This window comes from Camelina sativa, chromosome 7 (assembly GCF_030686135.1).
Source record: "Camelina sativa cultivar CO46 ecotype springtype chromosome 7, ASM3068613v1".
In the NCBI taxonomy this organism is placed as follows: Eukaryota; Viridiplantae; Streptophyta; class Magnoliopsida; order Brassicales; family Brassicaceae; genus Camelina; species Camelina sativa.
In genome coordinates this window covers 1762685-1893695 of record NC_141886.1, presented here as the reverse complement: position 1 = coordinate 1893695, position 131011 = coordinate 1762685, and the positions used below count along the sequence as shown (strand labels likewise).

At 36.0% G+C, this 131011-nt stretch overlaps 25 protein-coding genes, 3 long non-coding RNA genes and 3 pseudogenes across 76 annotated transcripts in view; 17 read left to right on the top strand and 14 right to left on the bottom strand.

Moving 5' to 3' along the window:
- The window catches only part of LOC147940737 (uncharacterized), a 1269-nt gene extending 89 nt beyond the window's left edge, over nt 1-1180 (top strand). The window contains exon 1 of the mRNA XM_087457581.1: nt 1-1180. This exon is cut by the window's left edge and continues 89 nt beyond it. Coding sequence (XP_087313707.1) covers nt 1-1180 — 1180 coding nt within the window.
- A 5781-nt stretch (nt 1181-6961) lies between these two features.
- LOC104699888 (FCS-Like Zinc finger 3-like) lies at nt 6962-7904 on the top strand. The gene is made up of 2 exons (XM_010415288.3): nt 6962-7316; nt 7464-7904. The coding sequence occupies exons 1-2, from the start codon at nt 7207-7209 to the stop codon at nt 7642-7644; spliced, it is 291 nt and encodes a 96-aa protein (XP_010413590.1). The 5' UTR covers nt 6962-7206; the 3' UTR covers nt 7645-7904.
- Nucleotides 7905-8707: 803 nt separating this feature from the next.
- Nucleotides 8708-15813, top strand: LOC104699887 (eukaryotic translation initiation factor 4G). 4 transcript variants are annotated; one of them, XM_087456521.1, is made up of 9 exons: nt 8708-9339; nt 9432-9574; nt 9715-9849; nt 9988-10046; nt 10125-10181; nt 10437-11681; nt 11776-14573; nt 15029-15223; nt 15314-15813. In XM_087456521.1, exons 1-9 carry the CDS (start codon nt 9122-9124, stop codon nt 15642-15644), a joined length of 5181 nt encoding a protein of 1726 aa, XP_087312647.1. In that variant the 5' UTR covers nt 8708-9121; the 3' UTR covers nt 15645-15813. The 4 variants fall into 4 exon arrangements, with proteins under 4 accessions (XP_087312647.1, XP_087312646.1, XP_087312649.1 ...); XM_087456520.1 differs by having other exon boundaries at nt 8790-9339; nt 9709-9849; XM_087456523.1 differs by lacking the exon at nt 10125-10181 and having other exon boundaries at nt 8833-9339.
- A 330-nt stretch (nt 15814-16143) lies between these two features.
- Nucleotides 16144-17320, top strand: LOC104699885 (large ribosomal subunit protein eL43y-like). The gene is made up of 5 exons (XM_010415282.3): nt 16144-16202; nt 16395-16434; nt 16708-16796; nt 16881-16963; nt 17062-17320. Exons 1-5 carry the CDS (start codon nt 16200-16202, stop codon nt 17123-17125), a joined length of 279 nt encoding a protein of 92 aa, XP_010413584.1. The 5' UTR covers nt 16144-16199; the 3' UTR covers nt 17126-17320.
- Nucleotides 17321-17887: 567 nt separating this feature from the next.
- Nucleotides 17888-19820, bottom strand: LOC104699884 (casein kinase II subunit beta-3-like). Of its 2 annotated transcripts, none has more exons than XM_010415280.3 (5): nt 19291-19820; nt 18989-19207; nt 18802-18911; nt 18529-18694; nt 17888-18399 (listed from the first exon to the last, which is right to left on the bottom strand). In XM_010415280.3, exons 1-5 carry the CDS (start codon nt 19499-19501, stop codon nt 18269-18271), a joined length of 837 nt encoding a protein of 278 aa, XP_010413582.1. In that variant the 5' UTR covers nt 19502-19820; the 3' UTR covers nt 17888-18268. The 2 variants fall into 2 exon arrangements, with proteins under 2 accessions (XP_010413582.1, XP_010413583.1); XM_010415281.3 differs by having other exon boundaries at nt 18532-18694; nt 19291-19740.
- Nucleotides 19821-21772: 1952 nt separating this feature from the next.
- Nucleotides 21773-25471, top strand: LOC104699883 (uncharacterized). 4 transcript variants are annotated; one of them, XM_087456519.1, is made up of 10 exons: nt 21773-22112; nt 22313-22453; nt 23213-23322; nt 23478-23546; nt 23741-23856; nt 23942-23996; nt 24146-24266; nt 24515-24562; nt 24664-24758; nt 24923-25471. In XM_087456519.1, exons 2-10 carry the CDS (start codon nt 22369-22371, stop codon nt 25022-25024), a joined length of 801 nt encoding a protein of 266 aa, XP_087312645.1. In that variant the 5' UTR covers nt 21773-22112; nt 22313-22368; the 3' UTR covers nt 25025-25471. The 4 variants fall into 4 exon arrangements, 2 of the variants coding, with proteins under 2 accessions (XP_087312645.1, XP_010413581.2); XR_015560765.1 differs by having other exon boundaries at nt 21816-22112; nt 24146-24262; XR_015560766.1 differs by lacking the exons at nt 21773-22112; nt 22313-22453 and adding an exon at nt 22488-22753 and having other exon boundaries at nt 24146-24262.
- Nucleotides 25472-26147: 676 nt separating this feature from the next.
- LOC104699882 (uclacyanin-3-like) lies at nt 26148-26993 on the bottom strand. Its single transcript, XM_010415277.3, has 2 exons — nt 26793-26993; nt 26148-26604 (listed from the first exon to the last, which is right to left on the bottom strand). The coding sequence occupies exons 1-2, from the start codon at nt 26953-26955 to the stop codon at nt 26243-26245; spliced, it is 525 nt and encodes a 174-aa protein (XP_010413579.2). The 5' UTR covers nt 26956-26993; the 3' UTR covers nt 26148-26242.
- Nucleotides 26994-28675: 1682 nt separating this feature from the next.
- On the bottom strand, nt 28676-29878 carry LOC104699881 (uclacyanin-3-like). Its single transcript, XM_010415276.2, has 2 exons — nt 29605-29878; nt 28676-29493 (listed from the first exon to the last, which is right to left on the bottom strand). The coding sequence occupies exons 1-2, from the start codon at nt 29762-29764 to the stop codon at nt 28967-28969; spliced, it is 687 nt and encodes a 228-aa protein (XP_010413578.2). The 5' UTR covers nt 29765-29878; the 3' UTR covers nt 28676-28966.
- An 890-nt stretch (nt 29879-30768) lies between these two features.
- Nucleotides 30769-37916, bottom strand: LOC104699879 (uncharacterized). Of its 9 annotated transcripts, none has more exons than XR_015560759.1 (8): nt 35348-37884; nt 34977-35046; nt 34836-34897; nt 33018-33311; nt 32569-32819; nt 31817-31984; nt 31234-31292; nt 30769-31159 (listed from the first exon to the last, which is right to left on the bottom strand). XR_015560759.1 is itself a non-coding variant. In XM_010415275.2 (1 exon), the coding sequence occupies exon 1, from the start codon at nt 37638-37640 to the stop codon at nt 35319-35321; it is 2322 nt and encodes a 773-aa protein (XP_010413577.2). In that variant the 5' UTR covers nt 37641-37916; the 3' UTR covers nt 35184-35318. The 9 variants fall into 9 exon arrangements, 1 of the variants encoding a protein (XP_010413577.2); XR_015560763.1 differs by having other exon boundaries at nt 31817-31957; XR_015560760.1 differs by having other exon boundaries at nt 32569-32737.
- On the top strand, nt 31653-33719 carry LOC104699878 (flavanone 3-dioxygenase 3-like). The gene is made up of 3 exons (XM_010415274.3): nt 31653-32009; nt 32496-32743; nt 32896-33719. The coding sequence occupies exons 1-3, from the start codon at nt 31758-31760 to the stop codon at nt 33467-33469; spliced, it is 1074 nt and encodes a 357-aa protein (XP_010413576.3). The 5' UTR covers nt 31653-31757; the 3' UTR covers nt 33470-33719.
- Nucleotides 37917-39744: 1828 nt separating the features above from the next.
- On the top strand, nt 39745-41953 carry LOC104699877 (uncharacterized). 2 transcript variants are annotated; one of them, XM_087456518.1, is made up of 7 exons: nt 39745-39988; nt 40174-40212; nt 40299-40436; nt 40748-40880; nt 40975-41078; nt 41177-41292; nt 41424-41953. In XM_087456518.1, exons 4-7 carry the CDS (start codon nt 40765-40767, stop codon nt 41835-41837), a joined length of 750 nt encoding a protein of 249 aa, XP_087312644.1. In that variant the 5' UTR covers nt 39745-39988; nt 40174-40212; nt 40299-40436; nt 40748-40764; the 3' UTR covers nt 41838-41953. The 2 variants fall into 2 exon arrangements, with proteins under 2 accessions (XP_087312644.1, XP_010413574.3); XM_010415272.3 differs by having other exon boundaries at nt 39750-39988; nt 40741-40880.
- Nucleotides 41954-45968: 4015 nt separating this feature from the next.
- LOC104699876 (uncharacterized) lies at nt 45969-51257 on the top strand. Of its 12 annotated transcripts, none has more exons than XM_087456510.1 (9): nt 46077-46389; nt 46470-46659; nt 46749-46911; nt 47050-47253; nt 47361-47663; nt 47772-48803; nt 48895-48945; nt 49235-49340; nt 49450-49744. In XM_087456510.1, the coding sequence occupies exons 1-6, from the start codon at nt 46168-46170 to the stop codon at nt 48730-48732; spliced, it is 2043 nt and encodes a 680-aa protein (XP_087312636.1). In that variant the 5' UTR covers nt 46077-46167; the 3' UTR covers nt 48733-48803; nt 48895-48945; nt 49235-49340; nt 49450-49744. The 12 variants fall into 12 exon arrangements, with proteins under 12 accessions (XP_087312638.1, XP_087312637.1, XP_087312636.1 ...); XM_087456513.1 differs by adding an exon at nt 50794-51257 and having other exon boundaries at nt 46085-46389; nt 47011-47253; nt 47772-48945; nt 49450-50698; XM_087456516.1 differs by having other exon boundaries at nt 46085-46389; nt 47011-47253.
- On the bottom strand, nt 50195-54115 carry LOC147940736 (nitrate regulatory gene2 protein-like). Its single transcript, XM_087456504.1, has 4 exons — nt 52252-54115; nt 51971-52155; nt 51659-51882; nt 50195-51197 (listed from the first exon to the last, which is right to left on the bottom strand). Exons 1-4 carry the CDS (start codon nt 53582-53584, stop codon nt 50408-50410), a joined length of 2532 nt encoding a protein of 843 aa, XP_087312630.1. The 5' UTR covers nt 53585-54115; the 3' UTR covers nt 50195-50407.
- A 1766-nt stretch (nt 54116-55881) lies between these two features.
- LOC104699874 (ATPase 7, plasma membrane-type) lies at nt 55882-62000 on the top strand. 3 transcript variants are annotated; one of them, XM_087456500.1, is made up of 23 exons: nt 55882-56365; nt 56650-56694; nt 56907-57013; nt 57136-57255; nt 57358-57456; nt 57596-57733; nt 57805-57939; nt 58030-58209; nt 58297-58503; nt 58587-58706; nt 58802-58921; nt 59011-59133; nt 59242-59346; nt 59449-59593; nt 59680-59835; nt 59917-60155; nt 60245-60277; nt 60369-60450; nt 60546-60706; nt 60788-61000; nt 61094-61276; nt 61376-61551; nt 61676-62000. In XM_087456500.1, the coding sequence occupies exons 3-23, from the start codon at nt 56960-56962 to the stop codon at nt 61773-61775; spliced, it is 2889 nt and encodes a 962-aa protein (XP_087312626.1). In that variant the 5' UTR covers nt 55882-56365; nt 56650-56694; nt 56907-56959; the 3' UTR covers nt 61776-62000. The 3 variants fall into 3 exon arrangements, with proteins under 3 accessions (XP_087312626.1, XP_087312627.1, XP_010413571.1); XM_087456501.1 differs by having other exon boundaries at nt 55994-56207; XM_010415269.3 differs by lacking the exon at nt 55882-56365 and having other exon boundaries at nt 56574-56694.
- Nucleotides 62001-62543: 543 nt separating this feature from the next.
- Nucleotides 62544-64988, top strand: LOC104699872 (uncharacterized). Of its 2 annotated transcripts, XM_010415267.3 has the most exons (12): nt 62554-62662; nt 62809-62909; nt 63109-63193; nt 63299-63350; nt 63441-63461; nt 63552-63656; nt 63727-63789; nt 63893-63958; nt 64043-64081; nt 64156-64275; nt 64363-64455; nt 64548-64988. In XM_010415267.3, the coding sequence occupies exons 2-12, from the start codon at nt 62819-62821 to the stop codon at nt 64830-64832; spliced, it is 1020 nt and encodes a 339-aa protein (XP_010413569.2). In that variant the 5' UTR covers nt 62554-62662; nt 62809-62818; the 3' UTR covers nt 64833-64988. The 2 variants fall into 2 exon arrangements, with proteins under 2 accessions (XP_087312643.1, XP_010413569.2); XM_087456517.1 differs by having other exon boundaries at nt 62544-62909.
- Nucleotides 64922-69836, bottom strand: LOC104699873 (protein ARABIDILLO 2). 3 transcript variants are annotated; one of them, XM_010415268.2, is made up of 10 exons: nt 69592-69836; nt 67596-69247; nt 67431-67511; nt 66946-67077; nt 66617-66832; nt 66410-66504; nt 66167-66230; nt 65916-66091; nt 65512-65818; nt 64922-65437 (listed from the first exon to the last, which is right to left on the bottom strand). In XM_010415268.2, the coding sequence occupies exons 2-10, from the start codon at nt 69111-69113 to the stop codon at nt 65222-65224; spliced, it is 2805 nt and encodes a 934-aa protein (XP_010413570.1). In that variant the 5' UTR covers nt 69114-69247; nt 69592-69836; the 3' UTR covers nt 64922-65221. The 3 variants fall into 3 exon arrangements, with proteins under 3 accessions (XP_010413570.1, XP_087312629.1, XP_087312628.1); XM_087456503.1 differs by having other exon boundaries at nt 67596-69167; nt 69592-69810; XM_087456502.1 differs by lacking the exon at nt 69592-69836 and having other exon boundaries at nt 67596-69557.
- A 1060-nt stretch (nt 69837-70896) lies between these two features.
- Nucleotides 70897-73215, bottom strand: LOC104699871 (putative U3 small nucleolar RNA-associated protein 11). Its single transcript, XM_010415265.3, has 9 exons — nt 72926-73215; nt 72658-72731; nt 72473-72563; nt 72123-72214; nt 71934-72027; nt 71761-71840; nt 71500-71580; nt 71318-71417; nt 70897-71217 (listed from the first exon to the last, which is right to left on the bottom strand). The coding sequence occupies exons 2-9, from the start codon at nt 72711-72713 to the stop codon at nt 71125-71127; spliced, it is 687 nt and encodes a 228-aa protein (XP_010413567.1). The 5' UTR covers nt 72714-72731; nt 72926-73215; the 3' UTR covers nt 70897-71124.
- A 7282-nt stretch (nt 73216-80497) lies between these two features.
- Nucleotides 80498-81579, top strand: LOC147940735 (thiohydroximate-O-sulfate sulfur/sulfate-lyase (nitrile-forming) NSP5 pseudogene; annotated as a pseudogene).
- A 510-nt stretch (nt 81580-82089) lies between these two features.
- LOC104699870 (peptidyl-prolyl cis-trans isomerase FKBP20-2, chloroplastic) lies at nt 82090-83924 on the bottom strand. The gene is made up of 7 exons (XM_010415264.3): nt 83780-83924; nt 83604-83682; nt 83323-83507; nt 83090-83199; nt 82884-82992; nt 82700-82776; nt 82090-82413 (listed from the first exon to the last, which is right to left on the bottom strand). The coding sequence occupies exons 1-7, from the start codon at nt 83826-83828 to the stop codon at nt 82291-82293; spliced, it is 732 nt and encodes a 243-aa protein (XP_010413566.2). The 5' UTR covers nt 83829-83924; the 3' UTR covers nt 82090-82290.
- A 2825-nt stretch (nt 83925-86749) lies between these two features.
- On the top strand, nt 86750-87404 carry LOC147940734 (uncharacterized). Its single transcript, XR_015561682.1, has 3 exons — nt 86750-86777; nt 86906-87090; nt 87179-87404. It is a non-coding gene; the product is annotated as an uncharacterized LOC147940734 (long non-coding RNA).
- A 384-nt stretch (nt 87405-87788) lies between these two features.
- Nucleotides 87789-95505, bottom strand: LOC104699868 (homeobox-leucine zipper protein HAT3). 12 transcript variants are annotated; one of them, XM_087456491.1, is made up of 8 exons: nt 95454-95505; nt 95275-95336; nt 95100-95175; nt 94916-95015; nt 89487-93876; nt 88852-89213; nt 88675-88754; nt 87789-88367 (listed from the first exon to the last, which is right to left on the bottom strand). In XM_087456491.1, the coding sequence occupies exons 5-8, from the start codon at nt 89698-89700 to the stop codon at nt 88058-88060; spliced, it is 966 nt and encodes a 321-aa protein (XP_087312617.1). In that variant the 5' UTR covers nt 89701-93876; nt 94916-95015; nt 95100-95175; nt 95275-95336; nt 95454-95505; the 3' UTR covers nt 87789-88057. The 12 variants fall into 12 exon arrangements, with proteins under 12 accessions (XP_087312617.1, XP_019082908.2, XP_087312622.1 ...); XM_019227363.2 differs by having other exon boundaries at nt 89487-89709; XM_087456496.1 differs by having other exon boundaries at nt 95128-95175.
- Nucleotides 92684-93924, bottom strand: LOC147940733 (uncharacterized). Its single transcript, XM_087457568.1, has 3 exons — nt 93717-93924; nt 92995-93483; nt 92684-92862 (listed from the first exon to the last, which is right to left on the bottom strand). Exons 1-3 carry the CDS (start codon nt 93922-93924, stop codon nt 92684-92686), a joined length of 876 nt encoding a protein of 291 aa, XP_087313694.1.
- A 171-nt stretch (nt 95506-95676) lies between the features above and the next one.
- LOC104699867 (uncharacterized) lies at nt 95677-96296 on the bottom strand. Its single transcript, XR_753454.3, has 3 exons — nt 96191-96296; nt 96055-96115; nt 95677-95900 (listed from the first exon to the last, which is right to left on the bottom strand). It is a non-coding gene; the product is annotated as an uncharacterized LOC104699867 (long non-coding RNA).
- Nucleotides 96297-102405: 6109 nt separating this feature from the next.
- LOC104699866 (transcription termination factor MTEF18, mitochondrial pseudogene) lies at nt 102406-104446 on the top strand (annotated as a pseudogene). The gene has a single exon (XR_015560753.1). The product of XR_015560753.1 is annotated as a transcription termination factor MTEF18, mitochondrial pseudogene (transcript).
- Nucleotides 104447-104563: 117 nt separating this feature from the next.
- On the top strand, nt 104564-106972 carry LOC104699865 (uncharacterized). Of its 2 annotated transcripts, none has more exons than XM_010415261.3 (4): nt 104564-105870; nt 105961-106032; nt 106136-106247; nt 106647-106972. In XM_010415261.3, exons 1-2 carry the CDS (start codon nt 104947-104949, stop codon nt 106027-106029), a joined length of 993 nt encoding a protein of 330 aa, XP_010413563.1. In that variant the 5' UTR covers nt 104564-104946; the 3' UTR covers nt 106030-106032; nt 106136-106247; nt 106647-106972. The 2 variants fall into 2 exon arrangements, with proteins under 2 accessions (XP_010413563.1, XP_010413562.1); XM_010415260.3 differs by having other exon boundaries at nt 104668-105870; nt 106136-106237.
- A 2209-nt stretch (nt 106973-109181) lies between these two features.
- LOC104699864 (uncharacterized) lies at nt 109182-110602 on the top strand. The gene is made up of 4 exons (XM_010415259.3): nt 109182-109647; nt 109783-109941; nt 110026-110134; nt 110224-110602. Exons 1-4 carry the CDS (start codon nt 109258-109260, stop codon nt 110433-110435), a joined length of 870 nt encoding a protein of 289 aa, XP_010413561.2. The 5' UTR covers nt 109182-109257; the 3' UTR covers nt 110436-110602.
- Nucleotides 110603-112540: 1938 nt separating this feature from the next.
- LOC147940732 (uncharacterized) lies at nt 112541-114521 on the bottom strand. 2 transcript variants are annotated; one of them, XR_015560756.1, is made up of 4 exons: nt 114315-114521; nt 114126-114189; nt 113954-114013; nt 112541-113599 (listed from the first exon to the last, which is right to left on the bottom strand). It is a non-coding gene; the product is annotated as an uncharacterized LOC147940732 (long non-coding RNA). The 2 variants fall into 2 exon arrangements; XR_015560755.1 differs by having other exon boundaries at nt 114108-114189; nt 114315-114492.
- Nucleotides 114522-116911: 2390 nt separating this feature from the next.
- LOC104699863 (uncharacterized) lies at nt 116912-118415 on the top strand (annotated as a pseudogene). Its single transcript, XR_015560754.1, has 4 exons — nt 116912-117332; nt 117504-117660; nt 117763-117871; nt 118062-118415. The product of XR_015560754.1 is annotated as an uncharacterized LOC104699863 (transcript).
- LOC104699862 (transcription factor DUO1-like) lies at nt 118383-119696 on the bottom strand. Its single transcript, XM_010415257.3, has 3 exons — nt 119453-119696; nt 119088-119355; nt 118383-119006 (listed from the first exon to the last, which is right to left on the bottom strand). Exons 1-3 carry the CDS (start codon nt 119659-119661, stop codon nt 118554-118556), a joined length of 930 nt encoding a protein of 309 aa, XP_010413559.3. The 5' UTR covers nt 119662-119696; the 3' UTR covers nt 118383-118553.
- A 795-nt stretch (nt 119697-120491) lies between these two features.
- Nucleotides 120492-122367, top strand: LOC104699860 (UPF0481 protein At3g47200-like). Of its 2 annotated transcripts, XM_087456488.1 has the most exons (3): nt 120492-121581; nt 121728-121998; nt 122206-122367. In XM_087456488.1, the coding sequence occupies exons 1-3, from the start codon at nt 120540-120542 to the stop codon at nt 122234-122236; spliced, it is 1344 nt and encodes a 447-aa protein (XP_087312614.1). In that variant the 5' UTR covers nt 120492-120539; the 3' UTR covers nt 122237-122367. The 2 variants fall into 2 exon arrangements, with proteins under 2 accessions (XP_087312614.1, XP_019082907.2); XM_019227362.2 differs by lacking the exon at nt 122206-122367 and having other exon boundaries at nt 121728-122196.
- Nucleotides 122368-122691: 324 nt separating this feature from the next.
- On the bottom strand, nt 122692-123771 carry LOC104699861 (uncharacterized). Its single transcript, XM_010415256.3, has 3 exons — nt 123442-123771; nt 123123-123335; nt 122692-123056 (listed from the first exon to the last, which is right to left on the bottom strand). The coding sequence occupies exons 1-3, from the start codon at nt 123563-123565 to the stop codon at nt 122824-122826; spliced, it is 570 nt and encodes a 189-aa protein (XP_010413558.2). The 5' UTR covers nt 123566-123771; the 3' UTR covers nt 122692-122823.
- Between the last annotated feature and the right edge of the window lie 7240 nt (nt 123772-131011).

Sequence of the window (131011 nt, the reverse complement as noted above, 5' to 3'; positions counted from 1 at the left end):
CTCCTGTGAAAGAAATATCTTGAGCTTGGTAGGTCGTACTCTCAACCCGGATTGTCAGCCGATGGATCAGTTAATCCGGAATATGCCTCGCAAGTGGCAAAAGATCGGGAGATGCAGCGGAGTGGCCCTTTCCAAGGAAAAGTTTCAGTTCTTTTTCAACTCTGAGCATGATCTGATGGAAGTTTTAAAGAAAGGTCTCCACACCTTCAATGATTGGACTATAGTGGTTCATAGATGGGTTGAATTTCCACCGGACAACTATCTACAATACACTCCTATCTGGATTCAAATGTGGAACCTGCCAATAAATTACTACACTAAAAAGGCACTAACGGCGCTAGGGGAACAAATTGGCCAAGTTCTGGAGGTCGCCTTTAATGCTGAGAAGCCACAACTTCAAGATTTTGTGAGAGTAAAGGTTCTGTTTGATGTTTCGAGACCTCTTAAACGGTCAAAACTAGTCAATCTTCCAAAAGGGGAGTCTGCATCGGTTTGCTTCGAATATGAAATGGTTCAATGTAGATGCTACGAATGCCAAAGAATGAATCACGAAAACACAAGATGCCCAATTCTGATCAAGAAAAAGGAGGCCTTGTTGGATGTAAGGAAAGCGGGGATGCCAGTAGCAAAACAGTTAAAAGAACCGATTCTTAAGGAATATGATCCTCTGTTTGGGTTGCTACGCGAAAGTCAACTCGGAATGGATCCAAACACAGGAAGACCGAGAATTTCTCCAATATTCCTAGAAGGAATGAGACAATATCTCAGAGTCGGCACTGAAGAAGAAAAACTCCTTAGAGAAGATAAGGTGAAGCAATTGGTTGGGGAAGTGGAAAAGGATCCTCTAGCTCAAAAGTCCATCCTCAGACTAGAGCCCTTACCAATTTTTCATCAGGAAGTAAACAAAGATAAAGGGGCAGATTTTGATTTCGGGAATGTTTCGTCTCTAGAGAAGAGTCGTAGTGTTTTTGATGGAAAGCTCAGGTCAGTAACTGATGCTCCTTCTGAAGCCGACATTCTTTGGATTCTTGATTCGGATCCGTCCTTCATATCCAAAGACTCTGCCAGCTTCCTAGCATTATCACAGCCTTTCCAGGTTCCCTTAAAGGGCTGTCTCCCCAACTCCTTTGCTGTAGGATCTTCTGGAACTTTGCCGCAAAAACAAAAAACAAAAAAATAGAAACAGGCCTGCGAAGAGTACTAGAAAACTAAAGTTAATGGAGCCAAGTAAAGAGCTAGTGCTATGGGGCAAGTCAGAAGGGGTACAAATCGGTGGGAAAGACAAAAGGAAAGCAGATGACGTGGATACAAGCACTGCAAAACAGTCAAAGCTTAACCCTCAAGAGGTGATCCCAATAGGGGGATTGCCTAACACCCAATGAGCATCATCAGCTGGAATTGTCAAGTTCTGGGACGGTCTCAGGACTTGACAATTCCACGTCTCAAGGAAATGCGTAAAAAACATTTCCCTGAGATGTTGTTCTTGATGGAAACGATGCACACTCGGGATGTTTTAGTTGATTTGCAAAAATGATTAGGATACGATCGTGTTTATACTGTTGATCCGATTGGCAAATGCGGTGGCTTAGCTCTTTTTTGGAAAAGCACTGTAAAAGTTGATTTCAAGTTTGTAGACAAAAATCTTTTGGATGCTCAAGTACAGTTTGGAGCTCACAATTTTTATGCTTCTTGTGTTTATGGAGACCCGGATAGAAGTAAAAAAGGTGCGGTTTGGGAAAGAATCTCAAGAATAGGAGTAGGTAGAAGGGACAGATGGTGCATGTTTGGAGACTTTAATGATCTGATGCACAACGGGGGAAAAATGGAGGACCAAGACGAAGTGATCTAGAATTCATTGGGTTCAATGACATGCTTCGAGCTTGCGATATGATTGAACTCCCGGGGCATGGGAATAGTTTCACTTGGGCTGGAAGAATAGGTATCCACTGGATCCAATGTAAGCTTGATAGAGCTTTCGGAAATACTGACTGGTTCAGGAATTTTCCAGTGTCAAACCAAAGGTTTTTAGACCTGAGAGGTTCAGACGATAGACCCATCTTAATAAAGCTAATGACTTCCCAAGACTCCTACAGAGGTCAATTTAGGTTCGACAAAAGATTCCTACACAAAGAAGGTGTGAAGTTGGCAATATCCTCAGCTTGGAATAATGGAAGATGAGGTTCATCTGCTTCAGTGTCGGATAGACTGCGTGCTTGTAGAAAGTCACTCAGCTCTTGGAAGAGAAAAAACAGCATAAATGCCAATGATAAGATTCAACAATTGGAGGCAACATTAGAACAAGAGCAATCAAGGATGTGGCCAGTCAAGCAAAGAGTAACCTACCTCAAAAAAAACTTAGCTAAAGCTTATAGGGAAGAGGAATCTTACTGGAAACAGAAAAGCAGGCAGAAATGGCTAAGATGTGGAAACCGCAACTCCAAATTCTTTCATGCTTCAGCCAAACTTAATAGGCAAAGAAAGAGAATCGTAAAGCTGAAAGATATAAATGGTAATTACCAGGAATCTGAAGCTGCAAAGGGAGAAGTAGTGGCTGCCTATTTTCAGAATCTCTTCACAACCTCCAACCCGACAAGCTTTCATAACGGGTTTAACGATCTCATCCCTAAAGTCTCTGCAGATATGAACACCAGACTTTTAGATATGGTCACAGACCAGGAAATCAAGGAAGCTGTTTTCTCGATTAAACCAAGCAGTGCCCCAGGCCCTGATGGGATGACTGCTCTCTTCTTCCAGAAATACTGTTCCACAGTTGGAGTACAGGTAACATTCGAAGTGAAAAAGTTCTTTAGTGAAGGGACAATGCCGACAGACTGGAATTACACACACATTTTCTTAATTCCAAAGACTCACCACCCCACAGAGATGGCAAATCTAAGACCTATTAGCCTGTGTTCAGTACTATATAAAGCCATCTCCAAAGTATTGGTTAATCGGTTAAAGCCTTTGTTGCCAGAAATCGTTTCTGACACTCAATCAGCATTCATGTCGGGAAGACTCATCACTGACAATATTCTACTGGCACACGAAATGGTGCATTGCTTAAAAGTTCATCCAAAGGTGTACGAGGAATTCATGGCAGTAAAGTCCGATATGTCCAAGGCCTTTGACAGAGTGGAGTGGAGCTACCTGAGATCATTGCTACTGGCTCTTGGGTTTCATGAGACTTGGGTAAATCGGATCATGATATGTGTTTCTACGGTAACTTACTCGGTTTTAATCAATGACTCCCCTTATGGAATAATTTCACCACACAGAGGGTTAAGGCCAGGAGATCCCTTGTCTCTATTCCACTTCATCCTATGTACAAAATGTTTGGTGCACCTGCTGAATAAAGCCTAGATGCAAGGTTCCTTGCAAGGAATTCAGTTTTCATTGGAAGGACCGATGATTCATCACTTGCTTTTCGCAGATGACAACTTATTCATCTGTAAAGCCTCTAGAGAACAATGCTTAGTGCTTCAAAACATTCTGAGGATCTATGGAGAGGCCACAGGTCAGACTATTAACTTAACCAAATCTTCCATCACTTTCGGATCCAAAGTAGAACACAACATCAAGGCAATTATTCAAGCGTCTTTGGGTATCGTTGCAGAGGGAGGAGCATGTAAATATCTTGGTCTCCCGGAATGCTTCAGTGGATCTAAGATCGAAATGCTAGATTACCTAAAAGATGGTCTCAAGTCGACACTATCAAGCTGGCACTCTAAATGCTTATCACAGAGAGGAAAGGAAGTTCTCCTGAAATCTGTTGCATTGTCAATGCCAGTTTTTGCCATGACGTGCTTCAAATCACCAAAAACATCCTGTGAAAATTTGGAAAGTGCTATGGCGTCATTCTGGTGGAATTCAGGAGACCATTCAAGAAAAATCCATTGGAAAAGCTGGGATAAGCTTTGTCTATCAAAAGACCTTGGAGGTCTACGTTTTCATAATCTCCAAACCTTCAACCAAGCCTTACTGGCAAAACAAGCATGGCGCCTGTTACAATTCCCGGATTGTCTTTTGTCTAGACTCTTGAGAAGCAGATATTATGAAGAAGGGGAGTTCCTGGAAGCACAGTTAGGAAAGAGACCTTCCTTTGCATGGCGAAGCATTTTGTTTGGTCGAGATCTGCTTTCAAAGGGTCTGACAAAAAAGGTAGGTAATGGCAAATCGATTAATGTTTGGCTTGATCCTTGGATTTATGATGACGGGTTTAGAGCTCTCTGGAGGAGAAACCAGATTTTTGAAGTGGGGTTAAAAGTCAGTGCGCTATTGGACCATAGAACTGGCTTCTGGAATAGAGATATGTTGAATGATCTATTTATGCCAGAAGATATCTCCCGCATTCTACTCATAAAACCAGTATGCTCGCAAGACGACTTCCATATTTGGCATTACAACAAGAGTGGGGACTTCTCAGTAAAGTCAGCTTATTGGCTTGCGGACAAAGAAGCCAGTTTAGAGTTAGTCACTGAGGCTAGTTTGCAGCCTTCCACACTCGCTCTGAAAAGCCAAGTTTGGAAACTTCAAACCGATCCTAAGATCAAAGTATTTTTATGGAAAGTCATCAGTGGAATCTTACCAGTGCCTGGCAATTTGAATAGCAGGGGAATGGCGGTAGATGAGCAATGTCAGATTTGTGGAGAGTGTGGAGAATCCACGAACCATACTCTCTTCTTGTGTACTGTGGCGAGGCAAATATAGGCTCTATCATAATACCCATCCCCTGAGCATGGTTTTCAAAACGGGTCTGTCTTCTCTAACTTCTATCATCTTTTAGAGAACAAAGACAATAGAAACTGGCCTTCAGATCTTAGGAGGAGCTTTCCTTTTATGGAGAATTTGGAAGAATAGGAATGCCTTTATTTTTGAAGGAAAGGTCTTTTCTCCTCTAAAATCGATTGGGAAAATTCAAGAGGATGCAACTGAATGGTTTGAGGCGCAAATCCTGAAATAGAAGAAGAAGAAATCCATGCTGCAGGTCAAGCATAATTTTTGAATGGAGAAACATCTGTGGCCAGGGTTTGGGAGAAACCGCCTACAGATTGGTTAAAATGCAATGTGGGATCCTCCTGGTCAAAACAAAATAGGATCGCCGGAGGATCTTGGGTCTTAAGAAATAACAAAGGAGATGTCCTGCTGCACAGCAGACGTGCCTTTGCCAATATCTCCAACAAAGAGGATGCATCGCTAAGAGTCTTACTTTGGGCTTTGGAAAGCATGGTGAGTCATAAAGTAGATAAAGTAATCTTTGCAGTACAAGCTAAAGCCCTAGTAGGTGCAGTGAATAGACCGATGATATGGCCATCCTTTAAGTCTCAATTTGTGGCTCTTCATAGCTTTTTGTGCCATTTAAAGGGTTGGAAGGTAGAAGTGGAAGTAACAACATCAAACAGAGGAGCAAACCTTATAGCCCAAAGTGTCACCGCAGATATGAGAAATCAATCCTATGTGGCTAGGGGTTATCCTGGTTGGCTCCATGGTGTTTTCTCTAAAAAAAGAGGTTTGTCCTCTGTTTGAATGAATGTTTGTTTTTTTGGATACAGTTGAAAAGCTCTCTGTTTTTTGAGCTTTACTGGGTTGTTTGTTTTTTGGTATACAAGATTTCCTTAATTCATATAGAACCCATCTTCATATGGTGTTGAAGTGGTGGTTTAACTTAGGCTAACTGGGCTCTTGTAAGTGTTAGCCTTTTTGTAACACGTTTGGTACCATCTTTGGTTTAATACAAACTCAGATGTCCAAAAAAAAAAAGGTTATGGAATGACAAATCCTGGACAACAAATTTAATTGCATGCAATAGACAACGCGAGTCTCAAACACTCGCGGGTGTCAGTTGCTGTCAGGTTACCACATATCATAGACTATGACCTTAGCTGGCGCACGGACGAGACGAACGTTATAGCATGTTCGTACCACATCAAAGATAGTTCATAGTTGGGGGCTGAATCACTCACGGGGAACAGAAGGTAGCTGTAATGGGCCCAAGAAACACAAATGAATTGGGCTTTAGTATAAAGTGGGTCATCATCATTCATCTTTTAGTGATTCCTTTTGTCGTGTTGCGAGCTTTGCCTTGTCAGATACTAGTTCGATTCCGGACAATGTGGGTCACTCTAGAACTCTGACTTGACTGTTTTTTTGTGTGGGCCAAACTAATAAATCATGTGTAGTGACGAATATGAGTTTTTTTTTTATATAAATAAAAATAATTATTTTATTTATTATACAATGAACAAAATACAAAACTAATGCAAATGATTAAAGCTTAAAATTTTATTTTTACTCCAACCATATTTATAAGTATCATCAAAATTAGTGGTTATGGAAAAATATTTAATTAAAAAACGGTTTTTAAAATTTAAAATATAACTTATCATAATCTTGTAAATCCTGAATTAAAATACATTTAAACTTGTTTCTTTTGGCTTTTAACAATTGTCAAATTTTCAAATCATGTATTCGAAAAGTCCATCGATCATGCACAATACATGATGCTGTTGGCCAAGAGATATAATAATGGAATCCGGAAAAGGAATTAGGGCAGACTCATTTGATTCCCTCGACGAATGAGGTCCACTCAACTATTCATAATTTATTAAACCAGATATATATATTTTTCAAAATCCTATTCTTCTTATAATAAAACTCGAATATTATTATGCTAGCTTATATATTTTCGTATATCTACCATCCGATAGCTTATCATGCTATATAGACTCTCGTGTTGTAGTTTACACACGCAAAATCGGGAATTAAGGAATGTATTTATAAAGAAAATGTTGTTACGTGATAGAGTGTGTGTCTATGATCACGTTTTTAGCTAGGGAGTTAAAAAGCACTCACCCTAAGCTAAGAAAACTACACTAAACACCACCGAACTCCCTTTTTTATTTTTTAATCATTGAATTATAACTTAAATCACGGATAAAATAAAAAAATGTGATGATCATTGGAAACATTTGAGTTTTACATAGGAATGAACGGTTACGAATAATAATTGATCGAGAACCACAGAAGCTATAATGGTCCGTGACACAGGCGATCAAAAAGCTGGCTTTCTATATAAGACCCAACACTCCACCATGGTTTATATATGAGCTTCTTCTTCTGTTTCTTATTCCTCCTTGAAACGTCCCATCTCTTCTTCTTGATTCCTTTAGCTGTCATCAAGAATCCGAGAACCTCGTAGCTAATATACCAATGGATTCGTATTACGTTGGGTATGTGGACAGCGAGGAGCCACACTTTCTAGAATCTTGCTCTCTTTGTCGCAAAACCCTTTCTATCAACTCTGACATTTTCATGTACAGGTACTTAATTCGTTGCTTGCGATCCAAACAAAACAAAGAACTTAACCATCAGATACTTATTTCTTCCAAGTGATTAATTAAACATTTTCAGTTTATGGTTTTGATACCTTGTTCTGATCGATTTCTCTTTCTTTTTTGTTGTTGCAGAGGAGACATGGCATTCTGTAGCCAAGAGTGTAGGCAAGAACAGATTGAGTCTGATGAAATCAAATCAAAGAGCTGGAGAAAAACGTCGTCGTCTTCCGGATCATCTCTCCGGAAATCGTCTGATCCGAAAGATTCTGTCGCCGGGGAAACCATACGGACAAAAACTCTCATCATGGCTTAATTAGTACTTATTGCCTCTTCATCCGACCTTTGTAGATTGGATGTGGAGTTTCTTAATAAAGAGAGAGAGAGAGAACAGAGAAGCCAAAGTATATTATTGGCTGTGAAGTTTTTTTTGTTCTATCTGCTTAAATTTTTGGTTCTATTTTTTACTTTTTACCACTGAGAGACGAGAAGAGAGATCTTTGTGTGTGTTTCTTGATGATTCTCTCTGTTGTTTAAAGAGAAGAAAATAATGCAAAACCGAAGTTTCTTTTACAATTCAACTGGGCTTCTCTTAAAATTACGTGGCCCAATGTGAACATTTGTGGTCTATTTATTAGATTCTCAGTATTGGGCCTTTCTCATAGAGAAGAATAGGATTACGTACATCCATCATTTTTAAGATTTTATGAGGTACTTGAACAAGTAACTCTAAGTTAATACAATTAACTTTTTTTGAAAAAGAAACTCAAGTTAATACTCTCCCCAAAAAAGCAAATTCTAAAGTAGACAATAAAGTAAACCACCTAATTGGACACATAGAGCGATCACCTAACTTTCTACTATGAGGAAAGCTTTATTATGGGTTTTAATTCTCTTGTGCCCCTATCTTAACTCCGAAATCACCTAATTATATGGACAATGCTTATATTTGTATTCAGTTGAACATAAAAAAAAATGTATGATCTGACGTATCAACATAAAAATTGAAAATTATTCATTAAAAACACATTATTTTTTTCTGTGCAAAACAATACAGATATAATGATTTCATATAATAATTCTTAAAATTTATAGCTAAATGTGAAAATCATTCTACTCACACGTGTCATAATTTGTTACATGTTATAAATTCATTATTAGCTTGTTTTATTTTTTTTAAATGTGGAAAATTCAACATTAAGTTTTTTTTGGTTATGTCAACGCAAACTTTTTCTATTCAAACGAAATAACAACAAATATCTTCCACCCTGACCTATTATAATTACATTTTTCTAAATTATTATCAAGTTTTTTTTTTAATTAATTATTGATTAAAAAAATTTTGGCTTAAAAAGAGTTAGTTCAGTTTCTCCGCGATCGCCTGAAACCTCTATTTTGATATTTTCTTAGCATTGACCGGACAAAGTACTTTTTAAGCTACGAGATTAACTTAATTTAATCATCGATTATACCCTTAAGATTTCAGATTATTTACGATTCTGGTACTTCTTTACCATACTAGTCTTTTTTTTTTCACTAAATTTTTCCATTTTTTTTTTTTGATAATAAGGCAGGCATATTGATATTGTTGAGTTGCTCTCTCTACAACTACATTCATCTCTTCTCTCCCCGTCTTTTCTTGGTCCTATAATCATGTCCGTCCAATAAAACCCTAATTTTATCTTTTTCCATTTAGCATCGTCGTTTCACTCCATTACAGAGAGCTGTTAGAATTTTAAGCTTTGCACACACAAAAAAAAAAACAGTGTGAAGATTATTAGGGTTTGTTATAGATGTCCTACAATCAATCAAGGCCCGACAGAAGCGAGACTCAATACCGTAGAACTGGTCGATCCACCGGTAACCACCACCAACAACAACACCAACAGCAACAACACCGATCTTCTCCCGCCGCCGGTTATGGTAAGGGAGCCGGCGCTCCTCCTTCCCCTGCGCCTGCCCCTTCCCCTGCCCCTTTTGTTGATTCTTCTTCCTTGCCTTCCAATCGCAGGTTCTAATCAAATTCGATTTTTTTTTTCTTTCTTTTGTTTCATTTGGAAGGGACATGGAAATTTTGATCCTTTTATTTGGTATTTACTGCAGTTTTAAGAAGCCCAGCAATGCTCAAGGAGGAGGAGGAGGAGGGCAGCCTAGGGTGAATTTGCCACCTGTGAATCATTCTGTTTCCAAGGATGGTTTGCATCCTAACAATCACAATGGTCCAAATGCACACTCTCGCTCTCAAGGTATGATCTTTAATCCCGGATTAGCTTTTATTTGATCAAAAAGTTTTTAAATTGGATAATTTCGGATGATTTTGGTCACTGTGTGAGTGATCGGTTTGGTTTTAAGTCCAACTTATCTTACACTGTCTTGTTAGTTACAGGAGTGTCTGGTGAACCGGTTGTTGGTGGAACAACTGAATCAATCAACAGAAACAGTGGACCTATTCCGAAGGCTCCAACTTCTCAGTCTACCGCCATGACTTTCAAGAACAATGATACGCCCAACACAGCCAAAGGTAGCTCTTGTTGAATCCTTTTTTTTCTTTTTTTTTAATTTGTTGTTGTTGTCACTGAGCGTTGAAGCTTGACTAAATTCCTCTGTACATCCGTAAAGGTATAAGTTTTTTTTATCATGATTTTGTTTTTTGTGGCAGCCTCTGGAGACGCTTCTCAAGCATTTGCTTTGCAGTTTGGGTCTATTGATCTGATGAAGGTCTGTTGTTTTTCCTTCCTTCTGTTTGTTAGATTTGTCCATCAACACCTAAACCATCTGCCCTGTTGGTTTTTATAGATTCCTGCTCGAACTAGCTCAGCACCTCCGAATATGGATGAGCAGAAACGTGCCCAGGTCCACCTTGTAGTATTTTACATCTGCTGTTAATGTGATTGTTGCCTACATGAATGGTTCTTGGTTATATAGGATGGCCACTAGTCAGTGTCTCAAACTTTGGTTCTGTGATTCTAAATGCTCTGTTATTTGTATTGTGTTTTGCTGGGCTTTGGATGCTGTGATCATTTATCTCCATATAATTTAATGCCTTTTATTACATTTTGTTCTCAACTTTGCCTTTCGTTTATGACACAACCAACTATTGTTTTGCAGATGCAGCAATCTTCTGTAAGAACGGCGCCAAATGTGCCAGCTTCTGTACCCAAAAAAGATTTATCAAATAAGGTTGCAGATAATCAGTTGATGAGGAAAGAGGGGCACAATCCAACGAGTGAAAAAGCAGATATTAAAGTCCCACATATATCCCCTCCAAGTCAAACGCAGAAGTCTCCAATTACAAATATTCGCATGCCTGCTGTGCAGACACCATATCAGCATGCTCAGGTTCCTCACCCTGTACATTTCGGTGGGCCGAACATGCATATGCAGCCTCCAGTGACCGCATCCTCGTTTCAAATGCCAATGCCAATGGGATTATCTATGGGAAATTCACCTCAAATCCAGCCGCAGGTGTTCTTTCAGGGTCTTCCATCACATCCGATGCATCATCAGGGTATGATGCATCAGGCTCAGGGACATGGTTTTGCAACTCCAATGGGTGCTCAGATTCACCCTCAGTTAGGCCACGTTGGTGTGGGTTTGAGCCCACAATATCCCCAGCAACAAGGAGGAAAATATGGTGGGGCACGCAAGACGACGCCTGTAAAGATTACTCATCCTGACACACACGAAGAGCTGAGGCTTGATCGACGTGGTGACCCATATCCAGATGGCGAATCAGCGGCTTTAAAACAGCATTCTAACACACCCCCCAGATCACAGCCAGTTTCATCATTTGCTCCACGACCAGTCAATTTGGTGCAACCCTCATTTAACTCTAATACTATGATATATCCTCCGGGTTCTGTACCCTTAAACAGTGGTCCAATGTCATCTGCTCAGGCACCAAGATATCCTTTCCCAGTTATTGATGGGTCCCAGAGAGTACAAATTATCAACCAACCTGCTCATACCGCTCCACAGCATATCAGACCTGCAGCTCTGGCACATGTTTCATCTGATTCTTCTTCCTCTGTGAAAGCACGCACTGCCCAAAATGTGATGTCATCTGCCCTACCTGCTTATGCGAAGGTATCAGTGAAGCCAGCTGGGGCTTCTGAAAAGCTTGGATCACCAAAAGCCAAGTCACATGGAGAAGTTAACATTTCTCTGTCACAAAAGGACGTGGATGCAGGTTCATTGAGCTCTTCACAGCAGCCTAAACCTGGTTTTGTCTCTGTAGTACCTAATTCGTCTGCTCGGCCAGCGACTGAAATTAGAAGAGCGGAAATGGTGAGTGAGTCGATCTCAGCTGAGAATCAGACACGTAGGGTGGAATCCCCTCATAATTTGACTGAGGTATGATACTATGTTTTGATTTTGGGTATTATTCATTTTTTCTTGTTTATTACTTGATTAAATTGCTTTAATTTTTTTGGCGCTATTTCCTCAGGATCGTGGACAGACTATGCCAGACTCTCTGGTCTCTGTTCCCGAAACAGAAACTGTTGCTGCCAAGGAAAATTCATCACTCCCAGCTACCAACGGATTTAAGAAGCAACTCATGGAGGTGTCTCCTACATCTGATACTCCAACGTCTGATTCAGTAGATACAAATATTGACGAATCTATGCAAGGGTCAAGCCATGCCTCATCAGAGATTTCTGGTTCTTCAACTCAAGAGAAAGACCTAAAATGTGATGAACAGACTGTTTCTGATATGGTTGTTGAAAGGTCTGTAATTTCTGATGAAAAACACGAAACAGTGTCAGGTGTGCTTGAGAAGGCACAGAATGAGGTAGATGGTACGAGCTCTGAAAACTTGGCTGAAGTTACAGATGGTACGAGCTCTGAGCTTCCACATTCTACGCATATTCAGTCTTCTACAGTTCCTCTTGGACATTCGGAAACGTCATCGAGACATCATGGTGTAGAAAATTCTGGTGATAGTTTGACCTCTGCCCCAGCTACTCTTTCAAAAGATAAATCCGCATTTGAATCGAACACAAGAAGAAATACTTCTACAAAAGGAAAGAAGAAGATAAAAGAAATCCTTCAAAAAGCAGATGCTGCAGGGACAACTTCTGATCTTTATAATGCGTACAAAGGGCCTGAAGAAAAGAAAGAGCCGTTAGAGAGCTCAAATGTTGTTCATGATGTTTCAAACCAGAAGCCGGCACCTGTCATACCTCAGGCTACTGCTGAAGCCACTGTGGATGCTGAACCAGTGAAAAATGAACCAGAAGACTGGGAAGATGCGGCCGATGTTTCTACACCAAAGTTGGAAACTGCAGATAATTCTGTGAATGCTAAGAGAAGTTCCTCAGATGAGGCCAGAGACAGCTGCAGCAATACAGAAAAGAAGTACTCCCGTGATTTCCTTCTTAAGTTTGCAGACCTGTGTACTACTCTCCCTGTGGGATTTGACCTTTCGCCTGATATTGCTAATGCCTTGATTTTTGCTTATATGGCTGCATCTCATCATGAACATGATTCTTATCCTACTCCTGGAAAGGTTATGGATCGCCAAGGGAGTAATGCTCGATTAGATCGTCGTCCTACCAATATGGTTGATGATAGATGGACAAAGAATCAGGGTTCTCTTCCAGCAGGATATGGGGGTAACGTAGGTTTCCGACCTGGTCAAGGAGGAAACTCAGGAGTTTTAAGAAACCCTCGTATGCAGGGACCGATTATGTCTAGACCGATGCAACCTGTGGGTCCTATGGGAGGAATGGGCAGAAATACCCCCGACTTATGGCAACGTGGTTCAAACTTCCAACAAAAGGGACTTTTTCCTTCTCCACATGCTCCTATGCAGGTGATGCACAAAGCTGAGAGAAAATACCAAGTGGGTACAGTTGCAGATGAAGAACAAGCAAAACAAAGGCTATTAAAGGGAATCCTGAACAAGTTGACCCCGCAAAACTTTGAGAAACTGTTTGAGCAAGTTAAAAGTGTCAACATCGACAACGCTGTTACGCTTTCTGGTGTCATTTCACAGATATTTGACAAAGCCTTGATGGAGCCTACCTTCTGTGAGATGTATGCAGATTTCTGTGTACATCTTTCTGGGGCGTTACCTGATTTTAATGAGAATGGTGAAAAGATTACTTTCAAAAGATTGCTTCTCAATAAATGTCAGGAAGAATTTGAGAGAGGGGAGAAAGAAGAGGAGGAAGCCAGTAGAGTAGCCGAAGAAGGACAAGTAGAACAAACCGAGGAGGAACGGGAAGAGAAAAGACTCCAGGTGCGAAGGAGAATGCTCGGTAATATTAGACTTATTGGTGAGTTATACAAGAAAAGGATGTTGACTGAGAAAATCATGCACGCATGCATCCAGAAGTTGCTCGGGTTTAATCAAGATCCTCATGAAGAGAACATTGAAGCTCTTTGTAAACTAATGAGTACGATAGGAGTTATGATCGATCATCAGAAAGCCAAGGGCCTTATGGATGGGTATTTTGAGAAAATGAAAATGCTATCATGCAAACAAGAATTGTCGTCTAGGGTGAGGTTCATGTTGATTAATGCCATCGATTTGCGAAAGAACAAATGGCAAGAGAGAATGAAGGTCGAAGGACCAAAAAAAATTGAGGAAGTGCACAGAGATGCTGCACAAGAACGCCAAACTCAAGCTAACAGGCTTTCACGTGGACCCTCGATGAATTCATCAGCAAGAAGAGGACATATGGAGTTTAGTCCTAGGGGGGGAGGAGGAATGCTATCACCTCCAAGTGCCCAAATGGGTGGTTTCCATGGACCACCTCAAGGTCGTGGCTTTAGTAATCAGGACATTCGATATGATGAAAGGCCACCTTATGAGCATAGGATGGTTCCAATGCCTCAAAGGTCAGTAGGTGATGAGCCTATTACCTTGGGTCCGCAAGGTGGTCTTGGTCAGGGAATGTCTAGAAGGCCTGCACTAGTATCAAACACTTATCAGTCTGATGCGACTCAGGCCGGTGGTGGAGATTATAGGCGACCGGCTGGTGGTTTGAATGGTTTTGGCTCACAAAGACCTGCAAGTCCTGTTACTCACGGACGGTCAAGTCCTCAAGAGCGGGGAACAGCGTATGTCCACAGGGAATTTGCAAGTCTGTCTCGTGCTTCTGATCCGTCACCAGAAGTTTCATCTGCTAGGCAAGTAGTACAAGGGCCATCGTCCACAGTAAACAGTCCTCGAGAAAATGCTTTGTCTGAGGAACGGTTACAAAATATGTCATTGTCTGCAATTAAGGAATATTACAGGTACTATATCTCTCCTTTCTTGCTGGTCATTTGTTACGTTCTCTGCATAGTGATCAGATACTGCCACATTTAGCATAACAGTATATGAAAACCTACGTAGGTACAGTTGGATCAAACTACAGTTGATTCGTTTTCAATTCGCACGTTTGTTTTACAAGGGCAGATTATCTGATAAAGTGTATATAGTACGTGAAGTAGGTATATTAGAATTGGTTCCTAACAAAACGGATTAATAATACTTAGGAGAGACATTGTTCCTTGTTTTGATAGAATCTCTAATAAATGGTGAACATCTGACAGGTTTGTGCGTTTTAGACCACATGTGATAGTTTAAAGTCAGTCTGTCGCTTTTGATACTGAATGAAGTGTTGTGTTGTTAGTTTCTATACTTTTGCCGTATTGTGGTCACCTATTTTTTTTTTATTGATAAGCACTTTGGTGAGTTTGTTATGCAGTGCCCGAGATGAGAAGGAGATTGGTTTGTGCATGAAAGATATGAATTCACCAGCTTATCACCCAACAATGATTTCTCTGTGGGTATCTGATTCGTTTGAGAGAAAAGACAAAGAAAGGAATCTTTTAGCAGAGCTCCTTGTTAACCTTGTGAAATCTGCTGACAACGCTTTAACCGAGGTCCAACTAGTGAAAGGGTAAGTAAACAAAGCCCCCCCCCATAAATCTCTAAGTCGCACTCCGATCAAATGGGCTTAAATAAATCTGTTGCTGTGTTGTTTACACAGGTTTGAATCTGTTTTGACAACCCTGGAGGATGCCGTAAATGATGCTCCGAAAGCAGCAGAGTTTCTTGGTAGAATCTTTGGTAAAAGTGTGACAGAGAAAGTAGTGACATTGACAGAGATTGGTCGGTTAATCAGAGAAGGAGGAGAGGAACCAGGAAGTCTAATAGAGTTTGGATTAGGCGGAGATGTTCTTGGGAGTGTTTTGGAGATGATAAAGACAGAAGCTGGGGAAGAAGCTTTGGTTGAGATTCGCCGGAGCTCAGGTCTGAGGATTGAAGATTTCAAACCTCCTGCACCTAACCGGTCTAAGATATTAGAGAAATTTACTTAGGAAAAAAAAAAAACAATTGGAACCATCTTTTGAGTTCCTTTTCTTCTTCTTTTTTTTTTTTTCGTTCCTTTCTCTTAAAAGTCTTTTCACTTTTTTTAAGTGCTTCGACAAAACTAATTTGTTAAAAAAGGAGTTTCTCTATTTTATTATATAGCAAAACCTTCCAAAATATTTCAATTTTTTAGTTAACCTTTCTCTCGTATATATATAACCAAAAGTTTAAGAGCACAGAGAGCTCAATGTTCTTACAAAACCGTTATAACAAACTTGATTAAATTAGATGAGATCGGTGATATTTAGTGCAAAAAGGTTCTAGGAGGTGAACAAAAATATTCTGCAATCCATGTGAAAGGGAAAAAAAAACAAAAAGGGCTCTTAATGTCTTAAAAGTTGGGCTTAGTTGATGGCCCATATATGATGATGGTCATAAGGCCCATATGAAGAAAATGCCCTAACATGATTCGTATATAAAAAGGGCTAAGAGTGGCCAGAGGAACTTGTTCACTAGGGTTTCTTATCTTACGGCGTGGTGTTCCCTTCCTGCTTGCTCCGAAAATGGTGAGACGCCGCCTCTCCTTTTTCTCTTGGTTGTTGCTCTTATCATCGTTGTAATCCCATAGATAGATATGTAGTCTCCTTCTGTTCTCTCGTTCGAGCTTTCGTTTTGAGATATTGCAAGTTTTGTAGTTGATCTGAGTATTCTTACATTATTCTGACTTCCTTTACTCTCTCTCTTGTCTCTTACCACAGGCGAAGAGAACGAAGAAGGTCGGAATCGTCGGCAAATACGGTAAGCTTCCTCAGTTTGATTTCGATTTGGATGGTAGAATAGGATCTGCAGTTTGCTTGCTTAGTTGTGTAGCTCATTTGGTATAATGTTTCGTAATGGAGTTTATGAATATTATTAGATTCGTTCATTTCTCATAGTGCGATGTCGATATGTGAGAGATCTGTCTTCTATGGTTTCGATTTACGTTATTGTTTTTTTATTTGGGGTCTCTGTTGTTTATTTATGTGTTGTGAGTTGTCTCTTCTTAACACATGGAATGTGGTTATGATTCAGGAACACGTTATGGTGCGAGTATCAGGAAGCAGATCAAGAAGATGGAGGTCAGCCAGCACAGCAAGTACTTCTGTGACTTCTGCGGCAAGGTAAGGGGTTCATCTTTCTCTTTTGTTTGTGATTTCCTGAATCTCTTATGTTTATTGAATGTGGATATTGATTAATGGTTGCAGTACGGAGTAAAGCGAAAGGCTGTCGGTATCTGGGGATGCAAGGATTGTGGCAAGGTCAAGGCTGGTGGTGCTTACACCATGAAGTAAGTGAATCCTGATTTTTATATATTTTGCTTTGTGTTTATTAATGATTTAGTATCTGTTTTCTGACAAGACTTTTAATCCCTTGTGTGAATTGCAGCACCGCCAGTGCGGTCACTGTTAGAAGCACAATCAGAAGGTTGAGGGAGCAGATCGAGGGTTAAACCTTGTGTGTGAATTGCAGCACCGCCAGTGCGGTCTCTGTTAGAAGCACAATCAGAAGGTTGAGGTAGCAGACTTGGTGGCTTTTATATTTTGTTTCTTCGTTTTGACAATTGAGTTTTGTAGACTCTATGCTTTTGTGGTTTTGAATCAAGACTTTATTATTACATTAAGCAGTGAAGGAGGTTTTTATTCAATGTTTTAGTTGGTTTTTAACAAGTGTTCTTACGATATTTATATCCTTAACTAGCTTTTAAGGTTTGAATCAGTACTGATATCATCGAAATTCAATCCAACCTTAATGTTAAATATCTATTTTGATATAGGATTTGTTAATTGTAACTTAAACTACCAACCTTGATTTTCTTAAATACTCATTTAGGTTAATTTCGTTACAGTACTCTCTCTCGTACTAATACTTTACCGATCAATCTATATAAAGCGCCAATACCAAAGTGTATTTGCGCGCATTTGATGTTTTTGCTTTCTTTCCCCAATTCTGATTCTGATATAGCACTAGAACTAGACAAACGTTATAAATAACCCCTTTCAGACTTTGGGATACTTACCGACCAACAACCTATTATTACAAGTGTTGGATTATCACATTTGCAGTGCAGATAATTTCCTATACAGAAACGGTGAATAAATTCTTAAAGTTTTGATTTGTTCTAAAATGAAACTGTTCTAACCGGGATGCGCTTGTCTTACACAAACAAAATTTAGTTCTTGGTAACGATCTGGAACAAAAAGAAATTACACGCTTTTGACATATAAACTAAGAGGCTCTTCTGATTAGAAACAATTTCTGAGGTTTTACATGAAATTAGAAAGACAAATAATAATAAGCTGAGAAGGGAAACAACAGTTAAAAACAAAAATCCAACTAACCCCGATAAGCGTCTTTTCTTTTCCCTGAAAGAGCCAGGCTGTTGTGTTGCGCTTACAAGTTTTCTTGGAACTTCATTGTAGATTATTTCAAGATTCCATCTTCCAACTTCATTTTAGCTCTCATCCTCTTCTTACCCAATGATTGATGTATGTTCGTTCATTCAAACCGCAGCTATCGTTTTCCGTTGCTCATCCGGATGCAAAAACCGAGCCACTAAAAATGTATCACCATTGAGAATGCAGCGCGGTAAGCATCATGGTTTGTGTACCTTAAAACCAAAGATTTTTGGGACGTAGTTTTGAGTCGGCTTCTGCGGCTTCAAGTTCCCGTAAGTCATCAGGAACAAGTGAGGGAATGTGGTTCCAAAGTAGGCTCCATCAATATCTGCAGAAGTCATTTAAGGGAAAACGATAAGATACAATAAACACTCAAGATCATCAGAGTGTTCTCAACTGAAGCTAAAGCTTTCACTGAAATGGTAAAACCAAAATTATGAACAGAGAAAAAGGATACTGCCTTGGAATTTAGATCGTGGGTAAGATATGTCTTCGCATTTTGGGCAGTATATCTTAACAGTACTCGATCTCGGGATGTCGGATTGTCCAACAGGGAGACAAGACTGACCGCAACAGAAAACTCTCGGGCATCTCCCGAAATCACAGTTCTTGTACTTGTCAGTCTAGACAGAGAGATCAGTAACAAGAGAGAGGTCGTTAAGCAAACAACAAAGGAAGTTTAAAAAAAAGCACCAAAACGTAAACACAAGAGTAAAAAAGAAACACTAACCATTGCAGCCATTCCTTTAGTTGTCAAAATGTAACGAACATGAATAAGACCATAAAGCATCTCAGCAGCTGATTCCACCATTTCATTCTGTTCTTCCGTAAACATCTCACCTAAATCCCCCCAAAAAAGAATAAGATACTCAGGCCAAAAAGTTTCTAACTTTTAGAATGTAGTTTAACACACTTACTGTTGGAAGATTCGACATCTAAAATGAGATCAAGAGCATAATCATAGTAAGGAACTTGACCACTCAATCCACAAAGATTGAAATCATCTTGAATATAATCTTCATCGACTTCACAGAAGAAATCATTGCCTCTCAAATTACAAAACCAAGAGATCCACGATGTATCATCACCTTCCGATCCACTCACATCAGACCCTTCACTATCACTTTCAGATTCCACTGCAAGAATCATTAAGAACAATGCAAATTAAAATTAAACCTACCACAACAAAAAAAAAACCACAGATGTGAAAGAAAGAAACCATCGGGAAGCTGAGATTTAGCAGTGGCGGTAGATGTGAATGAAAAGGGATCTTTATCTTTAGAAGTGAGAACCCTAGATGTGGTGGTGGAAGCTGAAGATTTCTCTAGTTTCTTATTGAGTGCATCGTTGATTCGTTTCCGATCAATAGCTCCACCTAGGATCTCCGATCTCGACGACCCACCACCTCCTCCACTACGTTCCTTGTACATAATTCGATTCCTCCAGAACAAAATTTGGAGCTTTAGATTCTCAAAGTCTCAAACTTTCTCAAGCTTTGATAGAAAGGCAAGGAGAGAGACGGAGAAATCTAGGGTTTTCCCTTTTTTTTTTTTTAATTTTAATTTTTTTAATTTTAAAATTTTAAAAATTTATATCAACTTCTTTTTTGGTTACAGAGTGGAGGACAGGACATAGGAGATGTAAAGATGGTCTCTCTTTCTTGTTTTTTCTCCCACTCTTGGTTTTTTTCTTCTTTAGTTTTAGTTTTATATTTTACAATGGGCTTCTCTGATTAGGCCTTGTGTGTGTGATGATGATGATTCATTGTAAGCAAAAATAGTTGTATCGATATACTATTTGCTGAAAACTATAAAAAGGCTTCTTTACTTTTGCTTTGTTTAAATGTTGTAACTATAAAAAGGCTTCTTTACTTGGGGTATGATGAACTACTAAAAAAATGAGTTTTGGAAGTTAAAACTGAACAGGATTACTCGTCAGAATTGCGAACTTGTTAGATAGCGTGTACAATATATATGGGCCTAACTAAAAAAACTGTGATTAGCTAGAATCAGGTAAGTTGTTGCTTCCATCAAAGTCGGCCAATACTGGTCGGCCACACAATATGGGTTCCCTAAATTTAACCAAAATGAAAGGTTTTTTTCATGCATTGGTCAACAGAGCTAAAACGGAGTACTGGACAAAAGGTCATCGAATAATAAATTTATCGTGAACATCAAGGAAATTAAGTTAATGATAAAATCGGACATGAATAGCATGAACTGAACACTATTAAATATGTAGTCTAGCTAGAGTTAAATCGTGTTTCGAAGATACTCGAGTTTGTGCTGGCTGGCGTACGTGGTGCACGACTCTGCATAAAAACTTGTAATATCATGAATTATTTTGTCGCTGCTAAATACTGAAAATCAAAAGTAGCGAAACGTCGTATATTTTCTTAGCAAATCGTTTATTTTGTAAGACTCTTACAGAAGTTATGTATATTTTGGGTTCAGCATCAAATTTTTGGTCTACGACAATCGATTACAAATGCATTTATAAAGTCTCTCGATATATCTTGTATTTTCTTCGTTTTATGTGTTAAAAAAGTTTGTTGTTCTCTTTTTACTTATATAATGGAGTACACAAATTTAATTGATAAGAAAAGGACTTGAATATATATAGTGATCATTTTTGTTTACTGTATCCTATACACAAGTTTTAATTATTTTTTTTTAACACTTTTGACACCCATAATCTTTGGGATCTAGAAACATTTTATATATGCAAAACGGAGACTTTGTCGGAGAAAGTAGCCATGCGGCCATGCCTCGTGACACCGACTTTTGACAATTCCCGAGTCGAGAGTTTTATATCCCAATCGTATAATATATATTTGCATTAAACGTACGCAAGGAACTAGTACTACTATTTTTCATTTCAATTTTTTTTAAAGCAGTAAACGTAAGGATCAAATAATTGAGATAGATGCAAATAAGTAAGTGAATATGTCTCTAATCACACGAACAAAAAAGGAAAAGGCAATCTACTAATACTACACGCGGGTCGGCTATAGTAAAACCATACCGGTCATAGTGTATTGGCCCACGCCGTAATGAAACTGTCTCCCTCCCCCATGAGAGATGAGACCAAGATCGCACTTACTCCATGTGATTAGCCTTGTAAGAGACAACATCATTACTTCTATATACAAAGCTAGTATCTTCTAACGAAAATTCAGTTTTAGATTCGATATTTTTTTTAATTACTATTCACAAATCACACAAAAAAACTAGATCGAAAGCGGAATATTTGTCTTATTAACTCAAATGAGTTTTTTTTTTTCTTCGAGAAGGTAATAAAAAAAATGTCAGTTGTTGTAATAGCCTAATCATTTGCATAACCGCTGAAGATATATGGTTAAAACTCTTAAATGGTTTGTTAGTAATATAGAAGAAGGAAAAAAACAAAAATAGCCAAAATTAAACATATTGGTAAAACCGAATTAAATAGATCCAAATATCACCAAGGATGTTTGTATGGTATTATTCTAGAAGAAACAAACTCAAACCAATAGTAGTAATTTCAGTTATATATATTAGTAACGTTTTCATAAACTAGTAATTTACTAGTATTATTATGTTACAAACAGTAATAACGAACGATGTGCACACATCACATAATCTAGAAGAAATTGGTTAAAAATACAAAAATACTTTTTAAAAAAATGCAAAATTATTACTAGAAAGATTGTTGTTGTTGTTGACGACCCGGGCTTTAAATACCCCTCCAGATGACCGCACGCACGAGAAGTCATTCACACTTTTCCGTTACGAAGCTCTCTCTCTCTCTCTCTCTCTCTTTTTTTTTCTTTTTTTTTTTTTATTCCCTTAATAGCGAGTGTTTCACACGCGCCAGATCCTCCCTCTGTGTTACTTAAAAACCCAAAGAAGAAGAAGAGAAACGAAACGGCCGAATCTTCTTCATAATAAATTCCGCGAATCTGATTGAAAAAGCTCAGTCGCCGCCCTAAACTAGACTTCCCGGCGATACTCGATCGGTGGATCTCGGAAGCAGTGACGCCCGATTTGTTCGTTTCCGGCGGTAATTTACTTTTTTTTATTATTTTTTTTTATTTACTCTAATTCTTTCTAATGTGAATCAGTTTTTGATGATATGGATTGAGTTTTTTTTTTTCTTAGCGATCGGCATTGGCGACTGTTGTTCGATCAGATTCTGATTGATTCATTCGAAAACTGTATTTGTTTTTCTGATGAGTTGTTTTTTTGGTTTTCTGATTGAAGAGATTTGGTGATTGAGCAGCGGAAGAGAGAGTCAGTGATTGAGAAGAGTGAGAGAGATGAATGATAGAGGAGGATCGTTCGTAGCAGTGAGGCGGATTTCACAAGGTCTCGAACGAGGAAGCGTTTATCATTCTTCATCTGGTAAAATTACATTATTATTATTTCATCATCACTCGCACACACTTTTTTTTTTTTTTTTTTTTGCTTCTCTTCTCTTTCTTCTCTTCTAACAAACGCGTTTTTCATCTCTCTCTCTCTCTCTCTATCTCTTTCACTTTTTATCCACGTTTTCTCTTTCTTAAGCTCTCTCTCTCTCTCTCTCTCTCTCTTCGCTGGCGATTGCCTTTTGTTTTTAATTTGGAGATTAGAGATCAAATCTAAGTTTCGCGATTTGCTTCTGTTGCTCATCTCATAAGATTATTATGTGTGTGGATCTTCTTTGTAAGTGCTATTTTTAGTTAAAATCCATACATCTCTGATCTCTCTCTTTTTTTTTTTTTGTTTTTTTTTTAACGAATTGTTTCCACAGCTTGTTTTCGTTATGTTATCTCGAGATTTCTATAGCCGCGCCAGTTGAGATTACTATATTCGCGTGTCAGCCCTGTAATCGTTATGTTACTTTAGAGTTTCAATGCTTCCGATTTTGATTGTCAAACAAAAACCATAGCTCATCATAATGGATGATGTAAACCATTTTTATTGGGAATTAACTACTTTGAAAGTTTTCATCGTTCTGTCTTTGAGTATGTTTTGTAAACGGAATAAGATTTGCTTCTCACGTTTTCTAGAGACGTATTTTAAAATAGGATATAATTTCTTCTGTCTTTCACCTCTCTAATCTGTTGTTTGACTTAGTCAGTCATTAATTATTCTCAATTTTTTTTTTATATTATATTGCAGCTGAGGTTGTTGCTGGCTCTGCAGCATGGTTAGGCCGTGGCCTTTCCTGTGTTTGTGCTCAGGGGAGAGATAGCGATGCCCGTCCTTCTTTTGATCTTACACCTTCTCAGGTTTCCTTTTTCCTCTGTTTCTTCTTTCTTCTCTGCTATCATTTTTTTTATATGTTGATTACTTGTTTCGATTTCCTCCTCTCATGTAAGTTTGACTTCTGGTTTTGTCTGATGTTTTTTCAAAATAGCTGCTTTTATAACTTTCGTTGTTTCAGGAGGATTGCCTTGAGAGGTTGCAGAACCGCATTGATGTTGCCTATGACAGCTCAATACCTCATCATCAGGTACGCTTATCCTTTATGGATTGTTTATTTGTAAGGACTGCTTGACAACGAAATTATGCCACTCAATAGCTGGTTGCTGTTTCTAGTTTACCTGCGCTTCAATCTTTTTTTTTTTACTCCATGCTAGCTTTTATTAGTCAGGCTGTACCTGCGTTACTTAAAAAGTATTGGCTGCTATTTCAATATGCGTGTAGGAAGCTCTGAAGGACCTTTGGAAACTTGCCTTCCCTGAACAAGAGCTACACGGAGTTGTATCTAATCAGTGGAAAGAAATGGGTTGGCAGGGCAAAGATCCGTCAACAGATTTTAGGTAATGTCAAGTCTCTCATCTCATTTTCATCATCATCCTTACGTTTTTCCTCTTCCAGTTGATTCACCGGTACTGCATCTCTCAGGGGTGGTGGTTTCATATCTCTTGAAAACTTGTTGTACTTCGCTAGGAAATTCCCGGTAAGCCTCTATGTATAACTGTCTTTGTCTTTTTAAACTTTTCAATTCCAGTGGCACCGTATCTGTAGATTGTTACCATCACATATGATATTATTTTTACCAGGTAATGACATTGTAAAGTTTCTGTGCCACTTGTTTGTTTCCTGTAGAAATCCTTCCAGGACCTTTTGAGGAAACAGGTTGGGGATCGTTCTGTGTGGGAATACCCCTTTGCTGTTGCTGGAATCAATATTACGTTCATGCTCATCCAGATGCTTGACTTAGAGGCAGGTATAGCCACATTTATTATTTCGATGATTGGATAGAGAGTGTGAACTGCTGTTATTTGTTGTTTGCATCAGGCAGCAATATGGTAACAGCTAGTTTTATTAGCATAACCACTCCTAATTTTGATCTTCTAATTGGGTATTTGCCGTAGGCTTTTGGTACTTATTTGAGTACCCTATTTGAGATACTCAGCTTCAGTAACTTTTATCTTAGTTGTGCATACTAACAATAGTTACACTTCAATATTACAGTGAAACCACGAAGTGTTGTTGGGGAAACATTTCTGAGATTCCTTTCGGGTAAATTTCAGACAATTCTGATTATATCTCACGACTTCTTCTCTTGTCACGATTTAGATTACTAAGCTTGTGTTCTACGACTTGTGTTGTATTGTAAGCAGTGAACGAATCTGCGTTTGACCTTCTTTATTGCATTGCCTTCAAGCTGATGGATCAGCAATGGCTTTCCATGCGAGCGTCATACATGGAATTTAATGTAAGTGTAATCCTGTAACCTATTCTAATGTCGCTGAAAGTTTTAGTTTTGAAGAACCATGGCCTTTAATTGTCATATATTTGACTTTCTTGGTGTTTTATCTTGGCCTATACATAAGTTCACCAAATGATTTGTGGCTAAACTGATAATCGTGTGAATGACAGACTGTCATGAAATCGACAAGGCGGCAACTGGAGAGAGAGATTATGGTTGAAGACATTACACGTCTTGAAGATTTGCCATCATACAGTCTTCTCAGTCAGTAGCAAATAGCTTTACCAAAGACTACATTGTAAGTAGAAAGATCTAACACCTCAGAGACACTATATCAAAGCCTAAAACAACAACAGAGCAAACAAGCAAAAAGAAGACGAGGCTTGTCTCTCCTCTCTTTCTCTCTCTCTCGGTCGCTCATCACTTAACTTCCTGTCTTGGTTTCTACGGTTTCCTCTATACTAGTGTTGGTTCCATGAAATCTGGGACATTAGGTTGTTATTTCTATGAGACAAGGTTTAAATTTTGATTCGTATGGGGTCAATTTTTCTAACTTTCGGCGTTTGCAAAACGTTGTTGGTTAGTTCGTGTTTGGGCTAATAATACATTTGGTTACATTTCCAGTAGTACTCAGAAGACCCCAAAAAGGTCTTAAAATATGATTCTCGACCAAATGTTTTTGATTCATGACCTTATTCAATATGATTTGATTTTATCTCTCTCGAATTACACACACCTTTTTTATTGGTTGATCGGTTCTGCTTCAAATCAAAGTTGTGTGCTGCGATGGACTGGCTCAATCCCTAGACCGTACAGTAGGTATCATATACCGTACTCGTACAATACAATCAAACAGTGAACTAGTCTATATTGGCCACACTGATTGTTTATCTTTTTCTTTTTTTTGACAAACAAACACTGATTGTTTATCTTTTACCAGTCCATATATTACTAATAAAACCGAGTCCGCCTTGATGTGTATATTTCACAGTAGTCAAATGTAATGTTGCTGTTGGAACTAGATTTGTTTTTTTTTTTTTAACACAAAATACAAGTTGCGATTATTAGATTACAGTGTACCATGGGTTAATATAATACAACGCTCTCTGTCTTTATACAATTTGGTTTTTTAAATCACTTGAAGCCGTCCTTTGACCCGCTAATTTGGAGTAGATATACTGTATTTCAACTTGTATTTCCTTAATTATGTTCCACATTTTATTAGGCAAATATTATTAAGAACCCACCGGACGAAAGTGGAATCTCAGATTTTTGGTAATGAGCTACGATTTTACTTTACGCAGTAAGCATGTAGAACATGATCACAATGACGCATTGTGCTACGTCCATGACCAGTTAAAAACAAAAAAAAAAAAAAAAAAAGAAGAGAAAAGATAAAACATTAAACAAAAAAGTATTTTGATGAAAGGAAATAATTTATTACACACAAGAAGAGCGGTTGACGATGGACTAAGTTCGACGGGCGGGAATTATCCGACCACACCGTAAATCAACACCATCGTCACCCCAATCTTTCCATAGCTCATGATTCTCTTAGCCTTAGACGCCGCACTTTTAGCGTTTTTTGAGTTTTTCGGGGATGGAGACGGCGAAGGCGCCGATGGAGACGGTGAAGGCGCTGATGAAACGGCGGCAAGTACGGGAACAGCGAGTTTCATGCCACCGAGGCAATGACCAAAAGTAGGGCAAATGAAGTGTATAGTTCCTACTCTTGTAAGATTGATCTTTGTGTCTCTTTCGGAAAAACTCTGCGTCGGTCTGCTACTGTCGCAACCATCGTAGTCGGGTTTATCCACCACGGACACCGAGTGTGATGGACCATATTTGAACTCTGATTGGTCGATAAAGAGTTACCAAAAAAAATCATTAGCTTGTTAGAAAGGTAAAAAGTAATCGAGTTTCTTGTGTAGCAAGTGATCTGTATGACCAAATTTTAACCTAAATGTTTATTAGTTTCTGAGGGAGAAAATGAGTATTATTTTGTGAAGCAAGTAATGTAACAAACAGAAAAATCTTTACCTAGAGTGTCACCGACTCTGAAAGTCTTTCTACTAACCCAAGTCGTGTAATTGACACCAGCGGCCCAACCAGCATTATCTCCGACTTGGAAAGTTACGGCGCAGACGGCAGGGACTGCCGCTAGGAGGAGGAGGATGAGAGCGGCCTCCGTGATTGATCTCATTGAGATATAATGTATGAGATAGATAAAGAAAGTGAAAGATATATAGAGATCACGAGGAAGAGGCTAAATTGTGACGTGAGATATTTGAAAATGTCATACCTTTGATTAATTGCCAATTCAATCAATCAAGTACATCAGATTTTTTTTTATATATATTGCTCTAAACTCATTGGTATTATGATGTTTACCAAATCTTTGTTCTTTTCAAAATTTTTCTATTTGTAATGGCGAACAATCCATGAGTATTAGCTCAATTTTTCTCGTTCAATAGTCTTTTCTAATCATGACATGTTGACATGTACGGGAGAAAATTTTATTTCTTGTAAAATCGATATTTAAAATTTTGAATATGAATATATATGATGTATTGAAGACACGAAAGTTTACCATATAAAATGCGTTAGAAAGTAAGATTAGAAGATTGATGAGTTCTTTTACTATCAGAAACGCACTCAAATAATGTTTCATAAGCATATGAAAATCTCCCACTCAAAAACACAACCTTTCTTGTGAAACATAAATATTTAGTTTTTATTTAATTTATAATATAATAATAAAAATTATTGTTTTATTTTTTTTTAAAGTTATTTTGTTTGAGATAATATTTTTTTAATTGTTATGTAAATCTATTAGTCTATTTGAATACTAATTATTTTAGAATATTATAGTATTTTATTTTTGACGTATTATTACAGTTTTATATTGTTTGTTTGTTGTATTTGCATCATTATTTTGTGAAATATAAAATAGTAATTTTAATATTATAATTGTGAGCAAATACAAATTATTAATTTATCATCTATATAAATTTAGTTTTACCAACCCGCCAATGTGGAAATTAAAACACACATTTTCATACATTGAGTAATATATCTTCGTTTTAAAAAATTCAAATCACAACATATGCTGAAAAAAATATGCATTTTATTAATTATAAGTATTATATAAAAATTCTAAACAATTTGTAAATAAAATAAAATAAAGATGATAGGAGAATTATAATTTGAAATCTTAACAAAATATTCGAATTTAGTTATTAAAAATAATTGTATTGTATACTTGGATATAAAATCTTAGTTTTTAAAATTCTGATTGGTTTATACATTTAAAAGAAAATAATTAGTAATTTCGTCCATAATTTATTAGAGAGAGAAAATATTTTTTTTAGATTTTTTAATATTTGATATGTAAGTGTTTTTTATTTTTTAATTAATTATATTTGTTTAAATTAGTTAATTAAGCTTAATTAATTTTTTCTAATGGCAATTGAATGTAATTTTTTACATATTTTAAAGTTAGTTTCATATTTGTACTTCCCAGTTAATATAGTAGGATAATTAGAGTGAGTTTCGTCCTACCAAAAAAAAAAAGATATTATCAATAAACCGGGTAAGTTATGTTATCTATATATGTTTTATGCTTTACAGATTTTCATTTTATTCTATCAGTGTTGGGTTTTGTTAATTAGCTTTACAGTTTACATCAATGTTTTGGGGTTAGTTTAGATGCAATTATAAGACTTGACAATTGGAATCATTTGACCCGATTATTCTTAAATCCTCAACTAGTATATTTTTAAGTCATACGTAAACATAACTAGTTCAACTGGCCAGCCTTTGTTATCATCAAACACGGTTTTGAATGTTTGGAAACATTACAGTTTTTTTTTTTGAAAAAGTGTGACATATATATTCTTTTAATGTGAAATATGGAAAAATAATAAGAATAAAATATAATAAATAGATAAATAGCAGGGACATGGCTATCACGTTATCAACCCCTACTCAAATAATTTGTAGATACAGATTTGCAACTTTCGAATTTTTGTAAGCTCGGGAATAGCTACCAGACGAATTTCAAGTAATCAAAAAAAAAAAAAAAAATGGCCAATGAAAAAATCGTTTACACACACAAAGAGCAAAAAATGCTCCGATTCCAAAGACCGAGCGAGACCAAAAAGATGTATCGATTCGAGCAAAAAATGCTCTGTTTCCACCCTGCAGTGATTTAATTAGGTCATAACACCGTACATCAATATTATCGTCACTCCAATCAGTCCATAGCTCATGACTCCCTTAGAGGCCGCGTTTGGCGGCGATGGAGACAGCGTAGGCGTCAATGGAGACGGTGGAGGAGTCATTGATTCGTCTGACTCCGGTGTGCCATTGGCTGGCGGAGATGCAGATGGAGGTGGCGAACCGGTTTTGGGCGGAGATGTAGATGGAGGTGGAGAACTGGTTTTGGGCGGAGTGCGAGGGGGAAGCGGTGGAGAAGGAGGCGAAGATGATGGAGAAGGAGGGGAAGGTGGAGAAGAAGGGGTGGCCGGAGATGAAGCGGCGGCGAGTACGGGAACAGCGAGTTTCATGCCACCAAGGCAGTGACCAAAAGTAGGGCAAAGGAAGTGCATTGTTCCTACTGTTTTAAGATCGATCTTAGTGTCTCCATCGGCGAAGTTCTGTGTCGCTCCGCTACTGACGCAGCCATCGTAGCCGGCTTTATCAACCACGGACACCGAGTGTGAAAGACCATATATGAATTCTGAAAGAATTAAATTAAAATTATTATCTTTGTTAGGGGAAAAAGGGATATCTTGTAAAGCAAGTAATCTATGTGAGGTGAAAAAAAAACAAGCATTATTAATTAATTTACCTAGAGTGTCACCCACTCTGAAAGTCTTTCCCGTGACCCAAGTCGTGTAATCGATACCACTGGTCCATCCAGAAGTATCGCCGACCTTGAAAGTTACGGCGAAGACGGCAGGGACTGCCCCTAAGAGGAGAAAGAGAGCGGCCGTCGCTGTTGATCCCATTGAGATATATAATGTAAAAGGATAGTTGAAGAGAGAGAGAGAGAGAGATGAGGGAGAGGGTGAAATAGTGAGCTGACTTATATATTGAAGAAAGGCTATGAGGACGACGATGACGATTACTAAGAGTGAGTTATTAATAAAGGAGCTATGTTTGAAGAAGTCGTGGCTTTGATCAATTGCCAACTCAGTTCATCAAAATCGTCAGCTATTGATTCATATCATTATTTAAAATGCATTGTTGTTATGTTTACCAATTCTTTCTCCCTTTGTATTTGTTTTCGTTGTAAATGACGAAGTATCCATGTGCATTTAGCTCAAGTTAGAAGAAAATAAAGAAGTAGACAATGTGCATACGTAAAAAGTATGTACAACATCTCAACCAGTTTCACTTTGATCAAATCTTGAATTAGAATGTTTGGAGATAACCTTATGAATGGTAATTTTTTCCGATAATGTCACATATATATTAGAGCGTATATATAGTAAATTATGATCGAAATGAAACCTTAACATGTTTAGAAAAATAATTTAATATGAGGGGGATGGCTACCACGTTTTCTCATCTCTTTTCTAATTCGTAAAATTAGAAGTATAGAGATTCGGTACGGTGGTGTTTCATACCAAAAACATAATCAATGACAGAACACGAATGCCATTAAATAAAAAATGATAATTAGGATTCGCTGACTTAATAACAATATATTAAGAAAATCCAATTATTCTCTCACCATTGATCTTTGGATTGCGGCTGTTTTATTATAAAAACGTGTGAAACAAAACCTATCAGAGAAATATAAGTGGTTGACATGTTCTTTAGCCAAAAAAAAAAGGTTATTTGAAAATTTGTAAAAGATTCTTTTGTTTTTCTATTATTATTGGTTTTGGCTGTTAAAATGAATATGTTGCTCTTCAATTTTTTTTTTTTTTTTTTTTTTGAAACGTGAAACGTAAATAAAACAGGAACTCTAGTTTTTTTTTTGGTTTTAATGTGTTTACCATTAAAATTTGTAGAAAAAACAATAATTTAAATATACAATGGAGATACCAGAATAAAGAAAAATAGTAGACAAAAAAAAAAGAAGGGAAAAAAGTCCCATGGATATAAAACGACGGATGCGGCCGAAGGTGGGCTAACAATTCCTTGGCCCAAACACCGACATAAGCCCGACTTAACGCGTTTCAGAAGAGACTTCTCAAAGTTAAAGATGTTTAAAAAACATTTCATTACTTGGGAAAAGAAGTGGCAGATTGAATTTTGGAACCACCCACACCAAGTTGAAACTATCTCTCAATTGTCACCACTTATTTTCTAGAGTATTATTTTTGTTCATTTCCTTCTTCCTCCTTCCATTGAATCTCACCACTTTCTTTCTACTCTTATCTTCTTTGTCTCCCCTGAGGCACAAGAAAACAAATTATCACTTTTTCACGTCATTCATTTTGAGCCAAATACAGATAACATCATTCACCTTCATATAACTCCAAAACCCATTGATTGTTCATACTTTCTAGTAATTCCCCCATGAATCTATACCAGTAGTAGTTTCATTTACACAGAACAAAACAAACAATTCAAAGATAATTAATATACATATATAAAAGGGAAAAAGAGAGAAACCGTTAAGTTGTAAGCATAGAATAGTGTTATCAATAACATATGATGACTCTTCTTTTCATAAAATATCCAAAAAAGCAAAACATGCAACTAGTCATCCACCCTTCACAGATACCTTTCAATCCAACGTGGCCTATCTATAAGCAAATGGGAATTCTTTATTTGGACTAGTGATCTATTCATTTATGGCTTATGTATATGAACACAAAGCAGGTAGTTTCCAAAACCGTATTCTAAGAGAGAAGTAGTAATGTTGACCTTTTTTCAAATCAGGCTATCTTCATGTGTATATAAAAATGGGTTTGACATGCTTGCTTACTACAACTTAGGACACAGTGGGATCAACAAACATAAACTCAAGTACCAAAACAGATTCCAATGGAGGAAACAAATAAGAGTGTGCTTGATGACTGTTTTACCAGTGCTATGGCACTTACCGAGTCAGGTGTCCTTCGCGTGCCTACCCGTTACATTCTTCCACCTTCACAACGACCAATGCTCGGTTCAAGCAGTGGCACAGATACCATCACACTCCCAGTCATTGATCTCTCCCTCTTACACGATCCTTTGCTTAGACCCTGTGTCATCCATGAGATTAAAATGGCCTGCAAGGGATTTGGTTTCTTTCAGGTAATGTAATACTCTTTTTGGCTACATACACTATAAAATTTATGTAACTCCATGTCCTGCATTATTACAATCCATATGAAGAAGATGTTTGGCGCTTAAATGTCTTATTCATGTGTCTACATTTCTCAGTTCATTAAATTCAGTCATGTGTTTCATTCCTCGGGCCCTAAGACTAGTCTGGAATGACATGAAGCATCTACCAGTCACACTAGATGTATGACTTTATGAGAAAGGCAGTTCTTGTCTTCTAGCATTTATATCAAACTCGACAAAGTCCCTAATCAAATAAAAACCGTCAAATAAAACAAAGTCCTTAGTTACTGTCTTTATTGACAATAAGAAATGTAGCCATGTGAAGATGCTTATCTTCTTACTTTATGAAAATGTCAGTATCTCGGTTTCATTAAAAGCACACTACACTACTGTATCAATTGCATCCCTTTTATTCAGCACATAACTCTCAGATCCAAGCTTATTTCTCTACAGATTATAAACCATGGAATATCATCATCAGTGGTGAAAGATGCGCTAGATGCAGCTACAAAGTTCTTTGACTTACCTGTCGATGAGAAGATGCTTCTGGGTTCTGATAATGTTCATACGCCAGTACGGTATGGCACCAGCTTTAACCATTCAACAGACAAAGTTCATTACTGGAGAGATTTCATCAAACATTACTCCCATCCTCTCTCAAAGTGGATTGATTTGTGGCCGTCCAACCCTCAATGCTACAAGTAAGTAAAACTATCTGGCCATCTTCATTATCTGAATATTATACAAAACTTGTATCCTTTGACGGGTATAAGAATCCTATTTGCAGCAAAATGTATCAAAACATTGGGACTCAGAACTGATGTGATCTCTTAAAAATATCCTTTATTGTCAGGGAAAAAGTGGGGAAATATGCAGAAGCAGCGCATGTGCTACATAAGCAACTAATTGAAGCTATCTCAGAAAGTCTAGGACTGGAAAAAAATTACTTAGAGGAAGAAATTGAAGAAGGCTCACAAGTCATGGCGGTGAACTGCTATCCAGCTTGTCCCGAGCCAGATATTGCCTTGGGAATGCCACCACACTCGGACTTTGGCTCACTGACCATATTACTCCAGAGTAGCCAAGGGCTGCAGATAATGGACTCCAACAACAACTGGGTTTCTGTGCCATATACTGAAGGAGCTCTGATAGTTCAGTTGGGTGATCAGGTAGAAGTCATGAGCAATGGCATATACAAGAGTGTGGTTCATCGTGTAACAGTGAACAAAGATTTCAAGCGACTATCTTTTGCAAGTCTTCACAGTCTACCTATGCACAAGAAAATAAGCCCAGCATCTCAGCTCGTCAATGAAAACAAATCAGCTGCCTATGGAGAATTCAGCTTCAACGATTTCCTTGACTATATCTCTAGCAATGATATTACACAACAAAGATTCATTGATACTCTCAGGAAGAACAAATTCTGAAGATGTTGTTCATGACTCTCCCACCAATCATACAATTCGACTCGGCTATTCCCATATTGGATTATGCAGACCTAGGTTGCATGCATCTTGTTTATAATTTATGGCTTAAAATCACTAGATTATCACAGAACAACATGAGAAAAATCCCTGCAAGTAAATTGCACTTGTTTATATCACATAAAAGCATACTCTGTTATCATATACGTGTATCATTATGCTCCGGGAATGAAGCTAAAGTACTCCACCTAAATTCCAGGAATTTTCTTCTATCTAAGTTAAGAGTCATATTAGTTTCTTATCTAAGAGCAAGGTTTGATAAATGGATCAAAACAGCAAGGGTAAAAGACTCAACTGAAAAGATAACAGGTAGTGGAAGAAAAAGCAAGGTACTAATATTTTGAGAACTTATTTCAGGTCAACAGAAAGACTAGAAATAATAGGTATTCATTTTTTTAGTAAACGCAGAGTAATAGCAGCATCATGTCCAACAACAAAAGCACCAAAGAGAACATAGGCATAGTCTTACCTCTATCAATAAATCCATTATAGAGTTACTAGTTTGGTCCGTAGAGAAGGAAAGAGCTATTTTCTCCCTTCTGGACCACCAAAACAAAGTAACTTTGTTTCATTGTTTTATCATGCACAAACTCCACTACTTTTACTAGTTAGGTTCTTGGTCTACCAATGTCTCATAACCTTTACATATCTCACATGACCAATCTTAATTGGTTGACAAAATTTATATCTAACTATCAATGTTTATAATAGATAGGCGTTTACAAGATCAACAAAGCAAAGTGACAAGGCTTCCATAGAAAGGTCAGAAGTAGTAGAATTATTGATACAAGTTTATCAAATCTTCACATTTTATCAAATTTTTGTTTTTTGATCAAATCTCACATAAGTTCCAACCTAAGTAGGTTTGGGGAAGAAATCAATTTAGTCACTTGGTAAAACTCTTACATACTTCCACCTAAGAATTTGAAAATACATTCTACAAACTAACTCTGAATTCTCAAAAAGAGAACAACAGACTAAAAAGTAAAAGACGATCCTTTAAACTTTAGAAACACGAATTTTCCTGAAGCTTGACTAGATACTGAAACAGCTAAGCAAAAACCAAATTTGGAAACTGCATCAACCAGATAAGACACAAATGTATGGGATTTGAACAATTACCATCATTAACAGCTTAAATACTCGATGTTTGCAATTTGTACTATACAGGGAAGCGAACATGTTCCCAAACCCGAATGTAAGAGCAAAGAAGCTCGATTTCGTTCCAACACACACACACAGTACCTTGCTCTATCTCCAGAACCAAACCAAAAAGCAAGAAAACCATCACTCAAAATTGCAAACTTACCTTTGGTCTTTTGGTTCTTCACTCAGTGAGCAACATAACGATCGTTTGCACTTTTGTTTCACCTACAAGATTTTACAAGCTTAATCCTATTTAGCCCAAGAAGCCAGCTTATTAAATTTTCAGAGAGAGAGAAGAACTCACGTAGAACTGTAAGTCTTGGATAGAGAGGAGTTGATAAAATTATCACCATAGCTTCTCCCTCCGGCGATTCCTGCAAAATTCAGTTGAGTCCTCTCTGCGTTTAATATCATGGATAATTATGTTTTACCCCCCCCCCCCCCCCCCCCACCCGAGTTTCCTTTTTATAACCAATACGTCCACATCTTCATAACTTTGGCTCCAATTTAATAAGTTAGAAATTCATTTTATTCAACAATATAAACTTGAAACAAAGAGTGACAACTCAAGATTCTCATCAACAATGCCGATAGATAAAAATTACAATAATAATACAAGTAATGAAGCAATAAATGGTGGTAAGTGTCATCTGAAATGGCTGTTTCTGATCATACCAGTGCCTCCTCCTCCTCCTCCTCTAAGTTGTTCACCGGATATGAGCTTCTGCAACCGGATTTGTTCCCGGAATTTTGCTATGAACTCGCCGGCTTTTCTATCAACCTCATTATGGTCATGGCTCGCATTGCTTTGACTTTCCCAAGCAGCTTCTTCCTCTTCCTCTAAAGTTACTTGAGGTTGCTGCTCGGCCTCTGTCTCTTCCATAGCAACCTCTTCTGGCTCAGATTTAGCGCGAGTTTCTGAACTCTTCTCCTGGTGCAGTACAATTGATAGTTCTTGTTCTCGTTGTCTTCTCGATTTCGTTCTTCCTCGGCTTTCTACTTTAGCTTCTGCCCGATCATCAGATGAATCTCCATCTGCCTTTAGATCTTTCCCATGGCGATCAGATCTTATGGTCCTCACAGACTTTCCTCTCAGTGATACATTACTAGAAGCCCTCCAAGAACGTGATTCAAGCCTCGGACTATTTGATTTCGATTCCTTGTCATTACCGCGAAGGTCCTTTTTCCTGGGCTTATCTGAATGCACAGTGTCATCTTTTAAGTTTCTTGTGACATCCTTCTGCGGCAAAGCGTCACGTTCCCCTCGTGAAGAATGCATTGCACGCCTTGAAGCTTTAGCATTCGTTGGCTGGAACCGTACCTCCAGAGCAGGAAAAGATTCACTGAATACCTCATCTTTTGTAGAGTCTTCCGCTGGTAGGTCCAAAGAGTCGTGACTCCTTCCCTTTTTGACCCTCAGATTGTTATTGTTGGCCTCCGATCCTTTCCCGATATTGTCTTCAAGCAAATGGCCATTACTCTTTTGCTGAAGATTCCGTCTCCTAGTTGTGGAGTCATCCACGGGAGATGAGATGGACTCAGGAGGGTAGGATCTGCGAGATTTGTTCCCTCTGCGGGAACTTTCAGCAGTCAAATTAAGTGATTTAGATCCCCGTTCCATCCTCCTGTCTCTCTCTCTGACTTTGCTCCCTTCCAGTTCATCTTCAAAGCCCTTCCTTACACCCTCCTCTAACAATGAACCATCACTGTAATGCTGAGAATGTGAGGCACGCCTGTGAGTATCATCGGTTACTAATTCTGGCAAACGCCTGTGAGTATCATCGGTTACTAATTCTGGCAAACGCCTGTGAGTATCATCGATCAGTAATTGTGGCGATGGTGGAGATGAAGACAAAGACGGTGATGGGGGCAAGGATGGCGAACTAGACCGTGTTGAACCCCGAAGACTCTGTTCCTTGACCAGTTCTTCCACATTTGAGTTTAGAGACTCCTGAGAAACAGAACGAGAAGGAGAGAATCTGTTCTGAGTATGGGATGCAAGACTAGTTTGCGATGAAGAAGAAGAAGCAGTAGACCGGGAAGAAGATGCCGATTTGCGAGTCGTAAACTGAGTTTCATCTACAGATTGAGGATAAAACTCAGAAGGGTAGTTGTCTCCCATTCCCATCATTTCAGGTGTAAAATGCCATGGAACAGGAGGTGAAGTGGGAGCAGCCACGACCTCATCAGGCAATAATAATGAGTCAGCTTCCCCATTTACAGCTCCATCAGAAAAGGAGTTATTGTTATTATCTTCAGGAGCTGGAGTATTATCTCTCAAAGCAGACCTTAAACTCCTAATAGGCAAGCCTAAAGGCTGGTGAACAACATGACCATCAAGACCATAAGCTGGTCTAGCAACCACAACCTTAGACTTGCCTTGAAAATACTGGGAACTCCAAGCTCTGACTTCATTGGTTTGACTTTGACTAGCACCACCACCAACATATTCAGAAGACGATTCTTCCAATTCGGATTCAACAACAAAAGAAGACTCGGATTTAAGAACCACCGGAGCTCGACGAGCACTGACATTATTATTAATCAAACGAGTCTCAGTCCTCACATCAACAAAATCAGAAGAATGATGATGATTCTCATCAAACTGGAAGATTGTGGAAACATAAGACAAAGAAGAAGAAGAAGAAGAAGAAGAAGAAGAAGAAGAGTCATCTACTAGACTAAAATCAAGAGGGGATTCAACAGTCCTACGGCTAAACAAACCATAAGCAACAGCAATGCCGACGAATAGGAGGTGAATGAGTTCCCAGAACTTGGTGAGCACAGTCTCGCCGACGAAATCGGGGGCTTGAGAAGGGAATAAAGGCAAGGCGAGGAGAAAGAGAGCGAATAGAACAGACTTACAGAAGAATCCTCCTCCTCCTCCGGTGGATTTGGAACGGGGCTGAGTGGTAGACGGCGGCGGAGGAGGAGAGCGACGCTTGGTGTAGGGATTGGGAGACGCCATTGTCGACGAATTTGATTGAGATCTCTCTATCTCTCTCTCTGTAGCGGAGTGTGGAATTGGATAAATTAGGGATTCGTTGGGGGTTGTATGTGAAGAAGGAATGAAGAAGACTTCGAAGCGACGTAAGAGACAGATCTAACATTAATAAAAGCTCTGAGAGAGAAAGAGAGAGAAAGAGTGAGAATGGAAACTATCTGAAAAAGCAAAAGAAGCAGACGAAGCCCCCCCCCCCCCCCCCCCCCCCGCTCGTCACAAACATCCGTGATTTACGGAATTAACCTTGGCTTCATCTGCTCCATTAAATTATATATATACGACGTCGTATTACTCTTTTCTTCACCCAAATCAATCAATGGTACTATTACACACAACAAAGCTTCACTGATACACTCAAATTATACAATGGTGTTAATGATTCTCCCCCCAAATTATACAATTCGACTCCGGCTATTCTCTCATGTTGGATTATGCGGACCCTAGGTTACATTACATTACATGGATCTTGCTTATAATATATATGGCGTAACATCACTAGGTTATCGCATAACAACATGAGCAAAATCCCTGCAAGAAAAAGTGAACTTGTTTATATATCACTCACATAGAAGCATAATTTGTTATCATATTATAACTGGTCTTATGCTCTGAGATTAATGATGCTAAAAGTACTCCAGCTAAAGACCTGGAATTTTCTTCTATCCGAGTTAGTTTCATAATAGTTTTCTCATCTAATAAGAGCAAAAAGTTTGATAATTAAATCTATCAAAATCAGCAAGGGTGAAGACTCAAAATCGAAAAAGATAACGGGTAGTGGACGAAAAAGCAAGATAATTATTATATTTTGAGAAGTTATTTTCAGGTCAAGAAAAAGACTAGAAATAGATATTCAATATTTTTTAGTAATAGCAGCACCATGTCCAACAACAAAAGCACCAAAGAGACACATAGGCAGAGTCTTTACCTTCTTCAATAAATCCATAATAGAGTTTACTAGTATTAGTTTTTTTTTCTTTTTTCTTTTCATCCACCACTTAAGAGTAGGAAAGAGCTATATTTTCAACCTTGTGGACTACTACCAAACCGAAGTAACTTTGTTTCATCATGCACTAATTCTACTACTTTTACCAGTCTGGTCATTGGTCTAGATATGTCTCTGTAACCTGAACAACAGTATCTTACATGACCAATTGAAAAAGTTCATATATAATTTATCTATATTAATAATAGATATAGGTATAAGATCAACAAATCAAATATCATCACATAAGTTCCAAGTTAAAGTGTTGGGGGGAAGAAATCAATCTAGTCACTGGTCAAAACTCTTACAAACTTCCGAATAAGAAGAATTTGAAAATACGTTCTACAAAACTAACTCTGAACTTCTCAAAGAGAACTAGAAAATTTAAGAGTAAAAGACAATTCTTTGAAACTCTCTATAAACAAGTATTGTACTGAAGCTTCTTAGACTAGCCACAATGTATGGAAACAGCATCAACCGGATAAGACACAAATGTATGGGATTTGAAAAATTACCATCATTCACTAACAGCTTAAATACTCCATCTTTGCAATCCGTACAATACAGGGAAGGAAGCAACACATGTTCCCTAAACCACAGCCACGTATCATGAAACAAAGGGAGTAAATATGTTCGATAAAACGTTGATAAATCGTGCAAAAATCTGTGAAATTTCTCGAATGGTAAGAGCAAAGAAGCTCGAGTCAAGCTCTCTCTCTACTCATAACATACTTACTGTCAAGCTCTCTCTCTACTCTACGTATGTAACGGCGGCCATAGCCTCTTGGTCACGTCGGCGGTAAAATTTACTCCGTCACCGCCACGTCTTTTTTTTATTTTAATTTATTGCGAATCTTTTTCTTATTTACCTTTTTTAATAGCAGTTTTTAAAGATTTACTTATTGTGGATGTAAGAACTAATCAAACATAAAAGCCCACTTTTCGCCGTCTGTTAAAAAGGGTGAATTGAGAAAATTTTGTTAAATTTGGATGACATCAGAACTTTGGATACAGTATTGGACTGTTTTAGAAATTAGAGGAAACTATAGTAACATATAATTAAAAACGTGGCGAAAAGTAAAAAAAAAAAAAGAAAAAGAAAAAGAAAGGGTCTTCTGCTTCTGCTTCTGCTTCTGCTTCTGCTTCGCCGTCTCTGTGCCGCACGACGAGAGAGCTCTTCCTCTTCTTAACAATGACGGAGGAAGAGGTAGCGATGGAAGTGGAAGCTGTAGAAACTGTTTACGGCGAAGACTGCGTCATATTGGATTCTTATCCTCCTCATCTCCACCTCCATATGAAGCCCCGTACCGCCGAGATCTCTTCTCAGCAGGTTTCTTTTTTTTTTCTCCGTTTCCTTCCTGATTTGTTCTTCGGGATCGAGGACTATTTGAGAACTCGTAATTTACTCATTGATTTTCAGATTAGGGTTCGGCTTTGTTATTAGATTTTGCGATCGTCCAAATCAGTAAATTTGAAATTTCTACCATGTATTAACATTGTTTATGCTCTCTGCAGTTTGTGGAAGCGGTTTTGAGAATCCAAGCATGTTCTAAGGTATGTTATGGTGTCGATGTCATTATCCTTGAGCTTTTTTTTTTGGAGGACCATTGAGCTAAAAGTATGTTCTTTTGTTGTAACAGTATCCAGATGAACCGCCTCGAATTAGTCTGATTGAATCCAAGGGTCTTGATGAGCATAGGCAAAAGCATTTGATTGGCATAGTTCAAGAGAAAGCTTCTCAGTTATCATCTTCTTTAATGCTTGTTGAACTTTGTGAGGTAAAGCAACTCTTTATGTTTTCTTGTATACTAACTACTGTGCCGTAGCATTGCACCATGCTACTCTGAATCTCAGTATTTCACTTCGTTCTCTTGATGAGAAATAAACGTTTAGTAGATTTAGCGTTATGAAAAGGAAAAAGTCGTATGCAGATTAAAAAAAAAAAAAAGGCTTGAAGTTTGCTGAATCACAAGCAGACAATGTGTGTATGTGTATTTGTATGTGCGTACATATGCATATGCAATCTAGTTAATATTAGAATCTCTTGTAGACTTGTAGTGTACTAAACTTATATGTTTCTAGGAAGCAGTTGAGAGGCTCACAATTATGAATCACCCGGACGGAGATTGTCCACTGTGTTTGTATCCATTATTCCCTGAGGATGACGGGTGTAAACAAATGCCATATATGAAGCTGATGTCTTGTTTTCATTGTTTTCACTGGTGAGGAATTGTTAGCCTCTTATCTTTCTTAGTTTGGGATTATTTTCCAATGTTTAAGGTGTCTAATTGTCCTTTATTGATGTCAAGTGATCAGTGAGTGCATCATTAGGTGGTGGAACTGGCTTCATGCACAGAAAGATGCTGATTCGAAATCTGTTGACGCTTTACACCCGCGTAGAGAATCAAGTGCTCGAGAAGGTTTGTATCATAAGTTCTTTTTTTGGCAGAAATTGAAAAAGATAGCGGTTCTCCAAAAGGGAGTTTCACAAAATAATCTAAAGCAATAAGTATTGCAGGTCATTCTGGATCAGCAGATAAAAGCTTGGGAAACTGTCCATTGTGCCGCAAAGTATTTCATGCGAGTGATATTGAACATGTTCTTGACTTAGTTGGTACTCAATCACCTCAACAGGTGAGTGAGCCATCTACACCAGATCATTTCTGCGAGTTTGCATTGTTTCGACCTTTTATCCACAATTCAAGATTCAACTTTTATTCTTTCCTCTATTGACTGTATCAGCTTACATGCTTTGGACCAAACAGGATTCTGGTTTGATACAAGGTGAGGACGAAGATCCGCTGCTCCAGTCAGACTCAGAGAACATTAGAAGAGAGCGGTTTGAGTCTATTCTAAAGTTGCAGGAAGAAAAAGGCGGTTTGGTTCAGCCGAAGAAAAATATATGGGTTGTGCCTGGTATGTATCTTCCTCCGCCACCCCCTGCATCATCGTCAGCAAACGAAGAAGAAGAAGCTAGTCAAAGCCAAGAACAAGGAGAAGAAGAACCCAAAGAAGCTGAATCAGAGACAAACTCTAGCAGCTCTGCCAACAGAAGAGGTCGAGGCAGAGGGAGAGGCCGAGGCCGGGGACATAATGGCAACAGAAGGAAGCAGACTTTGCAGGATCCAAGAAAACCGACGAGGCAATGGGTGCAGAGAGCAAGAGAAGGTGACAACTAATTTATTATTCGAATCTTGTATGATGCATCAAACTCAAACTCAAACTCAAACACAAAGAGTGTATATACTTTAAACTGGCGGGAGAAATTATTATATATTCGGCAAAAATTCTTCTCTTTTACCAATGTGTAAGTTTTCTCAATACCCTTTTGTGCTCTAAATACCCTTTGACAAAAAGTTGACCAACATATCTCATTTTTACCCTTAATCTTAACCCATTTTTATTTAATAAATCAAAAAATTTTAAAAAGAAAAACATATGGATCCCATCAATTTTTCTCCACCAATCGGATTCCTTCTCTCTCCCCTCTCTCTCCTCTATCTCTCCCGATTTCGTCCTCGCTCCCCCCACTGTTGCTCCTCTCCCCCTTCCAATCGATACAAATCGAGTCCATAGAAATCGATTTGATTCCAAACGAAAGCAAAAGATTGGGATTGAAGCAAACAACAAAGCAAAGCAAAAGATTCAGGTGATATTCTTACATTTATTTACCAATGCAATTAGGGTTCTTGTGTTGTTGAGGTTCATCCTAAAGCAATTAGGGTATATACCTTGAATGCTCATTCAATTTATTCTCATTTGTATTAGTGTCGAAATGGGTCGCATACTAAGTGGATTCTAACACTTCATTCGAACTGAATCGTAAAAATATTCCGAAATAAATAGTGATTTTGTGGAGTCGATGTAGTACAACTGGTAGACTAGGTATAACTGATACGGGTACAATCGCTAGCTAGTATTTGGTACAACTGGTAATAGTTTGGTACAACTTAGACGGGTACAACTAGCACAAGTTTGGTACAACTTGGTAATACTATTTACACGACAGAGGTTCCAATGTGAGTTTTTTATTTTATTTCAGGCACAATGAATAATAATCGTCGGATAATCATCGTTTTTGATTACGGGGGATATTATGCAACAAGGGAAAATGAACTAAGATGGATTTCAAGAGAAAAAGTTCATCAATCTCTTAGAATGGAGATATCTATTGAAGAGGTCAGTTATTCTGCATTGGTTCAGAAAATATGCAGAAAGGCAAAGGTTGATGAAACTCTGACTGAGCTAAAATTGAGTTACGTTCCCGAATCAGTGCATCCTAAGAGACCGATACACATACGTGATGATGATGATCTGATGTGTTATTTGGAAATGAATCCAGATCAATTCCAAGTTTTGCATGTGGAAGTCGTGAATAATGTTGAAATAAATCAGGTGGATGGAGCAGTGGGCATTGGGGTATTCGAGGACGGTCCGTGACGATGTACGTGCTAAGATTGTTCTTCCTAATTTTTATGTCACAAAAAGAGGAAGAAAACCAACAAAAAGGATTCCATCAGCCGGAGAACATGGACGCAGGAAGAAGAAGAAAAATTCGAGTAGGAGCTGGTTTGATAGTGAGGGTTCTCGGATTTAGTTTCTTATTTGGAGAACTTAGTAAAACTTATTTTTCCCTCGGTACAACTATTGTCATTTGTGTGTGTTTGTTTTTTGTGGATTATCTTGATAGACATGTTTGCTTATCTTTAAGGGAAAACTTATTTCAGTTAAATTGTGATTATCTTCCTTAGGTTAGTTGCCAAAAATAATTATATTATTATTTATAATTAAAAATTGTAATTAAACTTTTATAATTAAAAATTGATAATTAAAAAAACAAAATAACTATATTATTATTTATAAATTTTCAAATAAAAATAAATATGACAATTGTATAAATAATTAACAACAAAAATATTAAATATACATTACTAATTGAAAGAAAGAATTGTCATAACAATTTTCATCATATTCAAAGTTTATCATGAAACACCTTATACTTTAAGGGTTACTTTGTCGTTGTAAACCACATATAATTACAAAAGTTTAGAAAATTATGTTTTCAAACATATGATCGCATGAACATGTGTAAATGTATCTCAATTAACCATAAACCATGTGTGCAACTAAAATTATTGGGTTTTGACATGGTATAACTAATTACAAAAAAAAATTCGGAATTAAAAAAAAAAAAAAAAAAAAAAAAAAAAAAAAAAAAAAAAAATTCGGAATTGTACAACTTGTCAAGATCGGTACAATCTGAAAACTTGGAACAACTAGTGCATTTTGGCGGCTACACATGTGTAAATTTGCGGCTACACGTGTTTAAATTGGCGACTACACGTGTTTTTTATGTGTCAAACAAAATTTTAATTTTTGAAAAATTAAATTGGAGCGAATTATCTAGGGCTTCCAATCGATTTGCGATTTTGGGGGGTCCAAAAAAAATTCATTCCTCTCCCCTCTCCCTCTCTCTTGCGATTTCTGGGTCCAAAAACAAAAACAAAATTTCCTCTCTCTGGGTTTTTTGGGTTTTCGATTTCTGGGTTTTCGATTCCTCTCTCTGGGTTTTCGATTTCTGGGTTTTTGCGATTTCTGGGTCATCTCAAATCTTGAAATCTAATATAGACAGCTGAAGATGGATAGGAGCAGAGATATGAAGAAAATTAAGAAAATATGTTTTCTCGTTTTTTTGGATGTTTTCTTGTGGTATGTCTCGGAAGATGGTACGACTAAGTAGAACTTGTTCTTGGAAGATGGTACAACTACGTAGTACTTTGTAATAGTACAACTAAGTAAAACTTGTTCTTTGTAATGGTACAACTAAGGATCGTTTGTGTGGTTCCATTTGCCGATTGCCGGTAATTTGTCTTGTTCTTGTGTGTTATTTTGTCTGCTTAAACACACAACATAAATTTTGATGCAAACTGAGTGTTGTACTTAAAAACATAGTTGTACTTACTTTAACATTCCAACCAAGTTGTACCTAAAAACATAGAGTTGTACTTAAAAAAGAGAATTGTACTTAAAAAAAAAGAGTTGTACCTAGTTAAACATTCCGAGTACTTAACAAAAACCATAAAAACAACCAAAGAGTTCACATACTGACTCATAAAAGTTCACATACTGACTCATAAAGGTTCACATGCTCCTTACTTTTTCGAGTTTTTCTGCCTTGTTATAATAGGAGTCCTTACGACAACGGAAGGTCCCGTCCCCTTCTTACACCGTGCGAAGCAACAACATCCACATACCCATCAACTTATGATTCGAATCCTTAAGCATATGGAAGAAATGCTTGAACTGTGGGTGCCCTAAAAACCAATCTAACTCCTCTTCTTTAAGATGACCGCCTAATAAGTTTACCGTCTCTGAAATAAAACACTTTCCAGACATTTTGAAAGGCTTCGTATACTGGGAGTAATCGAAGTACATATTCAGAGGTTGCATTACATCGCATTCATCCTCAGATCCCTGCAAGACACATATCTAGTTATACCAAGTTTTTCTAAGTTATACTTTTTCTAAGTTTTCCTAAGTTATACAGTTATACTTTTTAGAACGAATTCTTATTTGAACGGTTATACAATATAGAGAAGATACATACCGATGAATCCTTATCATTTGACTTCTCAATTGAGTTCGTCTTATCGGAATCACGTTCAGATTCATCCCCACGATTTCCTTCTTTTTCGAGATCTGCTGGGGGATTCGATTTTTCCACATAGCTTGGGTTCTTCGTACGAACCATTACGACTCTTGCACACAAAAAAACAACCGATTTCAACTTCCACTTCACTCCAATTCATGAAAAAAATCGACAAAACCCCAAAATTGAAAACCAAATTATCGAAAATCGAAACCCATATTACCCGATTTTGAAAAACAAATAACCAAAATTCGAAAAACCCCAACCTATTTCAACTTACCCAGAATCGAGTTATCCTTAGTTGCACTTGAGAGAGAAGAATAATTAGCGGGAATTGAACGAGGGAGAGTGGAGTCGTGAATGAAGGAATTCGAAAAGTTGGGTAGTTAAAGGAGAGATCCGATTTCAACTAGATTGTCCGAATTTTGTGGGTTTGGGTGGGTATAAGGTGGTTGGATCTGTAAATAAAAGAAATGATATAGGTTTATTTGTCTTTAACCACATTTTTGATTTAAAAAAAAAAAAAAAAATAGTTTGTTATTTTCGCAGGAGATATGAGAATAAACTTTTGATTGCAAGGGTATCCTAGATTTTGGTCCAAGTTTTCTCTGAGCTTATATGTATATTTTTTTTTGTCAATTTAGCTTTAGAAATTACAAACATGTAAGAACTGAAGAAGAAACGGTGTCGTATTAAAATTGGGCCTCGGTGACCATTGGGCTTGAGCTTAATGGCTTACTAAGTGTTAATAGACATACATAGCTTAACCGGTTTTATGATCAGAGATTATTATAGCTTAACCGGTTTTATGATCTGAGTTCAGTATTCAATATCGCCGGCGATTTCTGCTCATCTGTTCGATGTCCTCTCCGTCTGCGGTCGCCGACCTCTTGGCCGCGCTTGCATACCGGCTTAAGAACAGAGATCAATTGTTCGAAGAAGAAGTGGAAGAGTTTACTTCCTCTATGGGACTAGCTATCTCGGAGCTTAACCGATCTCTGACTCTGGACATCGGCGGCGAGGAGACTGGGGTTAAGGTTATGGACGCAGCGTTATCTCTAATGTGCTTCAAGGCACCTCAGGTTAGTTATTTTGATTGAAATTCTGGATTTTGGCATATGTGCGTGAGTGATTCTCTTTTTCAAAAAAAATTCTTCCTCAGGTATTTGATTCGGCGATTGAGTATCTGGTGCGAACCATTGTTTGCGCCTTGTCATCTTCAAGGAATTGTAAGGTACTTAGGTATCGAAACGAGGAAACGTTACAGTTTGGTAGCTCCTATTTACCTCGCTGCTCTGATGATTTGATCCAAGTCTCTAAGGATATTATTGATAAATTGGGAGGATCGAACGGTGAGTTTTTTTTTGATTTGGCATTTCCAAGCTTTTATCTTTCATCTCTTCTTCTTTCATATTTTTATCTGACTTGGAACTGTTTATAGGAAGATTGGCTACAGAATTATTTCAAGCTGTTGTAAGATCGGCAGCTTCAACATCATGCAGCGTGCATAGAAAGTTAGAGGATGGAAGAAATAGGGCTGTCTCGAAGCTTCTTGCTTTCTTACCGAGAGAATCATCTGTAGACAACCACGAAATACCTCTGAGGTTGGATCTCTTGTCCTGTTTCTATCCTAACCTACGTTAGTCGGTACAACTTGTGGAACTGAAGCTGCAGCTTTTGAGATGTTTGCTCTCTTGTTTCAGAAAAAAAGGTAGACCGGTCTGACACTTTTTGATGATTAGGATCCTGTTCTGGTATCAAGATCCGTTGTCTTTGAAGGAAGATGTTTCCAGAATCTTGAAAGATGTGGTGGAAAGGCCTTTCCTTTGTCTAAAGAAGGAGCTTTTCGAGAGGGCAGAGTGGCGCGATATTGTCATCTGCTTAGCGCTATCTCCTTCTATGTTTATCAACACCAGAGCCCTTTTACATAAGTGGCTTTTGCTCACGTGAGTTCCTATCCAATTCTTGTCATGGAAATTTACAGTAATATACACATGTAACCTTATGCTGACATCTGTCTTACTTTCTTATGCAATTTCATGCTTAACGCCAGGGGACTTGCTTCTGTCTTCGAAGTACTTGCTGGTTTGGTCTCCGCAATAGTGGACACTATTTCAAGACCGTCGTTGTGGGGTATACCGGTGGAACTAGCTTCCATGTTGCCATTCTCTGATACATATTTTCCCTCCCAGTGTCAAATTCTGAGAATCTTGGCTGGTCCTCTCACCTCCAAGTCCCTCGTATTGTTAGCTCATACTGTCAGTAAACCATCTGCTGTTCCTGGGAAACAAGGACGGGATGCTTATTGTAAGCCTACTCCGATAAAAGTTCAAGCATTAGATGACAAAACCGAATGGTAACTTTACATGATAATGCAAATTGATTTCCTCATGTTTGATCTACTTACATATACGTGTGTGTGTGTGTGAGAGTGGTTTTGGAATGATGCTGTATCTTCTGGCAGGGCTTTGGCTATTAACTTCCCAGATTGGTTTTATTTTGCTTCTGCTATGCTCTTCTCAGATGGAAAATCGTTGGAAAATATCCACCGTAGATACACTTCAAAAGTGGCTGATTGTAGACAAGCATGTGATGCGGAAGATCTCTCCATTGCTGCGGCTACATACATTGCTTGGATACTAAACCCTGTAACTGGAACCATTCAAGAATCACTAAGTAAGTCTCTCATTAGAGTCTCAGAGATATGTATCAGTAAAAGTTCCGGCTCAGAAGCACATCGTAGTGAGACTATAACTGGCAAGAGAAAGAAACCAGATAGGCTCGTTTCTGGCAAAATAAAGGCTTCCAGTATTGTGGAGGACCTATTGAGAGAATATGACAACAAAATCACCAATTCAGTTGAATTGGATTCGCAGAAAACACATACCTCTTTCAGCTCTGGCCTCCAAAACAATTTTTTGGTAAGAAGGGTGGTGGTTGGCGTACTGTTTGGTTCTCCATATCCAGTAACAGATGAGGAGTATGAATTGGTACTGCACTATGCTGCAACTGGGAAAATTCCCGCCTTTAAGAAATCACGGAGTACTGGATTCAAACAAGGAAAGGGACTCTGTAGAATATCTGCTTTACTGTCGAATGAGATTACCAAGGAGGAGGCTATTGAAGGCACACTTCTTGTTTTCAACTTAACCGACACGTTGGAGAGTATGTGTGTATCATGTTTTGAAGCTGAAGAAGACGTCGAGGAGTCTATTAACCATTTTAAGCTAAGATCAAGCAAGTACTTGATCAAATGCATAGATCGCCTGATACAAGTTCACTGTAAAGAAGATGGAGATCCAATACTAAGTGACATTAATATCAGACTGCTACAATGGAAAATAAAAGGACTAGAAGATCCACATTTCAACAAAGTTCTTGATGATATCGCTGCTAAGTTAGCCTGCAAATTCTTGCCCGTATAACTGCCACCATGTATCCTGACCTGTGTCATATTTGGTGGTGCACATAATTTTTGGGAAAATTGCGATCAGAGGTGAATTGTTTAAAACACTCACACGACTGGTAAGAAGATGGTGTACAGGTAGTTGAAATTGACTGCCTTCTTTGGTCTAATTTCTAAATAGTAAGAAGACGGGGAAGGAGTGTTATGAAAGGGAGGAAGAGGAAAAGCATAGGTGATAAGCCAGTTTAGTCTTCAAAGTAGCAACATTCTCGGCAAATTTTAAGTTGGGTGCCTAAATGTCGTTGGTTGTCTATAATATGTTGCCACCTCTAAATAGGATCTAGTGCTTAGTTTGTTTAGAGCCTAAAGTTTTAAGTTGCTGGCTATCATATTTTATTATTAAGTGAGCTCTAAATTGAATGTGTTACTCTTCTGCACATGGGTTATGAGACATATGACCTGCAATTTTTTTTTTTATTGTGATCATAATGACATATTTACCTTTACCCTTAATATTTCAGCTCCACAACTGAAAGTATTTGATCTGCCTGGACTGGACCAGAGGATTGTGGACAATTTAATGGTGAGCCTCGGAGCCACTTCACTTGACAACCACAAAACAATAAGGTTGTCAACAGTTTTGACCGGATTCCCTACTGAAATGGATAATGTAGATTCATTGTTATGATTTTCCCTAGGTTCAAATTGTCATTTGTTTCTTGGATTTCTTGGCTAGGTATGCACACCAACTCAATGATGCCATAACTGCCGGCCACAGTGCCTTCTGCTAGCCAGGGCATCTGAGTTTCGTTATCCCAAGCCCTTGAGAGTTGCAAAAGGCATATGATCCAGAGAAGTTAGTACATGTACTTGGGTTTTCCCGTTAGAGGCTTTTTTAAATCATGTTGTTAAATATTTGTTATCAGACCTTATGCTTTAAAATAGTCATTACATTGACCTTCAGACTAATTGTATGGACGCCAGCCAGGTCTAGGCTTTCATATGGAAAGAGATAAAATCTTTTTCCAACCTTTTTGTTTGTTTCCGTTGTGTGGATCTTTTATCCTCAAACAGTAAAGGGATAAAGACAAGAAGGGACATGGGAGAGATTCTGTCTATTAGGTTCTGGGAGGGACACAAGGTACGAAGAAGACACAGAGAAGATCCGGTAAAATCCTATTTTAACACAACCATGTGGTGGTTTCACTTTCAGACAAGAAATGGAGAGTTGTCAGATGCGAACTAGAGAGAGAATCCGATGGAAACAGACCCCACACCCCTGCCACTTGGAATTGAAGATAAATATCACAGTCACACAGATTATTTACCCCCTCTTTAGTTTCTTGCTTACAGTTACAGGTTTTTACCCTTCATTTTTCAGTAAATAAACCACAAAATCTGCAAAAGGTTACCCAAATTTTGTCTGAATAAGATCATATTAGAAGTTAAATACATATCCAGAATCAAAGCGACGCCCTCAGTTTCAAAATTTTGTTTATTTACATTCTCCTTCTAATAAATAAAAATGTTTTCAACAATTTCTTGGGGAAACACAATAACTGACCTCACATTAATGCTAAAAGACATAAATAAGGGCAACAAAACAAGAGCCATACTTTAAATTTGTAAGAGTTGAGCTTTGTTACTGTAACTCTGTATGACTATCAAGATATATGTGTATACAATTCAGCGTCCTATTTGATAGAGTATGAGCGAGTGCATACCGTTTGGAGAGACTCCATGAACAAAGCAGAAAAACTTGTTAACGACTGGAACACACCAGGCAAACCTGTCTGCAGATTATTCAAAGTCATGGCTCTTGTCACTTCTATTGCCTTTGAGTATTTCAGCATCTCTTCCTCTACTCTCCTTTGGCAAGCTGCAAGCTCCAATTTTTTATCGCTTAGCGGGTCTCGAGCGTCTAACATGTGTTCGCTATCGGGTCCTGAATCTGGTAAACCAGCACCGACCATTGAGTATGACTGGTAATATTTCCTCTCTAGGTTTCTAAGCGTAGAAGCTTTCTTCTCAAGCTCTTTTGATGCTGATTCTGTTCTTTTCTTTATCTTATGTTCATCAGCTTGTTTTGCGGATATCACATGCACAACGTTGATGAAGCTTTTGATTGCCTCGGATGCGACTGTATCGGGAACACGGTCTAGAGCGAGTTTCCACTCATCGCAGAAGGCGTAAGCATTGAGCGGCTCTTTATGATGATCGGTGGCATCTTCTTGGCAAACTGGGAGAAGGGTTAGCTTGAACCAGGTGTGAACTGCGAGTATGAAGTCACGTTGGAATTTAATTAGACGGCTGAAACTGGTGTGCCAAGAAGAGACAGCTGATTCCAAGTCACGTGTTGCTTGTCGGTGTAGCTCAGAGGTGGATTCACCTTTGCCTGATCTGTTAATGAGCCCCCGGACTTGCTCCACAATGCTGTTCTGAGTCTCATGGTATTGATGCATAGATTTCCACATGTACATAAAGCTGCATCAGGTGAAAATAAAAACACAGATTAGTGTCTGCAATAGTATACTGCTTCTTACAGTTTATTGCCTATAGGTTATACTGCCTCTTAACTATGAGACATAATTACCAATTTCAGCAACTTAGTAGTTACTTTGGCAAGATAAGCTATAAAACGTCAAAAGGCTAAGAACTAAACTGTAACAATAGATAACAGAGGTAAGAGACCTTTTTGTCTCACTATAAGCATGTCAAGGACCACAAAATTCTAAACGCATGAGCTCATTATTGTTCACCTACACTTACCAAGTCCACAAGATTCTTCTAAAGATAGGTGGAAATAAATAGGATACTAAATTTAAGACAGCAAATGGGTAAAGTAATGATTGCTTGCCAAAAATGTCAAATTCAAGAAAACTGTGGGATCACAAGATAACATCAAGCAAAAGGGTGATTCAGTTATATAGATAGAGCAAAATTACCCATGACAGAGCTCAACGAGTTGTGGAACAAGGTCAGTATCACGAAGACGGATTATGGCAGTAGATGTGGTTGTAACAGCTTGAGAAGTAACAATTATCAATGACTGTAACCTCGTTATAGAGGCCTTTGTCTTGTCTAGTTTAGCTTCATCGTCCCCTTTATACTCTTGGCTTTGAAGTTGTGCTAACTTCTTCTCATGTTCAATCTTGAAGCCTTCTCTAGCCTGAATAAGATTCATCAGTTACCAACAGTCAATTGACAAAATTCATCAAAACCTACAAACGCTTTGATATGGACAAACTGTAAAGAACCTTAATTTCTTCATAGAGCTTCTTCTCCCATGCCAAGAGACGATCAAGAGTAGAACAAAGGCTCTTCGAACTGTTTGGTTGATCCAACGCCGTCGTGTCTATCCTGTACTTGACTGCCAATGGTGGCTTCGAGGTCCATGTCGAGCTCAAGGTGCTTAATATGCTACTAGAATGAATCACCGTTTCTAATAACACACAAAATTCACAATGTCACAAACTGTATATCCATCAAAGCATGTATAGTTCCAAGTTACCAAGAAAAGCAAGAAAACAGAACTCACTCTTCAAGTGGCTGAAACTGCGATCGAGCTCAGCTCTGCCAAGCTCAAGCATCTGAGACACTTGATCACCCGAAGCAGCAGCCTTATCGAAATTCTCCTTAATGACATCAACGATTTCTTTCAAATCCCTATGCCTAACCACCATGTTCATGTCAGTGATCTCTCTTTCGCCTCTATAGCTACCAGAAGATATCGTCGCATCATCTGCTTTGTCATATTTTCCTTGTTCAGCGCCGCCGTATTCTCGCGGCATTGGCTGATGATGCTGTCTCATCGAAGTACTTCTCACCGTAGATCCACCAAACTCGGAGCGAGTCCCTACCTCAGAGATCGACTCTCTATCGTCATCTTCTTCTTCCTCCTCATCGGAGCTCGTGGTGCTGTAATGATCGTGATCCTCCCATTCACTACAATGTACTTCCTCTCTCTCAGTCTCCGTCTCCGTCTCCGTCTCCACCGCATTGCTCACTGATTCGAACTGCTTCAGCTTCTGCTTACTAGGGTCGAAGAAATCATACTCTGACCTCTCTGTTTCAGTATCATCATCTTTGAAGCGATCATCGGAGTTGTGTTTCTTCTCTTGAGCCTTCCGATTGAAGAATTCGGAATCGGGAGGTGAAGGAGGGTAAAAATTCTCCCAGTTCCAGACGGAGGAGGCCGCATGAGAAGGAGTAGCGGAGTAAGTAGAGTTCTGATAAGCAGCTCCGGGATAAAAGTTCGGCATGAAATTGGATCTCTCACTCCTCGGAGAAGACGAAGGACTTGACTCCGAGAGTATATGAGGGAGCTTAGGTTTCGGTGGCTGTCTCCGCCGTCGATTTGAAGAGACGGAATTGACTGAAGAAGACTGTTTGGTACTACTAGCAACAGAAGGAGACATCGGAGGAAAACGTGGAGGGGGGATAAATTTAGCCGGAGATGGTTCAGAAAGCGGAGGAGGATGAGGATGGAGGAAAACCGCCGGAGTTTGATCCGAGACAGAAAGAGGCTCACCGGCGGCGAATGAGGAGAGAGCAGATCCAGTGAGACGAAGAGATCGACAGTAATCGGCGTGAGAGGCGGCGAGATGATGACGAGCGTAGACAGCTTCTTTCATGAGACGACGGCGATCCTTACAACGCCGTACAGAATCTTCGTTGTCGAGCTTGGACGCCGCACACCCCATGGCTGGGGGATTCTTCTTCTTCTTCTCCTTCAGGTTACGGTGGCGCGTGAAGCTCACGTCGGCTCTGCATATTTCACAGCAGAGAGAAAAGCTAAAATAGCAGTTTCCAGATTTTGCCACTACACTACTACTTACTACACTGTACAGTACCCTCTCTATTTTTCTCATATTTATCGACAAAAAAACATAACCGACAAAAAAAATGTTTATTTACCTTTTACGGTTTCTTTTTTTTTTTTCTTCTGTTAGTTAAAAATTAAAAACTTTATAAAATTAAAAAAAATATACGACATTTTCTGACACATTGATTAACGGTTACCAGAACTTACTTACTACATTACAATATTACGGTTAATCATAATTATTAAATTGTTCATCAAAAGAACCCCCCCCCCCCCCCCCTATTAGTATATTGCAACAGTATACACAAAAAAGACAACTTGTAATTAACATTGAAAAAGGTCATTTGTGATTAGTGAAATACCTCTCTAATTACTTAAACGAATCTAATTATTGCGAAGCCAAAGGGTCGTGGATCTGAAAGCTTCTGAGCTAAGGTCGAAGATGAAGAAAAAGCACCGATAAAAGTGGGGAAAAAAACGGCAGGGTGGTGAAAAGCTGGAGCTAAAAACGGTGAAAAGTGTTATTTTCCGACTCTTCGGAAAAGATGTCTTTAAAATGAATAGAACAAAACCACATGCATTTTTCTTTTTTCCTTTTTTAAGCTTTCTAGTTTTCTTCTTTACCAATCACTTTGTTCCAAAAGAGTCATCATCACCGCCTATATGACCGACCTTCCTTTACAAGACACTTTTAAAGTGAGTCTTTGGAGGTAATTATAACTTATTATAAAGGACCAAACAGGCATCTAATTCGTCTGCTTCGAAAATACATGTGTCCCTTCTCGCTCTCTTGTGTATCTTCTTCTCCAATATTATTACTTGCTCGCTAGACAAAACTACCAAAATGTCTTTTATTTTAAATTTGTACACAAATTACTGAGAAACGAAGATACAACATTTCTTTGTATTCATTTCAATTTATTACATGTGTTTTTCTTAATAAGTATAGTGAATCATAGAGAGAACAAATGAATTGCTATTTTTTGAAAAGTGCATAGAAATGTTGCAAATACATATATTTTCAAACTCAAACTAGGCAAACACATTAATGACTTTAGAATGGGTCCATGGTGGGGGGGGGAAGAAAATCATAAAGACAGAGTCCTGGAAGTGGAGGCCCCAACAACAAAGAGAATGATTCATCTTTCGACTGAACCTTGAAGTAGTCTTTTTTTTTTTTACACAATCTTGAAGTAGTCATATTTTGGTTGACACAATGTGATGTGTGACACTTATATGTACGTAATAGTGGATGACCATTTGATATACATTACCTGCATCTACAGGTAATGTATAGTAGTAAAAGGACTCTTGCCACCGAACGTCTTAAACGTATTAATGCTATGAACGTGTAATACTACTCTCTTTTTTTTTGAGGATCAATTGTGGCTTTGATCAATCGCGTTTGTTATTACTTTAAAGCCTTCAATCCAATTTTGGCAATGATCAAGTTTTTTTTCTTTCTTAAGTGTGTAGTCTTCTCACTCGTCTAACAACATTTCTCGCGGTACATATAAACTGACTCGACTTAATTAATTTGTTCGTCAAAATTCCCAAATGAAATTCGTCTAATCATTCTGTGTTTTTGTGTGGCAGACTATGTTTTACTACATTCTGCAACTTCGTTAATGTACTTACAAGGAAATCTTTATTCTTCATGAACTGTCTCATTCTTCTCCAAATTTTGCTTCTTTACTGAGTTTAGAGTCTGACAACTTGTTTATTAGTTTACATCTTTTACAACCACTTCTTGGATATATACGTAACTTCTCAATTGGCTTCACCCTCCTTTTCTTCATCAGGCAAAGAGGCTAAATGAAGATTGCTCGGTTAACCGACCAGTTCACGAGTGGAACAGAAACCATTGTTTTCGGGTTCAGCTACTGCAAGAATCTACAGCTCCACGATAGTTCAATGAAAAACCTACAAGACCATGGGAAGCTTTATGTTAATTTGACATTATTGATGCCTATGTATACTTCTTGACCCAATTTGCCTGATGTCATATCCATGATCCAACAAGGTACACACCACATTTCACCCTTAATTTAATTATCTTCCCGTAATTTGGTACGGCCAATGGATCTTTCTCTTAGAATCTATCTAATTAAACTATAAGAAAACAGAAGGCAAGAAACTTGTCCAAAAGACGTCCGGCTACAAAAATTGTTGTTGTCCACTAAATGGTTCTTTGTCTTCTGAAGACTTATATGGTCAATAAAAACTTGTTATATATTTTAATATTCTTGATTTTTGCTTTAATGGAGGGTGTTTAAGCTCTCAAGAATCTCCGAATATCCTGATTAGCGTATATATCCCAACATCATGGATTACCACTATCTTGATTTGTTTATTATAGAAATTTTACATTTTGAGAGAGTTTCCTTTCACGTTCTAAGAATAGGACCGTTTGTTGTGCTACAATAATGCGATCAACGGTGAAATAAAGAATTTTTGATCAAATTATTCGACGCGTGTGCCAATTTGTTTTTTTTTTTTTTTTTTTGTCCCTCTAATCTTTTCAATAGGCAAAAACAGAGGTCAATGCTTCTTTGCTTGGCTCGACCTTAGACATTAACATCTTCTTAGTCAGAATCTTTTTGACTTTTGGGAATTTTTCTTCTCCTGATTGCTAGCAGCACGAGTTACAATCTAGGTTTCTTACGGAGGTAAAATGTTAACAAAGAGAAAACAAACTTAAGGAATAGGGCTAATCTTTTATTATATCCAGTAGTGTAATGCAGTTTAGTTTAGATTTATTACTTCCCTAATGCCGGTAGATGCTGAGAGAGGCTACTACTCATTCTACGTCTTCAAATGTACATTGGTAAAGGAATATCTCAGATCATCTTTTTTTTTTCATCCTTATTTTTAGTTTACATTTTTACGGTAACAACAATGACAATTAAAAAAAGAAGAAATATTGAATTAATGGCGTTATGAATGAGTCAGCTTTCTTCCTGCATTGGGTTAATCTGGCCGGCAAATCTTTGAACTCGTTATTATATAGACCTTATTGTCTTCTTTATATGTTTGCCTACATTACACATTTGTCTGAACTCCCCGATTTGCCCCTGGTTTTTAAAAGCTTGTCTTGTTTCCTTTGTGAAGGGCTAACGGGTGATGCTTTGGTGAAGGTTTTTTCTGGTCCTCCTGGTAAGTGTTTATTCTGCATTTCTTGTCTTTGATTAACGTCTGCATAGATTTCAAATTGTTACTTTTCGTCTGAGTTGAGTATGTAGAAGAAAGTGTTAAGAGGGAGATGCTTGATGATAAAAAAAAAGTGAACTTGTATTATCTTCAGGAAGAAGGAAAATATGTAGTCTTTTAATGATGATTAATTAATTAATTACCTGCTGCCATTGTAGATTTCATAACTGAGTTTTAGTAACTTCCGGCTCAAGCAAAAAGGAAGTTCGATATGACGGACATATCAGAATCTCTCAAGGCTATCACCACGGAGAGCGTTGATCTGGTAAGTGATTTTTTATACCTCGCCACTTTTTTTGTTTGCAGATATTTGCTTAGGATAGCTCATAGCTATTTAAGTAATTATAGAAACTATGATTGATTGCTATTTCTCATGGATCGTTGCAGGAAAATGTTCCCGTTGAAGAGGTTTTTCAACATCTCAAATGCACGAAAGAAGGGCTGACTACCAATGAAGTGCAGGAGAGACTTACCTTATTTGGTTACAACAAACTTGAGGAGAAAAAGGTTAAAAAGATATAAATTTTCGATCTCACATTCATCCATTACTTTTCTTGTTCTCTCTTTTATTAATGTTATGTTGATCTCTCTTTTTATTTGGTTCTGCAGGAGAGTAAGATACTCAAGTTCTTAGGGTTCATGTGGAATCCACTTTCATGGGTCATGGAAGCTGCAGCCCTCATGGCCATTGGTCTTGCACATGGAGGAGTACGTCTTTTGTTCCTTCTCATGACTCCGTTCATTATTCAACAATACATAAATACATGAATTGTTGTTGATGGTCTCGGCTTACCGCAGATTCTTAAAACAATTTTAAGACTGATGAAACTAATTCTCAACTGTTCAGGGAAAGCCACCGGATTATCACGACTTCGTTGGTATTGTGGTTTTACTTTTGATAAACTCGACAATCAGTTTTGTAGAAGAAAACAATGCTGGAAATGCAGCTGCGGCTCTCATGGCTCAGTTAGCCCCTAAAGCGAAGGTATTTATTCCTTTTGTTGTGTTCATTTAAAATTTGATTGTAGTAGATTACTTATCAATCAACTGTTTTAGTCCATCCGCGATGGGAAATGGAACGAGATAGATGCAGCTGAGTTGGTTCCCGGAGATATAGTTAGTATCAAACTGGGAGATATCATTCCTGCTGATGCTCGTCTTCTTGAAGGAGACCCTTTAAAGATTGACCAGGCAAGTTCAACTTCTATATATGAGGATATCATAGCTCTGCATCCTTATCTCTCTTTCGGCTAATCTTGGCTAGTTTTCTATTCTCTCCAGTCAGCACTCACAGGTGAATCTCTGCCAGTGACCAAAAATCCGGGTTCTTCAGTTTACTCTGGTTCAACTTGCAAGCAAGGTGAAATTGAAGCAGTTGTTATTGCTACTGGTGTCCACACTTTCTTTGGAAAGGCAGCTCATCTTGTGGACAGTACCACCCATGTTGGCCACTTCCAAAAGGTTTGTTCACACTTTAGAGTAAAATAAAATTTTCAAAGGTTTTTGGAGTCAGTGACTAAATATAAACTTTTGTCTATTGATTTCCAGGTTTTGACAGCAATAGGAAATTTCTGTATCTGCTCGATTGCAGTAGGAATGGCGATTGAAATCGTCGTTATTTACGGTCTCCAAAAAAGAGGGTACCGTGTTGGTATTGATAACCTTCTTGTCTTGTTGATTGGTGGAATCCCCATTGCTATGCCTACTGTTCTATCTGTTACAATGGCAATTGGTGCTCATCGCTTGGCTCAACAGGTCAGTACAAGTCTTTAAGACAGAGTCAGTTAACTTTTGTTGATTTAGTGTTTCTGTATATATGACTTTACAATCCATTTCAGGGTGCCATAACAAAGAGAATGACAGCCATTGAAGAAATGGCAGGAATGGATGTTCTGTGCAGTGACAAAACAGGTACTCTCACGCTAAACAAGCTTTCCGTGGATAAGAATCTGATCGAGGTTTGCATCTTTTCTTCAACTTACTTGATAGTTACAGATCCTGATAGGTTGGGGACGATGATGTAATAAAAGCACTTTTATCTCTTTTGTTACAGGTTTTTAAGAGGGGCATTGACAAAGATATGGCTGTGCTTATGGCTGCAAGAGCTGCACGTTTAGAGAACCAAGATGCTATCGATACTGCAATTGTTTCAATGTTGTCAGACCCGAAAGAGGTATTGACTCAAGACTCAACTTTCCGTAAACTAGATACAACTAACTCGTATATAAACTATGATGTATTGATCTGATACTTTGTCTTCAGGCACGTGCCGGAATTAAAGAACTCCATTTTCTTCCATTCAGTCCAGCTAATAGAAGAACTGCATTAACGTACTTAGACGGAGAAGGCAAAATGCACCGTGTCAGCAAAGGCGCTCCTGAGGAGGTTAGAACCTTTGCTGTCAACTTTCTTTATAACATAGCTGTTATAACTTCATCTTAAGTTTACCCATTGTTTTCTGAGAGATCATTCTGATAATTTTTCCTTCTCTAGATTTTGGATATGGCACACAACAAATTAGAAATCAAGGACAAGGTACATGCTACAATCGACAAATTTGCAGAACGTGGCCTAAGATCCCTTGGGTTGGCATATCAGGTGAGGCATAATTAACTAGTTTTACAAGTAAATCTGCACTTGTTTTTAATGGAATATCTCCTGATCTGATTACGTTGTAAAAAAATCCTTATTCAATATTAGGAAGTACCAGATGGTGATGTTAAAGGCGAAGGTGGTCCATGGGACTTCGTAGCTCTTCTTCCTCTGTTTGATCCTCCTCGTCATGACAGTGCACAGACAATTGAGCGAGCACTTCATCTTGGAGTCAGTGTTAAAATGATCACAGGTACAAAGCCAGTCTTTAGCTCCTTTCACTATATATTTAACTCCTATACTACCGTAATAAATAGTCAAAAATCATAATAATTGCAGGTGACCAACTTGCTATTGCCAAAGAAACCGGAAGAAGACTTGGAATGGGCACAAACATGTACCCGTCTTCATCTTTACTCGCTGATAACAACGCTGAAGGAGTTAACATTGATGAACTTATTGAGAAAGCAGACGGTTTTGCAGGAGTCTTTCCTGGTAAAGTTAATTACTTTTAAACTACATTTGTAACTATGATCTTTCAGAAATATCTGACAAACACCTTTTTTTAATCGCTAGAGCATAAGTATGAGATTGTGAAGAGATTACAATCCCGAAAGCACATATGCGGTATGACTGGTGATGGAGTGAACGACGCACCTGCCTTGAAGAAAGCTGATATTGGAATTGCTGTGGATGATGCAACTGATGCTGCTCGGAGTGCTTCTGATATTGTCTTAACAGAACCCGGGCTTAGTGTTATCATCAGTGCCGTCTTGACTAGCCGTGCAATTTTCCAGAGAATGAAAAATTACACGGTACATAAATGCTTCAGCCTCAGTGACTTATTACCTGACAGTTTAAATTTAATGCTTAGATTGATACTTTTTTAACCTTCATTTTGCAGATATATGCTGTTTCTATCACCATACGTATTGTGGTAAGTTTCTACGTCGGAAATGCATCAGATTTTCACAAATACGTGGTCTTATATTCATCTGAGAACACAATTTTCTATGCCTATGTTACAGATGGGTTTCATGCTTCTCTGTGTATTCTGGGAGTTTGACTTCCCTCCATTCATGGTTCTTGTAATTGCAATCCTTAACGATGGTTAGTTACTGTTAACTTTTTTTTTATGATTTAGCTTAAGGATTTGCTGGTTCTTGAAGCATTAACTCTGATAAATTTGGTTTTATGTTTAAAAGGTACGATCATGACCATATCCAAGGACAGAGTCAAGCCTTCTCCAACTCCAGATTGTTGGAAACTCAAGGAAATTTTTGCTACTGGTGTTGTACTTGGAACTTACTTGGCAATCATGACTGTAGTGTTTTTCTGGGCAGCATACGAAACCAACTTCTTCCCTGTAAGCTACACATTACCCTGCTCTTTGTTTTGACTCTAATTTCAAGTGTCAGCAGAATATAACTTTCCCTTTTTGTGGTAGAACATATTCCATGTGAGAAACTTCAACCAGCACCATTTTGACATGAAAGACAAGAAAGTGGCTGCACATTTGAATGAACAGATGGCTTCCGCGGTCTACCTTCAAATCAGCACAATCAGCCAAGCGTTGATCTTCGTGACCCGTTCCAGAAGCTGGTCATTTGTTGAGCGTCCCGGTTTTCTTCTTGTAGTTGCTTTCCTAATTGCTCAGCTGGTAAAGAGACTTCCCTCAACTCTCTTATCCTCTCCCATAATCCCTCTTCATAATACAATTTGTTAATGGAATCCAATTGTGTATTTTTAATAGATTGCATCTGGGATATCAGCAATGGCAACTTGGCCTTTTGCTGGAATCAGAAGCATTGGATGGGGTTGGACTGGAGTTATCTGGATATTCAACATAGTAACTTACATGTTACTTGATCCTATCAAATTCCTAGTCCGTTATGCTCTAAGTGGCAAATCATGGAACCGAATGGTCGAGGGGAGGGTATGTAGTAGGATACAAAGACGAAATCTATTACTTTAAAATGTGGTACTTGACAATTAAATTGGCCTAACTAGTCTAGAACTCGTGATTTGTTTCCAGATTGCACTCACAGGCAAGAAGGATTTTGGCAAAGAAGAACGAATGGCTGCGTGGGCCACAGAGAAGCGTACACAACACGGTTTAGAGACAGGTCAAAAGCCAGTTTATGAGAGAAATAGCCCAACTGAGCTTAACAATATGGCTGAAGAAGCTAAAAGACGCGCAGAAATTGCAAGGTTAAATTTCTGATAGTTTTATCTAACATGTATAGTAGAGATTGTTGTTGGTCTCTAGCTAGATTGTTTCAGAGATATGATCTCAATCTCATGGGTGTTTTTAAATTTCTGATGAAAACTGCAGAATGAGAGAGCTTCAGACATTGAAGGGGAAAGTCGAATCATCTGCAAAGCTGAAAGGCTATGATCTTAACGATGTCAACAACAACAACTACACAATCTGAGAGAGAGAGAGTCTCGATCTCTGCTCTTAATTCATTTTATCATTTCTTTTTTTTCTTCTATATATGTATTACTAATTCTTCTTGATAATTACATTAAATTTGATATCTTGTTGGAAGAGGTCTCATGTTGTAATCTTTCATTTGATGCCTGTAACTTTATTACTTTTTTATTTGATGAAAATTCATATTTGAATGGGTTTTTGTTCGGCCCTTTATAAAGCAAAACACACTTTTAATGTTAGCTCTTGTTGCGGTCTCTCTCCATACGTTGGAAGAAGTATAGAATTTAAGTAACTAAATATTCAGTTATATTCATTGTATCACATTCAAGATTCTCGAGATGAGCTGCTAAAGGAAGGAAGAGCAATTAATATTAAATGTGTTGATCATGTAACTGTGGGATCTAGTTGACTGTCTTTTGATTTTGTAATGGATTTACCTAATGTAAAAGAATTCATGATTTACCATAATGTAAAAGAATTCATAGTTAACTAGATAACTCTTGTTTTTAATCATCATTCGAAGATAGCTAACTTTAACAGGGTTACACCATTCGTAAGCACAGCAATTAAAAGAGAGAGAATCAAAAATGATTTGTTTGTTTTGTTTCTCTTATCAAATTGGAACTGCGACTACTGTTCTGTTTAATTTATAACACTCACCACACGCTCTAAGCCGCGCGTGGATAAGACAAGCCAACTAAAAGTCAACTAACTTACTAGCGCGTGTTACGCACGTGCTTAACTGCAGATAAGAAGAACACGCCACCACAAGAGTTAAATAAAATCTCATCGTACAAAGTACAGAGCGATCTTTGGAGATAAATATTTTATTAAATCCGGTCGGAGGAGACGAGACTAAAAACTTCGCCCGGGGAGTTTGTTCCGGTACCGGAGTTTCCATTTTACAAAATCTTGTTTTCTAGTTTCTTCTCCCACCAAACAAAACCCCTAGAGTTAGAGATTCTGTTTCCGGATAAGGAATAAGTTGAGTTTGATCGGTTTGTTTTGTCTTAAAATTCATCAAATCACAGGAAGAAAAAAATGGCGTTTCTTAAGGCAGCGATTATTGTTGCCCTAATCTTCTTCACTTTCCTCTCAGTTGCTTCTTCTGTTCCTTTCATAGTTCTCCATGGTAATTATTTTTTCCCCCTTTTCTCCTTAAGTCATTGGGATCGTTTTTGAATGAGTAGATAGATACAGCAACAATCATCTTCTTTTTTTAGTTAATTAATCATTCAATCTTTTTTTTAAGGGTATTTTAGGTTTTGGAATTCCCAAATCTGTGGAATAAAAGTAAAAAAGGGTTTGTGTGTGTGTTTTGCTTTCATCAGGAATTGGGGATAAATGCAGTAATGCAGGAGTGAAACAATTCACAGAGCTTTTAAGTGATTGGTCTGGTTCTCAAGGATATTGCTTGTATGTCCTCCCTCTTTATTTATCATACCACCAAACACTTTCATATATATGGCTCAAAAAATTTGGTATCAATCCATTATTTATTGTGTTTCTTTGTTAATTCAGGGAGATTGGGAATGGCTCATGGGACTCATGGACCATGCCCCTCCTTGATCAGGTAGTGATGTAACATGTTGGAATTGTATGAGTCTGCCGGAAATAAAATAAGTATCTGATTTTTGGTTTTTTTTCTTTGTGTGTTTTGCAGACATCTGCTGTTTGTGACAAGGTCAGATATATATATTGCATAAAGTGTTTGCTAAGTTTTGGCTTTCGAAAATACCATTTTCATTATATATGTAATGTTTTATACTATCAGGTGAAAAGTATGTCTGAGCTTAGTGATGGTTACAGCATTGTGGGGCTTTCTCAGGGTAACATGATCGGTCGAGCTCTCATTGAGTTTTGCGATGGAGCACCACCCGTAAGTCCCATAAACATGCATATGCCTATAAGTGTGTATCTTCCTCTAATGCAAAATTCTCTAATGATAGGTTAAGAATTTTGTATCGGTAGCGGGTCCTCATGCTGGTACTGCATCGATTCCTTTCTGCGGCGTAAGTAACTTAACTAACTCCCTCCAAAATTTTGGGTTCTTCTAGAATAACACTGCCATTGACATGGGAACTTTTTTTTGTTATGTTTTCTTGATTTTTGCAGGCTACCTGGATTTGCATCATGTTGGACAGTATGATCAAAGCAGAGATCTACAGCGACTATTTGCAGGTATGATGATGTTCAGGATTATTTTACCGCTTCTGCGTGAGTTTTCTGTTAAACTTAGACTTAGTACATCTGTTTGAGTTTCAGGAACATTTGGCTCCTAGTGGTTTTCTCAAAATCCCAACTGTAAGTTGTTTTCCTGTTAAAGGTTTAGAAGTGTCGACTTGTCGTTCTTGCTATAACTTAATGCCTTCATATAGGACATAGCTGGTTACATGGAAGGTTGTAGGTTTCTCCCAAAGCTAAACAACGAATATCCAGTCAAAAACTCTACTTATAAAGAGAGGTTCTCAAGCTTGGAAACTCTTGTGCTTATTATGGTGAGTCATCGAAGCTCGCTTCTCTGCTATTAACGTACAAGTTTCTATTGATGGTAATGCTTTATTTTTATTATTATTGAATATCAGTTTGAGCATGACACAATACTGATTCCTAAAGAGACCTCATGGTTTGGATATTATCCTGATGGGTCTTTTAAGACCATTCTTCCGCCGCAAGAGGTAATTTAAACTCTTCAATCATTGTTTCAAATGGCTTGGTTCTGCAGATACATCCGGGTATGGTAAATGGTTGGATTTTTTTCCTTTTGTAGACCAAGCTCTATACCGAGGATTGGATCGGTTTGAAAACCTTGGATGAAGCTGGAAAGGTGAAGTTCGTTAACGTCTCTGGAAATCATCTTCAGATATCTGATGCAGACATGAAGAAGCATATAGTGCCATACCTCTCTGACAAAGCATCATCGTCATCATTCACAACAATGTCAGTTTCCGAGTCATCTTCCTCATCCCAGTGGCTTCCAAGTGTAGGGACTGTTATTATGGATCTGACTGGTCCAGAAGTGGATCAGCTTCAGCTTGTGCTGCGTCATGTCTGATTCTGATGTTCTCTGTTGTTGTATGTCTTCTTACTAAACACATTCGTCATGTGATAAATCTGTAACTTGAGGGTAAAACAAGAAAAGTATTCCAAAATCCTTCTCCAAAGGTTCTTATATTAATGATAAAATGTCAAATATATATGTCACAAGAAATGGACAGAGCCTTGAAAGAAAAAGGGATGTAAGAACGCCATTGATCCCTAAGGTCTGTTATTACAGAAAATCTCCGAACGAGACAAAGAAACATAAGTCCACATATATATATCACAACAGCTTTCTGTCTTCAATCCAATCAAACATCTTCTGAGGAAAATTCTGATTCTTTGCAGCATGAGCCTGAAGCTTGACTTGTATAGTTTGAGAGATGCAGAGGTAATTCTATGACACTATGATTCTATGCAAATCCTATTATAAGATACTTTCTTTCCTTTAGAAGATTCTGCCTGATGATGCTCGAGATTGCGAAGCACAATTTTCGCAAAGATCCTGGCTCCACGAGGCACATTCGCAGCTGCAGCAGCAGAACGCAAGGCTCTTGCTTCTCCAGCGTTCTGCATCAAGCTTGCGTGATGCATTGCGTGACGACCTCCAGGTATTGTAAACTGCAGTTTCATCGGTTAGTATTCAAATGCAATTGATTTCACACAAAAAAAAAAATTGGAATTATGAAACATACCTGAAGAAGCGCAAAAGCTGCACAAGCTTTGAGTGTATCATCATGGTTTCGCAACATTGTAACAAATCTTCCAATTTCGGAACCACTGCATCTCAAGTGGCCAGCTTCTGGGATTCGAGCTTTCTCTGCGACTTGTGCTAACATAGATGGAGCAAATGATAAAGCACCACCTGTAAAGATTTGGTGCTCCATGAAAGTTTTAATAAATGCTCCAATGTGTTTAAGAGCCATCATTCTAGCACCATTTAAGGTAACACTTTTAGATGCACTTTCCGATGAAGTCCCTATCATCGCGTATTCATCCATCCTGTATAATAGATACATAAGATAAAAGTTAGATTTAGTATAACAGAGAAATATGCCAAATATGTATCTTTAATGTGATATTATGTATCTTTAATTACCTTCCATCAAACATGTATGCCAATGCTAATGCTGCCATGAAACGAGCCATTTTGGAAACAGAAGTCAAACAGAGGTGAACAAGTGATTTAACTCCCCCTTCCTCCACAATCCGCAGAGCGTTACCAGGATTAAAAGCAAGATTCCACAGAGCTCCTGCAGCAGTTTCATGTACATCCTGGAAAAGGTAAAAGCTGGATTAGATGAACTTTAAAGGGTATAGGACATGGGAACTTATAAGGAAACAAATTACCTCAGCTTCAGATCCTGCAAGAGCAATCAGAGGCGGTATACCACCATCACGACCAATTGCAATGCTGATAGAAAAATATCATAAAATAAATAAACAATTAATGGATTGTCATTAAGGTTTTACGTAAATCGCTTTTGTTTTGATGCAGCTCGAAAGCTGCATTAATATATACAAGCTGCATCAATATATGCACACATCCAAGCATACAATAACAAATAAATAAATAAATTCAAAGGGCTGCACCTGTTTGCTTCTGAGACAGATAGTCCCCAAAGAGCACCAGCTGCTCTCTCTTGGAGACCTGTGGATGCATTTGAACAGGACTTCGCAAGTGCCACCTATTATAAATTATATGATCAGAAAAAAGTGATAAGTTGCCTGAAGGTGAAGCTGAAACATATAAATGAAATATATACAAAATTAAAACAGATAGAAAAGGAAACATATTACCAAGGCTTCAACACCACCAAATGCAGCAATGGATTCTCGATTCTTGTCATCGAATGATAAATTCCAAAGAGCGCCAGCAGCTTCCTGTTTAACACCATCATGTAGCGATTGCGTAAGCTGAACAAGAGCATCTAGTGCACCAGCCTCTTGTCCAACAGCAGCATTATTGTTGTTGCTATCACCATGAGCAGCCAGATTAGCCAAAGCACGAGCCGCCTGAAAAAGGACAATTTGTTACAAACTCAGTTCACTAGCATTCGCCACTCAAAATTTCACAAGCAATTATTTTTTTTTAAAATAATTATGTGCATTCGAAAACAATGACGTACCTGTTCTTGAGCTCCTTCATACTTGCAATTCCGAGCTAACATCACCAAGGCATGAACACCTCCTGCTCTTGCAACTTCCGTGCTGCATTTATCGTCTGCTGCTAAGTTCGCTAATGCCCCAGCAGCACGTTCCTAATCACACAAAAAAGGTATATATATATTCTTTTAGAAAAAAACCAATAATAACACTAAAATAACATAGTCACTACTAACTAGCACCACAAAATAAGACTACCAAATCTAGCAATCTTTGTATTTCGTGAACCTTGTCTCTACAACTTTTCTATAATTATAAACCTAGAAACCATAACACAAAAGGATAAACTAAAGGTTTACATTATAAATCCATGTGTGAACAAGTAGTAGTTTTTATAATCAATCATCGTATATGAAAATCGTCAATCGCAATAATACGTAGCCAGAAGTGTTAATTTTGGATATTTCCAAATCAAAAGTGCAAGGTTTTAAAGGTGGCAAGCGTGTACCAAAACTCCATCACAGCCACTTGGCCATCTAAAGATAAGATCGACTAACGCATTCACTCCTCCAGCTTGAGCAATCGCGTTCTAATACAAAAACAAGAAACAACAAATGTTAGTTAAAAGAGCAAAAGGTTCAGGTGTGTTTAACTCTTTATAAGAGGACCTTACCTTATGCTCCTCTCCAACAGAGAGATTCCAAAGCCCACCAGCAGCTTCTTCAGCCACAAGTCTATTCATAGACTTTGCCAAACCAGCAAGAACACTGATCCCTCCTTCGTCGGCAACGGCCTTTGCAACTTTAGCATTTACTGACAAGTTTGCAATAGCCTTTGCAGCTTCTGATTGAAGACCTTCTCGCCAAGATTTAGCAAGTTCTAGAAGAAGTCGGATCCCTCCATCTCGCATAACTGCTTCGGCTCTTCCACAGTCTATACTAGCATTCTCATCATCAACAACGATGAAAGTTGCAAGTCCTGTGGCTGCTCGCTCTTGGACATCCTCTTGTGTGCTTTGCATTAAACTGAGAAGCAATGTAGCTCCCTGATTCAGCCAGAAATCGTTAACTCCTTGTGAACTGCTCTCTGCAATTCGTAGAAGTGTATGAGAAATGATCCACTCAATCCAAAGCATTATTTCATCGATGATTTTATCCTTTTTTATCAAATCTCTCCAGTAAGCAAATATATCCTTTGGTTTCTTTGAGTTGTCGGCAAATATAGAAGCCAGCTCATCAAAGGTATTGGTAAACATAGCAAGCAAGACCTTCCCTTTGAATTTATTGGAGATGAAACTTTTATCCTCTTCGAGAAAAGGGCAGTTTAAAGCACACAAAACTTTCAAGCTCTGTGATGATTTCAACAACCGTGAAACTGCAATATGGTCAATGGTGGTTCTGGAGACATCCAAACAGGTCAATTTTGGTAGCTTCTCCCAGTTATCTAATGCAACTTTCCACTTTATGTTTGTTGTCCCGGCAACAGAGAGGTAGCGAACAGACACAACTTTTCCCAGTGCTTCTTCGTTGATGTTCAGGCAATCTAAGAATCCAAGATCACTGAGCTGTGGGCAATGTTTGGCCAAAGATTCTATAGCCTCAGAACTAACATCCCTCATGCCAGAAACCCGTAGCTTTTTCAGTTTAGGACAGCAAAATGCTATAACTCTTATAGCATCACTAGTGATCTTCTCACAGAAGTCAGGTCCAAGTTGAAGGCTCTCAAGAGCTTCATGGCGTGCAGCAATCATAGACAATGTAGCATCTGTAATCTTCCTACAATAGTCGCCGCTAATTTCAAGCAGTTTCCTTGCTCTCAGATGAATGATGGCATCAGCAGAGTCAACGCCACGAAACCTTACCTTCTGAAGATGAGCACACCGAGTTGCAAGAGTAGGTGCCATTGAAAGATCAAACTTGTGAGCACGAAGATCCAATGAATTCCACAAACAAGAAGAAGCACCAAGGCTTCTCCATGTCCTACAAGTTGATGCTAAGCTAGCTCTATCGCGATAATTCAATCGAGTAAACAGATATAGTACTGTATCATAAGGCAAACTAGTCCAATCCGCATAATCTTCAACCTTAGGTGCAACATCGTCGTCGCCGCCAATCACAGGATAACGATAACTTGGTGAATCAAGCTTGTTCTTTCCTTTCTCTTCCACTCTCTGCCGCACCCTACGACTCATATCTCTGATCAGATGTATAAATATACACACTCTAATGTGAAATCCCTCTAGCAGCTACCAAAATTAAAACCACTTTGGTTATAACTTATAGAAAATAAAAAACAGAACCTACTCCGCATAGATATAATCCAAACCTGTAGAAACAAGAAGAAACATAAAGATCAAAACAACTCCCTCAATTTGTAAAATTTAGAATAACCCAATGGTTAGCTCCCAAAACTAAAATCCAAAGAGAAACCAAATTCAACAAAATGGACAGAACTGAGAATGAGAACAAAAACCCTCGAATAGACAAGACTTAAAAAAGAAACACAAATCTCTGGCCTTTACTATTCGAATTCAATTCAGACAAAGCTCCATTGGAGATTAAAGAAAGAAAAAAAAGTGAAAGAGTGATGATGATGGTCGGAGAGAATTCAGGCGAGCCTAAAGAAACTGTTTTTTTAGCACACAAAAGAGGGAAGAGGGCAAAACACACCTTAAAGTAATCACCTTTCGAGAAAAAAAAAAAAAAAAAAAAGAGAGGACCTTTCTCTTCCCTTATTCCGAGAGACAGAGAAAGAAGGGAGAATTTGAGGAATTGGGTAATGAAGATGAAGAAAGAGAGAGAAAGAGACGAGAAGGGCGGTGTTGAAACCACAGCTCATATAGGCATTCGCAAATTGTAAGAGAGCTTCAATCACCTCCTTTGCACGGTACATTATATATTACTAATTACCACTCTCCTCTTTTCTTTTTCTTTTTTTCTTTTCTCTTTTCTTTCAAAGTTAATTAAGATTTTTTACTTAATGTTACCATTTCTTTTGAATATTTTTGATATATGTTATTTTTGCTTTTTTTTGTTTGTTTGACAAGTGTTCTAAAATGTGGTAAACCTTGTTTATGAATAAATATATAAGTAATATTGTCATAGATTGTTATAAAAATAATGTAATGATACTAATGTTAATCGAATTTTCGCGGGTAATATGTATATTAAATTAAAAATTATTTAAATTTTGATTCGGAAAATATAATAAAATTTTAACGGATAAACGGTTTTTGTCATATTTACATTGAATTGTAAAAAATAAAGTAACACAACTTTTTTATCTTTCTTTGTTTGATCAGTCAAATTATTTTTCTAAAGTATCACACCTTTTTTTCTTTCTTTGTATGATCAGTCAGATATTTTTTTATCATTAATTTCATATGTGCATATCATTAATTTTTTGGGTAAATAATTAATTACATATCTGATATAAGTTTTTTTTTTAACACCTATTTAATATAAGTTTATTTTATAATTTAGTAATATGTTTTTTGAGATATGGTAACTAAATTTAAGTACTAATAATAACGCATATCATCAACACATGGCGACATGTGTCTTATGCCTTTAATAGTGAAGATTATTTCATAATTAAGTAGTGGCTTTTATGATACTTCTTATATAATTTTTAAGACTAATTTGTTTTTAAGCAGAAAACAGCAAATATCATAAACCATGTATGACATGTGTTTTATGCCAAAGAGGGATGTTTTTCTTTAATGTTAGGATTTGATTCAAAATCTAAACTCGTACCAAATCATGTATATTTCAAAATCCCGTACCTTTTTTTCTCTCACGTAAATCGAAAAAGTCTTCTTTAAAAAATCGAAGACCAAAATAAGAACCGAGTTCAACAACAGTCGTTTAGAGTAAGATTTGCACATTTTAGGTAAAAGCCAAATTAAAAGAGAAAAGTGCACATTAACTATTGCTATTAATAAGCAGTCTCTTTTTTGTAACGAGACCTTTACGTTACGAGGGCAAAACATTCAAACTCTTCGATATCATAACTATTTTGGCTCCATGTGTTTCAATTTCGTCAATCCCATTAGCAACACTTTTCCAGATATGCAACAAAAAAGTTTAAAGTAAACAACCATGAAAGCTTGCAGGTTCTGGAGATCAAAAACTAGTATAATTTAAACTCTAGTAGAGATCAGAAAAAAGATGTGAAGCTACACAACCATGAAAGCTTTTTCTTCAGCGCTTTCTATCGGCCCGCCATTTGTATACCGGTTTACCATTTGGATTGAGTATCTCGTCTTCACGCAGCTTACGTTTGCGACCCTTTTTCTGTCCATTTAAAAAGCCTCTTAATCAGAGATTGTTCTACTTCTAGTTGCATAAAACATTATCAAGAAACAGTTATTTCTTTGGAGACTGACGATATTACCTGTAATTCCTTCTGCATTGACATATCTGCGTATAACTTTTCCAAATTATTAGCCCTGCTCTTCCGTGCCTCAAGGTCTCTATAGGACCTATCCATTTTCCTGTTTCAAGAAATAGAAGATGATGAGTATTGCTTATCCGTATGATACCCTTGGAAACATCTAATGCATTTCAGAGACATACTTTTGAATATCTTTCGGGGTCCCTCTCGCAGAGATATCACTTCTGCTTCTACTTTCTGACTCCAGTTCTCTAGCCTCCTCTCTGATAAAGAAGCACCAGCGTTACAGATCATAAGACAACGTAATTAACGTGGTACCATTAATGTCTTTTGAATCTTGAGGAAACGAGGTTTCCCAGTGTTGAATATGAACAATCACATTGAAAGAGAAAAGTATGAAAAAGCTGCACCAAGTAAGAAAGGACTAAAACGTTGGGATTAACCTGTCTTCTGCATAGTAAACATGTCTACGGCTTGACTGACCCTCAGTACATTGCAGTGATGAAGTAAGCTTGTCAATTTTCTACAAAAGATAGAGAAGGAAGAAAGAGAAAAATGGATGAATATGATTGCAACCAGAAAGCTCTCGGGCAGTGAATGAGGAAAGACTACTTACGTTTTTCTCACTCTGCCATTTTTGGAACACATATCCTATATCTTGGGTCTTCATTATCATGAGCTCTTCCGCAGAGTATTTATTTACCTCATCCCTGAAAACAATATCTTTGTCAAAATTTACAGACCAAGGAGAAACCATGAGAGTAACAAAAGAAATGGTAAAAACGACAAAATTAGATATGCTTACTTTGGTCTATGATATCCACCAGGTGTTCCACTATTGATCATCTTAAAGTTGAATTCATCTGGATTCTTGAATGCCGCCTTCTGCCTAAGTACCTACAGTAAAATTAAGAATAAAAACGGCGTTAGAGAAGCTGAACTCTACAACACAAGCTAGCTAAGAATAATGCCTTGAATGGTTTTGAGTTTCTTTAGCTATCTCACAGATATAAACCAGTCAATCAATCCCTTAAACCAACAAATGTCTATACTTGAAAGACTACATAAACATATTCTGCTATAACCCTGGGATCTCTCAACAGCAGAATCATAACAGAGATACAATTGCAAACAGAGAGTGTGTGTAAGTGGTACCTTTAAAGTATCCTGCTTTTTGTGATAAGCTTTAGCTCGGACAACATAATCCTTATGCTTCTCGAGGAGACCAAACTTCTTCCTCGCTTGCCTGATACGTTTAAAAATCCAAACTTTTAAGAAAAAAAAAGAGAAATTTGGCAAAACAAAAAACGAAGAAAGAAGAAGAGCAAATCCAAACTTACGGTTGAGATCGCTCCTTATGAGCAGGCCTTGGAACACAATTACGCAGAGACGACATGTTTGATGGCTCTTAACTCTGCAAATACAGTCACGAAAACTCTAGGATTATTAAGAGAGCTTAAACATCAAACCTACTCCAGTTCATGAGCTTCATGAAATTGAAACTAAAACCTAATCACAAGTCTGAACATCCTGAAGTCTAAACCAAACTATGAACTGAAGCTGAATTGAGAAAAAAAAGGAAAAGGGGAAAAAGCCAAAGTCTCTCACTTGAATACAGGGGAACCCTAGAAATTAGATGACTTCGAGGATAAAGATGAAAGTAGAAGAAGCAACCGCCGGGATTACAACAATTTCACCGGTGACCTTGAAACTCGATTTCTGGAGAGGAGTAGAGAAGTCGGCGAGACAGACCAAGAGTTTAGGGTTTTTGAGGGATAAAGAAAATTGAAACCGAAACCTTCTGCCTGAGTCTAAAGGTTTAGATTTAATGGAGGCGAATTACAATTACTTATTTACCCTTTTAATCGAAATTTGAGTGATCATCTCTCTACTTGCATATTATCTAAGGATGTATTCAACTTGACATTTTAAGTGATTTGTGTAAAAGTTACAAATCTTATATTATTCAATTATAGATTTTAAAAAGTCTTCTGAAATCCATTGTTATTGAATTGATACTTTAAAAATCTACTTTAAAATCCACTGTTATTCAAAACAATTTGTGGATTTCGATTTTAATAAGTTTTAGGGATTCTCGAGGATTTGAGAGGATTTGTTTAGTTAAAAATACAGAAATCCAAATTTCATTGTTTTAATAAATCCCATCAAATCCTCCAAAATAATTGTTTCAATACATCCCCCTTAGTTTCCCACACATAATGATAAAATTTGTTACATTAATAATATTGAACACTAGATTAAAACCCGTACTAGAGCACGGATTGAAATTCATTTTATTTACATTGTAATTTTTTTATAAAATATAATTTATGTGATTGTTTTTAAAAGTTTTTTTGGATAAAATATTATGCTATAAAATCATATGCTAAATATGATGACTTGAAAAAGACACTTATTTTGTAAGTTTTATATTGTTAATGATTCTAGATAAGTATTCGTGCTATAACACTGGTTAAATTTTATTTTATACAAAATTTTGTATATTTTCTATTTTAAAATAAAATTTTAATATATTGTATTAGTTTATGTACGTGAAGTTATTTCAACAATATATATTCTATCTCATGACTTGAATGTCATTATAAGACATAATTTTGTGAATTTGGTTTTTAAAAAACGAGTTATTATATTTTATGAGTAATTTAATATTTGTTATATTTTTGTTTTAATATACTTGGTTTTTTGAAATTCTTTCATATTATAGTGACATATTATTGACATTGCTATAACAAACCAATTTAGAGTGTTTATAGTTTCTAACTTTAATATCGAGTTTCAATATTTTAAAAATATTTCAAAATAAATTATTTAAAGTTTATAATATTATATAAAATTATAAAATTCAACAAAAAAGTATGAAATTGAATTTAAATATTCAAATTTTGACATGTTACTCAGTAAAAAAATCAATTCAATAGATATTATTTTTAAAGAATAATATTAATAAAAATTGAATATTTTATAGATTGAATCATTTATATTTGTTTTTATAAATTCAACTTATGGTATATTCGAAAATAAAACTATTTTTTAATTATAATAAATAATATGATAATTTATTTGTTTCACAAAATAGACTCATATATAAAAATGAGAAGTGAAGTATAATAATAATTAACAAATTAATATGTTAAGTTAGATATCAAAAGATTTTATTTGATGAATAATTTAATAAAAGAAATTAATATGGTAAGTTAGATGATATCAAATGATTCTTTAAAATATTCTCTTTAAGATTTTTGGAAACAATAATTCCAAACTATACAAATAATATAAAACTTAATCTATAACTTATTTGTAACCGACTTATTAAAATTATATAGTGTACAAAACAATGTTGTGTACTTCCGTTTTATTTTATAGAGGATTAAATATCGGAAAATATCTGAGAAATTATATTTATATCTCTTGGTATGATTTATATAGAAATCTTGTTGCATGCAACACACCCATATAAATACAATATACATTACTTAATTCACATATTTTAAGTACAGGTGGGAAAGCATAGCCTGCTTGTTAAATCCGGAGAATCCATCCGGTTTACACAAATTCCTGAGGCCTAATGACTAGATTGGATCTTTCAGATAAATGTTTCTACCTGAGCACACCAGCAAAGTCTTGTTACTTTGATCGAGAGCATTACAACCACATATTCTTTTTCCATATATGTGCGCACACAAACGTAAGAATTTATGACAGAATATTCTTTTTCACAAGTACAAAGTCAATACATTTTTATTCAGTACAGAATATTCCACAAGTGCAAAATGAAAAAGGAACACATTTTTATAATCCGGCCTTCCGCTAAGTTTTGCAAATGAGTGAAAATGGCAAAATCAATATTCATGTTTTGAGACAGCAGTGAAAAGGAAGCAAAAATCTCGGAATTTTCAATACATTTCAACATTATTTAATGCAATAAGATCTAAAGGAGTTAATGAGAGCTAACAAAGGCACATAGATTTCTAACCAAATAAAACTATATCTGATACTTAGGCTGAAGCACGTGAAGCAAGTGTGTCCCATTCACCACTAAAGTATGTGAACCTTTTGAGAGAACTTAGCTCAGGAGTTATAGTTCCACTACCATGAGCAAGAAGGACACGAAAATGACTATTAATAGCCTTGTGCACAGCGTAGATCAGTATCCTCAGTGATTAACAGAAGGTAACCAGGTTGATTGTTTTTGGCCAGGTACTCGTAAGTCCAGCTAACCGCTGCTTCTATTATTTTTTTGTCGCCGGTTTTTTTCGTACCATAGCGAATATGAATTACAAATACAGAATCTATATATACATTTTTGAAGTACATTTTGGGTTCTACCCTTTTATTTATAAGATTTGCATAATTGATCCATTGCCATTTGTATAATTATTTAAACTTAAAGATAAACTGTGTAATAAAATCCTATCGAAATCAAGGTTAATTTCAATAAAATAAAAAATCTGTTAGTATCCCTAATTATCTCGGCTTAATTAATAGTTTCCATTTAAAATTAAAAAAAATATTGTATACATTTATTGAAGAAATATACATAATATTAACTTAAAATCGAGAATACAAACAAACAATATCTCTAATTTCCTAAACAAGGATAACAAAGAGAACGAGTAAATGCTAACAATAAAGCGTGCAATCAAAATCAAATCTTTGTGTTAAAAACTTAAATAGTTATATAAAAAAAAAATTGTTCCACAAATGTAACTACAAATATGACAATCATATTTAAAATATACTAGATTTTAATCTGCGGTATACCGTGTGCATATAATTTTTATTATTATTTATATTTTATGTTGTATTTGTTTGTTAAATATTGGATGTTTTGTAAATAGAGGAATAACTAAATTTTCCGACCGTTTGTGCGGCTAAATATTTATATTAATTTTTTAACTCGTAATACACTTCATGACCATTTGTTTATTATATTTTAGTTTTTTTTTGTTTAATATTTGAGATTCTATTTTGATTTGTAATTATTATAACAAAAAAATAAGGTATCTAAATACATATTAAGTAATTTATACACTGTGATTAAGTCACATTTTTCCTAATGATTTAATTATTTTACACAATCTTAGTTGAATTTACTTGATTTTATATGTCAAATATTCTAATATTAGTAGTGCAAATAATAAAATGAAAATTTAACTCATGTTAGCACAAATTCAATAATATTTTATTAGTTCCAACATGTTCTCTTTATAACCCATCTACTATATGACCACATTATATAGTATTTTAAACTTTTTTAATTTTACATATTCATAATAATTTAAAATTTTATTAAGTTTATACATATTAATTATAAGATTTAAATAAATGTGAATCGAAGTTCTTCTTACGTTAAAAATCAAAGCTCACAGGTTTTGGAAAGTAAAATAGAAATCAAATTGTTGTTTTTTGTGTTTGCAAAGGATTCAGATATATAATATCTTCAAAACACAATAGAATATGTTCTCTTTATAACTCATCTACTATATGACCACATTATATAGTATTTTAAACTTTTTTAATTTTACATATTCATAATAATTTAAAATTTTAGTAAGTTTATACATATTAATTATAAGATTTAAATAAATGTGAATCGAAGTTCTTCTTACGTTAAAAATCAAAACTCACAGGTTTTGGAAAACAAAATAGAAATCAAATTGTTGTTTTCTGTGTTTGCAAAGGATTCAGATATATAATATCTTCAAAACACAATAGAAGGTGTGGTTAAATATATCATAGTTTTTATTTCCATATTAATTGATGTAATTTTTTTAGTTGGAATGAAATATAAAATATTTAGGAAACAAAATCTGAAGTAATTCTATTTTTGGGATTTTTTTAGGGATTAACTTTGAAAATAAGTTTTTAAATAAGTACAAATAAAAGGGTAAAAACCAAAATGTACTTCAAAAATGTATATATAGATATATTTAGCATTCATTTTAGATTGCAAAAATATTTGATCACCACAAATATCTAGATTTTCTTTTAAACATAAACCTAACTATTATGACCTCTATAAATAATCTTTCACCAGAGACAAAACAAATTAGCATATCAATGTTCTATCAATATAGCGTTTTTTCTTTCTACACCCCCAAAAAAAAAAAAAACCTTATGCCAAGGATCCTTTCAAGAAAGTCAACAACATTTTTGTGGGTTAATTTGATATTGTTAACGTGAAAAATTTAATTTGGATCTCAATCATGTTTAGGAGATCGTTTGATTATGAAGGAAATGTGTAATGTTGCTTTTGAAAATTCTTTGAAAATCAATTATATACAATTTCACTCTTTATGTAGTTGAAAAAGTATGGGATTGAGCAATAATACAGTAATATTATACATAAACTGGTTCTTTTACAAATACAAAATTATAAATTTGCTAATGTCATCCTTTTTTTTTTGACAGATCTCTGTTATAAGTGTCACCCAAAACCAGTCTTGGTTAGTTTTTATTCTTATATCATTTTTTTATTGAATCAGGGTGTTCGGAATGTAGGTGTCGCTAACTGCAACAATAGTACAAAGTCAATAAGGAACGATGGAGGAACAATAGAGGAATAATAAAGTGTATAAATTTTTATTGTTGCGCTAAAAAACTTTGTATTAAAACATGGTCAAATTTTATTAGGTTGATGCTTCTATGTTATATTTTAGTTGGACAAAAGTTATGGTCATGTTTTATTTTTATTTTTTTGAAGGAATTACCAAAAAAATAACAATTCTCATTAATTCACATATATATTACCATGACAAAATTATAACAATAAAAAATGCTAATTTGATGAAACAATTACCATAATTAAACTTAACAAAAAACCTATCTTGATTTTGGCATTAGTCCAATATAGGATGAGTTAAGTGGAATCGTTATTCTCTTTTAAACACCTTTAAATGTGTACCACATAGCAAATATATTACTAGAGTATATATATACAACGGGTTATATCACTTCAAAAAAATCCTATAATTTCAATACTATAATTAAAAACCTGTAAAATCTTATAATTTAATATAATAATTAAAATATCCTGTGGATTAAATTCTAAATTAAAACCTTAGAAAATAATTGATTAAATTAATTATTAACTAATTTCATAAATTATAAAATTGTCATATGTGTTTGGAATTTATTAACTTGCATATTCTACCCACACACAAACATATATATATATATATATATATATGTAGATGCACTGCATAGTAACATGATCTGTTTACTTTTATAACAATGAATTTTAATTGATAAATTAAAAATGAAAACAATTAAGTTTTATATATATTAAACACATAAAATAACTATTACTTCTCATATATCTCTATATTATTCTACATAAAAAAACACAATCAAGCGGTGTACCACGGGTCAAAACTTAGATAACATAGTAACATCTATGTTAAAAAACAAAAAAAAACTTAACCATTTTATTTAAAATCATATATGAACATTAAAATCGTCCCGTAAATACAATAAATAGTTATAGGTATATAATTTAAAAATTAATAAAACAAGAGTAAAATAACAAACAAATATAATATATGTATTTTAAATTTTTAAAATTTAAAAAATATAGTCCCGCGGTGTATTGCCGGTTATATCCTAGTAAAATTGTAAGTTTGTAACTAATCTATATTATGAAAGTTGCTCAACTCTCTCCATATGAATGACACATCAGCAGTGGAGAGAGTGCCACATGTCAACTAAATTAAAATCACCTAAATTAAAAGCAAACATATTTAAAATTAAAGAGAAATTTGAAACATCTTCCATGTATTTTATTATTTTTTATATCACAAACAATTTTAATATTTATATAAGAAATCTAGAGAGGCTTAGAAGTTAGAACATGTTGATGTATTCTTTAAGTAAGTAGATGCATCACCAAAAAATAAAAATGTATCGAGAGTAAAACCAAAGATTTGTTTCATCCTCTTATGATAAACCATGAAGATATGAACATATGGTTTATGCGCTAGAATTTTCTCAACAATTTGAAGGGTTGTAGCAGTGACTGGGAATTTGGTTAACATTGTAGAGAAATTCATGAAAGTGAGACCTTAGAGAAATAAAATTTTGTTCACTATCAAATGAAAGATAGTTAAATCAATGATATAATGTTGGTTTAGTAAAATAAAGAGAGAAAGGAAAAATGATATTAAATTAAATTCTAGAGTTATATTCAAGAAACTGAATAGCTAGCAGGAAGAGAAGCTGTCTACATTAATTATAACCATTAAAGAGTTAATCAAGCTGCATAAAAATCTTTTTGATAAAAGAGAATTTGAGAGTCCCATGGTATTTAGTTGAGAAGCTTAAAGATAAATATATCTAAATACCTAAGTTTTAGACAAGAATTGTAAGATGTTTAAATGTTTTTATCTACCAATCAAATGTGCAAATGATATAATTATTTTACTTCCTAAAAAAATATGCTAATAGTTTTCGTCTATAAAAATCACTTTACAATAAGATTTAGCTTTAAAGAAAATTTAGTATTCTTTGTTTCCTCACAAAAAAAAATCTTAGTTTTGTTTGTTAATATATAATTTTTAATCTTTCAAATATGAAAATATAAAAAGCAAAGAAAGTATTGCAATAAACATATATATATATAGATATAAATAAACCCGCACGTAGTGCGGATATACATCTAGTAATGATAAAGAGTGTAGACTAGAATAGGGAACTAGACAATTAAAATTGAGAATGGATACCTTGCGGCAAGTGAGTAAAATTTTGTTCCCAACCTTTCAAAGTCTATACCGGCATAGTCGTCAATATTACCAAAAACATAATATGTAATGTACTCACTGACCAAATTGTTGGCTTTGAGATTCTCTTGCAAGTTTTTTTGAATCTCCCTAAAACCATTGAAAGTGTCGAAGTTGAATGATAACTTGGATTAGAGAGTTATCGTAATTAACTTCTTGGACTTGGAAATATAAAAATATTAGAATTAGAGAATAAAAAGATTAGAAAAGGAGTTTATGGTGATTGTTAGAATGAATATTATACCGGAAGTTGAGGGTAAGGCAAGGCCATCAACAAAGAAAGGTAAGCGTTCACTTGAGCATCTAAAATTCAAAAAATAAAATCAAATAAATCACAATGACTACAAAAAATATAGAGACTGATGTATAATTTATTAAAACAACAATGATAAATGAAACTGATCTTAGTTGCTCCAGGTTGGGGATTGGATCATCGGACTCTTCCAAGTACTTTTTGGTGTGTAAGTAACATTTCTCCGATTTCTCTATCTTTTCCGGCATAGACAAAGTATAATTAGAATACGGATAAATCAGTTTGCTCAACGCAATAATCTCGTCGACCATGTCTGGATCGTTAACCTCTTTGAGTGCCTTTGTTCTTTCTGATGGTTTGGATAAAACTGAACCCCAAAATAATAGCCCTACTATTTTATCCGACGTATTAAACGGAGAAGCCATCTCGCTGAGAAAATGAGCCGGATTCTTGACCAAAAAAAAGATTTATGCCCCAATCGGATACAACTAAATCAGGGCATCATAATTCATGATAAAGCAAATGACCATGCTACCCCTTCTTCTTCTCATGTGGGTATCTAGTATTATTTATTTATTTTTATTTTTTGTATGAATGTTAAATATCTAGTCTTATTCCATTGGCCAATGGTTAATGACAAAAATAAAAATCAAAAGCTGGTTTGGGTGGCACACTTCATATTTGGGCATAAGTTTTTTCTTTTAATTAATACTGTAGCTAGTTTTTTCGAAATAAGGTTTTCTTGACATTCATTGGGTGACATTCACAAGAGACCTCATGATGGTAATGAATTGGGTGACATTCATTGTTTTTTTTTTGAAAGAGACATTCATTGTTTTGATCTGGCTAGTGAGAAATGGACTGCTGTGGAGACCACCGGGGATGTAACGTCGGCGAGAAGCGTGTTTCCGGCGGTTTCTTACGGGAAATACATTGTTATATATGGTGGGGAGGAAGAGCCGCATGAGCTTATGCATATGGGAGCTGGGAAGATGTGTGCAGAGGTTTACAAGCTTGATACAGAGACGTTAGTGTGGGAGAGGATTGTGTGTGGGAAACAGGAGGAGAAGCCGAGCCAACGCGGGTGGTGTGCGTTTACTGCAGCGGTTAAGGATGGTGAGAAAGGTCTATTGGTTCATGGTGGGAATTGTCCGACCAATGAGCGGCTTGATGATTTGGTGTTTTGGGGTTTCTCTCATCTTAATGTCAATTAATGAGTTACCTTTGTGTCTTTCGTTTGTAAACTACTTAGTGTGTGTGTTGTTCTAAGGAGATTATGTGGTGATGATATGTAACTTCTAAGTGTCTTGAGTTGAAGGAGCTATGTGGTGAAACTATGTTTACCTATTCCAAATACTTCATCAAGTTTGGTGTTTTGGTAATTTAATAAAAATCTTGTTGTTCGTCTGAAAAAAAAATATATATTGAAGAGTTATATTACAAACGTTAGATAATCATAGAAATTTCTGTAATTAACTTTCCCAAATGTGAGGAGCATTGAGCAACTACCGTTCCCAATTTCAATGTATCTTTAGACAATCTATTGAATTGTTTGGGGTAGAAAATATAAAATTACGAAATCAAGAAGGAAGGAGAGAAAAAGTTTGAGATGCCATTGCTTCAAGCCTTCAATCTTGACGAACGCACAGATTTGGAAACGAAACAGAGAGAGATACGGAATATGAGAAAAATGCTTCAAACGCTTAGAACGTGATCAACCAAAGTATCAAAAGTAAACTATGATTATGACAAAAGGTCGAAACTTTACAATACATGTTCTTTACCTCTCTATGTAATGTAATTTCCATCTCTCCAAGAAACCCTCCCATACGATAATAATGATGCCTAAGCAAAGAATATTTTGGTTTTTTCTTGTTTCTTTGCAGATCCAATGAAAAAGCTTAGTGATGTAGATCACTTGCAAGTTAAGTGCATGTGACATCTGAGTAGAACCCTATTATTGTCCTCCTCTCACAATTCTGGATGCTGAGCAACTCCACGTCGAAAACTTCAAATTGCTTCGAGCTGAAGAAGGTCGAAGGCCCCACCTGGTTAGAGCCCAATGAACATTGTTTTGTCAAAAAGATGATCAACCAAGGTGAAGACAGTTTTTACACTGTAAAGACTAACGTACAACTATTTACATATGTCTTAAACGAGCTTCGGTTGTCCTAACGAGCAGCCTCAAGGTAGTAATTCCATTTAAAAACATTGTTGGTAGAGGATGATCCTGATGTCTAAACCTAACTATGAAGTACTAATCAAGTTTAAAGTTTAAACACATTTACACTTAGGAAGTGAGTGTAAAGGATAGAGTAGAAAGTAGAAACTAACCGGAGGTCCCAATTCTGGAGGGATGATAATCCTTCTTCGCCCACCAGGCTTCATGTCACGAATTCCCATTTCAAATCCTGCATACGCACAAAACAATCTTCAATCTGTTTCCTTTCAGAGAAGATTCATCATTAACACTAACATCATATTATTAAAAGGGAAGGTTAATGTCTTTATAACTTGCCTGGAACAAGTGCATTGGTTCCCATGCGAATTCTAGCAGGAGAGCCCTGTATATAAGTACTGTCTATTCGCCTTCCGGACTCATTATAGCCAATATAGTGAAAAATCACCTATCCAAATACCATCAAAGTTGTATAACCAATTCCATAAACAATCTAACTCCAGAATAAGTTGTTTGTTCAATGGACCATAGAGAAAAGTTAGTACCTGCTGACCATCTTTAGGGCAATCACCTTGACCAAGATTGAAATCCCGGTATATGAGGCCAGAATCAGCCTTCACGTAATTATCTGAAGCTACAACCTTAACCTCAAAACCTGCACTATATCAACAAAAACATAAACACAAACAAAAAGACCAATAAGCTCCCAAGTTCATTCAATAAGAACCAATACTCTCCAATAAAAACAAGAAAACAGAGTAGTAAAAAAAGCTTAAACCTTCTCTAACAAAGTTAGGAAACTCGTCAGGAGCATTGTTCTCTCTCTGTATCCTCTTGTTCTGTTCTAGTAACCGTCTCTCATCATAAGGGCTCTTAGATTTAGTCTTCGCAGATGAAAACAACGCCGGAAACAACAAACACGGCGTAGTAGCCAATACATAAACAACACTTCTCCTACTCAAGCTGCAATTTTTATTTTATATTAAAAAAAAAAAAAAAAAGACCTGGCTTTATTTATCTCCAGAACAAACCAGAATCTCTCAAAGTTGCAAAAATTACCTTTGGTCTTTTGGTTCTTCTCTCAGTGAACAACAACATAACGAGCGTTTGCTACGAGATAACGATACTTTTGTTTCACCTACAAGATTTTACATGCTTTAATCCTGTTTTGCCCAAGAAGCCCAGCTTACTAAATCGGGAGATCAATTGAAATACTGAGAGAGAGAAGAACTCACGAAGAAGTGTAAGACATGGATAGAGAGGAGTTGATAAAATCATCACCATAGCTTTCCTCCCTCCGGTGATTCCTGCAGAATCCACTTTTATCCTAAGTTCTTCTTCTGCGTTTTAATTTCATGGATAATATTATCTTTTGCCCCCTATATCTTTAATTTATTAAGATTTGTACCCGGTGTTTCCATGAATTTAGACCCCAAGTAATATAATTTACTAGATTACGCCCGCGTATTAATCTGGATATAAGAAAAAGATGTAAAATTTTAAGTTGTATTCAAAATATTAATTTTATTTTATTTGAATTTTTAAAAAAAAACCGGATTTAGAGTTTACTCACTCCATCTTGCAATACAATTTCTTGGTATATTATTACATGATAATAAAATTAGATTTTAATTCTATGCAATGAATCCCAATGAGTATCATTTATAATTTTCATATAAAAAAATGTGAATTGTATCAAATTTATACCTTACTTAAAATTTAATAAAAAATAAAAATTAATAAAACATCCTTCTCAACAAAAAAACTGAAAACTAATTTTATTTCATATTTGAAAAAGTAAAAATATCTTTAATATATTTGTTTCATATTTTGTAATCTCATAAGTAATAGTTTTACTACTTGTCCAACATTATCATAAATTAATCAAAAATTCAAAGACGTTCTTATGAGAAAATTATTTATTTATGTAAAGGTGAGTATCTCTTTGTCCAAAAAAAAAATGTAAAGGTGAGTATCTATAATCCTTTTCATTTAAGATTAATAATTGACAGTATAGTTTATTTAATTATGATAGTATAGTAATTAATTGTATAATTTTCTTAATTATTTTTTATAATAGTAATTTAAAATTAGAATTAGTATTATTTTTTATATACATATATGAACTATTTTTTATATTTATAAAATTGTTTAAATTTTTAATCTCTTATAATTTACAAATAAGTTAAAACAAAGTTTTTGTATAACACATGACAAAATCTTTAATTGTTAAATTGATACGTGTCGCGATCACATGAGTTACTAACTTTGAAAACCAAGATTTATATAATAACATTATATTGAATACGCTATCATTCACCGATTGAAAAACTTAAAAAAATTACATTAATTTCTTATTTTTCTTACATTATGTTAATCACTAATTTTAACACATTGAACCTTTTCATACTTTAATCACTATTCTTAGGATTTTTTTAATTTTCTTATAATTATTAAATAAATTTTCTTCTCACACATATCAAAATATTATCGATATACTTGACACATGTCGCGATTATATGAATTACCGACTTTGAAAATTAAGGTTTATGTAATAAAATGGTTAGGATTTAATTTTGTTGTTTAATGTTTGATGAAACCGATTTCTTCTTCGGTCTAATGATCTGAAATATTTCACCCAAATAATAATATCCAAATCAAAACATGCTGATTTTGGATCAATGATAGGATTTTCCAGTTATGATATACTTTTTATCTCAGTTTATCCTTCTTAATTTTAGCTCTTTTAAGTTCTGAAGTCAAATGTTTTCCAAAAATGTTAACTCTTTAAAATATAATTGTTAATACTGTAAAAAAATATTCCAATATATCAAGAATATTAAACAAAAACCAATCTTGTGATGTTCAAATTATTTTTTGAACTGCCACATTTTAAAATTTCGTAACTAACCAAACATATACCTACTTGTGAGGATTGATCCTACTTTCAGATATAAATTATTTACTATATAATAATTATTTACTTTTTGGAGATAAATAAAGATTACTCAATCCATAATCTATAGATAATTACTTACATAAACCTTAAATCAGATCAAATCCCATTACATAAAATAAACTTTAAATCAGATCAAATACTATTACATAAATTAAACTTTAAATCATATCAAAATTCTATTACATAAATTAAACTTTAAATCAAATCAAATCCCATTACATAAGTTGCCCTATAAGAAAATATCAAACCTGCATATGCTGCCTGAGTGCAAGGACAGAACATTTGCATTGCTTTTTTGATTGCAATCATTTGCGTTGTTTTTTATTGCAAGATCTGGAGGATTAGCCTCAAGAGCATCGAATCTCTGCAAAACATTTTCTACACTAACCAGAATTTACATTAGAATTGATAATGCTCCTAAAAAAAGAAAAAACCAAAAAAGAATTCAGGTATCTTACACGTGCCCCATACCCTTTTTAAAGTTTACCCAGTATTTGTTCAGTAGTTGTTTCTTTAGTTCAGTTGGCAATGGAATATCTGATTGGAGGTTACACGTCACAAGTTCGCGTCTGTGATTGTACTGTTATTTTGCTTTTTATTCCTTTTATATATATATTACTGGATGAATCATATTTGTATTGTATAGTATACATATAACTTAATATTGTTTAATGTTACTAATATACTAGCTTTACTAACATTTTTCTGTTCTTTTGTAGTTCATTTATTATATTTAGAGTTTAAATTTGTCTGATAAAGTTAGATAGGTAAATTTAAATCTAATATATGTATTTATAGGTTATTGTGAATTTTAAGTTTGTAAACGTGTATTTTTTAATTATTAAAAAAATATATCTAATATAAGTAATTAAGTATAATTATAAACCAATATAAGCAACACTTCAAAAAATTTGGCTCATTTTCTAATTCACAATTTAAAATTTATGAAAAATGCAAGATATTAATCTTATCAAATATATATTTATTTTAACACTTTATAATATACTAACCAATTTGTTTAAAAATAATTATCAAATATATATTTATTCACAATTTAAAATTTATGAAAAATGCAAGATATTGGTTTATGTTCTTGCAGCTGCTGCTACACATTGAGCATTTGAGGAGCAAAATCGAGAGAGTCCGACTTTTGAATAAGTAATGCATTAACACTTCCCTTTTTTCTTGCTGTCTTTTCATTATTTTTTTGACTCATATCATTGTTTTCTTTCATGGATGCTCGTAGGAGAATATTTGGTAAAGAGCTCGACAATGTAAGTGTTAATGCATTTACTTATTCAAAAGTCGAACTCTCTCGATTTTGTTGGTTAATTAGTTACCGATCTATGATGCATCCAATCTAGGTTCTAATTTTTTTTTTTAATTTGTCTTGACCACACAGCTTTAGCTATGGAGAAAGACTAGAAGAGCATGATGGTGAAGTTCTGGTTAGTGCATCTATATAACTCACTTCCTGTCATGTTCTTTCTTTCTTTTTTTCGTTTTTACAGTGCTTATGTTCTTGGAGTTGCTGCTACACATTGAGCATTTGAGGAACAAAATCGAGAGAGTCCAGCTTTTGAATGAGTAATGCACTAACACTTCCCTTTCTTCTTGCTGTCTTTTCATTATTTCTTTTACTCATATCAATGTATTCTGTCATGGATCCTCGTAGGAGAATGTTCGGTAAAGAGCTCGACAGTTTAATTTACAGCGAACTGATGATACTCGAATATGAGATTATGAGATTATGAGATTTACATGTATGATGTGTGTAGAACCAATCAGGGCTTCACTCATTTTGGTTTAACCGTCCCCCTAAAGCCTATACTCTACTTGTGGAAAGTGAGGCCCATTTACTATTTTCTGTAGTATATTTTTTTTTCCTTTAGCTAGCGTCTGCCAATAATTTAAGTATTGAGATATCTTCGTCGTACCTCTCATTTTCTATTTCTCTGTCGGTTGAGATCTTTTGACATAAGGGAGATAAAAATATATACATATTTCGCATCTTCAGTCCTCTGCAAGAGATTCTAATGGGTCTGACTTCGTCTATGTGGACCCAAAAATCTCCGAATACAGACCAAATGCTATGTTATGTCACGTACATGTCTCGATATTCGTATTGGCTAAAACATTTACTTACATATGCAAACAACACACGCTTGCCCCATCAATCACAACCCCCTCATTGTTTCTTTTACTTTATATACTTCTAAGTCTAACTAACCAAATCATCTTTACAAAATTCCCTTTCTTAAGTAAGTACCAAGGAACAAACCCAATTAAACAATTACAACTATATTAAGACAAACATAAGCCTTTCTCCAAACTATATACGTCTGTTGTTAATCATTAGACAATAATACCGTAATTCAGCTTCAAAAACCAAACTGAATAAAACCAAGGAAAGAAAAAGCATGGACCAACAACTCTTGAAAAAAAACTTCCAAAGATCGTTTGACTTTATAATAGAAAAACAAATCACCAAAACCTATATTATCTTTAGACTAATTAAATGCTACTACTATTAAAAAATAAAGAGACAAATTCTCTAATGAGAACCAGCAGCAGGTCTTTGTCGGTGAGGAATAGCAGCCCACGGACTCATTGGCCCCATCGGAGACGAAGACGTCATCACAGGAGGAGCCACCGATGAGGGTGATGACGTAACAGCGACTCGTTCGCAAGAAGGGCACATTGTTAGCGTAGTGGGAGGTTTCATGTGCATGTACAAATGTGGCGAAAGCTTTAAAGCCCTTAGCTCACTTACTTCCTTTTGCAATCTTCGATTCTCCTCCGTTAGATTCTCGCAACATCTCTTCAGATATTCACAGTCTACTTCCGTTTGCTTCAGCTTCGTCCTACATACACATCAGTCCAAACACCTTAATTAATTACCCAATGCTTTAAACCTGAATTACAATTCTCCCCAAACCGGATTTACACTACTTGTTTTTCATTCTTACTTACCGGAAAAAAAAAAAAAGATCTCGAAATAAACCTCCTAATTAAGACAAGAGACCCATTAAGATCCTTCAGGATAATCTTTACGGGTCAGAAAATGGACCCTAACACATATCACCATCATAGCAATAACTAATGTTTTTGTTTTGTAGACTATATGAATTTACGATGGTAACCTTCAACAATAAGATAAAAAATTTCTACCTTGCCCTTCGGTTTTGGAACCACACTTCCACTTGCCTCGTCCTTAGATTCAACTGCTTAGCCAATGCCATCTTTTGCTTCTGCATTCGACGCCCCAGAAAGAAAGAAAGAAAAAGTCAATGGACAACAAAATTTGAAAGTCAACTGTTTGAAACAAATTACGGAAATGCCACTGACCGGATTGAGTGTGCTATGTTCTTTAAAAGTCTCTTCAAGAACCAAAGCTTGTTCTTTAGACAAACGGAGTTTCTTCCTGGAACCGTCGTCTCCGTTCCCACTACCGTCTTCATCGTCGCTTCCACCTCCGAGCGAGCAAGAAGCTCTCTCCATCTCGTTGTCATCTACTCTACTACCTCCTCCAGCTGCAGCTGCAGCAGCTATTAGCTCCCGCTCGCTCCTCTTCCCGCTCATCACGCTTGAGATGGCGCTGTTCGGAGACGATACTCCGGCGGCGTCATCCTCCACGTCAACCACCACAGTCGATGGAGCTCTGTTCACGTCGATTCCCCTGAGAAACGATCTCATGTCGGAGTTTCTCTCTGCACACGTTACACGTTAACAGAATCAAAATTATTGCATAACCACGCGAAAAGGATAAAAAATCACATACATATCAACCAAATTATATATATTGAGAAGAATAAGATCGGATCTAAAACATATCATCTTATACATGAATATATATTGACTAATTAGAAAGTAACAGGATATGATTCATATGAATAGTAAGAAATCATTTTAAAAAAGGTTGAAAAAAATATTTATTGCTAAATCAGGGGAAATATGGATTGATTTGAGAGGAGTGGAGGTACCTGAAGATTGAAACATGTTAATCCAACTGTTCTGAATCTTTTGGGGATGGCTATAATTATTGCTCTGCTGCTGCTGCATATGCATATGCATGTGTGGTGAAGATGAATAAGAAGATGCCAAAGGCATTGGATTTGACCTCGAAGACGGCTCCTTTTGATTATAACCTAAACTCAAGCTCAAACTTAGCCCCAATCCATCATCTCTCTCACCCATTTTTTTTCCCTAACCCAAAAACAGAAAGAAGAAAGAAAAAGTTGCCTGGGTTCTCAAGAATTTGTAGCGAGAAAATGAATAAATGGCTTCTTTCTTTTGTTCTGTCTCTCTCTCTTTTTAAATATGTTGTGTCACTGCCTCTACACTTGTGCAGCAGTACAGTTTCAAAGATCTGGCTAATATGTTACTTATATATAGGCTTTGAATGGAGAAGACATATGAGCAGATCAGATAGTTCAAGCAGATCAAGCAGAATAAAAGTAGATCAAATATTTGATTGTTTAAGTGCAGATCAAAAGTGAACAGTATAAAAAAGTTGTAGATTAGATCTACATGTATTTATTTTGCATTTACCACAAAAAAACAAAAAAAATTGAACTGCACACAATTGAACTGCAATAATTTTTAAAAATAAAAAAAATATTGAATGGTAACTTAGTGATAAGAGAACTATATGAAAACGTGAACTGCTATTTTTCTGTTCTTCCATTCAAAGTCATAAGTTATATGCAAAAGAGTTTTTCCAGACAAATAGATAGGGGGTTGTGGGGAGGCTTAGGGTTTCAATGATGACCTGTGTCAGAGAGACCTCTGTTACCTCAATGATGATATATACTGCATAAAAAAAACCTGCTTCCTTCTCTCTCTTTATTCAAAACTTAACCATGGTTAAAAAATAAAACCAGGGAAGGGAGTTATTACTTTCTTTCAACACACATCCCCTTTCAACCATGGTTAAATTTAATTATTAAAGCAAAACAACAAAAAAAAAAGTCCAAGTCTCTCTCTTGTTCTTCTTTCTTTTATCTCATTTTCCCTTTTGTATTTTGTAAGTTGTAACTATTCTTATAATCATAAAAGAACCTATGAGCGTTTTTCAAATATTATTAGATTCTTCCATGTATAATAAACTCTACCAAATCCCTTCATGTGAATTTTTTTATTGATTTAAGAAAACCTTTCTTTATCTTTACTAAAACAGAAAAGCTGAGTTTCTACTTTAGAAGATAGTAGTAAGAAGCAACAATTATTTAAATAAAACAAAATTCTTGAGTATAAAATATAAGTAAATAAAGAGATTAATTTAACCTGAGATTCAAAACTAAATAAAAGAAGCTCTTTTATAGAAAAACCACACACACAAGAAAAGGTTAATTGGCTTTTTTTTTTGTTTCGTAATTGTGTGGCTTTCATTACGAAAGCGCTTTTCTCGCTCGTTGACCGATGACCAAATGAGAAAAGATTAAAAAAGCTGGCGACCAGACCAGACGGTAAAATCCACGCGCTCGTGAGTGTGAATAATATCATACTACTAATTATTAAATGATCATCCTCATCATAATAAATAGTATACGAGAACATCATCATCATCATCACATCATGCCTTATTGTTATCATCATCATATCTCTATTCTCTCTCACTGACCATTGAGGGGTCCTACGTATCTCATTATCTCAAAGATAACCTTTTTTTGTTGCAGCTTTGCTTTTTAGTTTTAACATTATTTGCAATTTGTATATCAAATTCAAAACCATGAATTAGTGTATATTGTCTATATACTTTCCATTTTAACACAAATAATCGATCACTCATATATTATGTTATTATTAGTAAGTAAAATTCTCTTTAGCTGACCTTATATATGATATAGTAGTGAATATATATATTTACAAACATTCCTATTAGAGTAATATTCTTACAATGGTTTTATATAAAAAAATATGTTGAATAAATTAGTATAGGTAACGTGAAGGTATACGCGCGAATGGGGAGGTGTGAGGTGGGGGTGGGAAATAAGGCGGTGGGCTCAAAATGGGTATGGAATCAGGAGGAGGGGAGGGGGGCGCAGAGATACGGTGTCGTATAGATAGGTTACAGAGAGCCTAGAAAAGCCCTAAACACTGCATGGGATTTGAGTTGTCTGCAAATCCAACATGCATTCCCATTTCATGCCTCCCTCCTTCGTTTATTGTTCCTTTTTCCCAATGTGTTTTTAATTAATTTTTTAATACTAAGAGTTACTACTATTACAGTATTAATACTACTAAAAAATACTCCTTTTATCTCACATAGATTCTGTTTTAGATAATTTGATGTTTTGAAGTTTATACACATTTTACAAAAACAATGATTACTGAGTTTAAATATATTTTTTTACTAAAGATATATTATTTAATTTTAAACTAATAACAATTCAAAATTTTAAATAATTTCAATGATTACTTTTTGAAGTTTACAAATAATTACTTTTTGAAATTTACAAAATATCCATATTTGTAAAACAGACCGAGTATAATTAATTTTATCTGTCGGTCAAACATTAATAAATAAAAACGCACGACAACTGTTGTTGTTGGTAGATTTTTATGGCTAGATATATTAAAATCATTCAATTAATGACTCTCTTACAATATATTGATATTGCCATCATTACTTCTTCTGCCTGCAGTCTCTTCAAGACTTTCAGCAGTTACACAGACAAGACAGGTCAGCTTTTTATTATTTTAGTTTTATAACGTAACTCATTCATACCATGGGCAATAGAATAATTTAAATAAATTGTTCCCAAATAAATTAATCATGTAATTATTATTAATCTAATAAAAATAATTTACTAAATATTTATTAAAATTCATCATTCCATTAAAGTAATTTTTATACATTTCTCAATTATTAAAATATTTTTTTAACTATTGTTTATTAATTTATAAATTTAAATAAATTTAAAATGAGAAATAAGTTATATTAATTACTAATATTAAATTTAAAAGGAAAACAAACCTATTTTACAGAATTCGGGAATATTAAACATATTTTATAAAATTAGGAAAAATACACAAATATAAATTGTAATAGAAGAAACGAGGTATGGAAAAATAAATGAAATCCGTCCTACTGTTAGGTTGCATCAAATTTTTGTCATATATGCTCAATCAAGTCTTTTTGAAGACGGTCATGCATTACTGGATCCCGAACGTCATTTCAAATGGCCATCATATTATTGAGAATCGTTGGCCTATCTATAGAAAATGATAAATCCACATAAGAAGTTCCGCTTCCATCTCCCTGATAAAACTCTGATGGATCGTAGAAATTGTATTCATGTTGTTTGGCTTCCATTATCATGTTATGCAATATGATACATGCTCTCATTATCTTGCCTATTTTTCATTTATCTAAAAAAAGTGTGGGATTTTTGACAATTGCAAATTGAGCCTGCAATACTCCAAATGTACGCTCTACATCTTTTCGGCATGCTTCTTGATATTGAGCAAAGAGTTGTTTTTTTTTACCCTGTGGAAGTGTAATTGATTGGATGAAAGTTGCCCATTTGAGATTGATACCGTCAGTGAGGTAGTATGCCATTTTGTATTGCCGTCCATTGACAACGTAGTTAACTCTCAGAGCTCGACCCTCTAGTATATCAGCAAACACTAGTGAGCGGTCCAAAACATTGATATCATTTAATGTACCTGGTGGTCCAATAAAAGTGTGCCAAATGATTGTATGATTGTCCTTTCCATGTTGTCGTACTAGAGGCTGTGATCTGAAAAGCGATGCCACAGCCTCTAGAACATTTGTCGGTTTTCCAGATCCACGTGAATACTGTCCTTTCCATGTTGTCGGACAATTCTTCCACTCCCAATGCATACAATATATGCTCCCCATCATTCCGAAAAAACCACGATATTCTCCAATATTCAATAATCGTTGGAGGTCTTCCGCTGTAGGCCTTCTGAGGTACTCATCTCCAAAAAGATTTACAACTCCGCTAACAAATTCTTCAAGGCATTTTTGCACAGTGGTGTTAGCGAGTCGGAGATATTAATTCACTGCATCTGCCACACTTCCGTATGCCATCATACGAATAGCTGCCGTACATTTTTGAAGTGCAGAAAGACCGAGCATTCCAGTTGCATCTTGTATTTTTTTAAGTACGGGATTCCATTTTCAATACTATTAATAATACGCAAGAATAACGGTTTGTTCATTCTGAATCGACGACGAAACATACCTTGAGTGTAAGTCGGATTTTCACTAAAATAATCATTCCATAACCGAATATGGCCTTCTTTCCGGTCTCTATTAATGTGCCTTCTTCTTAAAACTGGAGCTGTTGGCTCTTCTGTATGGGTGTACTGGTACTGAATCTCCTCCACTATACTGTCAACTTCCTTTTCCACAATTTCATCAATTTCTTGATCAGAACTCCAATTAGACATTTTGTTGACAATATTGGGAATATACTTTTCAAAAGGTGCTTGGGTTTGGGGTTAAATATTTTTTGGGTCTTGGATTTTAGATTGGTTTAGTGTAACCCAATGATGTGTTTGGTTGCAACGAACGATAGTTGGTATAGTAGAAAAAAAAAAATTGGTGATTAGACTTTGTGACATATATGAAGAACAAGAAAGAAAGAGAAACAAAGTAGCTTGTTGCTGATTACAAGAAAGAACAATTGTTGCTGATTACACTTTGTGACATATATGAAGAACAAGAAAGAAAGAGAAAACAAAGGTTTCAAGTTTGCTTGAGGGAAAGATAGGAAAAAGAGGATTGTCATGAGTAATAGAGCCTTGTTGAGAATTCAAGAGATCAAGATAAGTAGGCAGAGGAAAATTGAAACGGTACTAGAACCCATTGTTGGTGTAGTAGCGAATGGCTTATTCAAGCTGAGGATTAAGGTGAGGGTTATGGTAAGGGTTAAGGTCAGGGTTTATATTGAGATAAATGTTTGTTAAACCGAGAAAGATACACTCGATATACACAGGGAAAAAGTTTTCATGTTTGTAATGAGTGTTTACCAAAGAGATATACACTTTTCAGTAATCTCTTAGGAGTATACAACTCAAAAGTTTGATTTAATCCTATTTTACTTGGGTTTAAAACTTGTACATATGGGAAATTTGTTTTGATCCAATATAGCTTAATCACAAAACAAACATGTGTATATATAACACTATATTTATACTTTTCAGAAAACATTTCAGCTTTTAAGTCCATCATATCTTATCATATATGATAAGATTTGATGTTAGTGTTTAAAAAGTATTTCAAAAAGGATTGCTTAAAGTCAAGACAATATTCAAATACCATCATGGAGACAAGTTCATTTTCATTTTAATAAAAACCAAACCAAATTTCAACCAAAAATGCTTCACTCAAAACACAACTAGATTATCCTATGGCGACAAAAAAAAAGAGAGAATGTACCTGACTAAGGGGAGAAGGAGCAAAGAGTTAGCACAGACGTGTAGCTCTTCACTTCGCTCCTTTTGTAACTTGATTAATATCCTGAGGCTCGCTTTTTATCCTGAGGCAATAACAAGAGAATCTGTTAAAAAAATAAAAGTATGTTGAAACTCAAATAAAGAGTGAAGGATGATTGAAACAATACCTCTAGGGGTTCTTCTTCATCTTCTTACCTGTTTACCTCTGCACCAGAAGCGAGCACACATATTGAACGAGAGAGCCTGCAACATACAAAAAAAAAAAGGGATTGTATCAAATCAAATTAATCTCTGTCACTTAAAAGAAAAAGAGCGGTGATTGCAAGAAAGACTTCTCTTTACCTCGGCACCAGCAGCCAGCAGGAGACAACTATTGTCCTGCAACCATCTCGGAGCTACTCCTGCTGCACAATATAACAAATAAGAAGCAGCATGGTTAAACAAATAACTAAACACTAAACTGTAATTGTAAACAACACAACAATAAAAATTTAAAAGCATAATCTGTGTGTGATCCGCACCCACACTTTGGACAGAGAGAAGATCCCACAGCAAAGAACAATGGAGAGATCCTAAAACACAAGAGATATAAAAGTAAGTTAGACCAGAATCTAAGATTTTCTATCGGTTAATTGTTAACAATAAGCAACAACGATGGTGTGAAGTGAGGAATAGAGACCAAATTATATATACATAATGCGAGAGACAGAGATTGATTGCTGTAAGGGTTGTTCATTATCGGCGGAAGAAGATGAAGAAGATGAGGCTAAACCTCTTCCTTAGATGGGTGACTCAAAGCTTGACAAGAGGCTTTCCGTTGTCGTTTACAAACTGGCAACATCATCGTTGATGTCCCTGTACGGCTCTTTACATTTAGGACAATTGCCTCCACCGCTTGTGATACAAATACAATCAAAGTAACAATCTCTACAGATCTTGAAACCACACTCACATCTCCCATGAACAACCTTCTCATCACAAACAAACAAAAAAAAACAGTCAAACATCTCTAACCATCGCTCATCACCAAAAGCTAAACCCTATAGATTCGATCAGATCCAGTTCACCTAGATCACACAAAATAAAATAAAAATTAACAGAGCACTTGAGAACTAGACTTACAGATCGAGCAATCTGAGCTCCGGTGTCCTCATCTTCGTTAGCTCCAGCATCTTCCTCGTCTCTGTTTGGGTGTCCAGAATAAGCAATCGATTGAATAGATTGAAATCAATTAAAACTGAAGAGAATCTGGATTTACCGTTTCATCGATTGAGTTTCGTTGTATTTTTGAAGCCAGAACAAGAAATCGATTCGCAGTTTCGTCGAGAGAGAGGAAAGAGAGAGATTCGGGAAAAGAAGAAAACGAGAGAAAAAAAAACTGTGTTTTATATTTTATCAAAATCCATTTAGAAGTTGACACGTACCGTGTCTTCACGGTTCCTTCCAATACTCCGCAGAACAACGGTTCTACTAATTTGTGGGCCAACTCTTTTAATTTTTCTTTTATTTTAGGCTTAGAAATGGTCTGAGTACCTAAAAAAAAACTCCACTGGACATCCTATTAGCTTGTTCTCGTGTTTAACCAAAATCACTTGAATCACTTAACCAAAATCTACGCTGTACTTATATTTATCCTAAGCGAGTTTCAATACTTTTTAGTTGACAGATTGTATTGGTTTTGTAATGAGCCAAGAAAAAAAGAATACAAAGAGAAGCCAAGTAAATTATAAACGAAAGCACGGATGCATACGTATGCCAGGTCGTAGATACGGTACAGTTTATAATTGTGGATCTGAAGTTGAACGGTCCATATCTCGAGAAAGCGTCGTAATTTAAGCATGTGACTTCCATTACATTACATAATAATAACCTCTCTTGGTTTGTTTTTACTTTTTACAGGAAGTTATGAGAAAAGGACATTTCACTAGTGTTTCGGTTTCATGCTTTATATAATTATAGTTTGGAAAACAAAGAAAAAGAAAGAGAGAGACTATCTATATGACTATATCTCATCATAGACTATAAAAAAGGGTGCTTACTAACAAGAAAAAGTATAATTTCTTTATTGTTTTCTTTCTTTTGTTTGCACGAACAATTTTTTTTCTAGTTCATCTTACCATTTTTACTACTATATACTGGGTAAGTAAAAAACGCATTCTAGAAAATCTTTGAAAGAGTTGTAATTTTGTTCCCAGATTGTGAAAACATTTTTCATAGTTAAACTGTTCTTTATAAAAAAAAAAACAGCTAAAACAAATTGTAGTTAAAATCCTTGTTCGTCTTTTTTTTTTCATTTTAACTGCTTTTTTGGGTACAAATTTTTCTAAGATAAAATATAAATAATATTTGCCAACAAAATGATAAAATATAAATAATATTTGCCAACAAAATGATTAATAATGTACATGAAGGACCATATATTAACAATCCATGAACACGGGTATGGCATGATGTAGGCATCTCTAGAAGTAATTTTTTACATAAAATTCAATTCGCGTCCATATTTTAAAGGACTTGAGTTTACCCTCAAACCTCAAAAGTACGAAACTTTCGATTTCTGTCTTTGTTAATTTGGTTACTACGAGTCCATAGCGATGAGTTAACTAATGAAACACCTATATGTGGCATCGCTAGTACGATATATAACATGAGATATATATGACTACATGAGCTAGGAAGCTAGGGTTTTTGGTTTTCTCAACGCATACCTGATCAAAGATAAACTTACGGTTCCTAAACTTACATATATTTTACTGAGGATTTAAAGTTTATATGTTTTGCGGAAATCAGATACTTCTTAAATCTCGTATACGTACGTCAGATGTTTATCTAGTATTCCGTTAGTATATACGAATATTTTATCTTCACGTGAGAAAGAGACGTGTTGATATTCTCGACAAATATAAAAGCTGGATTCAGTTCTTTATTATTACGTACATACTATAGTTGAGAGATCATGTTTTACAATAAATTTAACAAGCATGGGTATTTACAGATATTTTCAGACATCACATACGTAATAGCACCGCCTATTAATGGAGCGATACGAATTAATATAGTATTTGTTTACCCAAAAAAAGAAAAAGATGTTGGACCCGTTGATGAAACGAAGTATCCAATACAGTAACATTGGCATATATGAGTAGTTGAGTATATATTTGATAAATAAATAAAAATAGTAGGTCCATCTTACTTTCGATAAATCATTAGACCAAATATGAACATAAAGAAAAGTTTGATTGATCGACGTATTCCGTATAGATGTATGTCCACGTTTGTACAGTGACAATGTAACCGATCTAATGAAATAATAGCTCAAATTTTCAAAAGAAAATATGGATCCCCTTCTATGTTATGAATATAGATGTTAGTGGATATTTGAATTAAATATATGGATTAAAATTTGTGTGTGGATTTTAACAAATTAAATTATAAACAAATGAATCTGGAATAAAAAGCGAGTGAGCATGACAGGGAAGAGATCTACGAACAAGAAAGACGTGGAGTGGGGAGGCCATGGGGAGGGAAAAATAAAAGGTCACACTACGTTCACGTGCATGAGCATGTGAGATTCTGTAGCCGTGGCAACACGTGGTCCCAAGTGACCACGCTCGTGCGGTGTAACGTTGTTCCTCCACGACCAGACATCCCACTTCTCAACAATCATTTGAACTCATCTCCCACGCGCTTTTTATCTTCAGCGTGTACATCACGACGCCTTATTATAGTAAAATTGTAGTACTAGGTCCAAATGATATCAAGATCTCCACATGTGTGACTTTATAGTTTGTAATCAATTTTGTAGTACTACTAGATCGATATTCAATGGGACGTAATGAATTTAAATCATATGTTATGTGAAAATGTGCATTTCTATGATGATAGTTTTGCCATTTGTGCTAATCATTATGTTGGATAAGACGATATGATCAAAAGACCATAAACTGTTATACTCTCTCATCACTGATTTAACATGCCAGCTGTATAGTTTTTTTGGTAAAAAGTTAAATTTTATACCATTTTCTAATTTTTTCTGTACAAAGTTGAATCTATATAAAAATAAATAATGAACAAACTAGAAAAGAAAAGAAATACATCCAAAATATAAAACAAGAAGTAATCTTGGAACGGTTATGAGTTGATCTCGGATAGCTCGATCCATAGCTGCTTGCACTGTGGAACTTGTCGAGGTGATAGAAGTGAAGATCCTAACATTTCGTTTATGCCATATTAGGTAGCAAGCTGATTGAAGAAGTAACTTGGCGATTACTACAACATCAGCTGAAGGAGGGTTCCTAGTCTGCATAATCCAAGAAGTAATTTTGTTTTGAACTAAATTAGTGTGTAGACTTTCTAAACTTATAAGTATAAAAATGTAATTTAGAACCTTAATATATGTGACCGGAAATATTATAAGTGGGTTTTATTAAAGTCAATGCCAAAGTATATATAATATGTTATTTCTGTATATAAAGTTGTTTTTTTAAAACCATATATCCCGCTTCTTTTGATATTTCAATGGGACGTCAGTTTTTTTAAAAATAGATAAGAGGAACCTGGAGATATAGGTTTGAAAGTTTAGTCATACATATCATCATGACTTTGGTACGAAACAAATATGACGATGGGGATCCAATGTCAGCCGAGCCGACCAACAAACCTATCATGTTTACCCAATAATGAGGTCGTTAGATTAGTATACAATGCTTCGTTTTAAAATAATTAGCTTATCATTTTAATACTTAATTACGTCCATATATAGGAGTAGAGTCTCAACCACATATATCAAATATTATGATCACATCATATAAAAATAAAAGGTCCCACGTGCGTGCCCAACCATGTGCTAAAGTTCTTTGGTACTTTCCTCTTTCGTTTTCGTATCCTCATTTTACACTTACACACACCAGTACCATGAAACGATCAAAAAGCATAATTCGTTTTTTGGGATGTTTTTTCACAGTATGATTCATTTAATGTTGAGATCGGACATTCGTAACTGTTTTTATAAATTGTATACTGTCAATCTCAATACAAAATGAACCAGTACATATATATCTAACAAATGCAATTACAAGGGACAATTACTAATCGGTTTTGTGTTTTGGGCCCTTGCAAAGTCTCATAAAATGAATCTTGAAAAACAATATGTGATCCCATGAAATGAAATTTGAAATACAACCTCACGCATGACTTAAAGATTGTCGTCTATATGAAAAGTCTTGCGCTTATTGATTATATATGTGGATCAATGGAATCTTTAGCTTTTAAGATTTTTTTTCTAAAAAGAAGAAAGAAGATCTTGCAACAAACTTTTGAAATCAATGTGTGGCTTTTGTCTCGAACTTTATGAATAGTACATTCTTCTTTGTAATGTTTAGGGTTTCAATGCTAACCGCGGTCGGGGTGGACAAATCCATCTACGTATCAGACTGTTATGTTTTAAATGTGGACAACAAACAAATATGGTTAAACTCTATTTGTATGCAAAAGCGGTTCGCAATTGGTTCGCTGCAGTTTTGTCTCTGATTTCTTTAGACCGCACTACTGTGGACTATCCTTAATGAATGATAAATAAAAAACGATCTAATCCGCAGATGAATTTTTCCGTCCCAACTACTGTAACCATCCACGTCCTTAATTTTTAATGTATATCTAGATAACGCAAACACCTTAAACTCAAAATCGTGGGGAAATGATTGAAAACAAACAGATTATCAGAAGTATATATTATTGGTAGTGACTAATCTACATTAAGGTTCTATGATCAGACTTAGATAAGGGATTAAGGAAACTTAATTCAATTAAAAAAAAAAAAAAAAAAAGAACAGTTGCAACTTGCAAGGGACAGGAGCGAGTGAAAGCCACGTGAGTAAAAAAAAAAAACTTTTGTATGTCAGAGTAAACACGTGGGTAGTCACATGAGATAAAGTCCACGTGTCAAAGAAACAAGGAAAAGGAAAAGGACACGTGGTCTTACGTTATCGCGCGTGGCTCATATGTCCCTCCCTCACCGGACACTCTCAATTTCTTTCCCAATCATTCGATGCGATTTGCCTTTTCTTATTTTTTACTACTTATCTTACTTGTGATCATAAATTACGTTTTTTACCATACCATTGGGCCATCACCCACTCATGAGCTTATCAAAGCCTCAATCATTTCTTATGAATGACCTTATTTTACAGCTGTACCACCGCGTGACTCGCACGTGACCTCAGAAAAACAAAAACACTCGTCGGCCACTAAAGATATCATCAAATCTTAACTAAAGTCGGGGACTTTTATTTGGGCCTTTATCAGCCCATTGAGTACTTAAAAGATTACTAAGATTTACGAAAATTCATTTTCAACAAATTTTTTTTTCAATTCGCGGTAAATTGAACACATCAAACTGTTCTTAAGACGTTTTTTTTGGGACTAAACTAAAGCATCTGTAGATTGTGACCCACCTGATGATATCTTTTAGTGATAACTGCTTGCTGATTTTGCGGATACAATGTCCTTGGTAAGGGGGATTTTAATTATTTTTTCTAGTTAACATGAACATTCACATTACACACTTGAAAATTTATATATTACATATTCAAAGCTCCCCAAAAGCGGTTAGTCGTTTCAAGAAGCATGAAGGAAGCTCACAAGGTGTGTGACACGTCTCAAGACTGATACCGATTCTGTGATAACTGGTAGCAGAAGGTCACAGGAATTTTAAAATGATACTTCTGTTTTCTTATAAAAACGCTGTGGGTTTGTGTTTGAAAATTTGAAATCATGCAGTAATTTGGCGTTTGTTTGTTTCATCTTTCTTCACTAAAAAAGCTCTGTTTTAGCAATTTCGACTCTTGACTACATTTTTTCTTCTAGTCTCTTTTTGATATAGAGCTTCTGCTACAAAAGTTAAACAATGTATATACGGATATAAAAGAAGGCATATAGCCTTAATATATGTAAGCGATGCTGCTGCATTCAACATGTGATAAAACACTAAAGGTGATTTACTGAGTTTTATCAAAAGACAAAAAAAATGAAGAAGATGAATTGTTCTTAGAAGTGAAACTGATAAACTAGAGAGAAAGAAAGAAACGAAGCCCAGTAGTTTTGTCAACAACTTTGTGAGATTCTGTTCTGGTCCATACGGTTATCTCCTTCCTGATAGGGCTTGTCCAAAGCCATATGAGAACATTGTAATCACTCTATTGTTCAATGTAAAGAGAGTGCGGACAGTGAGATACAATAGAATATGAGAACATTTCAATCTCGACTTAACCAGTATATTTCTTCCGGTTATATATTTTCATTCTGGTCCGGTTCAATTTTATTATAAGATTCGAACTGCCTATGGCAAAAGAGTAATTTCTTGAAAAATCCTAGGTCCTCCGGTAGTTTATGTTAAACGTATAGACGGCCACGGTGTAGAAAAAAAGAACACACACACCGGTGGAGAAAAACCCTAATCCCCCTCCAAATTGGACCATGTTCATGGTTAGATTGAAATTCGCATCGATCTCTCACAATTTTAGTACGGCGGCGGCGAAACATAGAAGAGTGCCGTCCAAGTACAAGTCACTAGCCATCGGACAAGCCCAGCAAGCCATCACAGACTACCTCCACACAACCAGGTCTCTCTCCTACACACACGCCGAACACATTGCCACGAACGCCTCTGTTTCGATTCGAAACCTCATCCTTAAGCTTGATTTCTCTGTTCCCACGTTCTCCAAATCGCTTCGGAAGCATCTCAGTTACCACCCTATTAACGAATTCGAGTTTTTCTTCGAGAGCATTGGCATTGATTACAGCGAGGTTAGCGAGTTTTTGCCTGAGAAGAAATTTTTCTTCTATGAGGATCGGAGTGTGTTGGATGCAGCTTGTGCGCTATCTAAATTTGGGTTTCCTTGGAACAAGCTTGGTAAGTTGTATAAAGAGGAAAGGTTTGTTTTTGTGCAGAGTCCTGGAGAGATTGAATCTAGGCTGTTTATGTTTAAAGATATGGGATTCACTTCTGTTGCGGTGATTGGTGTTTGTTTAGCGATGCCTCGTACTCTATGTGGAGGTGGTGAATTGGGTTCGGAGATGCGTTGTTTGTTTGTTAAGCTGAAGAGGCTTTTCGATGAATTTGATTCATTGCATCTTTTTGAAGAAAATGTTGAGTCTTGGCACGACATTAGTAGGAAAGTTAGGGTCTTTTACGATTTGGGTTATGAGGATGAAGAGATGTGGGAGTTGATGTACAGAAATAAGTCAGCTTTTGTGGAATACTCTGAAGAAGCTCTGATTAGAAAGGTGGAATATTTTTGTAGGTTTGGTGTCAGGAAAGAGGATGTTGCTCTTTTGATTCTTCGAAATCCCGCTATTATGGATTTTGATCTTGAGAAACCGGTGATCTCAGTTACGGGAATGCTTAAGCATTTTGGATTGAGCCAGGATGAAGTGGATGGTGTTGCTCAGAGATACCCATACGTTTTGGGTAGAAACAAACTGAAGAATCTGCCTTATGTGCTAAGAGCATTAGATCTACATGAAAGGATCTTTGATAGATTGAAGAATGGGAATCATCATTTACTTGCGAGCTATTCGTTGATGGATCCCGAAGAAGATTTAGACAGAGAATATCAAGAAGGCTTGGAGGAGCTTCAAAACTCAAGAACCAAAACACACCATGTTCAAAAATTGGATTTCCTTCATGAAATAGGGTTTGGCGAAAACGGCATCACCATGAAGGTACTACAGCATGTCCATGGTACCGCCATAGAGCTACAAGATAGATTCCAAGTCCTAGTAAACAATGGAATCGTTTTGTCAAAGATATGTATGTTGATAAGGTCAGCACCAAAGATCTTGAACCAGAAACCGCATAGCATACAAGATAAGCTAAGGTTCCTCTGTGGCGAGATGGGAGATTCTTTGGAATACCTAGATGTTTTCCCAGCTTATCTATGTTTTGACCTGGAGAACAGAATCAATCCAAGGTTCAGATTCCATAAATGGCTTGTGGAGAATGGATTGAGCGAGAAAAGCTATTCAATTGCAAGCATTGTAGCTACGAGCGAAAAGGCCTTCATAGCTCGTCTATATGGGATTCATCCAGCAATCCCGAAACATTGGTTTGAACGCTTCTCCAACAGAAAAACCAGATACACTGTATCCTAACTGAACAAAGGACTCTTTGGATCTTGCAGCAGCTTGGAGCAATATGCCCTTGAGGTTCCTCAGATATCTGAACCTGAAGAACACAAAGAACCTTATTGTTTCAACTTAAAAAGTTACAAAAATCTCCAAATGGTTACAACTGCTTGTGGATATGGCAGATGGAAACGTTTGTTTGTTTGCGGGATGTAGAAATGATGGGCACTTTGGATAATTTGTGGTTTACCGATTAGATGTGGGAATAACTTATCTACACCACTCAGTATATTCCATTTTTGGGGCTCTTGAGAGATTATGAAAGTGAGAGATTACAGTTAACTTTTGTATATATAGCTACTCTTTTTCTTAATCAGACAACTTTAACTTATTGCAATTGGTTTGGTTGGTTTTGAGCTTCCCGGTCAACCAGCACGTGTCGGTGTGTAGTGGTGGGACCAAATCCCACACGTGGGACCAAATCGCACACGTGCCAGTGACTACTTTTATCGAGCTTCGTTGATAATATACGTCCGGCGGAGAGTTTTGACTACACATTTCAGCTTTAAAGTCTTGTAAAGCAAGCAATTGGAGTGCGTGCAAGTCACGTGCGTCTTACGTTTGGATTCCCTTGTGCTCAGTGTGGTAGCGGCAGTAAATCCGACGATATAGGAAGGGTAACATAGTCATTCTATCCCCTTTTTTTTCCTTTTTGTTAACACTTTGGTTTAGTTTGAGGTTTCATGAGCAAAATAACATAACTGCCGCTCTCTCTCTCTCTCTCTCTCTCTCTCTCTCTCTCTCTCTCCCACAACATTGGCTCTGTGTGTTTTTTGAATTCTCATTATCTCATTAGGGTTTTCCACTTTCTCACGATCGATTGAATTATAGATGTTCCGTCAATCCATGGCGTTTCCTCCACCGATCCATGGCTCTGATGCGCCGCCACCGCCACAGCCGCCGGTGGTGACCGTCACTGAAACCTCCAGACGGCAGCAGCAACAGATTGGAGCAGCAGCAGCAGCTTCTTCTTCGCCGGTGAAGTCTCATCCGCTTCATAACTTTCCGTTATCTGATCTCAGATGGGCTATGAATCACGCCAATACACATAGGCTCCGCAAAGCATCGAGTAGATCTCCGCTTCGTGAACCTAACCCTGGGAAAGGGAGTTTGGTGACTGATGATGTAAACGAAGCTTCCGGTTCTTCGTCTTTCGAATTGAGACCGGATAAGAAGAAGAAGAAGAGCGATTCCGCCGCAGATCGATCCGGGACGAAGTCAACGACGCCGGACGGTAGATCGAAGATCTTTATCCGGATCCGCACCAAGAACAACGAAGATACAGCTGATGTCGCCACCACCGCCGTCTCGAGTGATAATAATAACCCTCCCGCCGTCCATGCGGCTGATGATTCAGCTGGTCCGGCGATCGATGCTGATAGTGAACGGATCTCCGATGGTTGTGGCCAAGAAGCAGACGAGTTTGGTCCCAAGACTTGGAATCTGAGGCCGAGGAAACCACCGCCGACGAAGAAGCGTTCAATTGGACACGCCGGTGGGATATTGAAGAGCTGTAACGGTTCATTACCGGAGAATAAAACTCTTAGAAAGGTTAGAACTGAGTCGATTCGATCCAGGAACGGCGTAGATGCTAAGATGGCGGCGACGACGACGACGGAGAGAAAGGAGAAGAAACCGAGGTTATCGATCTCGCTTTCGAAGCTGGAGATAGATGAAGATATCTACGCGTTGACTGGATCAAAACCTAGCAGAAGACCAAAGAAGAGAGCCAAGAACGTTCAGAAGCAGCTCGATGTAAGATTGATTTCACACATCTCTCTCCATGAATCTCCACTCAACATGACCTAACAAACAAAATTGTGGCTTGTGTTTGTTTTTTTTCAGGTACTTTTCCCAGGTTTGTGGATGGGTAACGTTTCTTCAGACGCTTACAAGGTCTCAGAACATGCTTGAAAGGTATTAACATTTGAAATGGATCCGATTGGGTTTTGAAATCCTTGTATGTTTGTTTGTTGTATAAGTGGGACAAAATGTAATCTTCTCTGAATACACTGTGTAGGACTGATTGAGGATGATGATGTGAAGTTAATCTTGTTGAATTGGCGTCGACGGGAACTAGATAGAGGGCGTCGGTCGAAGAAGTCTTTATGCACAGATTGAGGTATAAAAAGGTTGTGATTCAATGTTGTTTGTCATCTTGAGTTAGACTTTCTCCTTGGTTATCTTGTGTACGTTACTGGCTTTTCACAGCACAACAAAATTGTATATATACATGAGTGCAAATTCGCATGAGAAGTGGGATTTCCATGAAGTATATATGAATTTCCATTAACAAAATTGGTGTCTTAGATTCAGATTGTTAGGGATATATGAATTGATATGATATGATATCAATCCTTCTGGTTAATGATTTGCCATTTGCGTCTAAACACTGTATTTTGAAATCCTGGTTAATAAAGATCTGGTGATCTGAACTCGTGAAGTTTCGAGGTTCTAGACTTAGATAAATGGTGTCACTTAGTATCTTCACCTTCACCTTCTTACTCTCTCACTGTACTGTGATGATGTAGAACTGGGAATGATTCGTTTCTTTGGCTTCATTGCGCTGCTGGACTTGTGAATACTCTGTCTCGTGCTTTCAATTCAACTCCCAACTTCAGCTTCAGCTTCAGATTCGGTTCTCTGGCGGCAGTATAAAATGCTAACCAGACTAGTTCTGATCCAAGCCGCCTTATTTGTTGTCACTGATGTGAGTTCGTTCTTACGGCCTTTATTTTTTTCTTCTGTTTAATTCACTTGTGGACTCTTTTTGTAATAAGATTAGTGGGTAGCCTCACCTACTTGTAAAGGTGGAAATTAAAATCAGAATTATCAACGTAATTATTATTTTTAAAAATACTAACCCTTTCATTATTTAATAACTCATCTATTTTTAGGTTAATAAATTGAGCAAAAGACGGATAAATTAGTCAACTATGTAGCAGTAATGTCATCAATATTTGTATAGTGTTTCTACAAGGTGTAAATTTACCCACTTTTCCAAGTTCAAACTTCAAACTCGAATCCAGTAAATAAAGAATATATATAATCTAGGACCGACATACTATTTCCCTCTCATAACTATCATATCGTGCCAGTTCTCTATCGATTTTTGTTTTTTTACTAGTTCTCTTTCGGACTTATATCCTCCGACTATTTCCCTCCGAATCCATACTTTTCTGCCTATTTCCCCATTGAATTGGGTTTACACGGTTTTGAGTTTAAACCGGGTATAAAATCAATTTAGAACCCGGGTAATATATACAATCCGACCCGACTTCTTCTTCTATTTTAGAATGATAACCCCCAAATTTGCTACTATGAACCCTAAAAATCGAAATTAAAAAAGAAATCCCTCTCTCTCAAAATCATGAGCAATGTCTCTAAATCTTAGCAACCTATATAACATTAAAGAAAACATATAAATTAAAACTAAACACATGCGTAATAAGACTCATCCTTTGATATGACCCACAAATCTCAAAAAAGGTAAAAAAAAAAATATATAAGTAAAGAACAATGACGTCCAACCCCCATATCGTAAAGGTAGCTATAATAACACAGAGATATCAGCTCAACAACAATGTCGTCAACACTAGAGAACATGGTTGGGTGACACTAAGTGAAAACAGATTGAAACTCACCAACCAGATCTGGAACAAAAACATTGAATTGCCTATTCGAACAATAAGATCCGTCAAATTCAGTGACTCAGTTACTTAATTCTCTAAGCAAATCTAAAAAATTTAAAGCAACGACCAAAAAAAAAAAAAAAAAAAACAGATTTGAAAACAAAATTGACAAAAATCTCAAAATCAAAATCAAATTCTGGAGTAACTTACGTAGCAATCGTCATCAATGGTGAATATATACTTCTTCTTAGACATCTTGTATCCAAAGCAGCGACAAGCAGAATCCGTAAAGGAGATACAAGAAGCTTTTGGTAAGGCTGAAGGAATGGTCTCCACATCTCGAGGAAATCGAGGTTTCTGATAGTCGAAATCACGATATCGAGCTCATCTTTCAACAACGCTGTCTGGTTCACAGGGATTCCAACAGTGTTCGCCGACTCAACCATGGTTTCAGGGGATGAGATGAGATCGGATCGCATCGGTTAGGTTAAAGATAGGTTTAGTTATGTAATCGGGTTATAATCGGTTAGTAATCCGGTTTAATAGGGTTTAATTTGGTTAATAAGGTTTGTGGTTGGTTAATCAAAACAGTAAACCGTTATAACCAAAACGATGAGAAATTAGATGAGAAGTTTAAGTTTGATGGGGAAATAGGCGGAGAAGTATGGATTCGGGGGAAATAGTCGGAAGATATAAGTCCGAAGAAGAACTAGTAAGAAGGCAAAGATCGATGGGGAACTGGCACGATATGATAGTTCCGAAGAAGAAATAGTACGTCGGTCCGGAGTAGTTTAACGATCAAGTATTATTAATAATAATCCAGCAATATTTTATTTATACTTTTTATACAATGACCACAGGCTTGCTTCGTCACTCCATTAATCATCAGTTCATCACCTCCACTCGCTTTAGTCCCTTGTTTTATCCATCCAACTCTAGATGCAGTAAAACCAAAATTTTAAGGGTTAATAACAGCATTTAGACTGTTTGGACTAGTTTTTACATATTGGTCCTTTGGTTATGCATTTATTACATTTAGTAAGAAGAGATTTACTAGTGGACCTTTTATATTCTAAAGTAAAAATAAACTAATAAATCATCCAAAAGGTGAACCATATAGCTTAATTCTGTAAATTGTCAAAATCTAACAACAAAACAATAGGTTAACTTTGTTAAATATAATCCCATTATTAGCCTTTAGAATGTAGTATTATGTTCATGCTTAACGCTGTAAAAGGTTTTAGTTAGGAGTTCAATTGATGTTTTTGTATCTATTATATCGGATCATTCGTAGTGGTTTCTTATCATGTTGGATTTTTTATAGATGTAAAGTTCCTAGTACTATCAAGTCAACGAGCGAGTCGTGTGTTTAAGAATAAACTTAGTAACTTTCTTGTGTTATAAGCTAGCTTCCTCGCAATTTCCTAGTGTGGAAAAAGATATCCCATTGCACTTCCTTAACAAGTTTAACGTAAAACAGAAGGAACTCAAATACTCTTCTTGCATCTTTATGTATATAAATACATCCCATTTCTACTGCCAAAGGCCACACAGAGAAAGAACAATGGAGTCTGCTAAATCATTAAACACCTATAGCCACCAAAATGTCATCGTGATGCGTCACGGTGATCGACTCGACCGTTTCGAGTCACTCTGGACTTCAAAAGCTGAGAGACCGTGGGATACACCGCTTGCTCAGGACGGTATGGATCGTGCCTTTAGAACCGGTCAGAGAATCCGGTCTCAGATTGGGTTTCCGATTCACCGTGTCTTCGTCTCCCCTTTCCTACGCTGCATCCAGACCGCTTCCGAAGTCGTTGCCGCTCTCTCTGCCGTCGATTTAGATCCCAAAGCCATGTCGTCTAAAGACGTCCTTTGCATGGACAACGCTAAGCTCAAGGTCAGTCAAAATATCGCTCTATATATTTGTTGAAAGGACCAGACCTAAGTTTGTAGTCTAGTGCATGGTTTTATGGTTTATGCTAGAAAAAGAGATGCTTTGTGCTTATTATATGCCTTGTTTCCTCTGCTTCAGGTATCGATTGAATTTGGATTGTGTGAGGTACTGAACACAAGCTGTATGGAGATTGAAGTTGTTCCCGAAGATGGGAAATTTGATTTCAAGATTTCAGATCTTGAAGCTATGTTTCCTAAGGGAACAGTGGATTCTAATGTGGATATGGTTTATAAAGAGGTGATATATTTTTTCTTTCTATATATTTTATTTTGTGTGACGAGATATATATAAACTTAATTTATATATTTCTGAATTCCTTAGTTGCCACAATGGGGAGAATCTTCACAAGGGTTCAAGGATCGATATTTTGATACAGTGAAGGCTCTCGCTGATAAGTACCCTTCTGAGAACTTGCTCATTGTCACTCATTGTAAGCAAAAACAGGTTTTTTTTTCTTTGTTTAGTTTTAAATCAAAACTGACTTTTTTATAATCTTTGTGGGTGGAAAATTAATTGCAGGGGGAGGAGTAAGTGTTGCACTTTACAACTACTTCAAAGATGCAACTAAGTACATGGTAGATTATTGTGGTTCTGTTGAAATGAGAAGGCAGATTTTGAATAGTGATGATGATGGGTTTGCCAAATTTGAGGTGGTTACTAGTCATGGAGTGTCTTACAAGGACAACAACTGCCCAATCCATGATCATGTTGTAAGCCAATCTCCGGTTTAGCTGGTTTGTTTGTGAACATTTTTGGTTTCACTCTTTTTTATTCAATATACAGTAAAACCTCTATAAATTAATACTCTATAAATTAATAAATTTTGCTGGTCCAAAGTCGGGCCAGTGTAAAAATTAACAATATTCGATAAGATAATAAGATAATAATTTTTTTGAAATCTCAATGTAAAATATGGTCCCAATAATATCATAAATTAATAATCATGTAAATTTTTTTTTATATATATATATACTGATATAATAGTGTATGTTTCTCCTAAAACTCATTTCTATAGAACATTTGTAATGTTGTATTTTCAAACTATAATGATATCTCTAAAATATTTTACAACATGTCATACAAATAATTAAATTTTAAAGTTTTAATTTTTAGATATGCATCATTTACAATTTGATAATTAGACAGATTATTAAAATATGAGAATTAATATTATTATTATTCATAAATTTGAATTTATGTATGTCATGTGTATAAGTCAATTTGTTTATAGTATTTGTAATTTATTGTCAATAATGCTTTATAAATATTACAAGTTCAATTCCTAAACCATAAAATTTATAACATCCGAAAGTTTAATCTTATTTTGCTATAATTGTTCCAATTCATAATTTAAAAAAAAACAATTAAAAATATATCTATAAATTAATATCACTATAAATTAATAAAATATCTTGCTCCCAACATTATTAATTTATAGAAGTTTTACTGTATACGCTTATATGATGATGTTACAGTGTTGACCAAAAAAAGAAAGTATTATGATGTTTAGAAAGTATCCCAACCATCTAAGTTTATATATTTTATTATTAGTAAGTAAATTTTGCATTAATTTATTTTGCTTAGAATATTATATATATAGTAGTTTTTTTCCTTTTATGAGATTAATATTAAAATATTTAATTGTTAAAATTACATTAACTTGAAAAAAGATTGAACAAGTGATGCCAAACTTACGAACCAAAGACAATGCAATGGATATGACACCAAGCTCGGTTATTCTTCATTGTATTGCAATTTAACAATCAAATTTCTTTTATTAACCCGACCATCTAAGTTTATATATTTTATTATTAGTAAAATTTATATTAACTTATTTTGTTTAGAATATTATATATATAGTAGTTTTCTTCCTTTTATGAAATTAATATTAAGATATTTAAGTGTTAAAATTATATTAACTTGAAAAAAGATTGAAAAAGTGATGCCAAACTTACGAACCAAAGACACCAAACTCGGTTATTCTTCATTGTATTGCAATTTAACACTCAAATTTCTTTTATTAATCAGACCATCTAAGTTTATATATTTTATTATTACTGAGTTAATTTTGTATTAATTTATTTTGTTTAGAATATAATATATACAGTAGTTTTTTTCCTTTTATGAAATTAATATTAAGATATTTAAGTGTTAAAATTACATTAACTTGAAAAAAGATTGAACAAGTGATGCCAAACTTACGAACCAAAGACGATGCAATGGATAGGACACCAAGCTCGATTATTCTTCATTGTATTGCAATTTAATAATCAAATTTCTTTTATTAATCCCAACCATCTAAGTTTATATATTTTATTATTAGTGAGTAAATTTTTTTTTGTTTAGAATATTATATATATAGTAGTTTTCTTCCTTTTATGAAATTAATATTAAGATATTTAATTGTTAAAATTACATTAACTTGAAAAAAGATTGAACAAGTGATGCCAAACTTACGAACCAAAGACGATGCAATGGATAGGACACCAAACTCAGTTATTCTTCATTGTATTGCAATTTAACAATCAAAATTCTTTTATTAACCCGACCATCTAAGTTTATATATTTTATTATTAGTAAATTTTATATTAATTTATTTTGTTTAGAATATTATATATATAGTAGTTTTCTTCCTTTTATGAAATTAATATTAAGATATTTAAGTGTTAAAATTACATTAACTTGAAAAAATATTGAACAAGTGATGCCAAACTTACGAACCAAAGACGATGCAATGGATAGGACACCAAGCTCGATTATTCTTCATTGTATTGCAATTTAACACTCAAATTTCTTTTATTAATCCGACCATCTAAGTTTATATATTTTATTATTAGTGAGTAAATTGTGTATTAATTTATTTTGTTTAGAATATTATATATATAGTAGTTTTCTTTCCTTTATGAAATTAATATTAAGATATTTAAGTGTTAAAATTACATTAACTTGAAAAAAGATTGAACAAGTGATGTCAAACTTACGAACCAAAGACGATGCAATGGAGAGGACACCAAGCTCGTTTATTCTTCATTGTATTGCAATTTAATAATCAAATTTCTTTTATTAATCCCAACCATCTAAGTTTATATATTTCATTATTATTGAGTTAATTTTGTATTAATTTATTTTGTTTAGAATATAATATATACATTAGTTTTTTTCCTTTTATGAAATTAATATTAAGATATTTAAGTGTTAAATTACTTTAACTTGAAAAAAGATTGAACAAGTGATGCCAAACTTACGAACTAAAGACGATGCAATGGATAGGACACCAAGCTCGATTATTTTTCATTGTATTGCAATTTAATAATCAAATTTCTTTTATTAATCTGACAGTCTAAGTTTATATATTTTATTATTAGTGAGTAAATTTTGCATTAATTTATTTTGTTTAGAATAGTAGTTTTCTTCCTTTTATGAAATTAATATTAAGATATTTAATTGTTAAAATTACATTAACTTGAAAAAAGATTAAACAAGTGATGTATTTTGGTTTTTAAGTGTTAAGTGTTAAGATTACATTAAACATTAAGGGTTAGATGTTAAGGGTTAAAATTACATTAACTTGAAAAAAGATTGAACAAGTGATGTCAAACTTACAAACCAAAGACGATGCAATAACGAATCAAGCTCGATTATTCTTCATTCTATTGTAATTTAACACTTAAAATTCTTTTACTACCCGACTATATAAGATCATATTTTAATTAATGAATGATTTTTTTGTATTTTTTTAAAATTTATGAATAATTTTGGTATTTATTTCCTTAATTATTATATAATTCAAATATTATGCATTGTGAATGTTGTGTGACTTACCTGAATCAAGTAGAGCGAATGAGAAAACCCGAAGCACTCTTTAGTCTTTACGCGCATCCAAATCCAAATAGACCTGCAAATTTTCCATGAGATGCGTAAATAAATAGATGTTTTGATAGTAATAGTATATTACATCAAGTTTAAAAAGCATATACCAAAACTGAAATCCAAAGAAATATATAAAAAAACAATTCTTCATTTACACATCATCATCATTATTTATTATTTCTACTAGCCTACTGATATAACACGTCAACACATATTACATCCTATATACTCATTCATATACATATATCAACATCAATATAACCTACAGACAATAAGCACACAAGTCGATACAAAATACATACATAGTTCATCCTATTATTGACTAGAGAAAATCATCAGTAGTAGTTTAGTAGAGAATTGGTGAGAGAGTCAAACATACCTCAATCAAATTATGGAAACAGAGGAAACCAACCCAGTTTATTGACTTGTATATTGCAACCTACAAAATAAAATTCCATATTGCAAATTTATAATCGATCACACGCATGATAATATATAAACGAATTTTGAAATTCTATAGTTAAAGATCCAACTTGAACCGGAGACCAGACCCGAGAACGGTGACGTAATTTGATCAAGGCGAGACCTTTAGTAGCTAGCTTGCTTGCACCCGATCTGAAACCATGAGAATAAACAAAACAAAAAAAGTCAGAAAGAATGAACAGAGACCCTAAGCTATAGACTCCAGCAGTTGAATTAGATACTACGGTGAGAGAGATAAAGATAGAGAGAGAACGAACCTATGAGAGCGTTGATAGATCGGACCGAAGCTTAGCATATTCACGAACCATCCAGAAATAATACCACCGCAGCCATGATGATGAAGAAACTATGTATTTAGAAACAGAGGAACTTAGGACTCGAGTAAGAGAGAGAGATGATTCTAGATCGTTTTAGGGTTTTTTTTTCCTTTCTCCTAACTTTGATATCGAGAATACGAGAACCGTATTTAAAGAGAAGAGGTAAGGGGTTAATTAATTAAATTTGATCTTTTAATTTACAAAAATACTACCGTTACATACATACACTGTTACACCGTTTTAAAAAAGTTACCGTTCATATAACGTTCTTATTTGTTGACTTGTTGTAAAAAGGAAAAACACCAGTCACGCCGAACCGGATTAAACCGAAGTTAGCCGTCTCGATTCAGTCTTTTTATTGAAATCCTTAATTTGTGGTTACTATAGTCATGGACCACACAACGTCCCAATCCATATCCATGATCGTGTTATAAGCCAACCAAATCAAATAGGTTAAGCTGGTTTTGTCCATTACAGCTTAATTAGATTAGATCCTTTTGATAAAATAATAAAAATATTATATTATATAACCTTTTCGAGTAAAACTCAAAATAAAATAAAAAAACGAGACAATGTATTATACAATTACTTCCAACGTACTCTCAAAGGTCACACCAGGAACAATCAGAGCAAGAGCAACAATGGAGTCTGCTACTAAACCTAAACCCCGATGGCTACCAAAATATCTTGATGATGCGTCACGGTGATCGCATTGACAAAGTCGATCCACTCTGGCTCGATACAGCCGCCAGACCATGGGATCCTCCCCTCGTTCAAGACGGTATGGTTCGAGCGTTTCAAACTGGTCAACGGATTCGATCTCAGATCCACTTTCCGATTCACCGCGTTTTCGTCTCCCCTTTCGTCCGCTGCGTTCAGACTGCTTCCGAAGCTATCGCTGCTCTGTCCGCCGTCGTTTTAGATGCCGCAATGGGAAGAGCCAGTGGAAGGATGTACAGATCGATTTCTTAATTTGATAAAGACTCTTGCTGATAAGTATCCTTCTGAGAACTTGCTCTTAATCACTCACGGTACACTACACATTCTTTACTTTTTATCCGTATCAATCTCTCATTCTTTCTGCCTCGTTTCCTTATGAGTCTTATGAGTATAGTCACTAGTCAGCCCCTTTCTTCAATCAATTCATGTTTTGCTGGGAAAATGCAGGGAAGGACAACATTTGCAACCTTTGAAGGCGTAGATGTGTACGACGTAGAATATTGTGCTTGTGCTGAACTGAGAAGACAGGTCTTGAGTAAAGATGGATCTATTATAGCTGGAGGAGACTTCGAGGTGATTACAAGTCTTAGTCAAAGTGGAATCAAGTACAATTCCTTGAGTACCACAGACCAAACTTCTGTTTAACTCAATTGTGTGTGTGTTCCGGATGATCATGGCACTAGAAAGCCAGATATGGTTATCTAGAAACTTCTGGTTAACAGGACATGACCTTCACTACAAATGGGAACGTTACGCATACAACAAGAACAGTATTGTAGTCATACCAAGGAAAAAAAGGCTGATGTCATTCATTCAACCTTTAGTTTTTAACTCATGGATTTGTGGGAACTTATGTGTTGTTTCATTGAATAAGCCAATAAAACTTTTTAACTGAACGAGTAAACTTAACGTCAAATTAAAGACATATTCTCAGTATTTTACTATGACTTCACGCTAAGCAGAATAATTCATCCTTATTTTTGCGAATAACTTTTTGGAATTTGTCTATCTAACAAATGATTTCTAAATATGATTGGTCAAGTCAAACTATATTAAATAAGATTTTACGAAAGTCATTAGCGTGGGGTTTGTGACCAACTACCCCCTCCATTAAGGAATTGTTCGAATTCTAATTAAACTAGTTAAAATAAGTTGCAAATCATATGATATGACAGGGAGATATTAACATCCAGATTGTGTTAAGTAATCGGGTCACTATATTGCATCATCCCATTTAGTTTATTTGAAAGATCAGAGCCTTGTTTTGTCACGTCATTCAATTCATCACCAGTTCACCACACACCTATACATGTATTTGCTTCTTCTTTTTTGTTTACCCAATCTTTCTTTCTAAAACAAAAGCTAACAATATATATTATCTTCGTTTTGTTCACAAATATATATTATCTTCTTCTAAAAAATGAATGACTAGTCGTTAATACGATGTCGACATATGTATATCAGTATATGTGTAAGTTCATCGATAGAGACAAAGTATCAAATAAGTAGTTTTCCAAGTCATATTGTATACTATATCCTGCTTTTGTTTAGTGCGGTAATACAATTTGCATTTACAACAACAAAATGTTTATAGCACTTTTTCCAATACAAAAAAAAAAAGAAAATATTATTGTGTAATGGTGCTATGAACACATCATATTCTCGAATGAGAAAAAACCTTTGCAGTTTCCTAGTCTTTTGAAAAAGATCACAGTTGTTATAAAAAACAATTAATTTAAGGGTATTTCTCAACAATTTACTAGGAGTGGCACTTATTAATGTTATGAGTTATGACATATCCACAAACATTAAAAAGGAAAAAAAAATATAATTCCCCTTATAAATACGAATCCATAACAGTCGCATTAAACCGAAGAGAAAGAAGAAGAAACAAAAACAATGGAGTCTCCCAAATCTAACGTTGATGATGGCAGCTACCAAAACATCTTTGTGATGCGTCACGGTGATCGAATCGACAATTTCGAGCCACTCTGGGTTTCAACAGCCGAGAGACCTTGGGATCCTCCTCTCGTTCAAGACGGTATGATTCGAGCGTTTCGTACCGGTCAAAGGATCCGATCTCAGATCGCGTTCCCGATTCACCGCGTCTTCGTCTCCCCTTTTCTCCGATGCGTCCAGACTGCTTCTGAAGTCGTCGCTGCTCTCTCCGCAGACATTGTCGATCCCAACGCCATGTCTTCCCAAGACGTCCCTTCCATTGATACATCTAACCTCAAGGTCAGATCATCTTAATAAACCACAAAAGTCTTCATTTTTTTTTTGTTGAGTTTCAAATTTTTGTAGTCTAGGAAGTTGAATCGAACTGCGGTAACCATGATCGTTCTCTGTTGTACTAGTAGTATAAGATCAAATCAGCTGAGATGTTTATTATGTTTGCTTCTTTCTCAGGTTTCTATTGAGCTTGGTTTGTGTGAGATGCTGAACGCAGTGGCTATAAGGCGTGAGTTTGCTCCTAAAGATGGAAACTTTGACTTTAGTATTTCAGATCTTGAAGCTGTTTCCTGAGGGAATGGTGGATCATAATGTGGATATGGTTTATAAAGAGGTGCTTTTTTACTCTCTCTTAGGACCTTTTCAAGTTTTGATTTTTTTTGCATTGGTTTCTTTTTTTATACGTTGGTCAAAAACTTGGTTTCCTTCTGTTCAGTTGCCAAAATGGGAAGAGTCTGTTGAAGGCTGCAGAGATCGATATGTTAAAGTTGTAAAAGCGCTTGCTGATAAGTATTCTTCAGAGAATTTGCTCTTAGTCACTCACGGTATGCAAGTCTCTGACTTTTAGTTTCCACATCGATTTGTTTTTAACTTGTTGTGTATCTGTAAAATAACTCTTGTATTGATCAATTTCAATCCGTCTTAACTCAGTCAGATGTTAATCAGTTCCCTTCTCTGATGAACTATGTGCAGTTTCAATGTTGTTACCTTCTAAACCTCTTTTGAAATTTTCAGGGGAAGGAGTTGGAACTACATTTTCAACGTTCTATAAAGATACAACTGTGTATGAAGTAGACTACTGTGCTTACGTTGAATTGAGAAGAGAGATTTCAAGTAAAGATGGGTCTGCTAAAGCTGGAGAGTATGAGGTGGTTTTGAGTCATGGTAAAGCTGGAATTAGGTTCAGTCATGATCCTGCCCAGTCATGAACCTGTCATAAGCCAATCACCGGTTTAGTCAATTTGTCTTCAGTGTCCTCTGTTTCTGTACTTTTGATTGTATTTGAACTGCTTTTGTATGAATTGCGTTTCAAAGTTTTCATTCAATCGAATAAGATTTTATAAAAAAAAACAATACATCATATTAACAAGGAAGCAAGAATTGTCATTACATAGTTAGATTGTTGCTTGAAACATCTAGAAACAGTTCTTCATAGTTAATAGAACGCATCAAATTAGACCTAAACACAACACAAAGGAAGACCAATCTACAAGCAAGAAGAAGAATCTAAGGAGTCCGGATCGGATCAACTTGATCAAACATGTCAGCAGGGAAATCGTCTAAGAAAACATCAGGTTCTTCATCCTTTGAAACATGTCTGCATCTTCTCGGGGCAGGGGAGGGCTCAAAAAACGGTTGAGGAAGAGCGAACAACGGCTCAGAAGAATCAGCAGGTCCAAGTATATCGTAGTAAAAAGGGTCGTCAAGTCTAGCCAAAAGCTCTCTGCTTTCCGGAGAGAAGGGGATAAGAGCATGCTGATTTGCATCGTTAGGTGAGTCAGAGAACTCAGCTAGAACAAGATCAGTGCCAAAAGTGAAAGGCTGATGCTCTAACTTAATACCCAAATCGGGCAATCTCAAGGCTTTATCATCAACTTGATCAGAAGATGAATAAGGAACCTTCATCAACGATGAAGAAGAAGAAACTGTAATCTCTTCTTCCTCAATCAAACCAAAACCCTGAAACCACAAAGTTAAAAAACTCAAAACCCAAAAATAAAGTCAAAAACTTGTGAATTTTGTTGTGAATCATTAGATAACCTGAGTGGGATTGCAAGATTGACGGATTGGTTTGACGTGTTTGCCCTTGCATCGATGAGAAGAAGAAGAAGACGACTTAGAAGTGGAAGCATCAGAGGAGGAGTTATGAAGAATCCTAGCGAGTCTCTTTTGTCTGCTACTCCAAAAGTTCTTAACATCGTTATCAGTTCTTCCAGGTAAATACGTAGCGATTCTAGCCCATTTGTTCCCAAACTCAGATTGCAACTCAATCACAACCCTCTCTTCATCAGCCGATAACTTGCATCCACTTCATCCATGAACCCCCAAAACAACAAAACAAAACCCTAAATTTTAAAGCAAACAAATACACCTAAATTGAACAGAGAGAGGAGAAAGATGATTACTTTTTGAGATTGGGACGGAGTTTATTGACCCAACGGAGACGACAAGATTTGCCAGTGCGGTGAAGAAGACCTTTGGATCGAATGGAGCTCCAGTCGCGAGGACCGTATCTCTTAACATGGTTGATCAATACTTCGTCTTCTTCGGCTTTCCATGGCCCTTTCTTTATCTCTTCCTTCTTATTATTATTATTCGCTTCCATTTTCCTCATCTCTCTAACTCTCACTGATCTCTGTTCTTCTTCTTCTTCTCTTTGGGTTTTGTAGTGACGGTTGGATGCGGTTATCACCCACATTTACCCCCTCCACTCTCTCAGTACCCCACTCCCCAAGTTTCTCTCTCTCACATTTCGAATTTGTTAATTTTACTAAACTACCCTCGTGTTTTTTTTTACTTACATTATTAGCCCAGTACTAAGCCCAAATCAATTGAGCCCGTCTAAGGCCCCCTTTATTTTGTACATGCACGTGGGTTGTGACTACAAATTTTCTTAATCAAGATATATGTGGAGATTAGTGCGTTGAATGTGCGTGTGAAAGAGTTGTGCCTCTTTTTTTTTTACTCAAAACGTGCCAAATTCTATTTTATATCTCACAAAACAAGAAAACAGAAGAGAATAAAAGAGAGTAATGTCTTCTTATTATAAGTTGCAATGAGCAAAACGATAACGATATTAAATTAAAAAATGCTAGAACATGACTGATTTTTTAATACTGTTGATACCAGTCTTGAGCTGTGGGTTTCGAAAGCTGCATCTGATGCCTTCCTCTTTACGGTATTTAATTAACTTATTTGCTTCTCTTTAACCAAAAAACAATGGCTTAACCGGTTCTTTAATCTAAATTAATTTTCTTAATCTAGAAAAAGCAAGTCTAGTTTCTTTTTGGTCGGAAAAAAGTAAGTATAATTTAACCTGTTTAGGATAAGATTCAGGTTTCGAATCAATTCTGTTTTATAATTTTAATCCGGATTAAGCAACTATGGTCATGAACTCATGGCCTACTTATACCCATCTTTCACTACAAGGGAAATTTCGAACTTAAGTTGTCTTTCTTTCACTATAAACGAGACTTTAAAATTCTCAAGACAATGGAACGAACCTTGGATCTTGAATCGGGCTCAAACCATGAGTCGACGAAGAAATCACCTGCTCCTGGGATGTGGCGTTTTCCTACAAATCCTGATCTTTGTTGTATCTACAGAGTCCCAAACTGCTTACGTCAAGTAAGCCCGGAAGCATACACGCCTCAACTGGTTCTCATTGGACCTCTTCACCGATCTTTAATATCTCGAGCTCTCAAGTCTCGTGGAGATATCACAAACACGAAGCTCATGGGCTACTTGAACATGGAGGGCCACAAGAAAGTTTACTTGATGGAATTCTCACGAAGGGTTGAAGGGAAGAAAGCAGTCATTGATGGATTCAGGAAGATAATAGAAGAAGACGAAGATCTTATCAGGGCAAGCTACTCTGAATCAACGGCTTGGATTCCATCTCTAGAGTTCGTGGACATGATCTTGCACGACTCTGTTTTCATACTAGAGCTCTTTTTGAGGTTTTACGTAAAAGGACCAGAGAAAATAGGGGATCCTCTTATGGACGAGCCTTGTCTTGTACACACAGTCACTGGAGATCTCATCTTGCTCGAGAACCAGCTTCCTTACTTTATCCTCGAGAAACTCTTCGATCCAATAGTTTCAATACTCTCCTCGCACGAGACGTTCCGTGAATTAACCATCACCCATTTTCGAGTCCAAGACAAGATTGGAAACAACTCAAAGTTTAGACATTTTACTGATATGGCAAGGTGTGTGAGGGTGGAGACAGTTCCAGAGCATGGTTATGGGATCTTCAGGCCTATGTATGAAATGTATAATGCGGATAAGCTAGATAACGGGGGAGTGAAATTTGAAGCCGTGGAAGACGAGCTGTCGGTCGAGGTGAAATTCAGCAATGGTGTTTTGAGTATACCATGTTTTTTAGCTGATGACGATGCAGAGATGATACTTAGAAACATAATGGCACTTGAGCAGTGCCATTACCCGTTCAACGCCCACGTATGTAACTACGTCATGTTCTTGGATTTCCTCATCGACACCGAGAAGGACGTCGACTTGCTTGTCGAGAAAGGTACTTAATTAGTAGATTGACCTATTAATATTTCTCTTGTCTATTTGTGTTTGTATCTTCACACTTTGTGTACTTAATTAGTAGCTTGACCTATTAATATTTCTCTTGAGTATCGATTGATTCATTATGGTTTTGGTTATTGTAAGGGATAATAAACAATTGGCTTGGGCAACATCGTACGGTGGCTAAGATGGTGAACAAGCTCTGTCTAGGAGTCATGCATGATGGCTCTTACTATTGTGATATCGCAACGGAAGTAATGGAACACTACAACAACAAATGCAATAAGTCACACGCCATCCTCAGGCGCGTGTATTGCAGCGACCTGTGGACAGGGACAGCTACCGCAGCCGCTACGTGTCTATTGCTGATGACTCTTGTCCAGACGGTGTTTACGATCATTCCAATTATAAAGAAGTGAGAATTCTTTCACCCTTGTTCGAAATATATAGCTAGTACGTAGTGACTAGCTAGATTTGTTGTCCGTTTAAATAATCACTTTATTAATTTCTTGTCCCAAAAATATGATGAAGTTGGTAGAGTTTGATTCGGAGAGTTATCAATAAGCTAATTTGTACTGACTCATTTAACTTTTAACGAAATTAACTTTCTTCTTATGAGTAGGAAAGATCGTCGGAAAGCTTTGAATGTTTAAACTATCGTATACTAGCTACGAATACATGGCAGCAAAGGTAAAAATAATCAGATATCGGCTGTTACTGGACAGCTGTCCAAACAAACGCTAGACAAACTCAGTAACAATCAGGATAATTGACTTTGCACATTAACTTATTTGTTGGACAGCAGTCCAGTAACATCTGAGTGTTTTGTTTATGGGTGTTGTCTATGCTCTTTGCATCGATCGTAACATCTGAGTGTTTTTGTTTTATGGGTGCAGGTGAAAGTGAATTTGCTTTTAAAAGAATCAATTCACAGATTTGCCAATATTATGGTTGCGAAAAAATTAGTAACAGTTGCTGTGCCCTTAGTGAAGAAATGCATTTTAGGACGAAGAAATGCCCTTAGTGAAGAAATGCTGTGCCCCTAGTGAAGAAACCATAGTGAAGAAATGCACAGTAACAGTTGCTGTGCCCTTAGTGAAGAAATGCATTTTAGGACGAAATAAAACCTCAGCATAATCATTGATAAAAAGTCGATGTTTTTCATACACACACAAACGACATTAAAAACAAACTACATTAATTAGCTATCGAGAACCAAAGAGTATGTTTTGGGTCTCATTCAAATACGCTTAGAGGTTCTTCTGGTCTGGGGGACAGGCTTCCCCTCGGCAGATAGTTTTGCCCAAAGGACAACCTGATTCCAACTCCTAAACTCTTTGTCAGCGTCGTCATAGTTGCTATCAGAGATAAAAATTATCATTGATCGTGCTTTACCGTGACTACCAGCATAGAAACCCATGTCACCTAAAAGAGCCATATCTCTCCGATGATGCTTATGCTCTCCTTTCGGGCCTGAAACCAACCATAAATAAACCCCAGACAAGTAAAATAATAAGATAATTAATTAATGATATTCACCTCTTGCTACGCGCTTGAGTTTGATTCCGGCGTAAGCAAATTCATAGTCCGGGGTCCGATTCTTATCACTAGCAAAAGCCCTGATTGTGATCGGACCACGATGTCCAACTTCCGCAAGTGTCGCTCTGATATTCTCTGCAACATCACGAGCAGTGAGACCATCAGGGATCTTGTAGTCCTCGACGTCCCAGAAGACGCCTGCTGCTTTAGGCACTGCGGAGATTTTTATTTTATTTTTAACAATCAATTAAGACGCATTAAATCACAAGGAAGACGAAATTACCAAGAACTAAAATAGTTAAAACAATCCTAAAATTACCAAGATCTTCGGTATCAGCCACGGTACTGAAGGACAGATCGAAACATCTAGAGAGAAAGGGGCGGAACAAAGGCAGACGAGAGTTGATCAAAGGCTTGCAGATACGAAATTGACTCATAAACATGGTGTTTTGACAGGAGAAAGAGCCCGCCGGAAACAAAAAAGGAAGACGAGAGAGTGTGAAGCGGCGCAAAGAGGAACTAGGGGTATAGCGGTTTTATAGCTTCGAATACTACTGACTAAGTCCATAGCTCACTTTCGTAAATGGGCCTTCTTCTTAAGAAAACCCTACAAGAATAAACTAAAAAGATCATATATGTATATCGGATTGAGAAGAATATAAAATTATAATCTTTGAACTGTTTAAAGAATGTATAAAGATTTCACTTGCGTTGTCCACCAGTCTTCATCATTTCACTTTTATTAGTAAGACATCAAATGCATTTGCTGATGCATTAGCAAAAAAAAACTACAATTGTAAACTCTCTTATTATGGTTATCTCTTTGGTCTGTTAGTCATGTAAAACTATGTACTTTTTCACTTAAATGGAAAGAAACGTTGGCCGAAAGAAAAAAAAAATGTATAAAGATTAGGATTTAACCTCGAATACACCGTGACATAATTTTTATCTTCGCCTTCCAACACTCAAGGACGTTCGGGTATTCAGTTCAGGTTCTAGTATATCCATTCGGGTATCGGGTATTTTAGATAGTGAATTGACTATCCATTAGAGAACCAAATCTAGTCGGATCGGTTCCGGTTCGGTACTTATTCGGTTCAGGTTGGTTTGGATAGTTGATATAAGAACCGAAAAGTTGGGTTATTAATATGTTCGATTGAACCTACTAAATTATACCCAAAATAAACAAAATTATCCAAAACTACAAGTACAATAGTTCAAAAATTACCATCATTCAAAACAATCCAAACAAAAAGGCAATAAGAACATGTATAAGAACATGTTACCAGATATCAAGTTCAAAGTAGACAGAGTTTAAGGAGATTAAAAAAGAATAGGGTTTAGAGTTTAAAATTTAAAGAGTAGTTGAATCAAACTGGTAGTTCTTCCATCTGCAGTTTTTTTCTTTCTCCTACCCGAAATATATTAAATGTAAAAGTCAGAATACATAGTAATATACTCAAACTTTAAACAAATGACATCAACAGAAATGTCATCGTGTATAAGAGAGGTACATGAGTGATTGTCGTGTCTTTGTTTAATTGCCTTGTCGTTCACTAGCAACCTGAAACTCTACACAATGAAACACATATAATGGTTAAGCTTTTAAACAATTGGCAATAAGACAGAAAATTGATCAATTTAAAAACTAGATGTATTACCTTTCTCAAGTTTATCTTGATCTTCAATATCAGCAATCATTTGTGCAAAGTTTTCCACTCCTTTTTCACCTATGTGATGGTCAGCCTTCATCCATTATTCAGTGTACATCAAGACCTCAATCATGTAGTGAGTTAAACAACTCCTTTGTGGGACAAGAATTTGACCACGTGTGCTAAAAGCAGATTCTGAAGCAACTGAAGAAACTTGCATAGCTAGAATATCTCTAGCAAGTTCTGATAAAACTGGAAACCTTGTTGAATTTAACCTCCACCATGACAAGACATCATACTCGGTTCCCAGTAAATTGCTCTTTGGATTCTCAACGCTTTCCTTTAAGTACATATCAAGCTCAGTCTTTGTTTCATCAAATCCCTCTTCATTAACCAGCTTGTTGTAAACAGAAGCCATCTCCTCAGTCCCCACTTTGACTTCAACACCCACAACAGGATACATATGTCTATGTCCTCCATTTCCAGAAATTGTCCTAGCTTGAGAGGTTGATGATTTCTACTAGGTCTATTGAGAAACCTCTCAAGCACAACTATCGAGAGATCTAAAAGCCTCCTCTCTCTTGACGTCGGCGGATTTCTAGCTCGTCGGCGTCAGGATTTCTGTCCAAAAATTCGAGTCCCCTGCAACTGCTTGTGTTGTATTTGTTTCCTTTGCTTGTGTTTTCTCTGTTTCCCATGTCTGCTCACCATGTTCTTTGCTCCTTCACTCCCCCTGTCGTGTCCCGTCGAGTGCGAAATGGACAGAGTACATAGATAGATCTCTCTGAACCATCTCCTTCATGCCCTGCTCATGCCAGACCGGAAGTCGACAAAAGGAAAATCCCTCGAATCCAAATTACCACTAGAGCTTGAATCTGAAGTAAGGGTTACCTTTCCCCCTCGATCTCCGGTGTGCTTTTGCCTTGTGACCCTCGGCGCTCACCGAACTCAACAGATCTACAATTCGGCAACACTTGTACCGACGATGATGAAAACGGCAGCAGTGGTTGACCTAATCCAAATGGTGGTTCCCTTTATTGGACTTGGCCCTTTAAGACTTCACTCTCGGCCCATATCCAAATCTTCTAAACCAGGTATCCAATCTGACTGACCCAAGTACTTTAGGAAGGAATTTAATCGTTGTAACCTCAACTCGATTGAGCTTTTATTCCCGGTTTGTTCTGTTCGATTTCCCCATGCCGGTTTTGCCTTCTATAACGAAAGCTATTGCCAAATTTCAATAAGCATATGGTATAAGTCCTTTGCTCTCTCCTGCTTGCCAAACCAATTCATCATGGTGTTCCGATCTTCTGTGTTAGATGGATGTAGTTTCCATCTGAAGCTCGACTTGAACCCATTGAACGGATCTTGGCATTTTATCTTTGAAATCATGAAACCATTGCATCGGGTTCTGCTGAAGATGTTGCAAAGCACCGACATTATGACCACACCTCCACGGAGTGTTAGTTACCGATGCTTTGTCAACCAGCCACCTCTTTATCCCTAGAAAATCAAGTCTATATTTGTGAATATTAGTCAAGTTGGACACCCAAGCTTCTTGTGCTGTGATTTGTTTGTGCTGGTCGGGTTTGGATTGCTTTATCTAGATCCGTGAATGACATTGTGATTTTAAACTCAACTTCTCTAGTTCCAATCATAGCTGTTTGGTCAAGTCGAAGTTTCCTCGGTAGCAGTATGATGTGTTCTACAAAATGGTCTAAGCTTTATCCTTGTCGAGGCCAATTACTTAGCAGTGTGTGGATGCCTTTATTACTGAGCTCTAATCTGAAATCTAAGCCAACAAGCTGCGTGAGTTTGAAGCTTACACCCTTTGTCCCCAATTTTCATATATCAAACAAACGATAGGAAGCTCGAGTCTGTTATCATAACTCAGGGCCAAACCGACTGCAATCTTTGTGTGAAACTCCTTAACCCTCCATGGCCATGAGCCTTATGTGAGGGAGGAATCACCTGCTTTGCTACGGTTAGGCACCCATCTATTGTGATCCCCGGTTGAAGCTCCTTCTAAAGCCATGAGGTTCGATCTTAAAGTGCAAAAGGACGTTGCCCCAATCATATTACCTCTCATGTTGGCGATACACCCATCTAGTGTTACCCTTGTGGAACACTCTTTTCAAAGCTTGATTGCGTTAGACGCTAGAGCTACATATGATCACTCGTTGATCACGGATTTCGCGAAGCCGGCCTTCATGGTCGAATCCACCTTGGCCCCAATAGATTCTTCAAAAATTGTAAAACTTTCAAGAGTTGAGCATCCCCTTGAAGAACTCATGGAGCTTTTATCCTTTCTATCCTCTGATTATCTTGTTGTATGTTGTAAGAACCTCGCTCTTCATGAGGCTTTGATTTGAATGAAACTTTCACTTGTTTGACAAAAAGAAAGAAAGAATGATTTCTACTATACTCCTCAAACAACTTAACCATAAAACATCAGATACTGACTCACCAAGCCACTTAGATTGCAACGACCCTTTACCATATAGGGTTTCAAAACACAGATTAACAAACTTCATCTTATTCCTAGGATCAAAGACGCTAGCAATTATCAAAAGCCTGTTGATATTATCTAAACCATCTAGTACTTATCAAATTTCCCTCTCATGGCTTCAGCTTTAACACTTAAATCCAGATCAGAACTACTACTCACTGTAGTTAGATGCCTATCAATATCACAAATTTCACTATAGACTTTATCAGAGCAAACTGTGGTAGATGCTGAAACAATTAGTGTCGATTTGTAGAAGACTGTGAGAATATCTATCAATCCATCCACCTTATCCCAATCAGCTTTCAATGGAGGTCCGACCCTCATTTGACCATTATCCATTTCTAGAAAATGATCACCGCAACTGTTGTTCGCTTTTATTCAAATTGTTATTATCATTTTTATATATTAACAAAAAATTTAACAAAAATTTAAGATAAATAGACACAACTATAAATTCTATATTAAGTTGTATTAAATTTCTCTATTGCTATAATCATTTCTAAAGTTTTAGTTGGACTAGGATAGTACCCGCGCTACGCCGCGGGGTTGATTTTTGTTGTGTTTTTTTTTTTGTTTTTTATTTGGTTGTGTAGTATTTTTTGTTATATTGTTTTGTTTTTGTGGTTTTTTTGTGTTTTGTTTTTGTAGGATTTTTTTGTATTTTGTTGGTCATATTGGTTTTTATTTATTTTTTTATTGATATATGTTGTTCTTATTTGTTTTGGTTTTTATTACGCCGCGGGTATTTTTTTTTTGTTATTTCATACAAATACAATTTATAAACTTGGAATTGATCTCTGTATTACATGGAACTTTATGGTTGATTATATGGTCGCTTTTATCGGCACAACCAACCAAAACTAAATATCTTTAAAAAAATTATATACTATGACTACTCATATAAATAGTTTATCACTTTCACAACCGTTCAATATTTGTTACTAAATTAAAATTTTCATTATGTAAACATTGACTACATAAAATTTTGGTTACTATGATCTCTCTACTATGAAATTAGAACTAACACATGCCAATTATGAAGTTATTTATATCTTATTTTATACCTCACCAAATTAATTACATTCCGTTTAGTCTATATTTCTTATTTTTCTACCAAAAAAAACAAAAACCTATATATCATACTTATGCATTGATTACCTTATATATGATTTATATATTTTGAAAACTACCCTATGCTTTTTTTTCTTCTAAACTATATTTTTTTCTTTTTTTTTTGTGAAAATTTTTTAAACTCACTTTCTATTGTTGTAAAAAGACAAGTTCTGTCCGTCTTCAATTCAAAATAAAATTACATATTTAATTAAAAATATATATTATAAATTGTACTTTCATGATTTAGATTACCATTTCAAGAAAAAAAAACATTTAGAAGGAAAAAAACATTAGGGTAGTTTTGAAAAAAAAATATATTGTAGATAGTTTTGAAAAAAAATCTCCTTGGACCAAAATGGTTGTCTAGAGTTTTAATAACTCATTTACATCCTACTATATTAACTGGAAAGTACAAATATAAAACTAAACTTAAATATGTAAAAAATTACATTCAATTGCCATTAGAAAAAATTAATTAAGCTTAATTATTAATTTAAATAAATATAATTAACTAAAAATAAAAAACACTCACATGTCAAATATTAAAAAATCTAAAAAAGTATAAAAAAATATTTTCTCTCTCTAATAAATTATGGAAGAAATAGTAAAAATTTTTTTAAAAAAAAGATATAAACCAATCGGAATTTTTAAAAACTAAGATTTTGTATCCAAGTATACAATATAATTATTTTTAATAACTAAATTCAAAGATTTTGTTAAGATTTCAAATTATGATTCTCCTATCATCTTTATTTTATTTTATTTACATATTGTTTGAAATTTCTATATAATACTTATGATTAATAAAATGCAGAACTTTTTCTTCATATGTTGTGATTTGAAATTTTAAAAACGAAGATATATCACTCAATCTATGAAAAATATGTTGTTTAATTTCCACATTGGCGGGTTAGTAAAACTAAATTTATATTAGATGATAAATTAATAATTTTTATTTGCTCACAACTATAATATTAAAATTACTATTTTATATTTCACAAAATAATAATGCAAATACAACAAACAAACAATATAAAACTGTAATAATACATCAAAAATAAAATACTATCATATTCAAAAATAATTAGTATAAAATAAACTAATAGATTTACAGAACAATTAAAAATAAATATTATCTCAAACAAAATATTTCTTTTTTAAATATAACAATAACTTTATTATTATATTATAATTTTTTTATAAATGTTGATCTGTGCTTTAAACACGCGATATCTCCTAGTTGTAAATATTGTTAGGATGAATTTTTTTCTAGTTTTGGTATTAAAAAAATAGTTTCATCGAGTCAATTAGATCAGTTGATTAGACGGTGAGTTTAAGAGTAACCACAAAATACAACACATAAACTTCAAGAAAACAACAACATTTAGAGATAATGAATTAAAGTCCACTTATGATAGCACTTAACATTTACGCTCCTGTCGAAGAATTAGAAGCATCGCTCTTCAAACTTCAGAGCCGCTCCCTTGTACAAATCAGAGCCTCCACTATCGTGCTCATCCATCTCCCTTGCTATTTTACAAAAAAAAAAAAAAAAAAAAAAAAAAAAGAATAGAAACAACATATATAAACAGAGGAATAAGACTCATCATAATAAATTAATACCTTCTCCAACGCTGATTTCGTCGTGGCCACGCAAATGAGAGCATATCTGCTTGAGACTTGAGGCTGAACCAGAGCTGCATATGACCATTATTGTCTTCCCATTTGAGCTGACCACTTGACTTTCAAGCTCGGAACTACCTTCACCCTTTACCTGAATTTTTGCCTTTACTAAACGTTTATAATGCTTGATCCACCACTTGACTTTCAAGCTCGGAACTCCTAAGAAACTCATGAGAACCACCACCATGTCTTCCGTTACTCCGATGTTCAGGTTGTTTCACATTAATCTTCTGCCAGAAACCATCATGAAGAACCTTGAACTAATTGCCAAAACATATATAATGGGATATGATCTCATATCAATGAGATAATTGATCCCATATATTTTCCACATCATTCATCTTAAATGATAATTGATCTCAATTGTAATTATTTAGGAAACTAGATATGTTCATACGACTATATAACTTTTGTACTGTTGATTAATAATACACAAGAGAAAACCTTCTTCCTTTTATCGATCTGTTCATGGTATCAGAGCTGTGATCATTTTTTTTTTCCTTCTTCTTCTTCTCGATGGCCACTCCGACGAACTCGAACTCAACCGACACGACAACAACGAACCCGACCCCGATGGAGACTCGACGTACGATCTCTCATTACGACCTCACCGCTGCTGACAACCCTGGTGCTGTGATCTCCCATCCTTTGCTCAAAGGATCGAACTATGACGAATGGTCTTGCGGAATGAAAACAGCCCTTTGTTCCCGCAAGAAGTTTGGCTTTCTTGATGGCTCTATTGCTCGTCCGGCTGAAGGCTCTCCAGATCTCGACGATTGGTGGACCATTCAGGCTTTGCTTGTCTCTTGGATCAAGATGTCCATCGATCCGTCTCTTCGCTCCAGCATCTCTCATCGTGACGTTGCCAAAGATTTATGGGATGCCTTGAAGAAACGTTTTTCTGTCACCAATGGTCCTCGCATTCAGCAGCT

Excerpts from the sequence above, each read along its gene's own strand:
- LOC104699888 (XM_010415288.3), top strand. The coding sequence starts at position 7,207 with ATGGATTCGTATTACGTTGGGTATGTGGACAGCGAGGAGCCACACTTT. Across the intron at positions 7,317-7,463 it reads TCTGACATTTTCATGTACAG|AGGAGACATGGCATTCTGTA; the intron begins GTACTTAATTCG and ends TTGTTGTTGCAG.
- LOC104699887 (XM_087456520.1), top strand. The coding sequence starts at position 9,122 with ATGTCCTACAATCAATCAAGGCCCGACAGAAGCGAGACTCAATACCGT. Across the intron at positions 9,575-9,708 it reads TGCACACTCTCGCTCTCAAG|TTACAGGAGTGTCTGGTGAA; the intron begins GTATGATCTTTA and ends CTGTCTTGTTAG. Across the intron at positions 10,182-10,436 it reads ATGAGCAGAAACGTGCCCAG|ATGCAGCAATCTTCTGTAAG; the intron begins GTCCACCTTGTA and ends ATTGTTTTGCAG.
- LOC104699885 (XM_010415282.3), top strand. Across the intron at positions 16,435-16,707 it reads CGGAATCGTCGGCAAATACG|GAACACGTTATGGTGCGAGT; the intron begins GTAAGCTTCCTC and ends GTTATGATTCAG. Across the intron at positions 16,964-17,061 it reads GGTGGTGCTTACACCATGAA|CACCGCCAGTGCGGTCACTG; the intron begins GTAAGTGAATCC and ends TGTGAATTGCAG.
- LOC104699884 (XM_010415280.3), bottom strand. The coding sequence starts at position 19,501 with ATGTACAAGGAACGTAGTGGAGGAGGTGGTGGGTCGTCGAGATCGGAG. Across the intron at positions 19,208-19,290 it reads TAAATCTCAGCTTCCCGATG|TGGAATCTGAAAGTGATAGT; the intron begins GTTTCTTTCTTT and ends TGATTCTTGCAG. Across the intron at positions 18,400-18,528 it reads ACGATCTAAATTCCAAGGCA|ATATTGATGGAGCCTACTTT; the intron begins GTATCCTTTTTC and ends TGACTTCTGCAG.
- LOC104699883 (XM_087456519.1), top strand. The coding sequence starts at position 22,369 with ATGAATGATAGAGGAGGATCGTTCGTAGCAGTGAGGCGGATTTCACAA. Across the intron at positions 23,857-23,941 it reads GATCCGTCAACAGATTTTAG|GGGTGGTGGTTTCATATCTC; the intron begins GTAATGTCAAGT and ends TGCATCTCTCAG. Across the intron at positions 24,759-24,922 it reads CGTCATACATGGAATTTAAT|ACTGTCATGAAATCGACAAG; the intron begins GTAAGTGTAATC and ends TGTGAATGACAG.
- LOC104699882 (XM_010415277.3), bottom strand. The coding sequence starts at position 26,955 with ATGAGATCAATCACGGAGGCCGCTCTCATCCTCCTCCTCCTAGCGGCA. Across the intron at positions 26,605-26,792 it reads CAGAGTCGGTGACACTCTAG|AGTTCAAATATGGTCCATCA; the intron begins GTAAAGATTTTT and ends TCGACCAATCAG.
- LOC104699881 (XM_010415276.2), bottom strand. The coding sequence starts at position 29,764 with ATGGGATCAACAGCGACGGCCGCTCTCTTTCTCCTCTTAGGGGCAGTC. Across the intron at positions 29,494-29,604 it reads CAGAGTGGGTGACACTCTAG|AATTCATATATGGTCTTTCA; the intron begins GTAAATTAATTA and ends TAATTCTTTCAG.
- LOC104699878 (XM_010415274.3), top strand. The coding sequence starts at position 31,758 with ATGGAGGAAACAAATAAGAGTGTGCTTGATGACTGTTTTACCAGTGCT. Across the intron at positions 32,010-32,495 it reads AGGGATTTGGTTTCTTTCAG|ATTATAAACCATGGAATATC; the intron begins GTAATGTAATAC and ends ATTTCTCTACAG. Across the intron at positions 32,744-32,895 it reads TCCAACCCTCAATGCTACAA|GGAAAAAGTGGGGAAATATG; the intron begins GTAAGTAAAACT and ends CTTTATTGTCAG.
- LOC104699879 (XM_010415275.2), bottom strand. The coding sequence starts at position 37,640 with ATGGCGTCTCCCAATCCCTACACCAAGCGTCGCTCTCCTCCTCCGCCG.
- LOC104699877 (XM_010415272.3), top strand. The coding sequence starts at position 39,851 with ATGACGGAGGAAGAGGTAGCGATGGAAGTGGAAGCTGTAGAAACTGTT. Across the intron at positions 40,213-40,298 it reads GAATCCAAGCATGTTCTAAG|TATCCAGATGAACCGCCTCG; the intron begins GTATGTTATGGT and ends TTGTTGTAACAG. Across the intron at positions 40,881-40,974 it reads TGTTTTCATTGTTTTCACTG|TGAGTGCATCATTAGGTGGT; the intron begins GTGAGGAATTGT and ends TCAAGTGATCAG.
- LOC104699876 (XM_087456510.1), top strand. The coding sequence starts at position 46,168 with ATGTCCTCTCCGTCTGCGGTCGCCGACCTCTTGGCCGCGCTTGCATAC. Across the intron at positions 46,390-46,469 it reads TGTGCTTCAAGGCACCTCAG|GTATTTGATTCGGCGATTGA; the intron begins GTTAGTTATTTT and ends ATTCTTCCTCAG. Across the intron at positions 47,664-47,771 it reads TTAGATGACAAAACCGAATG|GGCTTTGGCTATTAACTTCC; the intron begins GTAACTTTACAT and ends ATCTTCTGGCAG.
- LOC147940736 (XM_087456504.1), bottom strand. The coding sequence starts at position 53,584 with ATGAGAAAAATAGAGAGGGTACTGTACAGTGTAGTAAGTAGTAGTGTA. Across the intron at positions 52,156-52,251 it reads CAGTTTCAGCCACTTGAAGA|AAACGGTGATTCATTCTAGT; the intron begins GTGAGTTCTGTT and ends GTGTGTTATTAG. Across the intron at positions 51,883-51,970 it reads AGCTCTATGAAGAAATTAAG|GCTAGAGAAGGCTTCAAGAT; the intron begins GTTCTTTACAGT and ends AATCTTATTCAG.
- LOC104699874 (XM_087456500.1), top strand. The coding sequence starts at position 56,960 with ATGACGGACATATCAGAATCTCTCAAGGCTATCACCACGGAGAGCGTT. Across the intron at positions 57,940-58,029 it reads ACCCTTTAAAGATTGACCAG|TCAGCACTCACAGGTGAATC; the intron begins GCAAGTTCAACT and ends TATTCTCTCCAG. Across the intron at positions 59,134-59,241 it reads GCAAAGGCGCTCCTGAGGAG|ATTTTGGATATGGCACACAA; the intron begins GTTAGAACCTTT and ends TTCCTTCTCTAG.
- LOC104699872 (XM_087456517.1), top strand. The coding sequence starts at position 62,819 with ATGGCGTTTCTTAAGGCAGCGATTATTGTTGCCCTAATCTTCTTCACT. Across the intron at positions 63,462-63,551 it reads CATCTGCTGTTTGTGACAAG|GTGAAAAGTATGTCTGAGCT; the intron begins GTCAGATATATA and ends TTATACTATCAG. Across the intron at positions 63,657-63,726 it reads TTTGCGATGGAGCACCACCC|GTTAAGAATTTTGTATCGGT; the intron begins GTAAGTCCCATA and ends CTCTAATGATAG.
- LOC104699873 (XM_010415268.2), bottom strand. The coding sequence starts at position 69,113 with ATGAGTCGTAGGGTGCGGCAGAGAGTGGAAGAGAAAGGAAAGAACAAG. Across the intron at positions 67,078-67,430 it reads GTGGCTGTGATGGAGTTTTG|GAACGTGCTGCTGGGGCATT; the intron begins GTACACGCTTGC and ends TTGTGTGATTAG. Across the intron at positions 66,092-66,166 it reads TTGCAGGATCTGAAGCTGAG|GATGTACATGAAACTGCTGC; the intron begins GTAATTTGTTTC and ends TACCTTTTCCAG.
- LOC104699871 (XM_010415265.3), bottom strand. The coding sequence starts at position 72,713 with ATGTCGTCTCTGCGTAATTGTGTTCCAAGGCCTGCTCATAAGGAGCGA. Across the intron at positions 72,028-72,122 it reads GGTGGATATCATAGACCAAA|GGATGAGGTAAATAAATACT; the intron begins GTAAGCATATCT and ends TATTGTTTTCAG. Across the intron at positions 71,581-71,760 it reads GTTTACTATGCAGAAGACAG|AGAGGAGGCTAGAGAACTGG; the intron begins GTTAATCCCAAC and ends CTTCTTTATCAG.
- LOC104699870 (XM_010415264.3), bottom strand. The coding sequence starts at position 83,828 with ATGGTGATGATTTTATCAACTCCTCTCTATCCATGTCTTACACTTCTT. Across the intron at positions 83,508-83,603 it reads GAAGAACCAAAAGACCAAAG|CTTGAGTAGGAGAAGTGTTG; the intron begins GTAATTTTTGCA and ends TAAAAATTGCAG. Across the intron at positions 82,414-82,699 it reads CTCCAGAATTGGGACCTCCG|GTGGGGCCTTCGACCTTCTT; the intron begins GTTAGTTTCTAC and ends GGCTCTAACCAG.
- LOC104699868 (XM_087456490.1), bottom strand. The coding sequence starts at position 89,700 with ATGGGTGAGAGAGATGATGGATTGGGGCTAAGTTTGAGCTTGAGTTTA. Across the intron at positions 89,214-89,486 it reads TAACATGTTTCAATCTTCAG|AGAGAAACTCCGACATGAGA; the intron begins GTACCTCCACTC and ends TAACGTGTGCAG. Across the intron at positions 88,755-88,851 it reads AACATAGCACACTCAATCCG|AAGCAAAAGATGGCATTGGC; the intron begins GTCAGTGGCATT and ends CGTCGAATGCAG.
- LOC147940733 (XM_087457568.1), bottom strand. The coding sequence starts at position 93,924 with ATGTCTAATTGGAGTTCTGATCAAGAAATTGATGAAATTGTGGAAAAG. Across the intron at positions 93,484-93,716 it reads AAATCCGACTTACACTCAAG|AATTTGTTAGCGGAGTTGTA; the intron begins GTATGTTTCGTC and ends AATGCCTTGAAG. Across the intron at positions 92,863-92,994 it reads ATCAATTACACTTCCACAGG|GCAAGATAATGAGAGCATGT; the intron begins GTAAAAAAAAAC and ends AATGAAAAATAG.
- LOC104699865 (XM_010415261.3), top strand. The coding sequence starts at position 104,947 with ATGTTCCGTCAATCCATGGCGTTTCCTCCACCGATCCATGGCTCTGAT. Across the intron at positions 105,871-105,960 it reads ACGTTCAGAAGCAGCTCGAT|GTACTTTTCCCAGGTTTGTG; the intron begins GTAAGATTGATT and ends GTTTTTTTTCAG.
- LOC104699864 (XM_010415259.3), top strand. The coding sequence starts at position 109,258 with ATGTATATAAATACATCCCATTTCTACTGCCAAAGGCCACACAGAGAA. Across the intron at positions 109,648-109,782 it reads TGGACAACGCTAAGCTCAAG|GTATCGATTGAATTTGGATT; the intron begins GTCAGTCAAAAT and ends CCTCTGCTTCAG. Across the intron at positions 110,135-110,223 it reads CTTGCTCATTGTCACTCATT|GGGGAGGAGTAAGTGTTGCA; the intron begins GTAAGCAAAAAC and ends AATTAATTGCAG.
- LOC104699862 (XM_010415257.3), bottom strand. The coding sequence starts at position 119,661 with ATGAGGAAAATGGAAGCGAATAATAATAATAAGAAGGAAGAGATAAAG. Across the intron at positions 119,356-119,452 it reads CTCCGTCCCAATCTCAAAAA|TGGATGCAAGTTATCGGCTG; the intron begins GTAATCATCTTT and ends TCATGGATGAAG. Across the intron at positions 119,007-119,087 it reads AATCTTGCAATCCCACTCAG|GGTTTTGGTTTGATTGAGGA; the intron begins GTTATCTAATGA and ends TTGTGGTTTCAG.
- LOC104699860 (XM_087456488.1), top strand. The coding sequence starts at position 120,540 with ATGGAACGAACCTTGGATCTTGAATCGGGCTCAAACCATGAGTCGACG. Across the intron at positions 121,582-121,727 it reads CGACTTGCTTGTCGAGAAAG|GGATAATAAACAATTGGCTT; the intron begins GTACTTAATTAG and ends GGTTATTGTAAG. Across the intron at positions 121,999-122,205 it reads ATCATTCCAATTATAAAGAA|GAAAGATCGTCGGAAAGCTT; the intron begins GTGAGAATTCTT and ends TCTTATGAGTAG.
- LOC104699861 (XM_010415256.3), bottom strand. The coding sequence starts at position 123,565 with ATGTTTATGAGTCAATTTCGTATCTGCAAGCCTTTGATCAACTCTCGT. Across the intron at positions 123,336-123,441 it reads GGCTGATACCGAAGATCTTG|TGCCTAAAGCAGCAGGCGTC; the intron begins GTAATTTTAGGA and ends AAATCTCCGCAG. Across the intron at positions 123,057-123,122 it reads ACTCAAGCGCGTAGCAAGAG|GCCCGAAAGGAGAGCATAAG; the intron begins GTGAATATCATT and ends GGTTGGTTTCAG.